Source organism: Daucus carota, chromosome 7 (assembly GCF_001625215.2).
Source record: "Daucus carota subsp. sativus chromosome 7, DH1 v3.0, whole genome shotgun sequence".
NCBI classification, from domain to species: Eukaryota; Viridiplantae; Streptophyta; class Magnoliopsida; order Apiales; family Apiaceae; genus Daucus; species Daucus carota.
The window spans coordinates 30382882-30501714 of record NC_030387.2 but is presented as its reverse complement, the minus strand read 5'-3'; the positions used below and the strand labels follow the sequence as shown (position 1 = coordinate 30501714).

The 118833-nt window shown below is 34.5% G+C and overlaps 12 protein-coding genes and 1 long non-coding RNA gene across 16 annotated transcripts; 9 read left to right on the top strand and 4 right to left on the bottom strand.

The window, feature by feature from the left end:
- Positions 1 to 6722: 6722 nt before the first annotated feature.
- Positions 6723 to 9472, top strand: LOC108196898 (cytochrome P450 72A15). Its single transcript, XM_017364380.2, has 5 exons — positions 6723 to 7041; positions 7117 to 7334; positions 7431 to 7678; positions 8108 to 8471; positions 8564 to 9472. Exons 1-5 carry the CDS (start codon positions 6765 to 6767, stop codon positions 8987 to 8989), a joined length of 1533 nt encoding a protein of 510 aa, XP_017219869.1. The 5' UTR covers positions 6723 to 6764; the 3' UTR covers positions 8990 to 9472.
- Positions 9473 to 14485: 5013 nt separating this feature from the next.
- Positions 14486 to 17141, top strand: LOC108195800 (cytochrome P450 72A15). Its single transcript, XM_017362756.2, has 5 exons — positions 14486 to 14798; positions 14874 to 15091; positions 15211 to 15458; positions 15780 to 16143; positions 16264 to 17141. Exons 1-5 carry the CDS (start codon positions 14522 to 14524, stop codon positions 16687 to 16689), a joined length of 1533 nt encoding a protein of 510 aa, XP_017218245.1. The 5' UTR covers positions 14486 to 14521; the 3' UTR covers positions 16690 to 17141.
- A 1778-nt stretch (positions 17142 to 18919) lies between these two features.
- LOC108194904 (protein FAR1-RELATED SEQUENCE 5-like) lies at positions 18920 to 21994 on the top strand. Its single transcript, XM_017361844.2, has 4 exons — positions 18920 to 19788; positions 19897 to 20173; positions 20267 to 20830; positions 21416 to 21994. Exons 1-4 carry the CDS (start codon positions 18920 to 18922, stop codon positions 21992 to 21994), a joined length of 2289 nt encoding a protein of 762 aa, XP_017217333.2.
- A 7006-nt stretch (positions 21995 to 29000) lies between these two features.
- On the top strand, positions 29001 to 31742 carry LOC135148071 (uncharacterized). Its single transcript, XR_010285942.1, has 4 exons — positions 29001 to 29285; positions 29630 to 29697; positions 30916 to 31001; positions 31265 to 31742. It is a non-coding gene; the product is annotated as an uncharacterized LOC135148071 (long non-coding RNA).
- Positions 31743 to 35151: 3409 nt separating this feature from the next.
- LOC108193761 (ribosomal RNA small subunit methyltransferase) lies at positions 35152 to 37341 on the top strand. The gene is made up of 2 exons (XM_017360576.2): positions 35152 to 35548; positions 36344 to 37341. The coding sequence occupies exons 1-2, from the start codon at positions 35234 to 35236 to the stop codon at positions 37088 to 37090; spliced, it is 1062 nt and encodes a 353-aa protein (XP_017216065.1). The 5' UTR covers positions 35152 to 35233; the 3' UTR covers positions 37091 to 37341.
- Positions 37342 to 38589: 1248 nt separating this feature from the next.
- On the bottom strand, positions 38590 to 50080 carry LOC108193307 (peptide chain release factor PrfB2, chloroplastic). Its single transcript, XM_017359909.2, has 7 exons — positions 49592 to 50080; positions 42862 to 43074; positions 40184 to 40285; positions 39836 to 39973; positions 39297 to 39604; positions 39061 to 39214; positions 38590 to 38876 (listed from the first exon to the last, which is right to left on the bottom strand). The coding sequence occupies exons 1-7, from the start codon at positions 49982 to 49984 to the stop codon at positions 38742 to 38744; spliced, it is 1443 nt and encodes a 480-aa protein (XP_017215398.1). The 5' UTR covers positions 49985 to 50080; the 3' UTR covers positions 38590 to 38741.
- Positions 50081 to 54515: 4435 nt separating this feature from the next.
- Positions 54516 to 58267, top strand: LOC108196701 (calreticulin). Its single transcript, XM_017364104.2, has 14 exons — positions 54516 to 54676; positions 55600 to 55707; positions 55831 to 56023; positions 56128 to 56386; positions 56485 to 56541; positions 56658 to 56705; positions 56795 to 56881; positions 56963 to 57020; positions 57110 to 57177; positions 57269 to 57364; positions 57449 to 57496; positions 57686 to 57715; positions 57790 to 57888; positions 58014 to 58267. Exons 1-14 carry the CDS (start codon positions 54580 to 54582, stop codon positions 58023 to 58025), a joined length of 1260 nt encoding a protein of 419 aa, XP_017219593.1. The 5' UTR covers positions 54516 to 54579; the 3' UTR covers positions 58026 to 58267.
- A 2117-nt stretch (positions 58268 to 60384) lies between these two features.
- On the bottom strand, positions 60385 to 66162 carry LOC108193914 (anaphase-promoting complex subunit 13). 2 transcript variants are annotated; one of them, XM_017360766.2, is made up of 4 exons: positions 66028 to 66162; positions 65258 to 65371; positions 65117 to 65170; positions 60385 to 60620 (listed from the first exon to the last, which is right to left on the bottom strand). In XM_017360766.2, exons 2-4 carry the CDS (start codon positions 65331 to 65333, stop codon positions 60559 to 60561), a joined length of 192 nt encoding a protein of 63 aa, XP_017216255.1. In that variant the 5' UTR covers positions 65334 to 65371; positions 66028 to 66162; the 3' UTR covers positions 60385 to 60558. The 2 variants fall into 2 exon arrangements, with proteins under 2 accessions (XP_017216255.1, XP_017216254.1); XM_017360765.2 differs by having other exon boundaries at positions 65978 to 66071.
- A 723-nt stretch (positions 66163 to 66885) lies between these two features.
- LOC108193913 (protein disulfide-isomerase like 2-1) lies at positions 66886 to 71860 on the top strand. 2 transcript variants are annotated; one of them, XM_017360764.2, is made up of 12 exons: positions 66886 to 67077; positions 67773 to 67857; positions 67978 to 68075; positions 68172 to 68227; positions 68591 to 68708; positions 68889 to 68916; positions 69008 to 69099; positions 69237 to 69393; positions 69470 to 69594; positions 69931 to 70030; positions 70518 to 70624; positions 71746 to 71860. In XM_017360764.2, exons 1-11 carry the CDS (start codon positions 66902 to 66904, stop codon positions 70581 to 70583), a joined length of 1101 nt encoding a protein of 366 aa, XP_017216253.2. In that variant the 5' UTR covers positions 66886 to 66901; the 3' UTR covers positions 70584 to 70624; positions 71746 to 71860. The 2 variants fall into 2 exon arrangements, with proteins under 2 accessions (XP_017216253.2, XP_063936950.1); XM_064080880.1 differs by lacking the exon at positions 71746 to 71860 and having other exon boundaries at positions 70518 to 70846.
- On the bottom strand, positions 71488 to 73929 carry LOC108194903 (uncharacterized). Its single transcript, XM_064082053.1, has 8 exons — positions 73918 to 73929; positions 73655 to 73742; positions 73162 to 73343; positions 72783 to 72912; positions 72413 to 72546; positions 72228 to 72302; positions 71953 to 72051; positions 71488 to 71875 (listed from the first exon to the last, which is right to left on the bottom strand). The coding sequence occupies exons 1-8, from the start codon at positions 73927 to 73929 to the stop codon at positions 71786 to 71788; spliced, it is 810 nt and encodes a 269-aa protein (XP_063938123.1). The 3' UTR covers positions 71488 to 71785.
- Positions 73930 to 74073: 144 nt separating this feature from the next.
- On the bottom strand, positions 74074 to 80804 carry LOC135147968 (uncharacterized). Its single transcript, XM_064082052.1, has 4 exons — positions 80772 to 80804; positions 80063 to 80210; positions 74281 to 74941; positions 74074 to 74178 (listed from the first exon to the last, which is right to left on the bottom strand). Exons 1-4 carry the CDS (start codon positions 80802 to 80804, stop codon positions 74079 to 74081), a joined length of 942 nt encoding a protein of 313 aa, XP_063938122.1. The 3' UTR covers positions 74074 to 74078.
- A 3153-nt stretch (positions 80805 to 83957) lies between these two features.
- Positions 83958 to 105099, top strand: LOC108195486 (uncharacterized). 2 transcript variants are annotated; one of them, XM_064080865.1, is made up of 11 exons: positions 83958 to 84151; positions 99520 to 99615; positions 99704 to 100380; positions 101045 to 101124; positions 101212 to 101941; positions 102258 to 102373; positions 102982 to 103049; positions 103135 to 103324; positions 103479 to 104193; positions 104359 to 104703; positions 104790 to 105099. In XM_064080865.1, exons 5-8 carry the CDS (start codon positions 101808 to 101810, stop codon positions 103246 to 103248), a joined length of 432 nt encoding a protein of 143 aa, XP_063936935.1. In that variant the 5' UTR covers positions 83958 to 84151; positions 99520 to 99615; positions 99704 to 100380; positions 101045 to 101124; positions 101212 to 101807; the 3' UTR covers positions 103249 to 103324; positions 103479 to 104193; positions 104359 to 104703; positions 104790 to 105099. The 2 variants fall into 2 exon arrangements, with proteins under 2 accessions (XP_063936935.1, XP_063936936.1); XM_064080866.1 differs by lacking the exon at positions 102982 to 103049 and having other exon boundaries at positions 103479 to 104703.
- LOC135147967 (serine/threonine-protein phosphatase 7 long form homolog) lies at positions 92967 to 101311 on the top strand. The gene is made up of 6 exons (XM_064082051.1): positions 92967 to 93113; positions 99520 to 99615; positions 99704 to 99835; positions 99919 to 100380; positions 101045 to 101124; positions 101212 to 101311. Exons 1-6 carry the CDS (start codon positions 92967 to 92969, stop codon positions 101309 to 101311), a joined length of 1017 nt encoding a protein of 338 aa, XP_063938121.1.
- Positions 105100 to 118833: the final 13734 nt, after the last annotated feature.

Here is a 118833-nt window from a genome sequence, read left to right as displayed (position 1 = left end):
TATTGATTAATTAAAATTAGCATTCTCAGTTTCGTATTTATTAGATGAAAGTTCTAAATCATATGAAAATCAATATTAGAAAATTAAATTTATATTAAAAATTTTGAATTTTGCGGAATGGAGTTTCCAATCGGTATAATAGACAACATTGAGAAATCAAATTTCCTTTGTGGTTTCTGATAATTTTTTATGGAGATTTTAAAAATTTTGAATTTTAAATATGAAAATTAAAAATTACTTCTTAAGTTTCCAATATGTTAGAATAAAATTTATGATAAGTTGGAAAGATCGTATTGACAAATCTAAGATTTTTTTTTTGTGTGTGTGTGAATTTCGAATTGTTTGATATAGTGTACAAATAAAATCATGAGTATAAAGTTTTTGAAAGAAGATGAGGTGACGTAGTAGTAGGGTTGTAAATCGATACAGATAATTATATGTCTCGACTTATATGCGGCTCGAAAATATGATACATATCCTATATTTGTTTTGAAAATAATCTAAATTTGATGGAAAAGTTAAACTCGAATAATATATGATCCCGAATATGAGCACTACTATACCGGCTCAGATTAGGTGTTAAAAGCGCATTTTGAAGTAGGCCTCGCTTTTCAAAGCTGCTCCCAGCTCGTAAATCTATGCACGAGCCTATGCAAACACGGTTAAAAACGGTAGATAGCCATAGGCCGTGGTCAACGAGAACTTATAATTGAGGACCGACAAACTGAAAAAACATTGGAGGCAGATAAAAAGCGGTTGATTACTCATATTGGTTCTCGCGTCCCTGTGCCCAAAAGGATGGGCGAGTTCGGTTTGAGTGTCATCGATCGGGTGGATCTATATGCTCCGGGGTGGTGAGCGTGAGACGAGGTGCAGCGCAGTCTGATCAACACATCTATTTACTTTTTCATAATATGATACTATTCGAATATAATATGTGCCATATTTAAGGTTGTCCAGCTTCAATATTACTCATTTCACTGGATGAGGCTTCAATCTTCATCATCTTGGAGAATGATTTTTGTTTGTTTGTTATGCGGTTGCTTAGTTTAATTTATAAGTTCTTTCCCCTGTCCACCTCCCCGATCATATGATTTTTTCTATTTGTACATTTCTTCGCCATACCATTTAAGAAATGTTATTAAATTCTTTTTAAAACAGCACACAGATAAGTTACTGATTTTAATTTAATCAAATATTTATATATAAAGTCTTCTTATTATTATATGATGAGTGAAAATAATTAAATATTGTCAACTAAGATACTAAAAAACAATTTTTGAGATATCTAATAGTATTTATTTATTTATTATTTTTTTAATAGTTAGTATTGAACTTTGTTTTGTCCGGCTCTTCTAACAAATCATTGTCAGATAGTTTGAATTGGCCAACATAATGGGATCGTTTGGTCAGTAGTGGAGTAGAAGTGAAAACTGAATCAATAATTATACTCCCTCCGTCCCAATCAATTCTATACAGTTTCTTTTTTGGGTTGTCCCATCATTTCTATACATTCCCAAAATAGTAACTTTTTATAATATAAAACACTACTACACCCACTACATTCTCCCACTATCTCCATTCTATAATAATATAAACACTATTATACCCACTACTTTTCTCCACTATCTCAAATTTATTATTAAATATAAATGGGTCCCACCACTATACTCACTTTTCACCCACCTTTACTCATTTTTTACCCCTTTTCTTGATCTCTGTGTCCCAGCCATTTGTATACAAATGACTGGGACGGAGGGAGTAAGTTTTAAAGTGTTTGAAAAAAATTAAAAACTGTAAAGGGAAGTTAGCATTTTCTACTTTTTTCTTTCTCACAATTTCTTAAAAGTATTTCTTACGGACACAAGCTAGTCAAGAAAAGCCTCTTTAGAATCAGCTCATGCTTGGCTGCTTCTCACCCCGAAACAGGGCAATGTTCATATTGCTTTAAGTTTTATTTGTGTTTTCTTTTTCATTTTGTCACACGCACATTCATTTTATTTCTTAGTTATTTTACCCGGATAGCAGCATTATCTCCCGATAATTTAGTTGTTATTCTGGTAACAATAAATATTTTAAATATAAGATTCACTCTTTTCATTTTAGTTAAAGATTTAATCAATTACTCTCATAATTTTTTCTTCTTGATTATTAATCGATTATAAACAAAAAATAAATATGTTCAATACCAACCACCTATCTACCATTCATAACAATATTTTGTGTTAGATCTTAGAAGTCGGTGTAGTAGTTGTCTGCCTTTGCTTAGACCTTATAACAAACTTATGCTGACCCGTTGAAGGGTAGATAGCTGGGTAGTTCAGGTAGATTGGACTAACATTACTCCTATAGGCTATAGTCCTATATCATGGGAGGAGTTTTATTTGCCATTATCAAATCGGCTTTGCCATTACTACCAAGAATCGGCTACACGTACACATTGTTACTACTTGAAAAGATCTTGCGCCAAAATTACTACTCCTTTCCTATGTCATGTAGATATGGCCAAGAAAATATATTTTTAAAAAATGTCCACAAGATATATATTTAAAATTATACTTTTTTTTATTGGGCACATGTCAAATGCCCCGAAATTCATAAACAGATAATATTAATGTTAAAAATCGACAATATATAAATTAAGAATTTAAATCATTTATTTGGTAGTTATAGTAGTTGTACATTTATTATTTTCTTGTCAGATAGGAGTACATAGTCCATAAATTCTTTCCTTTCCTCAGTCCTAATTTGGACATTCTTTTATCTGGACTAATCAATTTAATCAGCACAATAAAATTAAACTATACTTCCTCCGTCCCTCTCATTTCTTTACACTTTTTTGTCTTGCTCGACACGCATTTTAGGACGCATAAAAAATATAATTCCATATTTTTTTTTCAAAATTTTCTTTGTTGTATAAAAATTTATATACATACTAAATTTTTATTCACAAAAAAAAATCAAAAATAATCTATCAAATTATATTTTATGGCCCCGTCTCCCGATGTAAATAATTGAGTGGAGGGAGGGAGTAAAATTTAGAATTTGAATCAAACGACTTTTCTGCCGTTGTAAAAAGGGGTGCATGAGTTGCAGTTGTAGGTCAGCTTTTAACTACACTAGCCTTTAACCCGTGCGAAGCACGGGCGCATATATAGTTCGTAATTAATTATTTATAAATTTAAATTTTAACATCATTTTATTAGTATTTTAGTATTAATAAATTGAATTTTAATTAAATTATATTAACCAACTAATTATATTTTCTCATAAAAATTTAACTTTTACAATTTATTATCTATTTATGAATATTTTTTTTCTTTTTTTTGAAAAAATATTTATATTTATGAATATTTATGAATTTTTATATTTATGAATATTTATGAATTTTTTTTCAAAAAATTTATGAATTTTTTTCTGTTATTAATATGTGTTAATATATTGTTCAATTAATTTTAAATCAGATTTTTCATATTTCGTACTCCCTCCGTCCCACCCAATTGTTTACATTGGGTTTGGGCACGGAGGTTAAGAAAATATGTATAAAGTAGTGAAAAAGAGGAAGAAAAGTGGGTGAAGTGGTGGGACCCATCGATTTTTAATATATAAAAGAGAGATAGTGGAGTAAAAGTAGTGTGAAAAGGAAGGAAAAGTGATAAAGTGGTGGGACCCATTAACTATTTTGGGAAAGTTTTGTAATGTAAAGAAATGGATGGGACGTCCAAAAGAGGTAACTGTAAAGAACCTGGTGGGACGGAGGGAGTATATATCTTCATACATATAAAAAAAGATATTTGTTGTATAATAAATTAGAGTTAAAAAGAATTATATTAAGGATAATGTATTAAAACTCAAAAATAACAATTAAAACTCAAAAAACTATTAAGTTTATCTCTTTGAGCTATTTCTTTGCCTCTTTGTACTGTATTTTATGTGAAGCTGCGAAATCTAATAAGAGATTGATTGTTAATTGTATTCTTTATATTTTTAGTAGGGGTAAAATGGGTAAGTCAATAAAATATGCCTAAACCAAAAAAATCTAACTAAAATTTTGTACGACTACAAATTAAACCTATGTTGACTTTTTATAGTATAGTATAGATTACTGCTCCTCACCCACCAGTTTTAAATGTAGGCCATGTCCAAGGAATCAGTTTTTGGCCTAAATTTTTGTCTAAATTTAGACCGAATCATCTCCTCATTCTAGTAGTTTGGTCTAAATTTTGGTCCAAATTCATATATCAATATTTTATTCTTCTAACATTTTTTATATTATTATTCAAATCTTTTAACAATAATATACGATTTCAATTTATATTAAACTCAATAAATTCATTAAATTAGAAAAATATTACATTTAAACAAAGAAAATAAAAGAAAATTTAACATTTTATTTAATTAACTAAAATAAAATTTACAAAGATTCAATACTACTCCGAATTAATATATTATTCCCCCAAATGCTCAATTAATACATCTCGAAGTGCAACATGAGCTTTTTTATTTTAATTTTTCGATGTCATCCAAGAAATTGTTGAAATCGAGCATTTTAATGTGTTGTTAATTTGAATTATTTTAAGAGTATTCAATTTTATTATATTATATAATTAATATATATAATTATTTAAGTAAAATATATTGAATATAATTTATAAATATTTAATAATTATATTAACATAAAATAATTTAATTAACTAAATATACAAAAGATAAAAAGTTATTATTATATTACTAAAAAGATTTAGACCGGTGAACAGTGCCGACCTAAATTTAGGCCGATAGTGTTCACCGGCCTAAATTTGGATCAGGATTTAGATCACTGCAGTAAATCCATATCAGCTCAGCTGCGCGTCATAATTAATTGATATTCCCCACAAGTGCTAAATATAGGTAGAGCTCATTTCCTTTCGTTGAACTCGTGTACATAAAACTAGTGGTTCTTAATATCGACGCCCTCACACATGCAGTGAAATAACTGCAACAATTGCTTCTATCTGTGGATGACAACGGGTTGGATCGGTTCAGATATATGAGATATCCAAATCTAAATCCAAACTATTTTTAAAATCCAAATCCAATCGGATTTCACATATCAAATTCAAATCCAAATTCACGGGTTTCGGATCGGGCTCGGGTTTATTCGGATTTATCCAAAATTCGTATCCCGAAATGTAAGTAGTATTGTAAAAATATTATTTCTGATTTTTTCGCCCTTGGATTTCATTATATTTAAAATTAAACAACACTAATAATAAAGTATTACACATTAATAAAATCTTGAACCGTATTTAATAATTTCTAAACACAAATCTTCACTATATGCTCGGTTAAACAAAAAAAGACACTATCACTCAAGAATATACACATTCACACTTTACTTATACATATTTTAAACAAAATTTAGTATATTTAAAGTTGAGAAAAAGTATATTAATATTACTCTATACATATGCATATACATATACATATACATATACATATACATATATATATATATATATATATATATATATATATATATATATATATATATATATATGTATTTGGATTTTTTTCCGGGTTTCGGGTTCGGATCGGATTTGGATTTCGGGTCGGATTTCGATACGGAATACCTAATATCCAAATCCAAACTCATTCGGGTCTAAAAATCAAATCCAAATCCAAATTCAAAATATCGGATTCGGTAAGATCCATTCGGATCGAAACGGTCGGGTATCCATTCGGATCGGATTTTTCTGCCATCCCTACTTCTATCTATGGTACATGGAGAAATAACTGCAACAATTTTCTCAATGTATATCAGAAATTATTATTTTATATATAATATTTTTTGACAAATATAAATATATAAATACATATATATATATATACAAAGTATATTATTATCTTCACTCATACTTAGATATGAAACTTCTAGTATGATTATCAACCTCTTCGATCACTGTGGCCCGTCACTTATAATCACAATTTCTCTATCACCGCTTATCATGGTAACTATCATAACTTGAATAATGGATTAAAATTGATCATTTTACGACAAAAAATAATAATTAACAACATATAAACTAGTGATTTCTGTAGTTATAAACAGTGATGGTAATTGAACAAGTGGTTTCTTTTTAGAATAAAATCAGTTTGTATTTGATCACTCTATATATATATGTGATATTATGATTATTTTAAATTGTCTTTCCCGCTTCATTATATTATTATATATAGTATATAATTTTTTATAATATTCAATTTTATTAAATTTATTCCACATATTCAAAATAACTGTAGTGAACACGTACACTATAATTAAGAATCTCAGCACAAAGAAAAATCAGTATTAAACTTTTTAGTGTCAACTATAATATCTGAGCAGAAAATTTTAATACAATATAATATTTTAATATAAACTTCTAGCAGAATGTATAATATATAAAAATATAGAGTACAATGTGCTAAGTATAATAAAAGAAATTTTTCAATAATATCTAAAAGTAAATCTGACCCATTAGTATTATTCGACCCCAAATATCATAAACATTCCAGCTACAAGTCTGATTCAACATTAATGTTTGTGTTTTCCTTGAAACAGTCACTTCAATCAAAATAATAAAATTTGAGAAAAATGAGATGAAAATAAATATTACAGAATCTCGGTCATATGAAAAATCCTCGTAATGACGTAAGCCAGCAGAAAAATAGTGCCTATAAAAACCAGTGGTGCTTAATTAGCTTCCATATAAGCCTTGACACAAGCCTAGATTGTGAGAAAAATGGATGCAGCAATTGCTTCTATTGTATTCTCAGTACTAGCCCTTGGCATTCTAAGTTACACAATCAAACTAGCCAACAAATATTGGTTTAGGCCAAAGCAAGTGGAGAAGCGGCTGAGAGATATAGGGTTCGGAGGAAACCCTTACAGGATCATCTTTGGAGACGCAAAAGATGTGGAGGGAATGAGAGCAGAGGTCACCTCCAAGCCTATGGAACTCTCCGACGACGTGGCATCTCGAATTCTACCGTATCACAACCATCTGGTCCAGAAGTATGGTATGTATGATTACACAAACCCAAAGTAGTATCTGCTCAACTGTTAATTAATTATTTGCATGCATGCATGTACAGGAAAAAAGTACTTCATGTGGTTTGGTCCAAAAGCAAGGATTGGCATAATGGATCCGGCGCTAGTGAAGGAGATTCTGTCCAGACCTAACGATTTCCGAAAGCCAAGCAAAGATCAAATGGCTGAGGTGCTTGTAGGTGGACTCTTTACTAGTGAGGGTAATGTATGGGCTAAACACAAGAAGGTTCTTAACCCTAGTTTTCACATTGAGAAGATTAAGGTATGTAGCTGCTTTTCGATACCTAATATATATATATATATAGATCACATGCATTCATGACAAATAGTATTCACGATTTTGTTATGTCTTGGAAAGAACATGGTACCATCAATTGTGGACAGCTGCACGGAAATGATGAACAAGTGGAACGTGTCACTAGACGCGAAGGAATCAGTTGAGGTTGATATGTGGCCAGAAGTAGAGGCTTTAACATTCAATATAATGTGCAATACACTTGTAGTTGGCCGGAGTATTGAAGAAACACAAAAGATATATAAACTCCGGGTTAAGGTGAACCAACAAGCAGCCAAACTAGCAAAGCTCATGATCTTTCCCGGATGGTGGTAAGTTACCATTACCAGTTCACCACACTAACCACTCATTAATGTTAATATATAGTTTTTGTAGAGAACCATTCCTTCTAAAACCTTAAGGTGTTAGAGGAGGCCCCTTTATGGATCTTATACTTGTATTTCAACACTCCCCCTCACTCGAAATCCCATTATTTGGGTTGAAGAGTGGATCACGGGCGCCCATCTTTGGGGCATAAATTGCCTTCGTGTCCATTTTAAATTGTGAGAATATTGGGGGTGGCAGGGGTTCGAACTCGAGACCTCCCGCCAAACCTCGCTCTGATACCATGTAGAGAACCATTCCCTCTAAAACCTTAAGGTGTTAGAGGAGGCCCCTTTATGGATCTTATACTTGTATTTCAACAGTTTTCACTTTCTACGTGTTTCCTGAGTCTAATTAGCATTTTGAAATGAATGCAGGAATCTACCAACTAAGGAGCTGAAGATTTTGAAAGAAGCTCATAGAGAAATTGGGATTCTAATAAAGCAAGGGGTGACTAAGAGACTGGAAGCAATGAAAAATGGAGCAAGTAATCCTGGTGATATGTTGGGCTTAATGTTGGAGGCTTATCAAGATGAAACAAGTGGATTTACTCTAGAGGATGTGATTGAAGAGTGTAGAAGTTTTCACTTCATTGGACCCGAGTCTACAGCACGGTCATTGGTATGGGTACTCTATGTTCTGAGCCACTATCCGGAATGGCAAGAAAAAGCAAGAGAAGAGATTTTGCAGGTTTTTGGAGATCAGAAGCCCAATGTTGAAGGACTGAGCCAACTCAAGATTGTAAGCCTTTCTTCTTAATCTAATGCATAATAAGCAAACATATATAAATGATACCAAAGATGACGACACTTACAAGATCTTAACAATTTCAGGTGACAATGATTGTGTACGAGGTACTAAGATTATATCCACCAACTAGTATGGTTCACCGATCTATCTCCAAAGATACAAAGTTAGGAGACATGGTTCTACCAGGCTGGGTCCAGATTACCATACCCATAACCTTAATGAATCACGACCCTGATATCTGGGGTGAGGATGTGAAACAGTTCAAGCCCGAAAGATTTGCAGAAGGCGTTTTCAACTCAAAGATGCAATCCATATTCTTAGCATTCGCAGGAGGTCCTCGAAAATGCATTGGACAAAGCATGGCAATGGTGACAGATAAATTTGTGATCGCAACTATTTTACAACGCTACATATTAGAGCTTTCTCCCTCGTATCTGCATGCTCCCAAACATTCCTTCCTCCTCATACCTCAGCATGGAATGAAACTTGTTGTGCGCAAACGTGTCTAGCCACTAAAACAGTCCATCAAGAATAAATTTCTTGTGCTTGTCTGGATATCTACTTGTTTTTATCATTTAAATATTCTCCGATTATGTTTGTTGTGATGTGTGTTAATAAATTATGAGAAGTATCTCATTGTTTCTTTACTATCTAAGAATGTAAGTGGAGTCATTGTTTGTAAGCAAATAAATTATGAAAGTGTGTGGCGGTGTCGCTATTGGTCTCCCAATTAGGCCGAGACATGGAAATTTCTTCAGCAAGCACAAGAAACAGGAACAAAGACAACGAAGTATAGCATTGCATTCAAGAGTGCAGTTTGAAAAAGAGGGTGATCATGGCATGAAGCACTCAGAGTGTATGTATTGATATAATGTGTATTGATATAATGTGCATCCACTGCACTCTATTTTTTTAATCTTATTGAACAAATTTTATTTGAACTATACATGTATGAATGGGTTGTTCACTTCAATATAAACCGTTTTTCAGAATGCCTTCCTAGAGCTTATGTCACTTGAGTATGGGGTATGTATATATGGTTTAAGATGAGCAAAAATCTAAGGTTGCTAGGGTGTGGATAATTTGGTTTTTGTTGTCTCACCGTTTGTGTGAGTTTTGTTATTTTCTCATCATTTTGTCTGAGTATGATGTTTTATTTAGTAATAAAAGTTGTTAGGGGATTGCATTCACAGTCGATAACTCAAACTGGTTATATCAAATATATAACTGGACTTCCATGTTAAGTTTATTGACAGTTCTGGTTAAATCACAAATTCTCGACATCATCACTGCTCCCAATTCCCCGAAGATATAGTTTTAAATAAAATAAAACGAGGCTAAAATATACTCATGGATCTAGAGGAAAAAGTTATCAACTAATTTAAATTTTATTACAAATTTTTCATGTCTGCCTGTCTTCTGATCAACTCATGCCCAGGAAACTAGGCTAAAAAATATGGAATAATTTCAGAAAATATTAATTAATCAAGAACACTTTATAATGACTCGATGCACCTCAAGTAGGAACAATTATCTCTCATTTTCATCAGAAGCTTAGTTGAAGCTGCAGGTTTTCATCACACACTGAATGAGCATCGAATCTGAGTAATGCTGTCTTACTCTACAATTTAATGCTTCGTCCAATTTATTTTACAAGGCATTTTCATCTGTCCATTGAAGCAGACAAAAAACTGAGGATAAAGGCATCTAGATCACCTTCAAGAACAGAGTCGGGTCCGAAACTTCACAGTTAGTACGCAGATCCTTGACCATGCAGTACACAAATTAGGAATTATTCTTACAAAAACAAACTCCTCCAAAACAAAACATTTTTATCATTGCTGCGTACAAAGAAACGTCTTAATTATAGTATGTAATATTGTACTAATAATATGCATGTGTGACCTTAAATAAAACTCCTCCCATGACGGGAGTAGTGATCTGTAGTTGTAAGTTGGAGCAAAGTACAATTTGCCTGAACTACCCAGCTATCTATCCTTCAATGTGGTCAGCATAAGCTTTTTACAGGGTCCAAGCAAAGGCAGACAAGACAACAAGTACTACTACACCGACTTCTCACACAAGATATTAATATGAATGGGAGATATAGGTGGTTACTATTCAACAGATTTATTTTGTGTTTATAATCGATCTATCATCAGTCAATATATTTATATGAAGAAATTTTCTAATTAATTACGTGGCACGGTAAAGTAATTTTATTCCATTTTTCTAATTTTTTTAAAATTTTGAAATATAAATTTCAGTATTAGAAGAAAATATCAAAATTAACTTTTCCACTTTCGAAAATGTTGGAAGCAGCAAGTTGCAAAATCTCATTTCATATTTATCCGTTCTCGTAACAGTATGTTAAGATTAAATAACAATTAAATTAGCTATTTTAAAAAAAAACAATTAAATAAGCAATTTAAGTCATTTATGCAGTAGTTACCATAGTTATTACATATTTACTGTTTTTTTTGTCAGATACGTATTACTATTTAACCTTTCTCTTGTTAAACATCATTTTCACTATCGTTGTTTTTAATATTGACTATAATAATTAATTCATGCATGTAATCTCATCTTTATCTTTAAAATTAATTAAAACAGTGTATAAATTCTCCTTTTCCTCAGTTCTGAGTCCAAAAATCTTTTATCTAGACTAATCAATTTAATTTAAAAAAGATAAAATAGAGTGAAATTTGAAATAACTTTGAATCAAATAACTCTTCTGCCATGGTAGGGCTGCATGAGTTGCAGACTTGCAGTTATAGGTCAGCTTCTACATTACTGCTCCTCACCCACCAGTTTTAAATGTATGCTCTCCCGTCTTTTTCATTTTATACAATTTTTACTTAACTTCAAACAGATTTTAATGATGTATTTGACGAATCAAATATCATGGTCTAATAATAAAGCAAATATATATAATATAAATTATAACAAATTATATAAATATTTAAATATTAAATTTATATTCAAAAATATAAATAATTATTATTTATAAAACTACATATTTAACATGTCAAGCAAGAACTTAGGGACAGGCAGAGGGAGTAATTACTAAGGCCATCTCCAGCAGTTGTGATCCAAAAATCCAAATTTGATTCTGATCTAAATATCTGATCAACTACAGCAGCGTGATCCAAATTCTGATCCAAATTACTTTTTGTATATTAAATTACATAAATTTTATATTAAAATTAAACTATATAATCTCAAATTTAATTTTTAATCATTATTAACTACTTATATTATACGTAATTAAATAATTTAATTATTATTTAACATCGATCAAAGTATATCAAAATTAAGAACATGAAGATGAAACTCAAGGATCTCAAAATGACATGATAGCTACGTATAATGTTTTTGATTATCTCGGAGGAAACGGAAATAATTAGTTCGACTAAATCGAAATTTATATTTATTGTACTGTTTTCTAGTCATTTCCCGGTATTGTAATTGTATTTTATGCATTGTATGTACCTTTTATTTTATGCATGTAATGTACTTTTTTTTAATTTCAAAGAAATTTATTTTCCTATTATTCTAAGTTTTACTAAAACATTAATTTTATTAATTATTAATTATAAATTATTATTAATTAAGTATTAATAATCACAAAATAATTTTAAATCCGATAAACAAAATAATAAAATCATTATTTTATAATAAAGTAGGTGGTGATCAAAATTTGGATCAGTATTATTCACTGATCCAAATTTGGATCACTGTTGGAGGAAAATTTGGAATAATTTGCCTTAAATTTGGATCTTTGGATCGGGTTTGCCCTAAGCTCATGGTAGAGCTCGACTAATCGATCTCAGCTCAGCTGCGCGTCATATTTAATTGATATTCCCCGCAAGTTCTAAATGTAGATACTATTAATATATCTTTAATCTTTGATAACCTTACAAACACGAGAGAGGCAAAGGAGTCACAGCCAGCTGGGTCTTAACCGTTTGAGTACCCATGTGCAAATTTAAAAAGCCATTCTGGCTAACCATCTATATAATATTCCAATTCACATCCGTCTCAAATTGGCGTTACGAGCGAATCTTTATTGAGGCCATCAACCGATTTTACTTGAATAAGCAGTCGATGAAAACTGAATGATGCAGTATGACTGATAATTTTGTGAAACAGCTTTTTTTTAATTCATATATATAATATTATACATAAGCTAGTAATCAAATATAAATCAAATCTTAAATACAAACTAAAAACATGTTTCAAAATCACAATTTACAACTACAAAAATCATTAGTTTATATTTCATTAATCATTGTTTTACAAGTGGCGATGACTATTAATGATGGTATATGGTGGTATCCAATTATAAAAAATGATGGTAATGATGTGAGGAGGTCCCTTATTGTAATAAGAGTAAAATTGATGATTATATACGTTGTAAATATGTGTGTATATGGTACCAGGTCCCTGGCATACATATGTAGGGTTGTAAATGAGTTGATACGCTCGATAGTCGCTTGGTGTTCGGTCCGAAAAAAGCTCGGTTCAATTCATAAACGAGTTAATTTTGAGCACAATTTTAAATTTCGTTTTATAGACGAGCTGAACTTGAGCACAGTAGAGTTCGACTCGATAGTTCGCGAACAAGTTCGAATTATGAGTTCGTGAACATGGTTCGTGAACCTGGCTCATGAGTGTAGTTCGTGAACTAGCTCGTGAACTCGATCTGTGGACTTGGCTTGTGAACTATTATTAATGGATGATTAATTTATTATGAATTTATGATTCCTTAGAGCATAAATTAAAATATTGTTAGAATTTTAATATATATATTTTTAATTAAATTAAATAACAAACAAGCTCGTAAATAAATTTATGAGCATAAGCTAGCTCGTTAGCAAAGTTTATTAAACAAGCTCGTGAACAAAATTAATGAGCGGTTGGTGAACAAAAATTCGTGAGACATGTTCGTGAGCGTAACTTAATGAGCGGTTCGTGAGAAAAAACTCGTGAGACATGTTCGTGAGTGGTTCGCGAGCAGTTCGTGAACATAGTTATTCCTTAATGAGTCGATTCTCAAACAATATTTTTGGCTCAATCCAAGCTCTCATATAATACACAGCCTTTGGCTGTTGGGTGCATATCCAGCGGCTAGGATTATAACCTACGTCTAGCGCTTTTTAAGCGTTGGACGAGACCTGTCCATCGCTTTTTAACCGCTGGACGGGATCATTTTTCCCGTCCAGCGATTATAAACACTGAATGTATTAAACGTAAGTTATAATCCTGGCCGCTGGATATTCATCCACCGCCCAGAAAATTGTATGTTGTTCAACTGGTCGCTGGCATACGTATGCCAGAGACCTGGACCCATGTATTTATATTCGCTAGATATGTTATATATAAATTAGTGATATGTTATGTACAAATTAGTGATTTCTGTAGTTCAAAATAGAGATAAAAAACTGACCAAAAACTGGAATTTTTAGTTTTTAAACTAATTTGATTTGTATTGGAGTAGAATATATATGAATTTAATTATAATAACTTTTAAATTTGTATTGGATACGGAGACCAAGAAAAAATGTATGAAATGAGTAAAGTTAGATGAAAAGTGGTTAAAGTAGTGGGATCCATTTATTTTTAATAATAGATTTGAGATACTGGAGTAAAGTAATGGGTGTAATAGTGTTTTTATTATTATACAATGGAGATAGTGGAAGAAAGTATGGGGTGTAATAGTGTTTTATATTGTAAAAAAATTTTATTTTAGAAATGTTTAGAAATAATGAGACATCCGGGAAACCGTAAAGAAAATGGTATAAAAATGAGGACACAGCAAGTAGTTACATATAAAAGGATTCTCACATGATGGCCCCCAAATCATAAACAATGTAGCTGCAAGCCAGATTTTTCATTAATATTGAAATAAATAAAGCTTGATTTTCCTCGTACAGCACATCCACATCAGCCATAATTCAGTTGAAACACTGTCTATAAAAGCCAGTGGTGCTTATTTAGTTTCCATATAAGCCTCGACACAAGCTGAAGTTGAGTGAAAAATGGATGCAGCACTTGCTTCTATCGTATTCTCGGTAATAGCCCTTGGCATTCTACGCTACACAATCATCCTAGCAAACAAATATTGGTTTAGGCCAAAGCAACTCGAGAAGCGGCTGAGGGATCTAGGGTTCCGGGGAAATCCTTACAGGATCATCTTTGGAGACATAAAAGATGTGGAGGGAATGAGAGCACAAGTCACATCCGAGCCTATGGAACTCTCCGACGACGTGGCGTCTCGAATTCTACCGTATCACAACCATCTGGTCCAGACGTATGGTATGTATGATTACACAAACCCAACCTATCTATCTGCTCAAGTGTTATAAATTATATACATGCATGCATGTACAGGAAAAAAGTATATCTTGTGGTTTGGCGTGAAACCAAGGCTGGGCATAATGGATCCGGCGCTAGTGAAGGAGATCCTATCCAGACCAAGCGATTTCCAAAAGCCAAGAAAAGATCAAATGGCTGAGGTGCTTGGAGGTGGACTCTTCACTACTGAGGGTAGTGTATGGACTAAACACAAGAAGATTCTTAACCCTAGTTTTCACATTGAGAAGATTAAGGTATATTGTAGCTGCTTTTCTATACTTAATTTATATATAGATCACATGCATTCATGGCAATTAGTATTCATGATCTTCTTCTTAATTGTTTCCAATTAAATTTCTTATGTCTTGGAAAGAACATGGTACCATCAATTGTGGACAGCTGCACGGAAATGATGAACAAGTGGAACGTGTCATTAGACGCGAAGGAATCCGTTGAGGTTGATATGTTGCCAGAAGTAGAGGCTTTAACATTCAATATAATGTGCAATGCACTTGTAGTAGGCCGGAGTATCGAAGAAACAGAAAAGATACATAAACTCCGGCTTAAGGTGAACCAACAAGCAGAAAAACTAGCAAAGCTCATGATCTTTCCGGGATGGTGGTAAGTTACCATAATTACCTGCAGTTTACCACTAACCACTCATTATTAATATTTCCTCTGTCCCACCCAATTATATTCATCAGGTGTGGATACGCAGACCAAGAAAAAGTATAAAAAAAGAGTAAATTTAGATTAAAAGTACTGGTTAAAGTGATGGTACCTGTTTATATTTAATAATAGATTTGCGATAGAGAAGGAAACTAGTTGGTGTAACGGTGTTTATATTATTATCGATAGGAGATAGTGGAAGAAAGTAGTGCGTAAAAGTATTTTCACTTTCTACGTGTCTTCCTGAATCTAAGCATTTTGAAATGAGTGCAGGAATCTACCAACTAAGGATGTGAAGATTTTGAAGGACGCTCATAGAGAAATTGGAATTCTAACAAAGCAAGTGGTGACTAAGAGGCTGGAAGCAATGAAGAAAGGAGCAAGTAATCCTGGTGATATGTTGGGTTCAATGTTGGACGCTTATCAAGATGAAACAAGTGGATTTACTCTAGAGGATGTGATTGAAGAGTGTAGAAGTTTTCACTTCGTAGGACCCGAAACTACATCACGGTCATTAGTATGGGTACTCTATGTGCTGAGCCACTATCCGGAATGGCAAGAAAAAGCAAGAGAAGAGATTTTGCAGGTTTTTGGAGATCAAAAGCCCAATGTCCAAGGACTAAGCCAACTCAAGATTGTAAGCCTTTCCTCGTAATCTAATGCATAATAAGCAAACATATACAAAAAAAGAACTAATAGTTTTGATGATAAATGATTTTCAAAGATGCCGACACTTACAAAATTCCAACGATCTCAGGTGACAATGATTGTGTACGAAGTATTGAGATTATATCCACCAACTGGTGTGATTCACCGATCTATCTCCAAAGATACCAAGTTAGGAGATATGGTTATACCAGGCTGGGTCCAGCTCACCATACCCATAACCTTAATAAATCACGACCCTGATATCTGGGGAGAGGATGTGAAACAGTTCAAACCCGAAAGATTTGCAGAAGGCGTTTTCAACTCAAAGATGCAATCCATATTCTTAGCATTCGCAGGAGGTCCTCGAAAATGTATTGGACAAAGTATGGCAATGGTGACAGCCAAATTTGTGATCGCAACTATCTTGCAACGCTACCGCTTAGAGCTTTCTCCCTCGTATTTGCATGCTCCCAAACATTCCTTCCTCCTCATACCTCAGCATGGAATGAAACTTGTTGTGAGCAAACGTGTCTAGCCACTACTCAAACAGTCCGTCAAGAATAAATCATGTTCGGTGTGATATATATATATATGTGTGTGTTAATAAATTATGAGAAGTATCTCATTGTATTTTTACTACCGAAGAATGTAAGTCCAGTTATTGATTGTAAGCAAAGAAATTATGAAAAGTGTGTGGCAGTACTGTTCCATATTGGCCTGCCAATTGTGTGGAGACATCGAAATTTCTGGAACAAAGACAACGAAGATTATTGCATCCAAGATTCTGGAACAAAGACAACGAAGATTATTGCATCGAAGAGTGCGGTTCGAAAAAGAGAATGATCATGGCACCAAGCACTCATAGTGATTATATTGATATAATGTGCATCCACTGCACTCTACCTCTTTTATCTTATTTGAACAATTTTATTTGAATTATATATGCAGGAATGAGTTATTAACTTGAATAAAAACCGTTCTTCTGAATGCCTTGCTAGAGTTTGACCTTGATGGGTTATACACTTTTCGATTGGTTGTACACGTACCATAACACACAAATATCACGCTGTTGTGCTCAAAGACTTTAACCTAAGAGGAGTGCTAAATGCACTTAATTGTATACATAAAATTTATAGGTGACAATTGATGTGGAGTGTATTAATTAGGGGTGTGCATGGTGCCGGTTCTGGACATTAACCGTTACCAAACCGATGAATGCGGTTCGGTTCGGTTAATCATCATTAACCGTAACCGCACCAATTAAAACAGTTTTTCGGTTGCGGTTAACCATTAGTCGGTTGCGGTTTTTTTTCGGTTTTTCCACTATTATTTGCTACTCTTGTGCATAATGAATTTTTTAAAAAAATATAAAATTTTCATGAACATGTACAATATGTTCGGTTACTATTTACTATTGTTTCTATATAAGGATATAGGAAACATTACATACTTTCATCTAAAAAAACCTTAATACACAATAAAAACTAAAACATACGTATTTTGACAAGAAATTAGATGATGTCAAGTCAATAAAATTACCCAAAATCAACTAATCATGAAATTCAAATAAAAAAATGTTCAAAAAGTACATAAATAAAAATAAGTAGAATAAGTTTCATAATAAAATTTGATCAGCAGATTAACAGCAAAAATATTTCTACTTTGTGGCAAATCACAATAGCCCTAGTTTTCGATCAAGCGCTCCTCCAAATATTTGGGTGCCCGGTTATTTAAGTGACTCAGCAAGTATGCAAGTACGAAGAAGAACCTCCATATAAAATTAGATGTGAAATTTTAAAATGACTAAAATGCTTTATTACTATTTATATATATATATATATATATAGGCTTTTGATCAAATACATTCTTTTTCTTAAATACAAACTGTGAACTAATCTCAGCCCTTGCTTATTTGAATTTATTTTACAATCTCAGCCGTTAGATCTAGAAAATAAAAAATAACAAAAAGTCAAAGATTTAGTCTAATTAATCTCATAATTGAATTCAGTTTCTCTCACTTCCATGCTTATTGTCTCTCTGCTCTTTCTCTCTCTACAATTTTCACTGCAGCGAGTGCGTTTACTGTGGCGAGTGTTTCTGTGCTATCTCTACAGCAACTTAGGTGATCAATTCGGTTCTGTGTTGTCGGTCTTAGTGTGTGAATTTGGATGTTGAAGATGATTATAACTGATTTGACTAAAATCGCTGATAATCAAGGTAATTTTTTTATTGATTTCAGCTTTGTATATGCTTGTAGGTGAATTTGTATGTAATTTGTAGTATTACTTGTGTATATGATTCTATTTTGATGAGGTTGAGTATGAATATTAAGCTGATTAGCAGTTTATGTCGTACGAGTTAGTTTTCTGAATATTTTTGCTGAAAATTGAGTAGTTGTAGTGATAGGTATAATGTTTGGGGAGATAGTAGAGTTATATAAACAATAAATCACAGTTTTGCTCAGGTATGATCACTGAAAACAGATCAGTTGCCTTCACGCATGTTGTTTGTAAGATAGTAGAGTTATCTAATAATAAATCACAGTTTTTTAAGTTGATGATCACCTAAACATACCAGTTGCAGTGATGAATATAATGTTTGAGAGGTATTATAGTCATAAAATGAATAAATCATAGTTTTTTAAAAGCTGATCATTGAAACAGAGAATGTCGAGTGATGAATTTGTGTTTTTGCAGCTATGTAATTTAGATTTTATAATAAACTGATTATATAAAGAGAAGAATTAATGTGTATTTTTTGTGAACATGTGTTTTACAGGATCTGTTTGTGGTGATTCGTCTCGGATCAGTAGCTCTGTTACAGATGATGTGAGCGTAGATAATAGCTCAAATGAGAGTGAAGGTGTTGCATGCTCTAGAATATCTCCTGGTGGTAATAGCTATTATGTACCTGTTGTTGATGCTGTTTTTATTCCTTATGCTGATCAGAGATTTGAAAGCCTAGATAAATGTTTTAAGTTTTATAAGGAGTATGGTAGATATAGTGGTTTTGATGTTCGAAAAGGATGTGATAAGAAGGATGAACATGGCACTACTATTTTGAAGCATTTTGTATGTAGTAGAGAAGGGTTTAATGAGTTGTTTCGGGGTAAAGTTGTGAAAGGGCGAAGGACTGTTTCTCGGAGGTGTGGGTGCAAAGCAAGAATAGTTGTGAAGTTAGTGCAGTTGAATAGTTATGCTGTGTTTAATTTTGTGGAGGAACATAATCATCCTTTAGTTGAAGAAAGTTGTAGGCAGTTTTTGAAAGTAAATAGGGAGATGACTATGGGTTTGAGAAGTATTGTTTTTGATGCGGCAAAAGTGAATATTGGTTGCAGCAAGAGTTTTAGCTTGGCAAAGGAAATGTACGGTGGTTATTCAAATGTAGGTGCTACCTTGCGTGACTTTAGAAATTTTAATCGAGATTTAAAAGAATATGTAGGGGAGAAAGATGGGCAGATGATCATAGACAAGTTTAAGGTGATGCAGGAGACTTCATCGTCGTTTTATTATGCTTATGATGTTGATTCTGCCGGCCATTTGACAAAGCTTTTTTGGGCTGATCCTGTTGGTCGTAAAAATTTTGAAATATTTGGTGATGCGGTATCATTTGATGCGACGTTTGATACTAATAAGTAAGGATATGTTTGTTTTTGTGTTTGTGTTTTTTGTATATGGTTGGTTCTTGGCTTTAACAGAAATCAGTGAATCACTAATTTTGAAAGTTGTTTTTTATGCTTCAGATATAATATGGTTTTCGCGCCATTCACTGGTGTGGACAAACACGACAGATGTGTTACATTTGCAGCGTGTCTTTTATCACATGAAAGTGTTAGTGATTATAGTTGGGCTTTTGAACAATTGGTGAAGGCGATGGGAAGAAATCCGGTGATTATTATTACTGACCAATGCCCTGCCATGAAGGTAGCAGTTCCTGCAGTGTTTTCTGACGCTAATGGTTTGGTGCCTACAAAGCATAGACTATGTATGTGGCACATTATGAACAAATTTCCGATAAAGGTGTAGTATTCAAAATTTATTTGTTTTTGTAGTTTATATGTAGATAATATTTAATAGTTGTAATGTTCAACTCTGTTTAATTGTGTTTTGCAGCTTGGTAATCGTTTGTGCAAGGAGACAGATTTTATGGAAAAAATGAAGAAGTTTATTTGGTCTTCGATTTTAGAGATTGATGAATTTGAGAAAGGTTGGGAGGAAGTTATAAAGGAGTTCAAATTAGAGGGGAACAAGTGGTTGCAGGATATGTACGAAATTAGGAGTTCCTGGATTCCAGCATACTTCAGGAATGATCCAATGTTTGGTTTGTTGAGAACCACGTCAAGGTCAGAGAGTGAGAATTTCTTTTTCTCACAGTTTCACAGGCAAGGCGACAGTTTATGTGAATTTTGGATTCGATATCAGAGTGCGATGGACAGGCAGAGGAATGAAAGAAAGAGGTTGGATAATGAATCAAATTCTAGCGTTCCTACATCAGTGTCTACATGGTTCATTGAAGATGATGCTGCAAAACTGTTCACACGCTCAATTTTCTATAAGGTTCAGGAGGAGATCATTGCGTCTTGTTTAGATATGCAGATCAAACGTATGAGTGATGAGGTTGATGGAGTTACTAATTTTGAGATTAGGGATGTTAAAGTGCAAGATAAACTGTTTAAGGTAATAATTTAAGTCTTTTCTTTAATGTTTTAGTGATCTTTTTTATATATGTTCTTGTTTATGTAGTAGAAAGTAGGTCTAAATGACATCCCCCCCTAGATGTCACCTCCCACCCCTTAGTTGTCATCACCCCCCAGATAATAGTTTAGTTAATTTTATTGATATGGTAAAAAACTATCTGTGATTTAGAGCTCCTGTAATAATGGATTTTTCTTTTAGGGATAGTGGTTTTTGATTAACTGACTTAATGATAGTAGGCCTAAATGACATCCCCCCCCCTAGATGTCACCACCCACCCCTTAGTTGTCATCCTCCCCCCCCCCCCCCAGATTATAGTTTGCTGAATTTTAGTGATATGGTAGAGCTATCAATGATTTAGAGTTCATGTAATATAATGGATTTTTCCTGTGAGGATAGTGTTTTTTGATTAATTGAATGAGGCCTAAATGACATCCCACCCCCCCTAGATGTCACCACCCACCCCTTAGTTGTCATCAGCCCACCCGTTGGTATTAGTTTGCTTAATTTTAGTAATTTTAGTCATTTTTGATTAAATGAATTAATGATATCTTCTGTTTTTTGCAGGTTTCCGTGAGTAGAAATCATGTAGTTTGCTCTTGCAAGAAATTTGTTATGTGTGGTATTGTGTGTAGGCACTCATTTTGTGGGTTGAAACACATCGGAGTTACTAAGTTTCCTAGGAGTCTTGTTTTGAATCGCTGGATGAAAATCGCTGAATCTGGGACTTCATTAAGTTCTGTTTCTAATGACTATTTCAAGATGGAGCATGTATCCATGAAGTTGACAGATATTTGGTATGATTTTCGCCAAGTGGTAGACAAAGCTGGTGTGCAAACAGATAGGCTTGATTATGTTCACAAGGTTATAAAACAGTTGAATACTGATCTTGACAGTCAAGGGGTGGATGTTGATTTTACAAAGAGGGATCACATGGCTGCTATGGTTGGGGAAGAGCCTGGAGGAGATTTGACCGTTCTTGCACCGAATGTTTGTAAGAACAAGGGGAATTTTTTTAAGAGACTGATTAGCGAAAGGGAGAAAGTTGTGATCAAATCAAAGAAAAGAATACGAAAATGCAAGGAATGTAGCGCAGTTACTCATGATTTGAGAACTTGTCCAAATAGGAAGAAAGGCGATTCATGATTAATTTTTTATATCTGTTTAGTTTGAAGAACAATGTAAATTGAAATACAATTTTAAATAGTTGATATGGAACTACAATTTTTTCATTAAACAGTTTTGTGATGAGTTTTTTTTTAGTTGGTAAATTTTTCTGCTATTTTTTTGTAATTCGATGAAAAATTTGAAAGTGATGATGCAAGTATATTAGTGATTTTTATCTTGCTATTTTAGTAATACATGAGTTATATAGTAGTGATTTTGTTGTATTATTTTAGTGATGCATACATGATATAATAGTGATTTAAGGGTTATTTTTTTGGCTTTTGTATAAAACAGTGCATCTCTAGTGATAACCTGGAAGTCCATTAAACTTTACAAATACTATCATTGTAAATGTGTTGATATAAGCAATATTTGAAATAGAGCACTGAAATAGTTGAATAACATCCAGAAAAAGATTCATTACTCATAAATTGATCCATTCACCAGAAATATTACATAATTGTCATAGTTATAAAGTCATTGATTCACCACAACCAACACATAATTGTCAAAATGATTTAGAAAGACAGATACTAAAAGATGATGACAAGAATAAGTTTCTTGCAAAAAACATAATCTTGCGATATAAGTTCTGAATTGATTTGAAGACTACTAATCAACTCTAGTTCTTTTTTGCTGCCTCTTCAAAAGTGGATGACAAATTCTTTGCAAATCTAACCATCTTCTTTTCTTTGGGACCTGTGTCAGTGCGCCTTGATGTTGGTGATGAGTTCAGTATATTCACGAGCTTTTTCTGTGCAACTTTGTTGAACAAATCAGTTGCTTCTTTGAGGATCGAAGTTCTTTTCTCATTGAGGGGGAAAGACAATATAGCACTGTTGTACTTGACCCTGAGCTTTGTGATCTGGCTTTCTTGGAGACTCTAAACAAAATAAATTTAGATGGTATTTAGTAGATGAATCAAGAGATTTAATATATCACTCAACAATTTGTAGTAAACCTGACTAAAAGGGTGAGTGTGCTTACTTCATTTTTAAATCCAGTTTCCCAGTTTTTTGGATCACCCTTATAGGTCTCCATGTGCCGCATCAAAAAAATTCCACAATCTCTATGATTCTCCTTTGTCTGCCAGGGCATCTTCATCAAGGTGGGTTTCATGTTATGCAGCTTCTTGGTCAAAGTTGACAACCCTTTTGCTTGCAAGTATTTTATGAAGTTGGTATGCTGTAAAATTTATAGGTTATACAGTATGAGAAGAATATGATTAATCTGTGATTAACAGGAGCCATCTTTAGTGATTTAAATTGAAGGTTTTAATAGTTCTTACCAACATATCTGGTACCTCTCCATAGAAAATCTCCTCATGCTCATCCCTCTTTATATTGTCGATGATTTCATATGTTGTTTTTTTCAGGTGATAAGTGATCAAGTAGAAATGATCATACTTATGAATTGGGAAGAAAACCTGGAAAGAGCATAAAATAAATACATTTAACATATTATTGTGGATGGTTATTTATGAAGGTACTGTATTTTTATACCATTTCCAAATCATCTATTTTGTTGCGTCCTGCTTTGGTGAGAATGTCATCCATGTTTTTTGAAAAAACTGAAGAACGTTGGTGAATAGTCTTCTTCTCATCCAAGCTAGGAAACTGCAGTGAAAACATGGTAAGTTAGAATACAGATTTTATCGTCTCCTTTTATGAAGAAGCAAAGACAGATATTTTAGAAATATTTAATTTATTTTTACCAAACTCCCAATAGTGCAGAAGAGGCGCAATGGTGATTCGTCTGCTTTGTAATTCTCCTTGTTGTTTAAAATGATGGCCCACATATCAATGACAGAGTAGGATACAGATTTTTTCAGTTTCAATGTCTGCATATACTCTCTTATGCACTCAAAACCATTATACAAGAATAATGGCTCCCTGTAAAAACCGTAAAATGATAAGAATTTATTTTTTCATAAACAAGTGTCATGGTAAAAGTAAATTTACTTACAGCGGGTCTTTGTTCTGAATCAAGAACCTCCACAGTCCTAAATCTTCATTTGTGCATTTGGCTGTGATATCGATTCCTCTTTGAATGTAGGGTGATTTTGCATATCGACCCATCTTGATGTTTCTGGTACTCTTCAATCTTTTTGGTAGTTCAGGAGTTTGGACTTGAGAATTTGGTGTCCCCTCGATTTCTTGTTGGTTGATATCTTCACAGACTTGTTGAATGATATCATTCTCTATCCCAAGTGAAAATGATGGAACATATGAATATTCCTTGTGAAGTTTCTGAGACAAATGATCATTGGTAAGTTGCATGGTCTGGACGTATTGTACAAGATCTATGTCAGCAGTGGCATGTATTGTGAGGTCAAAATCCTCATCAATGTCATGGGTTGGGGTATTTGGTGTAGATTGATATTCAGTCTCTCTTTGTGGAGATTGCAGACATGTTAGGAATCAATAATTTTTGATGATAACATAAACATTTTTGTAACATGTCTTACTTAGAATCTTTATCAAATTTCAGTTGTAATTGTTACATTTCTTGTCTTTGGGAATTATCAACGGATGGGTAGAATAGGATGGCTAATTGTAAATATCCAATGCCATGTAATTTTATCTAAGTGAAGGATATTCAACTGATGAGATGTAACTGTTCAACTGATAAAGACTGGATGATGTTTCAACTGATGAAAATCAAGCATTCAACTGAAGACAAAGTATTCAACGGATAATGCTGAGGAATTCAACTGCTGAGACTGGAACAGCATTCAACTGATGGAGTTTGTAATTCATTCAACTGATGAGCCAGGCATTCAACTGATAAAGTCAATAGCAGTTGAAAGCAACCAGAACCTTCAACTGATGAAGCAAAGAGCAGTTGAAAGTGACTAGAGCTTAAGTCTGACAAATCACATGGATCGAATTACACTAAAATAGACATGGAAGCCTAATTAGGAAAATAAAGAAGAAGCAGAAACATACTTATCTCATGCAGTGCAATCTGGATCAAATCAAGATGATGGTCAAAGATGAAGACATCTCAGAAAGCATGCATAAGACAAAGTTGTGCAGCATTGTTTTTAGATTAGAGTGCATTTTGTAATCTAGCTAAAAGCTTTGTAAAACTTGGAGTATATAACCAAGTTAGTAGCATCAGTTGAACTTGTTCAAATTACTTGAGAGAAAAATCTGAGAGTTAGAACTTGTTTGAGTGATGAACCAGCAGCTGTGCGAATTGTAAAACAATCCACAGATTCTTCTATATAAAATCTCACGGGTGGATCATTCAATCCACCCGTATTTTTAATACTTGGTGTTTTTCTGTGTATTGTGTTCTTAGTGTATTGTTCTTGAATCTTTTAAATTTGTAAAAGATTGTATTCAACCCCCCCCTTCTACAATCTTTCTCATAGTTGGTGTAAAATAACAATTGGTATCAGAGCGAGGTTCCCAACAAACAGGGAAAAAGATCAACACTGCTAGAGAAAGATGGGAAAGAAGGATGCTGGAGTGAAGATTCCTGTACTTGACAAAGACAACTATTTTCACTGGAAAGTGAGAATGCATCTGCATCTGTTGTCCATTGATGAAAGCTATGTGAATTGTATTGAAAAAGGACCTCATGTCCCCATGAAGGTCTGCACAAGTATTGGAGCTGATGGTGAAGACATGGTAGGTAAGATGATTCCAAAACCTATCCATGAATATTCTCAAGAAGATACTGAAGAAGTGCACAAGGACAAGAAAACCATGAATCTTCTGTTCAATGGTTTGGATCAAGAAATGATTGATAGTGTTATCAGCTGCACAAGTGCCAAAGAAGTTTGGGACACCATCAGGACCATCTGTGAAGGGAATGAGCAAGTGAGAGAGAACAAGATGCAGCTTCTGATTCAACAATATGAGTCATTCCATTTCAAGGCTGGTGAAAGTTTGAGTGATACATTTAACAGATTTCAAAAACTGTTAAATGGTCTAAAGCTCTTTGGAAGAGTATATCAAGTTAAAGATTCAAACTTGAAATTCTTAAGAGCTCTTCCTAAAGAATGGAAGCCCATGACAGTCTCTCTCAGAAATACACAAGAGTTTAAAGACTATACTCTAGAGAGACTGTATGGAACCTTAAAAACTTATGAGCTTGAAATGGAGCAAGATGAAGAAATTGAGAAAAGCCAAAAGAAAGGGCATTCATCTGTGGCTCTAGTTGCATCTCTGGAGGATACTGTCAAGGACAAGGGAAAGTCTCAAGTTGAAGAAACTGAGAAGTTGGTCAAAGAGGAGAGCTCAGAGTCAAGCAAAAGAAGAAGAAAGGAGAAAGAAGTAGCTGATTCTGGTGAAGAAAGTGATGGAATTGATGAACATCTAGCCTTCCTGTCAAGAAGATTCTCCAAACTAAAATTCAAGAAGAATTTTAATTCTGCAAAATCTTTTAAAGGCAATCCCAAGTCTGATAGAAGCATGGTAGACAGATCAAAATTCAAGTGCTTCAACTGTGGGAATGCAGGTCACTTTGCAAATGAGTGCAGAAAGCCTAAAGTTGAGAAAAAGTCAAGTGAAAACATTGACTACAAAAAGAAATATTATGAACTTCTCAAACAAAAGGAAAGAGCATTCATCACAAAGGATGATTGGGCAGCTGGAGATGATTCTGATGAAGAGGAGGAGTTTGTCAATCTAGCTCTAATGGCCAACTCCACAGATCAAGAAGAAAACACTGGAAGCAGTAGTCAGGTATTCACTACAAACTTAGTTGAGTTAACTAAAGATGAATGCAATGCTACTATTAATGAAATGTCTACAGAATTATATCATTTGCATGTTTCTTTAAAATCTCTTACTAAGGAAAATAGTAGAATTAAGGAAGCTAACACCTTTCTAAGTGATAGAAACAGGGATATTTTCTATGATTAATCTAAAGTGCACAAGTTGTTTAACAAAAACAATAAATCTTTAGTGATTTGTTACCTCAATCGGATACCCCTTCCTGATTTGGAATTTTAAAATTGGCTTCTTCTTGTTCAGTGGGTCATCTGCATCTTGATTATCCTCCTGTTTGATTAGAAAGAAAGAGATAAGCAAATCACTAATTTATTCAATATGCATCACTGAAAGCTAGGAAAAAGAATCACTAATATACTTCACTATTATTCTTACATTCTGGTTTGCCTTTCTCTTCCATTTTGTGAATTTTGGTTTAATTGGTTGGTCCTCTTCTTCTACAATCATGTCTTCTGCATTTTGAGAATCTGAGTTGGACTCATTGTCTTGTTGATATAGATCTTTCAAACAAAAATCTTCATCATCAAGTTCCTGTTAATTGTACCAAACAAAGTAAACATTAGTAATCATCTTTTAAAGATTTATGTAACTATAAAAATATATATCAATTTTACAACATCAGTAGTAGGATTTTCTGGAGGTCTTTTTGCAGATGTCTTGATTCTAGTTTTTGATTTCATAAAAATTGTAGGAGCACTTTGCTGAAAATCATCATCACTGTTTGCCATTATAGTGTCTTGATCAGGTGCTGGTTGGAGTCTTGGACTTCTCCGAGGTGTTGATGTGCAACCTGCAAAAAGAGAGTATGGTTTATAGAGGTACAGAGTGAGTTTAAGCAGGGGTATACAGAGAGGTATATACACAATGATGTCAAATGCAGTTGACAACCGTCTCAGTTTATCTATGGGCAATCACTAAGACAACCAACAGCTAAAAACTACAATCTGTTTGTAAATATCAATAAAATACCGTTCTCAAAATCATAATGTTACATCTATAACAACATTGTACAAACTACAGTCTCCAAATTACTTTTTGCAGTAAAACGACAACAACTACAGCCAATCACGAACACAGCAACAGAGCAATAACAAACAATACTCTCAGTTTGTCTGTTAAAACTACTTTTTGTAATACTGCAGCATCTATTTATAACTAAACTACTTCACAGTACTTTTTGCAATCACCAACACAGTAACAGAGCAAAACCCTAAGTAAAACAATGGAGTCAAATCACTAGTTTTCTAGGTTTATACACGCAACATAGTTCAAGTTCAAGAAAATCGGTATAAGAAAAATAGAAAAACAGTATAACACAATCCAGATAGTAACATTATTTTATGCAAAAATCAGTGTAAATCAGTATAACAAAATCAAATCAGTATAACACAATCCAGATAGTAACATTATTTTATGCAAAAATCAGTGTAAATCAGTATAACAAAATTAGTATACGAAAATCAGTCTAAACTAGTATAACACAATCACTAAATCATAATTTATGCAAAAATAGTAACATTATAAGAAAAATCCAGAAAAAAATCTAAAACCCTAAGTTTACATACCTTTTCCAGTTTTATCCATAATTTTTGCTTGAATAGTCAAAAACTCTGTAATTAGTGGATCCTTTGAGATGTGGAGCTGCAAATCACCAACAATAACAAAATATTATAAAAAAAACCCTAGAAATCACAAAATCAGTAACATGCAAAAGTTAATAGACATTTATTCTAAATATTATAGTTGATTTTAAGTAATAGCGAAGATTAACATACCTTTTTTCGAGTTCGAAGTGATTTTTTGCACTGTAGAAGATGAGCAGCTTCAGATCACCAGTTTCTTCACTTCGATTTCTTGTAATTACTTTAGTATCGACGTATTTGAAGCGTTTTTTAGCACTGTTACAAGCACAAATTATAGATTTGTGCTAGACTGAGTGTTGGTATCAGGTGATTTTAGTGGGAGAGAAGATGGTGGAATGCGTGTGTAATTAGTGCCGCTGAAACTGAATTGATTGTAACTGTATGTATTGTCGGTAAGAATTTAAATTTTTAGTGGATGGGCAGTTGATAATTTGTTTGGGCCGATCACAAAACTAGTGGATTTGGGCTTGTGGTTCGCAGTTTGTATTTAAGCAGGTATGTACTCGAGCACCACTATATATATATATATATATATATATATATATATATATATATATATATATATATATATATATAGAGTGGAGTTCTGTGGGACACTATAATTTTGGAAATATTGGAGTCCCTAAGATCCACCATTCATTTTTAAATAAATCCAAAGGCTGAGATTTAAGGACTAAAAAAAACGGCTGACAGTTACTACTCGTTTTTGAAAGCTTTTACGCGCACGACTCTGCAAGTTTCATCCCGCATCAACCGGTGAAGGACACAGCAACGCTATCATCAATCCCCCTCTTTCACGGTGTTTCTCGGTATTTGTAGAGCGATCTCAATAGCGGAGCTTATTGTGCAGAACAAGGCAAAGTTGGGCGAAAATGAGCTCTGGTATGTCATCGAACTCATCATTATGTCCTTCAATTGAGATGCATGTCGATTTTAGGGACACTTACAAGTCTGGGTTTATGAATTCCGGGGACTAATTGCTGTGGGTGTCCTGCATTCGCAATCGATTAGGGATTTGCTACTGGGGGAGTTTTTTGAGTAAGAGGGTTTTGTGAAGAAACTGATTTTGTGTGTGTTTCACTTGGGAAATTTGGGTCTTTTGTTGTCTATTAAATGTGGGTTTTTGTAAATGTAGTATGCTCTATAGTTCTGCACTGTTTTGTAAATGTAGTATGCTCTATACTTCAAGAATCCCTGATTTTCGCTGTGATCAACCCGATTTGCAGAACGGTAGAGACGTAACTCAACGACCGATGAGGGGTTTGCAGGACGCATCAATTTTGTTCGAAGTCTAGTATGCCCACTATCTTCTCATTATGTCATTCAATTGCTTTGCATGTCGTTTTCTGATCGCTGAATAGACTGATTTTATGAAATCCGGAAGTCCGATTGAATGGGTTGTCCTCCATTTTCGGGCAGCCCAATTGAACGGGTTGTCCTGCATTTGCTAGAAATCGTGGCTCCTCTCTTGTTTTTTTGGGCTTTGTTAGAAATAGAAGTTTGTGTGTTTTTACTCGACATATTGCTAATAAATGTCCTCTTTTTGGATAATGACCGTTTCGATGGAATTTGGGTCTTATGTTATGTAATACATTCTTTAAAATCTAAATGCATTTTGTGGTTTAGTTCCGCACTTTGTTATTATTTTGATCCTGAAGTTGTGTATTATGTGGTTCTGCATTTGGTATGTATATTCATGAACAAAAGATTGCGACTTGTAATGTGTCCTGCGACTTTGTAATATGCTAGTATCTTGATATTTTGTTGTTTAGTACTGCATTCGGTTACTATTTTGATCCTGAAGTTGCATACTATTTGATTCTGCATTTTGTATGTATTTTTGCAAACGAAGATTCCTATTTTTAATGTCTCCTGCAACTTTGTAAATGGAGGTTAGGGATGCAGGATGTTAGTGGCAGATTGTACTGCACATCTTTGATTTTAAACTTTTTTGAATTAATAACTGCAGGATTTGCAGTTGTAAAAACTAAACCACATTACAGGCATAGTATGCATAATGTATTGTGTAATGATTCCTTAATGCAGGACTTTTTTCCTTAAAAAGAGAGAGCATGCCAAGGAATTCGTTCATACGTTTAATTATTTTGTTGTGAAGAACATGAATTAGCACATTGAATATAATACGGCTATCATTCTTGCTCCTTTGGTTGTAATTATGGTTTTTAAAAATTTATGCAGCATGAAAATGAAGTAATCATCTTATTTGTTCCTCTTGTCTATACAAATGGACCAAAAAACCATCCAGTTACGTAGATCTTAAAAATGATGATAGTGATAATATTCAAGAAAAAGGGAAAACGTTAAGAACATTTACTAAGAATTTGGGATGTGGTTCTGCTTTAAGAGATAAAAGAAAGATAAGTAGGCGAATTGTGGATGAGATAGTACATTACAGAATAAGGACGGGTCGCATATAGATTATTTTTGAGCTATGTGTTTTAGTAATTTGTTAATTAGTTGTTTTAACCTGAATATAATGTTTGTATTGCAGGTTATGAGTCGATAATGCTTGTCCTTATGAAGTGCAAGAAAAACACCATGGACAGAAGGACTAGAGTAGACGCTTAGTATAGAAAGGTAATTTACAAGATATACAGAACTACATGAATTGTCTACAAGTGGGATTGTGCTAATTTGTATTCCTCTGCAACTAATTTCAGAAGAGCAAAATCTAACATTATTATTAGGCTACTATTTAACATTGAGTTTTAACTGCCATGAAATATGAAGGATAAGATTGTGAAAAAAAGTTATATAAAATATTATCTTATTAAAGTTGTTTTATGCTTTTACTATATTATTTTGCGGTTTTAAATTAACAAAAAAAATGAAAAATGCAGGATGATCGAAAATTCTTGTTAAACAAGCTGCAGATTTATAGTCATCGCTTAGTGACATGGCGCTACAATGAGAAGATGAAGCTAGTACTAGACGGTATCAACCACATTGCTAGAAATGAAGAAACAAATGGGGTAAAGGAATGATGACATCCCTACCGATTAAGTTAAAAAAAAAATACATAATCTGAAAGACTAAGTTCTATGTATTAGTTTGCTCGTTTTATGATACTGCAGTTTTAGGACTGTGTAAGACGGAATCTCTTGAATTTGTTAACTGTGATTTGGATTTGGAATGCTATGACATATAATGGACTTATTGTCATTGTTTGGCTGAATTAGTAGACTGATAATACATTACTTCTGGGTGCCTAAATTCGGAGATATTGCGGTGAACAACCTTCATGTTCTGCGATCTGGATGTTCTGCATTTGAATGACTACGTTCCTCCTTATCTTGACTTCCATGATATTTGAAAATATCCACTATTATTAGACATAAAAATTAATGTTGTTACAAAGAAAAAGACACGAGCATCACCAAGTAGATATCATATCTAGTACTGATGATCTATGGGAGGAATAAAAAAAAGATTAAAGTAATGAAACAAAACAGTGCATAACAAATTGAAAACTTACCTCCTGAAAACACTCAAATGATTATAACTGATGCAAGATTTGAGTAAGTCACGTACTGATAAGGTCAAACACCACGATAGCGCGCCTGTTTAGGGGAAAAAGAAAGGAAATTACATTTTTAATATTATTAATAATTTACAACAACAGCCGTTGGATCTAAATGTAATGGAAGGACCAGATTGAGACTCCAGGACTCCATCAAATTAAGGGACTCCATATAACTTTCTTCTATATATATATATATATATTTCGATTCGGTTAATTTCGGTGCGGTTTTAGTATAAAACCGAAAATAAAACCGCACCACTAATTTCGGTTTTTTATCTCGGTTATTTTCAGTTTTATTTGCGGTTTGGTTTTTTTCGGTGTGGTTTTTCGGTTTTTTTAGGTTTTTTTTGCGGTTTCGGTTTTTCCTGCTCACCCCTAGTATTAATTGAGATGGTTGATGTGAATACGGGGAGTCATTCTAATTAAAACTCATCACATGTCAGCAGCATGTACACGATTTTTTAAGCTATAGCAAGAAACAGGGACAAAGACAACAAAGTATATCATTGCATCCAAGAGTGCAATTCGAGAAAAAGGGTGTTAGAGCATCTCCAACAATGCTCTTGAATCATTCTTTAAAATATAATATAATATTTGGCTCCTAGTGACTTAAGACATTGAAAAACATTTCAACTCCAATGCTCTTCTTTACACTTGTTCCTTATTCATATTTTATTCATATAAATGAGATAGAAAAGTAAAAAGAGAGAATTGTTAGAGGTAAAGTTGGAGGGAAATCAATATTATTTTCATGAAAAAGAAGTTAAGAGCTCTTACATGCTTTTTAAAAGAGAGGAGAGATGATTAGCTCTTAAACTTTTAAAGAGCATTTAGGAGCCCGTTGGAGCTCTGATTTTATTTGCTGTTCAAATTTGAAGTTAAGAGCTTATTTAGAGTTAGAGAAAGGCCTTTAGAGATGCTCTTAATGGCCTAAAATGATTATATGAACATAAAGCGCATCCAGAGGGTGTTAATTTCTTTTATTACAACCCTTTGCTTTTATAAACTAATTTAAATAAATGATGTTATACCGGAATAAATTCTAGTGTATGTGTCCCTGTGCTTACTAAATCATCTATTCTTATATATAAAAGGAGAACCAAGGGCAAAATATGTCAAAAAATTGCCCGTGAAATCTCAATTGTACCCTTAGTTATAATGTAATTACAAAAATACCAATAATTAATGTAGTTATTATATTCTCACTCATTAATGAACTATGTACACAATAAATACTTATATTGATTGCTCTCATTAATAAAAGTATTATTATAATTTATTCATTTGCATAAATTTAATAAATTTTGTGCACATAATTTGATATCACTTATAACCAAAATAATTGGTTTTACTGAACTGAATTTAATATTTTAATCAAAACCGAATAACGAAACAAAAAATCAAATTTTTGTAGAGAATATTACTGGCAAATTAGGAAAAAAATTTAAATAAATACTTTATTTTATTAAAATTAGTAGTTTCGAACTAAATTACTAACAATAAGATTAATATACAATCCAAATTACTAATACTAATAATATTGAAATATACAAAAATCATAAATGAATAAAAATTAAATTTATTTGTTTGGTATTCGGTTAGCCAAAATAAATGCTCACTCGTATGTGTGTGACCTAGATGAGAAAAAAAAAAAAAGGAGAGTGAGGGACCTCATCTATATACCGTTAATCATTAAATAATTTAGTGAATTTGAATTGCACATTAAAATTATTTAGCTTAATAAGCCTGTCGAGAATAAGTACTTAGACTTGAAAAATACTAGAATCGGAATGAGATGTATCAAAAAGTTTATTTAAATTATTTTTGATAATTATATGTATATTTATATATTACATGTTTTTTTTTCTTCAAACTCTTTAAGTGTAAATTAATTTAGTTATGTTGATCTTTATTTTATTTTATCTAAAAAGATCATATTTATGTATACTTTTTAAGGTCAGATCCACGTCATCCAGAATATGGCCCAAGTTTTATTTAAGTGGCCGGAGTTAAACCAAAAATCAAGTTACATGTCATGCAAATAATGTAAAAATAGGAGAATAATTTCGAAACACCATATCTAATAGATAAATAATCATCGTAAAAATTTCTAAGAAGCATGTAATATTTTTTGCCAAGGCTCCACACAGACCCGGGACAGGCTTCAGACAGTCTTAGGAGCCAAAACTTGGCCCCACCATTGTCCCACCAGGTCCCGCCCCGACCCTACAAAGCCCCACTTAGACTCCGTCTAGCCCATCTCGGGGTCCATCCCGATCTCGAAACCCTTACCATTCTATTTAATCACATTAGTTTTTATTTTAGTAATTTAGAATGGGACCCTACACGCCCATACCCATGTTCCCTAACTAAAGTTCAATTAAAGATCATCTATCATATTGTGTCAAACAAAAAAGATCGTTTATCATGTGATTATATCAAATTAATTTGATCTAAAATTAATTTTAACTATCGAATTTTGATTGAACAATCGACTGAACAAATTAATATAAGTATAAACGTTTCATATATAAATTATGTTGTGTTAGTTCAAGTTGAATAATAATATGTCCATATAACAACTTGAATCATGTATTATTAACATTATTAGTTGATTTTTAAAATAAATTTATATTTATTAAATTATAAAATTAAATAAATTATGCAAAAATTAAATTAAAATTAAAATATATAATTTTAAAATAAATATTGTAAATTATGGGCCCGTGCCTAGCACGGGCTTTTATGCTAGTTTTTCATTAAAATGATAAAACATGTGGTATCAGGAAAAAATGGAGATCACATTGAAAGAAAATGAATATTATATTAATAAGTAATAAATTGAACTATAATAATCAAAAATGCGCTATCATATTTATATTATATAGATAATAATATTAAAATATTATTCATAATATCGAGTTATAATATAAAATATATTATAAAACCTAAATCATCAAGAAAATATATAATCAATCTATTGATATAATTTAATCAAAATTTATTTTATTAAAATTAAAATACTAATTATATAATATAAAATTTTAAATAATAAATTTTAAATTACATAATCAACATGCTTGAGACCGGTTTTGTATTTAAAAATTATATAAAATATCCGTTTAATAGACTTTTTTTGGGTCAGCCCTTGATACACGTCACACTTTTGAACTTAATTACCAACTCTGAGCGGTTCGACTAGGACTCGGCTCAAACCGAACTGGAATAAACGTATAAAAACCCCAACTGCAAACTGAAAACCCTAGCTTAGCTCTTCCTCTAAACAATGGCAGGCGGCAAATTCAAGAAAGAAAAGGGGTCGTCTTCATCATCCAGAGCTCAGCCATATCAAGGGGGCATTCAATTTCACAAGTCAAAGGGTCAGCATATATTAAAAAACCCGCTTTTAATAGACTCAATTGTTCAAAAATCAGGAATTAAGCCTACAGATATCATTCTTGAAATTGGTCCTGGGACTGGTAATCTCACCAAGAAGCTTCTTGAAGCTGGGAAATCTGTTATTGCTGTTGAGCTTGATTCTCGTATGGTTCTTGAGTTGCAGAGGAGGTTTCAGGGGACCCCTTTTTCTAATCGCCTAAAGGTACTCATTTTTATGATGTGTGTAGTTGTTGTCAGATTTATCGATTTTATGGGTTTTGTAACTTTTGTTGGTGGGTTTGGTTGAATGGTTTTTTGGGTACTGAAATCAGGATTTTTTTTGTTGGAAAGATTGTAGCTTTAGTTCTGATGCATATGATATTGTTTTTGTATATGTATGATTTTTGTGAATTTGTTTGTGAGCATTTAGCGCTGCTAGTTGTTAATTGAATTCCGCAGGGATGGGTTGGCGGGGGTCGATTTTCCTGGAGAAAGAAATATGGTTTTGGTTAATATAGGATGTTGTACAGGTATCTACTGGTTAACAGATAAAGATCAAGACGAGATGGCTCTTCGATGTGGTTTAAGTTGGGAACATCCTGTGATCCATGCTTGAATTCGATATGATAGTCTGTATTATGTATTGGATGCTGAGAGTTGTAGTTAGGGACTGTTAAAATAGAAGTTGAATGAAATTCTTACAATATTGGGTTCGGATGTGTATTAGTCTGGATCATGTGGTAGGAAGGACTGACTTTTTTCCCATGGTTACTGCCTTTCTGGCATTTAAGTTATTGTTTCCAGATTGTGTAAGCTGTTATGCTCAAGTGTGAATTCTAGTTTAGAACAGTCTAAAGCTTCTGTCTTTATCCGCATACTCTGTCTTTAGTCCCTTGTGTGTTTTTCTTAGTTATAGATGACATTACATTAATATTCTAGGGTGTACTTGGTAGTTTTTTTATGTTTTTTTGCTAGTGCCTATAGTATATCTAACTTCTAAAGATGCTAACATGTGCAGATTATTCAAGGTGATGTGCTTAAGGTTGAACTTCCGTACTTTGATATTTGTGTTGCAAACATTCCTTATCAGATCTCTGCTCCTCTGACTGATAAATTATTGAAGCACCGACCAGTTTTTCGATGTGCAGTCATAATGTTTCAGAGGGAGTTTGCCATGAGGTTAGTTGCTCAGCCAGGTGACGCACTCTATTGTCGTCTCTCTGTAAACACTCAGCTTTTTGCTCGTGTTTTTCATTTACTTAAGGTTGGGAAGAATAACTTTAGGCCCCCTCCTAAAGTGGAGTCATCGGTGGTTAGGATCGAACCAAGGAAACCACTTCCTCAAATGAATTTCAAGGAATGGGATGGATTGATCAGAATTTGTTTTAATAGAAAGAACAAGACTATTGGTTCTATATTTAAACAGAAAAGTGTGTTGTCCGTTCTAGAAAAGAACTACAAAACATTGCAGGCATTAAGATTATCAGAAAATGGATCATTAGAGGATACAGAAATGCCAGTAGATGTCCCAATTTTGGCAGAGGCTGGTGAAGACCTAAGTATGGAGGTTGATGACGGAGAGGATGAAGATGATGAGGAGATGGAGGTAGAAGATGTGGATCAAAAACGATCTGATTTTAAGGATAAAGTTATTAGCGTGCTGAAGCAAGGAGGGTATGAAGAGAAAAGATCTTCCAAGCTTGCACAAGCAGATTTCATGCATCTTCTTTCTTTGTTTAACAAGGCAGGAATTCACTTTTCATGATTTCAAACTGATGAGTCAATTTTGCTTTCCTGTCGCATCTTGTTTGGAACAACTTATATTCCATATTTACATGACATGGTTTTCTCAGTAATTCGGAGTAGTATATAATATAATTTCTATCACTAGGCATTGGTATATTATTGGGGGGAGCACCATTTGTTATATGTAATTCACTGTACTTGTGAAGCTAAAGTAGCAACTTAAGGCTATCTGTGACAATATTATTTTCAGTTCTCTGACTGTTAATTTTTTATCTGTCGTAAACCTGCCTACAATAAAGCATAACCTGAAATGGTTAAACTTATATCAGATGCAGTGTTTTCAATTTTCACAATCTAGATCAAGATATAAATACTTGTAGCTGGCTGTGTCCTGTTCAGGAATGCAAGCAATATTTCCAGTCTTTACCTGAAGACATCAGATCACGTACTATTTAGACTAATAACTTCATTCTATACAAAGATACTGGCTAGGATTATACAAATGTTGTTCTTAAATACCCACAAGAGGATTATATTGATAAGAATCACGAATTGCAGAGACATCACAACAGAAAAAATATCACAGCAATGTTGGCACTTGAAAGCCACAGAGATTAAATGTTAAATAAGCAAACATGCTTAGAATTACAATTCTATCCGGGTCCGAATCGAATAATTTAACTGAAAGCATTGACATCTAGAAATGCAAAAGTCATCACCTAACTCATTGGCAATTGCTTGGTATCGAGCACTTTGAAGCTGGATGACATCAGAATCCTCTCCTGGGGTGTTGATCCATGATTGTGTTGCTATAGCATCCTGTTATATTTGATGGTACTGTGGGAGGCGAATAATGTCCTTTGTGAGATTCTAGCGGCACAGACACTCCCAGAAAATGCAACAGCTGTTGGCTCTTTTGTCATTGGAACTAAAAATCAACCTTGTTATTCATTCAATGCCACAATACTAACCCGAGTAGACAATTTGTCAACTCTAACCACCATTTTCTGTTATGTATACATACCACTGATGGTAACTAGGAGGATTATAAGAGCTTACAAAAATTCTAGCTATGCAGTCACACAATTGTTTTGAGTGATTTAACAATTGGCATCAAAGCACAACTGGAAATAAAAAGTAAACTAAAGGTCAAATATATATTACTGGACCTCCATGTTAAATTAATTGACAGTTCTGGTTAGATCACAAATACTTGAAATTCAAGACTCATGCATCACTGCCCCCAATTCCCTGAAGATATAGTTTTATATAACATAAAAACGAGGATAAAAAATATTTGATCCAAAAGGAAAGGTTACCAACTAATATAAAAATTTTATTGGCTGCCTGCCTCGTCTTCTCAATACATGCTGCGGAAAGGCAATGAAGGTCTACTTGTAAAAGACCACAACTACAGGATCTGGTGATTATTCCATATTCAAACAATATTAAAAGAATTAATCAAGAACACTTTACGACTCGATGCACCTAAAGTGGGAACAATTATTCTGTTTTTCATCGTTTTTTGTGTAGAAGCTTAGTTGAAGCTGCAGGTTTTCATCACACAGTGATTGAGCATCGAATCTGAGTAATATTACTTGCATGGAGCAGATGCCTGACTTGCCTATTCAATTCCATGCTAGCTTACTCTACGCTTCGTCCAATTTATTTTACAAGTCATCTTCATCTTTATCCATTGAAGCAGACAAAAAACTGAAGATAAAGGCATCTAGATCACCTTCAAGAACAGAGTCAGGGTCCGAAACTTCATAGTTAGTGCGCAGATCCTTGACCATGCGGTATGGCTGGAAACAAATTAGGCAAAACAGAATTGAGAGTCAGGACAGCAGACAGCTCAATAACAATTATTCTCACAAAAACAAACTCCTCTAAACCATAACATGTTTATCATTGCTGCATACAGAGAAACTGTGACTATTATATCCAAAAAGAAAAGGTACAGTGGTAAATAAACAGAAGAATGCATACATGGAGAACATAAGAGCGGATCTGGTTGCCCCAACTAATGTCATTCAGAGATTGTGTGTGTTGTGCATTCGCTTGAGCATGACGAACTATCTCAAGCTGATCTAAGCGAGATTGAAGTACAGACATTGCAGAAGCTTTATTTTGATGCTGTGACCTGTTTTTTAAGATTCTTAAGAGTAAATACAAAATGAATAGAAAAGTGTATCATGGAGACTTTTGAGTATAAGGACGGCAACCTTTCATTTTGACAAGAGGCACTTATTCCAGTTGGAATGTGGGTTATCCTCACAGCACTCTCAGTTGTGTTGACGTGCTGACCACCAGCACCCCCAGCTCGCATTCTCTCTACACGGAGATCAGATTCATTAATTTGGAAGTGGGTAGTGGCTCCATCATCGAGGATAGGAATCACAGCAACAGCAGCAAATGAGGTATGCCTGCGCTTTCCACTATCAAATGGAGATATGCGAACCAACCGGTGCACTCCTACCTCTGCTTTTGCATATCCAAATGCATATTCACCATCCACTTTAATTGTTGCTCGCTACAAGAAAAGATCAATATATAAACTACTGAGCAAAAATAAAAAAAGCTGCCGAAAATCTCATACAACCAGGAAAAAGTGCAAACATTCAGCAGCCTCATACGACAGGTCATCCTTTATCACTAGGCAGACGTATGCAATCACTGATAAGCATATTGATATAAAATTCATGACAAAGAATAGTGAGACTGTAAATATATTACAATCGGATAAAGGATGGTGAAACTGAACCTTGATTCCTGCCATTTCACCAGGCATTACATCTACAACTGTAACTCTATATCCCCGATGTTGAGCCCACATTTTGTACATCTGCATGACCATTGATGCCCAGTCCATGCTCTCAGTACCACCAGCACCAGCCTGAACCTATAAACACCGGTACCAAAAGACTGCATGAATTATTGAGAAGAACACCCTTTTTTATTTATTCAGTCACATATATAGCAAACAACTATGAGAAACTTATTACAACAAAGTCCATCACATTTTAAATATAAAGTGGCTCTGTAACTTTTAATAATACGGAAATGTAGGCAGTATAGTTATTTAAGCTGCACATTTGTGGATGAAGTTTACCTCTATAAAGCAAGAACAAGAATCATGCTCCCCAGCTAACAATGCTTCCAACTCTTTCTCTTTTATACTTTTTCTCATACTCGCTAATGCCTTCATGGACTCCTGTCATTAAAAAAATGACACGTGACTTAAATTTATATAGCACTTCATCAGAAAAAATCTTTTAACACAAGATTATTTTCAGAAAACCTTGTATAGAGAATCTTTTTTGCAATAACAATTAAGCTTACAAATCGATTAGAATATGGACCTTCACAAATAAAGCAAGAGAGAACCAGATATAGAACATATAGACACACACACACACTCTGAATTGGGACTAACCCCTCATAAAGTCACATGCTTAAAAACTGCGCCAATCTGTGTGAATTGCGATAACAATTAAGCTTACAAATCGATTAGAATACAGACCTTCACTAATAAAGCAAGAAAGAACCAGATAGAGAACATATAGACACACACACTCTGAATTGGGACTAACCCCTCATAAAGTCACATGCTTAAAAACTGCACCAATCTGTGTGAATTGTGACTCACCCCTCATAAAGTTTCCTCTTTATCCAATGTTTCTTAATTATGTAAGCATACATGTGACGCAGTAAGCATACATGTGACAATTATTCTACATTCCTAGCCATTAAAGTTGTATCAACAGTGCTTCCCCTCTTACATTTACATGTGAAACTCAGTCATTTTACTTCAAAAGAACTCATTTTGTACTGGATTTAGACCAAACATATGTCCAGATGTCCACAAAGTGTCATGCATCGCTGTGTCGCGTGAAAAGTATAATTTGTAATTGTGGACATAAGAACTTGTCAACTGTCAAGTATAGTATACAACAAATATCAAATGTCCACTTCAACTCTCGATTACCAAGTGAAAAATTTCTATTGGTATAGTGATTACAAAAAATTGTGGATTTTGCAAGAGCTCCTATAGTTGAATTAAATAATAATTTGTCCATACGTTAACTGATTTACTGTCAACATACCACATGTAGATTCCACTTGAATGGTGTCATTCTTGATAGTGTTATAGCAGCAGCAATATGACATCATAAGCTGAAGCACACAAGTCTCTCAATGCATCTTAAATTTGGTGTTTTCATTAAAAATGTAACAAAGGCAGTGACTGATATCTGTGGTTAATAGGAGTTTAATCTCCAGATGAATTGATTAACAATGCTATTCTCTACTATCATGCTGATCCTTACAACTGCATGGACTGCAGTAAACTAGATTCTCTGAAATTTTGTCATACTTTATTTTATGTTGGACTTATATAACATTCAATGTGTAACCAATTGCTAGGTCTAAAATTTCTAGTTTTCAATTTTAAGTACAACTAGAAATCACTGTAGGAGCCAGGAGGGTTAAATTATGTTAAATGTGGGATTAGTCAAACTAAGAAAGCTTTTAAGTGGGCTGCAGGTATCATGAAAACAAGACAAATCCCAAGAACTAAACAAGTCCTCTCGACTTTTAGGCATAAGTTTTGTCATGTCCGCCCAGCAACAGCATAATGATGTCAGTACATAGTATCCAGCAGGACAACATGCTTTAGACTTCCAGATATTTAAATGATTTCTTAGTGTAATAGCCTGAGATAGAATTTTCCTCAACTTAATCACGGGGATGTAATTATACAACTTGCCACAGTTCCAAATTGGGATATTTAGATTTGCTTGCATGTTGCATATTAAGTTTATGTGGCTATATGGAACATATGTTCTCCACATATTCTATAATTCTCTAAATATTTGGACTAGGAAGAATATAGCAATTATCAGAAGGGACTTTTAATGTACGCCTTTCTTCTGCTGCTGCATGCCAGTATATGTTGAATCTGTCTAAAAACAATCCCTTGTAAATAATTAATGGCATTAGGGAGGAAGAAGCATCTAAGGCTTTCTCCGAGAAGTACCACTTCTGCTATTACATCAAGTATAGTTTTGATAGACATGGCCATTAGTAGATATTTATTTACTTGCAATAAGTTCTTTTTTATCTAAGTCTAAACTTTTCACATTATATGCACTAGGAACTTTACAAGGACTCCCACTGATTCAATTTCACTTCTTCTAACTTTTTCCGTTGGGAGGAGTGGAGGACAAAGTCCTACTTTGCCAACTACAACTTGTAACCATTCCCTCTCACCAATATGTCTTAGTTTCTGTTTAGTGTTGTCTTAAAATACTATTGTCTATTAATGTCGTATTGTTTTATTTTAAATTCGTCTTCTTTACTTGAGCCTGATAACAACTCTTTTTTAGAATCTTCCTATTACATAAATTTAAAGGTCTTACAAATGTATAGAGAACCTTGGTCCTGATAAATCCAAAATGACTTCAAGCACCCTGATTTTAGTAGACTAAACAGACTTAATGTCTTCGTTATACATATTATAGCTTAAAATCTTAGTAGATCAAATTAGAATAATATAATAAGAAGACAAACTATATTGACAGCCTGCATGAATGCATGTTATAAGATTAGGTTTCAATGAAAGTTCTTCCAAAAAAATATATATAAATAACTCCAACCAGGTGAGCGATTATAACTTTAACACGGAAAAAAACTGACCAATTATAGAACTAAAGATGCTGTGAGACTAATAAAATGGGAAAATCGAGCTAATTGAGAAACATGCCTAGAAAGGAATAATTGAGAGCCCACCGATTCCATGTTTGGATCATTCTCTTCACGAGCAAGCTTTATCATATCAATATGCTCAAACAGTTCCTGCTCATACACCTTTATTGCCTTTACTTTATTAACAAGTGAACCATGCTCACGGTTTATTTTCCCTGCATGTATAGGATCATCCCATAAGTCCGGCTTTTCTAGCTGTGAAGATAATATTGCCAGTCTAACTTCTAGCTTCTTCCACTGAAAACCAAGAAAAAGATAATTTCAAAGTTTATAAATATATAGCCTCGAAGAAATCATGTTATATCAACTCCAAGACTAGAAAAATGAAACTAGTTTTATCAAATAACAATCATGGTTGTTACGTCGGTAAGTCGAGTCGAGTCGACCGGAGTGTCCGGCAAGTCGAGTCGTGACTAGTCGTAGACTGGTCGACACTAGTCGACAAAGTATAAAATTAGTAATTTTATATATATCTACATATTCTACACTTCTACACACAATTGACTGCACAAATAGGATTATAGGAAGCAAAGTAAACTAAGACAGAGATGCAGAATACATACCTGGCCAGCAGAAAACAGTAGGCAGAGAAACAGAATACACATATATGACTGTGTGTATATGAACAAAAAACAAGTGTATTGATTCCATTATCTGTTCTATAAGTGTGTGTATAATTGTGTGTAATATATATTGTTTGACTGTGTGTATATATACATACAACTATTCTGTGTGTATATACATATATGACTCAGTGAGTCTGTGTATATATATGTGTTATGTATGTATATATTAGTGTGGGTACTCTGTTTTTACATATAATAGGGCTTGTAGATAAAAAGAAGGAACCAGTCGGGCTTTTTTTAATACCTTGGGCTGGTTTTTTTTTTGCAAATCTGGGCTTTTTTTTGCAAATCTGGAACCAGTCGGGCGACTGGGTCGACCAGTCGGGTCGACAAGTCGACCCAGTCGACCAGTCATGAACCAGTCGAGCGAAATACTTACAAACAACCAGTCGAGGAGGCCAGTCGACCGTCCTCCACCGACTGCTCGACTAGTCGTCGACTAGTCGAGCGACGTAACAACCATGATAACAATATTACGTAGGAAATGGAAAAACCATGTACATAGATGTAAACAAAATCCATAAAAGAGCATAAATCTCCCTTTACTGCCTATATGATCTGATCAACTGACATTCCTAGCTTGTGTAAGAATGAATTAGCTCTTGTTAATTAGCACATATCAAATGTAAAGCTAATGCATAATCAATGCTTGTATAGGGTTCAAGTGTTGTGCCAAAAAAACTTAACCAAGCGACACATCTGTAATGCATCAGGTTGGTTTTATAAATAATAGTAAGAGTTGGCACTACCTTGGTAAATAGAGTTATTAATTAAAATAGTGGTGTGAAAGTTTGTTAGATATTAAATTAGTTTAAAACTAGTTGAGAAGCCGCGCGTTGCGCCGGCCTATAAAAATTATATTAATGATTTAATATTAATATTTGTAGAATAAAATAATTTTGTGGCTGTCTATAAAAAGTATATTAATGTTTCAAAATTAATATTTGCAGGACAAAATAAATTTATATTATAAAAATCTTGATGTAATACCAATACTAATATATAAAATTGCGAAATTGGACTATAGTTCAAGGTGAAAAAATGGAAATAAATTATACACGTAATTAACAATTTAAAGTATGACGAATCTTAATTTTATTTGTTTTTTTTTTTTGAAAAGTAATCATGTTCTTACATTGTCACCTTCCCCCAATTTTTTTGGATTGATTGTTCACAAAAACATCTAACTTAAATCTGTGAGATAGCGGTCTATTACCAATACTAATATATAAAATTGCAAAATTGGACTATAATTCATGGTGAAAAAATGAAAATAAATTTATACACATAATTAACAATTTAAAGTATGACGAATCTTAATTTTATTTGTTTTTTTTTTGAAAAGTAATCATGTTCTTACATTGTCACCTTCCCCCAATTTTTTTGGATTGATTGTTCACAAAAACATCTAACTTAAATCTGTGAGATAGCGGTCTATAACAATCCTTGCTTGTGACAACCTTTATTTTTTAATACTGTATAAACAACCTTTACTGAAAAGTTGCTTGAACGGAACAAAAGTTGGTTAATCATATAAAAATTAACAACAACAAACATGTCTGATGAACAAAACAAATATTATAAAAGAATAACCAACAAACATACATCACTAATAGTTAACTTATTTATATCAACCATCAATATCATGTCAAGACTATATTCTTTTCCTGTATTTGGATTTGTTGACTCCAATATTGCGGTCTATAACCACATTTGCTTGCAACAACCTTTATTTTTTTAATATCGTATAATCAGATTCTGAAACTTGCTTCTAATATACCTGAAACTAAAAAAGGTAGTTCTAATTTTTGATATTTTTCATCCAAAAATTCCAGAAAATTAGAAAAATAGAACGGAGCGATGTGAGAGGCGCCACCTACACGCCCCTCGCTTCTCCTTCATATAAGTATCTACTATTTCCCATAATTAAATAATCTAAAACAAAATCAGATTAAAACTTTCACGCTACTATATTCCATAAATAATTTGTCTTCCCCATAATTAAATAATTTGAAACAAAATCAGATTAAAACTTTCAAGTTACTCTATTCCATAAAGAATTTGAAACAAAATCAGATTCTGAAACTTGCTTCTAATATACCTGAAACTAAAAAAGGTAGTTCTAATTTTTGATATTTTTCATCCAAAAATTCCAAAAAATTAGAAAAATAGAACGGAGCGATGTGAGAGGCGCCACCTACACGCCCCTCGCTTCTCCTTTATATAAGTATATTGATTTAGCTATAAAGTTGTCATATTAATAATAATACTAATAAATGGAATTTTTTGAATATCTTTATAATAGTTTTTATTAAGTGCTAAGAATTGATTTATTAAAAGGAAAATAGAAAGAAAGAAGAAAAAAAAAAGAGAAAAGAGAAACAAGCATCAGGTGCCGAGTGAGTGAGGACATAGAGAGGGGAGAGGAAAATTAGGGGTTTATTCCCAAAAACAGAGAGAAGGATAGATACAGAGGGAAAACAAAGAACAAGTAGTAATCAAGAATTAGAAAGAATTAAGCACAAAGAAGATAAGGCAGGCAAGTCCTTCCCTCTTTCTTTTAATGGTTTTTTTCGTAGTCTACTCTGTTCTCCCTTGTTTCTGTTGCTTTGATTGTTGGTTTCCAGTAGAGGTTTGTGAACTTCTTCTTATTTCTTTTTAATTTGGTAGCCTTATTGTGAATTATAGTGAGTAGAGCTGTAAACGAACCGAACTGTTCGGTAAGCTCGCTCGGTTCGGTTCGTGTTCGAGTTTGGTAAGCTCGTCCGATAAGCTTACCGAACACGAGTTCGAACAACATTTTCCGTCCGATAAGCTTAACGAACCGAACCGAACTTTTAGGGTGCTCGGTTCGTGTTCGGTTCGTTAAGCTCGTGTTCGTGTTCGGTTCATTATGCTCGTGTTCGTTCGACAATATATAAAAATATTTATAATATTATATGTAAATATAATATATAATATTCATAATTTAGGTAATAATATTATTTTATAATTGTACATTAATTTAAAATTGATATTGTATATGTTGTAAATATATAAATAAAATATTTGAGGTAATTTTTTTATTAAATTAATTTGAAAATAGCCTGAATATTATTTTAAAATATCTATTGTTCGCGAACTGTTCGTGTTTGGTTCGTGTTCGGTTCGGTTCGACATGTTCGTGAACAGTTCGTGTTCGGTTCGGTTCGGTTCGTTACCGAACTCGAGTTCGGACATAAAAATTTGTTCGATAAAATTATCGAACACTGTTCGGTTCGTTAAGATTTTGTTCGAGTTCGGTAAGAGTTCGTCCGAGTTCGGTTCGTTTACAGCTCTAATAGTGAGCTCTATTGAAAGTAAAAAGGGATTTTTGATGTGGTTGAGTAACAAGCATCACTTTGTCTCCACTTTCTTATCCTGATGAGTAAATTGCTAGCTATGTATTGGCTCTTGTGATAAACATAGAAGGTATATAATCTTTTCCACTTGATGGCTTGCGATTATATTTTATGTGGCTAAATGATGGTAATCAGCCACAAATGATGGATTTAGTACATGCATGTTACATAATTGATGGCCACTAGAGCTGATCACTCTAGTAAATGAAGGTTACATGATTGCAGGTATATTTTTGTCTTCATTCGTTGGTTTATTGGTGTGCTTGCCTACTCCTCCTTCCTACAAAATTGAAATATTTCTTGTGTTTATCTTATCGGAATTCGGACTTGCTGGGCATATCAATGCTCATTTTTGTGATGATTTATGATTTTCAAAAAAACACCAGAACTAGAGCAAAAGTACAAGCGGGCTGGGTAGTCTAATATCTTCCTACTTTTGATCATACAATCTGGATGTGTGAAGTGAGCAGATGACTTATGAATTTTGTACCAGGAGGTGTGATAGTTTGTACTAGTTTTAGGCTAGTATTGTATAAAGTTGGCTAGTTAAAATCTTGATTTTGGTAGTTGCTGCTATGTATAGGCTGCAGACCTGGGAACCTCCCCTGATTTGTAAAATCTTGTAATGATCTATCTTGAAGGGTTTTTTTTAGCTTTTATGTTTTTTGTGTTTGTTATGGTTGGAATCAGGCTGTTACAACATCCTTAGAGTAAGGTACAGAGGTTATAAAATGTGAAAGTTGCTCAGTCTTAGAGCATCTCCAATAGGCTTCTTAAAAAAGCTCTTAACTTCAAATTTAAAATATGTCTAGAACTAGCACTTCAATAGGATCCCGGAGGTTCTTTAAGATTTAAAAGCCTCTTCTCTCTCCTCTCTTTAAAAGAATATTTAGATGCTCTTAACTTATTACTTATGAATATAATATTCACTTCCCTCCAATTCCATCTCCAACTTTTCCTTCAAATAAGAATAAAATATAAAATAGGAAGCAAGTACAAAAAGCAGTGTTGGAGTTGTCCCTTTTTTTATGTATTAACTTACTAGGAGCCACATATTTTATTATTTTTTTAAAGAATGATTTATTAGCCTCTTGGAGATGCTCTTAATTCTACTCTTAAGAGTGGAGAGACTGTGTATAATCTTTGGAAAGTATCGAACATAGATTTTTTTATATGTTTTTCTTGCCATCCTAAAATATTATGGAGAGTAAATTTCAAAGTTGTGGCCAAACTTCACCCCGAGTTACCAGAAGTTGACCAAGTTTTGAAATTCTCACAAAGTTGGCCCAGATTTGTCTCTGCTTTTTAAAAGCGTGGCTCCCTTTAAGTCCTTTAAAATTGTGCCGTTAACTTCTATAATTGTGGAGTAAATTTCAGAGTTGTGGCCAAACTTTACACCGAGATACATGAGGCACTGCTAATCTCTTTAGTATTAATCTGCAGCTTCTCCCTTTCTTCTATCCGCTGTTCCATCAGATTTATTTCAGCGGGCAATAATTTGCAGCCGCTTAGCACGCACTCCTGCACTCTATCATTAATAATGTGCCCCACGGATTTTTTTTCTCCCCACCCACCTGAATCTCCATGTTCTGCTGATTCTGCCGTAATGTCTGTGACTCCGCAGAATTCATGTTCAAGCATTATCAAAATTAATAGTATCTTCCATATTCTCTTTCCAGCAGCACCTCAAACATGTTCTGCACCCCTACATTCAGGTTATCTGTAACTGCTGACCCTGTTTACCTCCAGAGCTCCCGAAGTTATCCAAGCTGCTATTACATTGCTTGTCTTTTATAATCACACCTTTCTTAACAGAATGAAACTGAAACTTTGCAGATTTACCATTTCTTTTCGCCTGCTGATCAGTCCCTCTAGGGTCCACCATTTTCTCCTTAACCTTCCATTGCACTACAGTAAAACCATCCTCCTGATCCTTATTATCTTGACCCCCTCTACTATTCTCCTTAAGCATGTATTGTTCTTGATATATCAGACCTGCCAGAATAGGACAAACATGAATCGAGTGTCCGAATTTCGAACATTTAGTGCACCAGATTGGACGCCACGGGTATTCCACCCTCAAACACACCTCAACAGGACTTTTACCTTCTTCATTAAGAATGAATACAAATAAATTATTCGGTAACTCACACTTTGCATCAACCTCAACAAGTGATTTAGTGGAGCGCCGTCCACTTGCATCTCTACACATTTTCTCAGCCGTTCACTGGAGTTGAGAAGCTTTTGGTGTGTGTAATATTCCGAATAAATAAGTATATGAGCTTGTACTGTAGTTTGCCAACTTCCTGTAACTCGGTGTAAAGTTTGGCCACGACTCTGAAATTTACTCCACAATTATAAAAGTTAACGGCACAATTTTAGCGGGACTTAACGGGAGCCACACGTTTAAAAAGCGGAGACAGATCTGGGCCAACTGTTTGAGAATTTCAAAACTTGGCCAACTTCCTGTAACTCGGTGTAAAGTTTGGCCACAACTCTGAAATTTACTCTATTACAAATTAACTAAACCGACATTGCTTTCTTAAACATTTTACACCCAAAAGGCACAGAATACTACATTGTTGAACTTTGGTCGCAAATTTTGTGTGCTTTTACTGTCAAACTAGCGATATCTACACAGAGGTACTATTATTCGATAAATATAAGTATGACACCGAAATTCTGGAACATATTGCATTCAAGGCACCAAAACAAATTCTACTGCAAACATAGAAAAGAGACTATTACCTTTAATCTTTTCTTGATAAGATGAATGGATTGAGCAATAGAAGAAGCATGGCTCTTCCAATCACTCACACTCTCTTCAACAATGGGCCATTGTTTAGCAATAATTCCTTCAACAGTAAGCCCATCAGAGCTTGATAGCTCAACAGCAGCCCCAGACCCAAAAAAACGCTCACTTGGACCAAAAGATGAAATCTTTAAATAATTAGCAGAAAATAAAACTGACCCCCTACATCTTTTCCAAAAAGAATGATACCCAGAAGCTTGAATTGTGTTTTTAAGATGTGAACTGCAGAAATGGTGACATTGGGATTTGAAACTAGGGTTTTGAAAATGAATTGATGAAGATGATGATATTAGTCTTCTGAATGATCTTTTTAGTATGAGATATGACATGATAATATTGCTAATTGATTGATTGTTTTCGTGGGTGAAAGAAAGAGCTTTGAACTCATGCTCTACAAAAGGGTTTAACAAAAAGTTTGGATTAGTCTGCTTAAACCCACGGCTTCAATTTGATGACAAACCGGAATTACCGGGATGCAACGCACCGGTTCGAGCGTAAATTAAAATACATAAATATTAAATACTAAGAATCATTTTTCTGAAAAAAGATAAATAATATCAATATATATACCTACTCAAAATGGTTAATATAAAATATCAAATAAAATAGTTTCAAAAAAATATCAAATAAAATAATTTCTACACAAACTTCAAGATTTAGAAATCAAAGTTTTTTTTTGCCAGAAGAGATTTTAATTTTAATAATCTGAATAATAAAATAAAACAAGTTAGAGCAATATTCAATGGATGATTACAATTGGTTATATGAACTTGTAACACATTCCATTAAATTTGTTAAAGATGTAAAACAGTTTGTTTAAATTGAATTACTGTATTTTGAAAATGATATTTTATTATTATTTTAATTTGTTATAAATAAAATAGTTTTAATATAATAATAAATGATGTGAAATATGACTTGAAAAATTTTGAGATTAGTTAAATATGTGTTGGTCTCGTTTATCACAATTCGAAGTAATAATACATCAAATATTACGTCACAGAATATAGTCTCTAATACCACTTTATGACATTAAGACTTTTAATGTTTATATTTAAAAAAAATATACTACATCACACGTTTCCCGTTTTCTAGCCCAAATTTATAAAAAAATGCCTCAAATTCTAAAAATCCTAACATGAGATTATATAACTTGCTTCCTAATGATACCTTATCTGATGTCTAAAACCCAATCCCATGTAATATCCTCACTTTTTATTACAACACATATGGTATTCTCTTCATCATAAACTTAAACGGCATGATGTAGTGTTTTATTATGATATTCGGGATTATATTTTTAAATTTTGATATTTAGTATATTTCAAATTCAGATTGTGAAGTTTGAGAATTTTTTTTATTAAATATAGTCAATATAAAATATGTTGGCAATATTTTTAGATAATGATGATATATGTTTAGAGTAAACAAAATTTTATATAATATGAATAATTTTGAATTATAATTACTTATTTTTCTTAATAATTTTTATCATTTAGTTAGTTTGATATAGGCAGTATCAACGATATTTTGTTTTTACACTTATTTTGATATTGTTCGAGATTCAAAAATCCCGGCCCCATTCCCCTTTCACATATATTTATTCATTTTTCTTTTATTAAAGATTTCAATTTGCACGTGAAGTTCTCACTTATCTATTTTTCAAAAATTTCAAGAGATAGTGTTTTCGGCTTAAACTATTTTTCCATTCATTGAATTTTATATCCTATTGTTTTTTCCCATAATATTTGAATAATTTATATTATTTTCTCAAACATCACTCATTTTATTTATTCACTGCACAGGTAACCTTGCTTCACACACTTCCGGTTGATGTTAGGCCTGTCAATGGAGCGAAAATCCGATCCGATCCGATCCGATCCGAGGTCATTTTAGCGGATATGGATTTAAGGAAAAAAAATCCGATCCGATTAAAAAAATCCGATAATAAATGGATTGGATATGGATTTAGTATGATCCGATCCGTTTATAACCCGATCCGGTTAATTCTATATGAGAGAGAGATATATATAATATAATCTAAATATATATTATATATTATGTAATAATATATTATATTCTTAATAAGTATTTACAACCTGAGACTAATATGTGTCAAGTTAATGTATTAGCTGAGTTTATGCTTCCCTCAAAAGTTCCCGTCAGTAGGAATTGTGTCTGGTGTACATAGAAATGTGACAGTGGTTCAGTAACATTTATGCTTGGTGCCTGGTGGTCTAATATTCTGAGACAAAACTTGAACTCCTTCTATATGTTTATGTTTTTCACCTTAAACAATCAGTCTCACTATTATGATAAACGAGTTACCAGACTACCAAAGCTTTTAAATCTTAGTCAAAAAAAAAATCATAAAAGTTAAATGGATCCGGATATCCGATCCGTGATCCGTGATCCTAACGAATATGGATATGGATCGACCTATAAAAAATCCAGTCCCGATCCGATCCGAATCCGAATCTGGTAAAATAAATGAATATGGATATGGATTTAGGCTGATCCGATCCGAACCCGATCCATTGACAGGCCTAGTTGATGTGATGCACTAAACATTTATATTTATAGCTAAGTAGTTGTCCTGGTCCTCGCTTAAGTTGGAGGAGCAAATCCGATAATGTCTTAGATCAAAATTTAAAATTAAAATTTGAAACTGTGTCTTAATTTTGAAATATCATTATGTGTGTTTTAAATCATTATTCATCAATAAAAAAAATTATAATAAATACTTATTTTAAAATATACCCGGGGGGAAAGAGGACAGATGAAATACAAGTTAAACAATTTTTACTTAATATCGTACATGTCCAATTTAACAAACAATTTTAATCTATTGTTGAATACGCTCTCTAGTTAGTCTACCTATCTCGTTGAACCATTTTAGTTAACGTCTTAAAAATGCTCTTACACTTTAATCGAAAAATAGACATTTTATAGAGAAAATGCCCTAAATAACTAAAATTTCAGTACCACGTGACCAAAATACTGAGACTCTGTAACACTGTCCTTTTTACCCACTGCCACACGCATTTTGTGAATGCGCATACTAGGTCTAGTGATTCATCTTTGACCTGGCATATCTGGCAAAACAAATGCACGATTGAACATCAAAAAAGATTGGGTTACAAAGAAAAAGGGGTTAGGCTATGTGTATTTATCACTATTTTGGCTTATGTCGTTGAACTGGTTTACGCGCGGCGAGGAAGTTGGCTTTGTCACAGTGATGTGCGGAAAGTTACAGGCGACAAATTGCAGATCAAGGGGATTGAGATAAGGACATGGTGTAGATGGGTTTGCTGGAAACGACTTGTGCAAACAGAAGTAAAGTAGTAATAGCATACGCATATGGTGTAGGCGTGTTTGAAGTATTTGCACATCCGGCCGATAGTTGGGAATATATATGTAAAAGAGTTCGGCAGGGAAATGTAAAACCATTTGTGGAGGAAGCTGTCTTGAAAGTTTCAAGTTGGGGTTTCCGCCTCTCAGAGCTCAAAGTACAGAAGAAGTGAAAGGGAAGAGGCATCATCTTTTGGATTACGTCGAAGTACAGTTGAGTTGTGTAGTTGCAGGTAAACTTCTGACACTCGCATGTCAGAGATGCGTAATTGACATATACACATGTTTAAAATGCGCGTTTAATTAGGTATTTAGGACACCAGTTCCATCGGTCGTTATTTTGGGCACCCTTTTTATAAATATAGTTAAATAGGGCCTTCACCCCATTTTATATCTCTAATTAATTATTTATTATATTTGAAACGAATAATGTTATGTACCCTAAAATTTGTTCCAAATCATTTTACCAAAAAATGTGGTACACGTATGATCATTTTAATTACATGTGCATACAAGGGATACCATTGCTACAAGTGTGAGAAAAACCAATCATACATCGTCACTTGAATTTGGGAAAAAATAATCTGAGAACACTTTTGAGATTTGTAGCATTTTTCATTTGAAATAGTCTGCTAAATTAAATAAATATTGTATATAAGCGTTCCCTTTTTAGAAAAAAATAAATTGCAATATGTTTCATGACTTGTTCTCGCATGCAGCATGTGCAATTTGTAATATTTTGTGAGATCGTTTATCCCAATCATTTTAACTTCGATGATAATCCACAACGGCCCTACAAATGATACAATTCTCCCATTGTTTATATCCCACCTAATGAACTCGTTTCTTCCCATTAACAAGTTGTGTTTTATAAATCAACGCATTTGTAAGTTGTTTTGAATTTTAGGAACTTGCTTATTGTCTACGTTAGTAATTGTCAAATTTGTGTATTACACACTTTCTACTAAATGATAAATTATTTGAAAAAAATCATATTTAATAATATTATATTGAACAAGAAAAACAGAAGAGCTAGAAAAATAATTTTTTTAAAAATATCCAAATTATATTTTTTTAATATAAAAAACGGCGCATCATCATATCTTGTTTCTACCAGGAAAAACAAGGACTTGCAATCTCATTCAATTTAATATTATTTATGTAAGTAATTTTGGACAAAAATATTTTTATAATTCTCTCAAAGATATTTACGGATATATATAAATCTTCTGGATTTAGACAAAGAAAACAATAAGAAATTCTTTTTAAGGAAAAGAGAAGAAAATAAAGGTTAAAGACGGAATATTCCATATATATCTCAACCCAAAGCTAAACCCAACAACCAATCCACGTAAACAGCGTGACACCAATGACAAAGAAATTGCACGTGTCAAACTTCCATTCGTCCACTTCATCGCCGGCTTCCACGTCAGACTTCAACCCTTGTGAAATTACCTAACCACCCCTAGCGTAAACCCCAATGAAACAGATCGGTGACACGATACACACACCACTATAAATATACTGCACACACACACTCACTCTCTCAGGTCACGATACTTATCATCTAGCTATGGCGACTCGATTAAACCCTAGCTTTCTCTCTCTAGCTTTTCTCTCTCTTCTCGCGATCGCCTCTGCCAAGGTCTTCTTCGAGGAACGCTTTGAAGGTATATACATAGAGACTGTTTGTATCTACTGTTTTGTGCTTTTTTGAATTATGAGGTTGATTTTAAGTTTTTTTGAAGGATCGGAGTCGAATGTGATTATATACGTGTTGAGATCTGTATGTTTATGTTGTTTTTCTTTGTTTTTGCGGTTAAATTGAGTGTGATTAGTGGTTTGGTGACCTAGATCTGTGAATTAGGTTGTGTTGAGTGATTTAATTAGCTGAAAAGTTGCGATTTAGCTGAATGTATGTGTGTTTGATTGTTTTTTATGCGATCGTTTTTTTCGTAACTTTAGTCTATTTAGAGGCTACATTTTAGTGTTAGAGACTGTTTTATTTGTGATGAGGATAATGATGGACGTGTTGGATGATCGTTTTAGAAATGTTACTAAAATAGTCAAAAAATGGTTTTGTATACATGATGTTTGGATAGGGACAGTTTGATCTGTCCTCGGAATGTTAAATGACATTGTGTATTTACTGTAGCTGACCTTATGTTGATTACCAGAAACATGTAATGCATTTCTGTTTAGTTTTCTGAGGTTTACTAACAGAAATGTAAAAGAGAAACTTGTGTTTTATTTTATCAATTAATGATGGAATCATATAGGAAACAAGGCAGTATTTGTCAGGCGTGAATTGTAGTTTTTATTAATTTATTACTATAGATTTGATGACATTGGCATGCTCACTGACTAAAACCTCGAGGCCTAGGTCTTATCATTGACAAATATGTTATTTCTTGTTTGCTGGTATAACAGTATTAGTTCACTAGTGATTAAATTTGTTGTTACACTTGAAGTCTTAAGAATGTGTTAGCTTGTTGTGTTTAATTTCCCATTGTAATTTTCGTTATGATCCTTATTTGTTTTAATTTTTTAATCTTAGTTTTCTAATTAAATATTTGGTCATGTGTTACTTCAGATGGATGGGAGGATAGGTGGGTTAAATCGGACTGGAAGAAAGATGATAACATGGCAGGGGAGTGGAATTACACTTCTGGTAAATGGAATGGGGACTCTAACGACAAAGGTAGCCAATTTATATCATTTGCATAGCCTGTATTAATTCTGATATCATTTAGAATAAGCTTAACTCGGATGTTATACAGTTTAGATTTGAGAAATTGATGGGAATATTCCATTGGGTTGTCAGGTATCCAAACTAGTGAAGACTACAGGTTTTATGCTATATCAGCTGAGTTTCCCGAATTCAGCAACAAAGACCAGACCTTAGTTTTTCAGTTTTTGGTCAAGCATGAACAAAAGCTTGACTGTGGTGGTGGCTACATGAAGTTGCTTAGTGGGGAAGTGGATCAAAAGAAATTTGGCGGTGATACCCCATACAGGTGATGCTTTACTTAATGTCATTTACGCCTATAATTGTACTTTTGTTATTCACTGTGGGTGAAGGCTGGGTTACTGATTGTATTTTATATGTTTCTTTATGCAGTATCATGTTTGGACCTGATATCTGTGGATATAGCACCAAGAAAGTACATGCCATCCTTACATACAATGACACAAATCACTTGATTAAGAAGGATGTTCCTTGTGAAACTGACCAGCTGTCTCATGTATATACCTTCATCCTTCGTCCTGATGCTACCTACAGCATTCTCATTGATAATGTGGAAAAGCAGACTGGAAGTTTGTACTCTGACTGGGATCTCCTTCCACCAAAGAAAATTAAGGATCCCGAGGCGAAAAAGGTAACTTCTTCTGTTTTACCCTGTATATGTTTTATTTTCAGTTGTAGTTTCGGCACTCTGCTGATAATATTGAACCTCCCGCCCCATTATTCTGACAGCCTGAAGACTGGGATGACAAAGAATTCATCCCTGATCCTGAAGATAAGAAACCAGAGGTACAGGCTTTCATTCTCTTTATGTAAATACATGTTGAAAGTTTCTGAACATATGATTTGATATGCTTATACCTCAGATATGATTCAGTAAAGTTAATGCATGTCTTATTATACAGGGTTATGATGACATTCCCAAGGAGATACAAGATGCTGATGCCAAGAAGGTAACATTTAATTTTCGCAGATTCTCTGTCAGCACAGTCTGAGAACTCCAGCAGATTCTAACTGGTTTAATATGTTTTTTTAACTTCAGCCAGAGGACTGGGATGATGAGGAAGATGGTGAGTGGACACCACCAACAGTCCCAAATCCCGAGTACAAGGGTCCATGGACACCCAAGGTCTGTCAGTTTTACATACGTTTGTCCAACTATATTTAAGAAGCATGAGCTCAATATTTATTAGACTATATTTATGTGCAGAAAATTAAGAATCCAGCCTACAAAGGAAAGTGGAAGGCACCTATGATTGACAACCCAGGTTCTTGTCATACAATTTGCTTTGATCACATAACCTTAAAAAATTCTATGTAGTAACAGACTAACACTGTATGTTCCTCTCATATGTAGACTTTAAGGATGACCCAGAGATCTATGTTTTCCCAAAGCTAAAGTATGTTGGCATTGAATTGTGGCAGGTAATTGTTTTTCTCCATGCTTGGTGCAAACAGTAAAATTTTCTCCATCGATAAAATCATGACTAATTGTATTTTTACTCATGTCTAACAGGTGAAATCTGGAACCCTCTTTGACAATGTCTTGATCTGTGACGATGCGGACTATGCTAAGAAGGTGGCTGAAGAAACATGGGGCAAGAACAAAGATGTATGATAGTTTTTCCTGTTAACGTTATGCTTAACCACTGTAATATGGTTGCTTAATAATTTGCTTTATTCACTGATTTTGCAGGCTGAGAAAGCAGCATTTGAGGAGGCAGAAAAGAAGAAAGAGGCTGAGGTACTACTATCTTCTTTCAATTTTAAAGGAAATAATACATTAATGTTTGTGAAAGTTAAAATCTCACACCCTTGGTTTCTTTTCCCATTGAATAATTGTTTATGTATTAAAATATTGTCTTTAGATAGATAACATGTTTTAGACATGGAAAACTTGAGAAAAACTAACTCTAATCGTTTTTGTATTCAGGAATCAAAGGACGATCCAATTGATTCTGATGTAAGCATTTGAAACTTTTCTCTATACAAGTCTCCTCTAAGCCGAGACTTAACTGCTTTGGATCCATTTTACAGGCTGAAGATGAAGGAGATGCTGAGGATTCTGATGATGGTGAAACAGACAAGGAAGATCATGAAGATGACAACGTTGCTGAAGCGGATTCTGAACCCAAGGTAAAAGTGGTCAAGTGCTGAATAATATAAAGCACATTGAATTAGCAATTGCAAAAAAATTAAATAGTTTCATATAAACCAGATTAACCTACACCATCTTATCAAATATCATCATATTTTTGCAGGATGAGCTATAGCTGTTCAACAGAGCCGTGCTCACTTGACTATTTGAGATAGGTGTTTGCTTCGGTGAAGGTGTTTTTAAATTTATTTTAGAAATCGGCCTAGCATAAGCTTTTCGTGTAGTAAATGAAACAATCTGAGGCAGAACTGAAAGACAAACTTATCTATTCATACTTGATAGACTTGCCCTTGTTCAACTTCTTATATTTAACAGTTTGTGATAGCTTAATGCTGATACACCGGATTTTGAACTTCATTTACTTTACGTTGGCTATTCGAAAATTTTAATACTCCCTCCGTGTTTCAAAATGTATGACTAGCTTTGACATTTTTCAACTAGTTTAAAATCCTTTGACTATGTACTTATATTTATTATTTTTAAAATTTTATTTTTTAAATAAAAGTATATAGCCAAAATTTTAAAGTATAATTTTTTTTAAAAGAAATGATGATTCTAAGTGCTTGGTCAAAATATTTTGAAATGTGTGTAAAAAGTCAAAGCGTTATACATTTTGAAACAGAGGGAGTAGTGTTTAAACTGTTTCAACTAAAGTTAGCCCATATATCTTGCCTGCCTTTTTATTACCTAAATAATTGGTTAACTGATTTTAACGGGTGTCGTGAACATAAATATGCAAACACTGCCAGCGTTGAAGTAAATTTGGTATAATAGTTTTTGTACTTTTATACTCAGTAATTTAGTAACGTGTACATTCCATCCAATTCTTTGTATCGGGAATAATGTGGCGGAGATCAGAAAAATGTGTAAAATAAATAAAATTAATATTTATTTAAGAGTTATATGCAATTGGCACCCCTTATGTTTGGATATAATGCACATTGCACCTAATAGTTTTGGAAAATACACTTTGCAGCCCCAGACTTTTAACCCGTAGACACTTTGCACCCTTTTCGTTAATTTCTGCCGTTACCGTTAACTTTTGCAGGGGCATTTTGGGAAATTTAATTATATTTAATTAAAATAAGACCTTTATTTAAATTTTCTGACCATCTAAACGATTTTTTTGGAAAAACTTAAAGAACGAAATTTGTAGAGAATAAAAAAATCTTCTTAAAACTATAAGGTTCAAAATTTTTGTAATTCTTTTTATAATTATTCTAAAAAAATTCAAAAATTGGAAATCTTGTAAAAATGAACAATCGTTTTTAAATAATTATTTAAATTTTGAACCTTATTGTTCTAAAAAGATCTTTTTATTCTCTACAACTTTCGTTCTTTAAATTTTTCCGAAAAATATCGTTTAGATGGTCAGAAAATTTAATTAAAGGTCTGATTTTAATTAAATATAATTAGATTTCCCAAAATGCCCCTGCAAAAGTTAACGAAAAGGGTGCAAAATGTCTACGGGTTAAAAGTCTGGGGCTGCAAAGTGTATTTTCCAAAACTATTAGGTGCAATATGCATTATGTCCAAACATAAGGGGTGCCAATTGCATATAACTCTTTATTTAATAAACTGTGATCAGTAGATGGAAGCAGTGGCTTTTTTCCCGAAGCAGTAGTGAATGCTTTTAATTTTTGTATTATGAAAATAGCGGGAAAACTAAAACCGGACAAAGTTAAAATCGAATACGGGAATAAAAAATCAAAATTACGAAATAGTGAATAAAACACGGCACAAACTGGAAAAAAATAGCAGTAAGAACTTCAAGAACTTCAAACTTCAAGTAGCCAGCATCATATTATGGTAGCTTGATTCCACATTACAGTCAACAAATTTAAAAAGTGGAGCATAGTGGTAAATAAAAGCCAAATTCAAAAAAGGTAGCATACTGGTAAACCTAAAAACCGAATAGCACGCTAAAATTATTTTGGTTCGATTTACCAAATCAAATAATTTCAGTTCAATATTTGATAAACCGAATCGAATGCTCAATTCTACATCCACGAAATGTCAGTTTCAGGTACAAAGGCCAGCTGTGATGAATGGTTTACCAAGTAGATTTGTAAAAAAAATAACTTGCAGAATATGACAGGCTAATGACAATTGTGTCTAAACGTGTTACTCAAACTTGAATACTTATAGACCGCTAGAAGTGAAAAACACAAATAATAAAGGGTTCGAGAAACTTTGTAACCCAGTTGATGTTGAATACTTTTAGATGACAAAAAACACAGTGATATTTATTTTTAACAGCGAATTGTATTATAAAACCAATATATCGATGATTCAAGAGAAACCATGAAACAATAACACTTACGCTTTGCTTCCGAGTTTTTAATGACAAATTAGCATCATGTTTGTGATCCTGAGTTTTTTTAGGAATAAAAGCAAGTTAAGATAAAAGTAAGTTTATCAAAATTTTATCCCAAAACTCACAACAAAAATGGGATGAAGAGGAAAGCAAGGCGTAAAGCAAGCAACACATGTTTCACCAGCAACAAAAGCCATGCAAACTTCACAGGGTAAAATGCATATAATTTACTCACAACAGCAAATGTAGAAAAATACTAATGGTTTACATAGATTCCAATGTTTCACGTTCCCATAAAAATTAAGCTGCAAAGCTCACTCGTAAAGGAACCTTATTGAGTTCCTAATGCGAGATCATGCCAAGCATCCCCGTCAGCTTGTGGAGTCTCCTGATCTGAATATCAGAACAAACAAACTTTTGCAATCAGAAAAGTGAAAACAACAAATGAAAATGGTAGCATTAGCTACATTAAGAAGTTGAATAACGGCATAAAAAAGTTTATGACAGACACATTTAAAAATATTTTGTGCATTTCCAAAATACAATTACAAATACCATTATAGCATAGCATTTTGCCCATTATTAGCATTAGTCTAAAGAAGACCCAAGTACAGTTAGAGCTGTTCACGAACCGAGCCGAACCGAGTTTTGACGTAAACGAGCCGAGTTTTTATTTTTTTTCTGACGAGCCGAGCCAAGCCGAGCTTTCTTACCGAACAAAAAAACGTGTTCGAGCTCGTTACCTCATGAGCCGAACACGAGCTTGTTCGCGAACATATCGAGCCGAGTCGAGTTTGTTGTTTACCGAACAGCTCGTTATGAGCTCGTTAAAATAAACTAAAATTCTTAGCCCAACCCAATAATTAAAAACCTAAAGCGTATACTATAGTCAGAGCCTCAGTCGTTCATTCTTAATCCCTAAATCTAACCGTGAACTAATCCACCAAGCCATCGAAGCTTTCGAAGAACACTTGAACAATGATGAACACTTCAAAAAAACCAACAGCAAGACGAAGAAGAAAGACAGGCTCTTTGCCGAAAAATCACCGGAGATCAGTCCGGAAATATCGGAAGATATAGAAGAGATTGAGAGGCAGTTTGTGAAAGTGGGCCAGGAGGATGCAGAAGGCATGATGCCGGAAATAGAGTCTCTGACGCCGGAGTTATTGCCGGAGCACAAGGGTTTGGCAAGAAAGGTGTTGCCGAAATAATGGGATTACTAAATTCTCGTATATGGAGTCTTTGGAGTCTTCGTATACCAAGTGATGTAAATTATGATTAGTAAGTTCTTATTATGTAATTTCTATCTTTAAACGTTAGAAAGCTATATACAAGTATTATAAAAATATTCTGGGCACAAAAAAATCATAATTTTCGAGCTTTTAACGAGCGAGCTCGAGCCGAACTCGAGCTGAACATACTGAAGCTTGGCTCGAGCTCGTTTTGCTTAACGAATAGATTTTCGAGTTCGAGCTCGATTTTATTAACGAACCGAGCCGAGCGAGTTCTTAATGAGCCGAACACGAGCTTGTTCGCGAACAGCTCTGTTCGTGAACAGGCCTAAGTACAGTAGTAGCTGCGAGTAGTATTGCATCAGGAAGGGTAACTGAGTCTTTCCTATTAAATATTACATAGTAGTGGAGGGAATTTAATTTTCTGGTATGTTGCATTTCCAAATTCCACCAATCTCTACTAACTTCCTTCCTCTCAGAAAATCTCATGAATTCTCTCAGTCTCTCTCTGTTCAATCCCTAATTTCTACTGTTCCTCGTAGAATCTTTGTTTACTGTATTTCTGTCAATTCAACACTTAAAAGGACAAGAACCTTCATAAACTGTATATAAAATTGCAAAACATCAGCTCCTCACAAATTGGTATCAGAGCTCTAAATTAAGATTACCTACTGTTTTAAACTTGCTGTGCTAGTTGAGACAAGTATTAAGTACCGAACTACAAGTGTGAAAATTGCAACCTAATCTCAGAGTTACAATGAATTTAAGGTGTAATTTCTTGTTTGCCAAGGAAATTATCGCTGTTTTACTTGTCTAGTGATGATCAGTAGTAGATACATGTTACATTCAGAATATTACAAAAATACTAGGTTAGGCTTTGTCACAGAAATTTGAGTTGCTAGTAGTGTACGGATCAATTCACAGTTGATCGTAGTAATGTGAAGTTGTTACCGGTGAAAACTGGTACTGTGCACACAAGCTGATTGATAAGTGAATTAGAAGATTACAGTGGTGAACTGAGACTAAAACTCTATGTGAACTATGATCGTAAGCACATGAAAGAGGAAGATAAGAAGACATGCTGCTACAGGTACAACAACAATTTTTGTTTATACATAGGGAGCATACTAGTACCAAAGTACTAATGATCGAAGAGATGATTGAACTGGCAGTACAAAAGATATGCTCAGTGGAGGTAAAAAGCCTGAACCTTTAGAACAAGATTGTGTGGCCTTTTGGATGGAAAGATCCTGGAAAGCAAGCGAGAGGTGTGCAGAGTACTGTCAGAATATAATCAAGATTGTGAGCAGTATTTTGATGTTTTTGGAGTAGGTGATTATAAGAAGCTTTTATTGCAGGGCTGCATCTAGGAGTAGCTAAGGGATGGGATCAGGTTTTCGCTGCAGGAAAAGCAGATATGTCTTGGAAGAATTTCACTACTCATTTCTAAGCAAAAGTTTAACAATTTCTTGCAGCAGAAGTGGATTAGCAAGTTGATGGGGGTACAACTATACCATACTCTAAAGGAAAGGGAAGAGAATACTGTTGTCTTGCAGGAGCTGCTGTCAATCTTGCAGGAGAATAATCCTGGGACGTGATGTACTAGAAGGACCATGATTGCAGTAGCATCCTTCCTATTATTAGCATTAGTCTAAAGAGTACCAAGTACTCCCTCCGTCCCCCTCAATTGTTTACATTAGAGGGGGACACGGAGACCAAGACAATGTATGAAAAATGAGTAAAGTTAGATGAAAAGTGGGTAAAGTGGTGGGACCTATCAATATTTAATAATAGATTTGAGATAGTGGAGGAAGGTAGTGGGTGTAATAGTAGTTTTTATTGTTAAATATGAGATAGTAAGGGAAGATAGTGGGGGTAATGATGGGAAAAACTTACTATTTATAGTAACGTAAAGAAATGAGAGGGACATCCCAAAATAGTAACTGTAAAGAAATGAGATGGACAGAGGGAGTAGTACTTAACAGTATTGCACTAGTATTTTGTTATAAGGGTAATTGAGTCTAGGCCTGTTCACGAACAGAGCTGTTCGCGAACAAGCTCGTGTTCGGCTCGTTAAGAACTCGCTCGGCTCGGTTCGTTAATAAAATCGAGCTCGAACTCGAAAATCTATACGTTAAGCAAAACGAGCTCGAGCCGAGCTTCAGTATGTTCGGCTCGAGCTCGGCTCGAGCTCGTTCGACTCGAGCTCGCTCGTTCGACTCGAGCTCGCTCGTTAAAAGCTCGAAAATTATGAATTTTTTGTGCCCAGAATATTTTTATAATACTTGTATATAGCTTTCTAACATTTAAAGATAGAAATTACATAATAAGAACTTACTAATCATAATTTACATCACTTGGTATACGAAGACTCCAAAGACTCCATATACGTGAATTTAGTAATCCCATTATGTTCGGCAACACCTTTCTTGCCAAACCCTTGTGCTCCGGCAATAACTCCGGCGTCAGAGACTCTATTTCCGGCATCATGCCTTCTGCATCCTCCTGGCCCACTTTCACAAACTGCCTCTCAATCTCTTCTATATCTTCCGATATTTCCGGACTGATCTTCGGCGATTTTTCGGCAAAGAGCCTGTCTTTCTTCTTCGTCTTGCTGTTGGTTTTTTTGAAGTGTTCATCATTGTTCAAGTGTTCTTCGAAAGCTTCGATGGCTTGGTGGATTAGTTCACGGTTAGATTTAGGGATTAAGAATGAACGACTGAGGCTCTGACTATAGTATACGCTTTAGGTTTTTAATTATTGGGCTGGGCTTTTTTTTGGGTTGGACTAAGAATTTTAGTTTATTTTAACGAGGTCATAACGAGTTGTTCGGTAAACAACAAACTCGACTCGGCTCGATATGTTCGCGAACAAGCTCGTGTTTGGCTCATGAGGTAACGAGCTCGAGCTCGAACACGTTTTTTTGTTCGGTAAGAAAGCTCGGCTCGGCTCGGTTCGTCAGAAAAAAAATAAAAACTCGGCTCGTTTACGTCAAAACTCGGTTCGGCTCGGTTCGTGAACAGCTCTAATTGAGTCTGTTCTTAAAAAAATGGAGTCTATAATATTAAGTAGCAGGAGGGAATATAATTTTTTGTAACGTTGCAACTTATGAATAGGAATTCATTCCCACTAATCTTTCTTTCTCTAGTAACCAACTTCCTCTCCGACATTCTTTTAATCAATCTCTGTCTATCCTAATTCCGATTATTTCTTTTGGATTTTCTGTTTCTTTACTGCATTTCTGTCGAATAAACACTCAAAAACACAAATATATTATTACAAAACCCCTTACAAACAGTAGTCACAAAAACAACATTAGAACCATGCAATCTACATCTATGCAAAGAAATATAGTAATCATCAACCATGGTTTACATATTCTTGAGTGCGCAAAATTGAGCATCCTTGATTTGGAGTAACAGTCTTAAATCATTTAAGTATATTATTGCTAACTACATTGATGATATAGACAAAGTAAACACAATGAAATATGCAAAGGTGAACAGCACTTGTTTAACTTTGTTACTTTAACTAGTAAATACAAATTTATTGCAACAAAAGAAAAGGACTAAAATTTGTTAAAACCAAACAATTGACAACATGTATAACTCAAAGGAAAGTAGGAAACAAGTCGATGCCGAGTGCTAGAAATCATACTTGAATCTTCAGCGTCCTCGGTTTTAGGAGCAAGTTCAGGCGGCAACTGGAGATCTTGAAGAAAGAAAAAGGAATATAAGAACTACAGACAAAAGTAATGCTGGTATGATGTAATTGTGAAAACTGGTTTGGAATCAGTACCATCATCAGGCAGAGTGTCCCTCATCCATTCCTCATCCACAATGTCTATAAGAACACCTAGGCTTACTTCTGCCATGCTTAATTTAAACACAACTTTATTAAATTTATAGACACCTACACACAAAGAGAGTCAAATCATAAAATTCGTTAGCTTTTCGCTCTCATTCAGATTCTACGATTCCATGTATCATCTATATATCTACTTATATCTCCTTCAACAAGAAAACTTTATAAAATAATCGAAACCACATCAGTCAATGAACTTCAGGAAGCTAATACGACATTGAAAAACGACAAAAGCTGTTCCTTTCTCTTAACATATCAACGCCTAAATCTAGTTCTTTTTTTAAAAAAAAATCTTAGTATGTGGTGCCGAGTATCAACCATAGAGTTAGTTTCTCTTCGAAATTACAAGAAACCAAGAATATGACAATACAATACAATAAAATCCACCACATTATCTACCCACAACCCTTATGAACTCAAACGAGTAAAGATTTTACTCAAAACATGTGAGATGATCAAAATCAAACAGCCAATCAGAATCTATCAAACACTATCATAAATCAAATTAGAGTGAAATAGCAGAAAAAAGGCAAATGTGCCATCCTAATAATCCTTAATAAAGAAACCCAATTGATATCATGACTACAAACGCAGTGAACTACACAAAATCAATCAGCACAGTGTAGAAATAGGGATGAAACAGCGTGTGAGTACCTAATTTGAAGAAAGGGGGACAGAATATAGAAGGATTGAAATAATTATACCTGAATAATGAAACAATTCAGGCGAGAGAAGATTAATTGACCCCGAGGAGAAACAAAATTGGAGCGCTCCAAATATCTGAAATATGAGAATTTTTTAATTCTTTCTTTTTTTGCTAAATTATGAGAATTTAAATTAGTCTAATTATCTCATCACATATCTTCCCTTTCCATTATTATTTGAATTTTTTTTATAGTGAAAGTCCAAAAATTAAGAATTAAGAATTCAGTTTAAACAGTTTATCTATACCATCTTTTTAGTTAAACAATAAATTAATATATTTTAACATCAAAATTAATTAATATTAGAGATACGTTTGGATATCATCATTAATTTATTAGAATCAGATATTTAAGAAATTTATTTCAAACATTCTAATTGTTCTTAAAAAAAATATAATTTTATTTTAAATAATTATTTAATAATAATAAAACAAAATATATTCTAATCATTTATTTATTTTAAATTTTGTTCTAGTAGATAAACGTATGTAAGTGCGTCAACCTTTACTCAAGAAAAAAGAAAAAGTGCGTCAACCTAATTAATATTTTGGACAACTTTAGCTCTTTATCCTCGAAAATCATGTTGAGCAGCAATCGTTTGTTCTTGTGGCCTGAACCTCAACTTAAATTCGCAAACATAGCCATCAACACACGAAAGTTGAAATTGATAAACTTCCCAAACTAGCTAAACATACCCTTTAAAAATAGTTTCCACTCTAGACAACAACTGAACAAAACTATTAATTGTCACAAATCAGTCTCCAATAATTTCTTGTCATAATCATTTTTTTTCCAACTAACACGATTACATACCAAACAATCAAAGAACAAAATGCTCAGTATATATGCAGGTGTTACCAAACTTGTGTTTCATATGCATGCAGAAAAAATGAGGTTTTTAAAGATATATTACATAGCTTTTGCAACACTGGCTTTGTTTACAATCTCATCAGCAGTAGCAGATGAGGTAGTTGTTGCATTTACTGATCAGAACTTTGACAAGGTGGTCGGTCAAGACCGCGATGCTCTCATTGAGTTCTATGCCCCTTGGTATATTGTATTTTGAATTATGTGGTTTGTTTTTGTATACTTTAGCTGTATTGAGTTGCTTATTTCAGCTGTTTGGACTAGTTTGATTTATAGTTTAATTTATACGGTCTTAGATTTGTGCTTTGGCTTGAATGTTAATTTGATTTGAAATGTTACTGTTAGTTTGTACGTCTGAGTTGGAATTATCAAGCAAGTTGCTCAATATCTGCAAGTATGACATTTGGAACGTGTTATCGGATTTCTTTTATATCCTGATTCTCTTGTCATTAGGTTTTTAGGAATTTGGAGAGGATATCATGTTTCTATATCTTGTCATTCGGTTGGTGTGATTATAAATGCTGCTTTTAGAAGCATTCTTGCGAATTTCATCCTGCCAAGCCAACTATAAGAATTTACATTTTAGTTGTAATTGCAAATTGAGAATATTGTCTGAAACTAAAAGCAATATAGGGATAAACAGATATCATCTGATGTACCTTGGTGTTCTTTACTTGTTTGCATCCTGGTGTTCTTTACTTGTTTGCATCCTGGTGTTTCATTTGAGTAAATATGGATGTGGATCAGTTTGTTATATACTGTCTGAGGCAGTTAATTTTCTCGGCCCTCCTCCCCGCCCAGGGGATGAACTGGTACTGCGGAATCCTCTCTTGGGAGAATTGTATAATGTTAAAGTTCTTATATGTGTATTGTTACAGGTGTGGGCACTGTAAAAAGCTTGCTCCTGAATTTGAAAAGCTTGGGTCAAGTTTTAAAAAATCAGAATCTGTTTTGATTGGAAAGGTCTGCTTCTGTGATCAGTGACATTTGCTTAATGTAAAATCTGTTTCCTATACTCTTTGCTAATTTTAATTATATATCTGAACTTAAACTAATTTTCCAGCTTGCTATTGGATTGAACAGGTAGACTGTGATGAACAAAAGGAAACTTGCAACAAATTTGGGGTATCTGGGTACCCCACCATTCAGTGGTTTCCTAAAGGGTCTCTGGAGCCTAAAACGTGAGATTTTGCCCAATCATATAAGATTTTCACAGTTGTTCTACTCATGCATGCTCTTCTAGTTATCTGTTTCTAATGTTCATCATTTTTGAAAAGGTATGAAGGCACACACACTGCAGAAGCTCTTGTCGACTTTGTGAATAGTGAAGGAGGTAGTTACTTTGTTGTAGCTTTGTCGATTTCTTTATGTTCAGGATAAGCTTTATATCTTCTTAGATATCTTTTGACCAGGCATTTTTCAGACAACTACCTACAGAGTGATATGATATACTCAAATAACTTTCATACTATATGCACGCCATTGCACAGAAGTGAAAACCTCTTTTTGCTTCTAGTGATATATATAGTGATTCTAGTGGCTAAAATGAGTCCCCTTGAAGATCGGGTAGTCACATGATAGTTTTTGGCAATAACAGTTGGCATTTTGATATAAAACCCCATTTTGCTTGCAGTCACTTTGACAACTTGAAGGTTATTAAAGGATACTGACGTGCATATGCTAATTTCTTATTCAGGTGCTAATGTTAAGATAGCTGCAGTGCCCTCGAGTGTTGTGGTACTTAATTCTGATAACTTTGATGGGATTGTTTTGGATAAGACTAAGGATGTCCTGGTTGAATTCTATGCATCCTGGTAAGAAAGAGTTTTCAATATAGTTTTCCTAGTTTTGACATGATTTGCTAAAAGATATATAGATCAGCTTAGGTGGTGTGAATGCATAATCCGTAGTAAATTTAGCATATGATTTTCTTCAAGAAGAAGGTTTCTTAATTAGATTAGAGCTGTCTTTCTGATGTTGTATACATTTCATAGGTGTGGTCACTGCAAAAGCCTTGCTCCTGTAAGCAATAACTTTCCTCCTGATTAAACTTATAGATAAACAGATTGCTGATTATTATTGAATCTTGAATTCACTTTCTGTCCACTTGTAGATTTATGAGAAGGTTGCATCGGCCTTCAACAAGGAAGAAGATGTAGTAATTGCCAATATTGATGCTGACATTCACAAGGATATTGGAGAAAAGTAAGTTCCAGTTACTTTGATAGTGAGAAGTATAAGAGCAATCTACAAATTTCAAAAATGCCTTTATACAAGATGCATCCTGTATCTATTTGAGAACTCAGTAAAATAATATCTTTGAAATTCCTGTATCTATGTAGGTACGGTGTTAGTGGCTTTCCAACTCTAAAATTCTTTCCCAAGGGTAAGAAAGCTGAAGAAGAATATTATGGTGGGAGAGACTTACATGAATTAATGACTTTTATCAATGAGAGGCGTGCTACTAGCCAGGATGGGAGAGGACAACTTACTTCTAAGGTAATGAATACTTTCACATATTAGCCAAGCATAGATTTTACTGATGTTATTGATATTTTTTCTTTATGGAATGTAGGCTGATGTCGTTGCGACCTTGGACAACTTGGTGAAGGAGTTTGCAAGTGCTGGTAATGATGAAAAGATAGCAGCTTTTGCTCATTTGCAGGAGGAAGTTATGAAGCTTGAAGGTCCCGATTCAAGGTAAAAGTTGGATTTAGGCTGCCACTTGTGGAACCTGAAAATTTACTCATAATCAGGGACTGAACCACAGTATAGAGCAATGGGAGTAATTGCCCCCACTGGCTTTCAGGATATGTTGTTATATTCAGTTCTCGCTGCATAGGTAAAAGTCTACCAATTGGTTGATTCGTTAGACGGATCAAATATTTTGATCTACAACCACTGCACAAAAGCAAAATAGTGAATTTGTTTTGCACAGTAATAAACTACATCAGATCGATCGATGAAAGTAAGGCCACTTATGAGTGGGATGCTCTTAGATCTGGCGTACAATATATAATTTCTTTGTGGTTATAGATATGGCAGGATCTATCTGAAGTCTGCCAAGAGCTTCATGGATAAAGGTGCTGATTACGCTAAAAATGAAATCCAGCAGTTAGATCGTGTCCTGGCAAAGGTAGTCCTCCGACCTCCATTATACATCTCATGTAATAAAATGTCATGAATTGTAAAATGGGTACTCTCTTTTCATTTTATCATTTTCCGAGTCTTTGCAGAACAATATTTTTAATTTACCAGTTGTGGAAATTTTTTATATATCTTTTCTGGTATCTCCTAGTTTCACCCCTGATTCAGTGAGTAATATAGTTGAAAAAAACTTGAAATTAAAATAAACACCTCCTGAGGCTGACCATCTGGTTGCAGTATTGTGTTACAAGTGTCATTGCTAGCCGTAGTACCTATTTTGTCGCGGGCACAATCAGATCTAGATGTTGCCTGTGTTAGATTTCAGTGCGTAAATCAAAAGTATTCCCTTTGAGGAATCACATAAATCAGAAAAGAATATTTCTGTTGTGCTTTATTGCCTCAAGAGTCAAGACCATTCAAATACCAAATCTGGAGGTGTGATTGTTTTTTTTTGTTTTTTTTTTTTGATTTTGTAGTCGACTGGTGCTGTGGAAGTTGATGAGTTCACTCTGAAGAAGAATATCCTGTCTGCCTTTGCTTGATCGGCCAAAGGAATCACATCACCGTCTAAGCTTCATCCCAGGTTTGGGGAACTGTAATATCAATAATTATTCATCATGTGCATGTTCTGCACCTGGATTGTTATCTTTAAACAAGGAAAGTTGTTGCATAACCGAAAATTTTATATATCTAATAGGGAGTATATAATTTATCCTTTAGCATAAGTACTATTCATTATCTGATGCCTTATCAATCAATTTATTTGTGTATCCGTCCTTATAAATAAGATTAGTTATTTGTTTAATCTTAATCATCTATAAAATCTCAGAGCCACATATTACATTCACAACCTACACTTGAAACCATAGCTATATAATCAAGTCCAATGTCATCAAAGCCAAAGTTTTCTCTCCCTCTCTCTCCTTCAGCCCTAGCACTTGATAGAGGAGGGGGAGGGAGAGGGTATGGAAAATTTCTCCAGACTTGAAACCACTTCACGAAAGAATGTTGCAAAAAATGACAACAAAGGAACGGATCATGTCAACTCAAACTATCTTCCTCTCCCTCTTCCTCCTCAAAGATTGTCTCTTCCAAGTGGCAACAAAATGATGGAGGTCAAACGGCCAGGGATGAGGCGTCGATCCAAGGCCTCCTCAAGGTCAACATCGTGGTTTGCATCTCGAGACATGGGTAGAAAAAAGAGGATTACCATGTATAAAGTGTATGATGCAGAAGGAAAAATGAAGAGATCTTTCAAGAAAGGGCTTCAATGGATTAAACATCAATGCAAAAAGATTGCGGATGAATTTTCATGAAGCCTGGACTTGTGCAAGTTCTTGAGAGAGACGACAGATTCCATTTTCATGAGAAATCTCTGACTTGAAAGATACTTTGTTCATGCATGCGAGTTGTTTCATAAATCCTTTTTGTATTATTCCATGAATATCAAATTTTTTCACACAATTTTTCTTAAATTTCTTATCTTCTCGATTCTATTTGTTCCTCCTGTTGATATAGAGGATTGGCTATTGATTTAATTTTCAATGTGCAATAATCTGTCCTAATACAAAAAAATGACGATGGGATAATCATAATCCAAAACTATCAGATACAACTAGAGAAATTTGTTATAGATCTGCTTGAACATATTTATCACAAGATTGCGGTTTATTTGTTCTTGTGAGCTAACTGAGTTTTGTACAGATAAAGAAAATGTAACCGCCAGCTTGAAGGATGAAGAATTCTATGACTCCCAACCTGAAGGCGCGATAATCCAACCTGAAGCTGATCCATTCATCGGCTCTGGTGGCTTGTCCAGGTGATGTCCCTTTTCCTGTCCGGTAATAAATAAATTATTTTAAATATGTTAACTACATGCTTGGATAATGTAGATAAAAACTTCAGACTTACAATGCCTGATGTCCAGTCCCGCACTTTGAACTCTGCTTGATCCGGAAGATGTGCATATATTTTCAAGAGTACAGCAGCATCAAGAGCAGCATATTCTAGCTGAAATTATTTAAACATAATCTATAACATTTATAATAGCTGACAGAAATCAGATAAACAATGCTGTGATCCAAAGATCAAATTTACTGAACTGAACTGCCACAGCTTGGACTACAAAACCTAATGTCATCCCCAAAGCAATATGAAATCCGCAATTTGCAATAACATGACAGTACCTGCTTCTGAGTTAAAGGTCGTTGCTCCCAGTTGCTTACTCGTCTTGTTTTGTCTATTTCTGCTCCCAAGATTTTCTGCTTCAGCCAGATACGTAAGAACAGTGAGAGAAGAAGCACATCATACTCAATACATATGACAACTACAATGATGACTAGCAGAAGTAGCTGCAACATTTCTAAGTTACCTTTGCCAGACCAGACAGACCACCGCGTTTATGGGATGAATTTCGAAAATCCAGTAGCCTCTCACAGTGCTGGAAACATTTCAAACCTTCATACGATATGGCAAGTTGCATCATATCATTCTCAAAGTCATAACCTGCAAATTTAAAAACAAAAGAAGAAATTGAGAATTCAGATACAAAATTGTAGCAACCATATGCTATGAAAGTCTTGTCTTCCCACCATTGGCACATTTACAAATACGTGGTATTGTTTTTCTACAAAACCTATTTATATTCTCAGATTTAAAATGAATTAAACGTCTCCAAAAAGTTAAACTGATACTTTATTGCGCGTGTGTCTGTGGGGTGCGAGGGAGGGAGAGCTATATACCAAGCTTCAGAATCCTGGAGTGAAATAGGCGAGACAAACAGTTGTCTAGAACATCTGGTACATCTTCAAACAACTTTATTAAGTCTAAGATATAGACCATTTTTTCTGCAGAAATTTGCAGAATACAAACCTGAAAAGTAAATCTTGTTAGATATAATGACCGTTTGGCTAATCTTATTTCTCAGAAATAAGGGCTTATCTCTGGAGAAAAGTACATAGAAGTATAGAACTCTACTTTTTTCTGAAATTATTGAAAAAAATACACTTATTTCAGATGAATAACATATGATTACAATCAACTGTCAGGAGGATGTCTGTGTTTTCAGAGAAGAGCGTCCACATCAACAATTAACTAACAAAGAAGAAGTATATAAACTACCTTCTGCTTCATTCCTTTTTTGTAAATAGGTTTGGACTCACTATCAAGCCCCACAACTTCACATCCCTCAATGTGTCCAATAGCATCATGCAAATCACGGGCATCATCAACCCACTTAATGCCTTCTAGTTCCTCCTCGTCAAGATACAGAAATCGTGCATCTCTGGGGCTTGCTTCAAGTTCTACACAACAGCAGAACATCTTGATCAGAAGTGTTCCAATTTTGGTGTCGAAAATAGTTCAATATTTATAAAGCATTGACCTTATATACAAATTGGGTGTTAGAATATAATGATCACGCCTTAATATCACCAAAGGCATTAGCTCTCACTACTATAATATATTCCAACACAACCATGCTCTTCCTCAGAATTATATGTAATGATTTGGATAAAGTAATAGAATAATTTGCAGCTTCTTTTGATGATCAATGCAATACAAGTGTTCCGTTATGCAGCTATACAAGGGAAAAAAAAAATGCATTCCAACATACCTTCTACATTGTCAAAACCTTCAAGGGAGTAGCGGTCACGCAGCTCTTCAACTTTCTCAAAGTAACGGGCATCCACCGCTAAATTAGCCTTTGATTGAAGTTTTCAGTAGAAAAAGTAGGAGTTAATTGTCTACATATAAGCACAATATAGTCAAAGTAGAACTAAATACTTGTACACTTGATCAGGTTTTGCAGATTTCGGGTTCAAGTAGTTCAGCTAAAGGTATACATTAAATTCCTTAACACTGAAATGATATATTGACAGTAAAATACATTGAACCTAGGTTCTGAAATTCTGAAGACCTTATTTTTTTTAAAATCTTTGAAGTTGTCCGAAACACTTTTTGAACTTAAAAACATAATTGCTGAAGTAAATGCAACACTTAAACATTAAAATAGAAGAGAAATTTGTAGGTTGCTCTAGCTAATAGATAAATACCAGATACTCAAGAAGTTGCTTATCGTTTTTAATTCTCTCCTCTGCAAGATCCCACAATCCCTTTTCTGCGAAACACTTCAAGGATCTGCAATGACAATCAAAACTTAATAAAACCAACAAGAACCTAGCAGGTGATGAAACATGGAACAGTTTATAACATATAGTGCAATGCAAGAAATCAAATCACCTTTTCTTGCCCTCTTCATAGACTTCTGGAAATCTACCTTTTAGATGGTAACTTTTTATAATTTCGTATGCCTCTTTTGACATTTGATGATCAATGTAATGTTGCGCGAGGACACTCAAAGTTGGATTTCCCATAGAAACTGCCAACTTTTCTGCGGCTTTATGTCTCTGCCCTTCCAGCAATTTAGACATATACCACTCTCCAAAGTCGCGTAAAGAGAAATGTTTCAGCAGTTTTCCGGCAGTCTTGTATGACTCAGATTCTACCAAATTACAAATATATTGCTTAACAAGTGCTTCTGCTGCATCCAAATCATCTACATGTTTCGCGGTTTTAAGATCTTCTAACTTTACATCGAACACTTCAACTATTTTTGCTAGAACGTTCTCAACATGGCCCTGTCCCTCAGCACTGCAGAGAAATATTTGTGCAGCAAGGGACTTTGCTTTAAGTAAATCTTCGGTGCTGGTTTTAATTTCTAGAACACGGCGAAGGGAACATATAATCAAGTGACTGAATTCATAACACAGAATATCAAATACAGGCAGCAAGAAAAGGCAGCGAGCGACAAATGTGGCTGGGCCAGGTCTGGGAGCATTATGCAGAGCCTGGCGAAGAACTTGCTGAAGATATCGAAATTTCGCTGTAGGGTTGACTCTGCCTGTCAAAAAAAATTTGAAACCGAAACCGAATCAAATACTATCGGCAATGTTTGGTTTAATACCTGTGGTTTGGTTTCGATTTCAAAACTAATCATGCATAACCCAGTGATAAGTATAAACCGATTTTTTAATACAAACTAGAAATCATGTTCATAATCATTGTATGAAACTATAGAATCACTTGTTTATAATTAATTAGTCCCTATTTTAAACAATTAAATTATCAAATTTTTTCCGTTGATGAGAAAAAAGGGTGTTAAAAATATTACAATATGATGCAAAACATTGAATGTTTATGTAACTAAAAGATGAGAAAGGTACATTTTGTACCTTCATTTTAAAGGTACGTGCACCTACAATCAGGGATGACAATCAGTCATAATGATTTGATTTTGATAAAAATTAAATTCGAATAGAATATTTTCTTTCAAAATCAAACCCGAACTGAATCAATCAGAAATCCAAGTTTCGAAAACCAAACACAAACCCCCGATTTTCGGTTCGCTTCGGATTTGAATCGGAATCTAAAAGTTATATATACAAAACACTAAAAAGATAGTCCCTCCATCCATTTAATTATATACGTTTCTTTTCATCTGCTCAACACGCATTTCAACGCTCTTACAAATATAGTTCCGTAACTTATTTTTTGAGATTTGTTTTCTGAATAAAAATTTAACATTCAAAATTTATTTCAGAAAAAGAAAATTTAAAAAAAAAATTGCACAACTACACTTTACAGGAGCATTAAAGTCCGTGTCGTATCCCCGTCCTTATAAGGGGGCGGAGAGTATATCCTAAATATAAGTTTACGAACAAGTCTTTTGTCAAAAAAGTAACATATCCTTGTATTATTACAAGCATATTATAATATGCAAGACTAAATTAGCAATTACAATAATTTATGAATAAAAAGAAAGTGATATTAAGTTTTTTAATAATCACATAAGAGTTCAAATCACTGCTTGTCCATCAAAACCAAACCATAATTAAAAAAGTAATAGTTTTTGATTTGATAAAATAAAAGGAAAATAGATCTTTTTGCCACCCAACTTATTATTTATTTAGAAACCTACCATTGAGCTATAATTTTTTCTTTTTTTGTCACTAATGTTAGGTTCAGATTTTTTTTATCACTAACGTTAGGTTCAGATTTGATTATTAACACTATATTATTCTTTTTAGCATTATCAAAATATAGTGTTAGTCTGCAATATTATGGTGAACTGATATGTGTTTATATCTGTACTCCCTCTGTCCCCCTCATTTCTTTACGTTACTTTTTGACACATTTTTCCATGCTCATTTAAAGTATAGTTCCATAATATATTTTTTTAATTTTTTTTCTGAATAAAAGTTTGATGTTTAAAAAAACGTTACGAAACTATACTTTATAAAAGCCTCAAAATGCGTGCAAATAGTGTACGTAAAGTATTGAGAGGGACGAAGGAAGTATGTATTACTACATATGTGTCCCAGGTAGTTTACTATGGAGGACGAGAGTTAGACATGCATTTTGAGACTCCTAAAAAATTTGGTTTCAAAAATTATTTTATTTTATTTTATTTATTCTGAACAAAATTTAACGTCTGAATTCAAACTCTCGTCCTCCCAGATAAACTACCTAGGACACAAATGGAGTACTACATATAAAGATATCGATACATATCAGATCACCATTATATTGCAGACTACAATTATATTTTAATAATGCTAAAATGAATAATATAGTGTTAATAATCAAATCCAAACCTAATGATAGTGACAAAAAAAAATTTGAACCTAACATTAGTGACGAAAAAGAAAAAGATTATAGTTCAGTGGTAGGTTTCTAAATAAATAATAAGTTGGATGATAAAAAAATCTATTTTGCCTAAAATAAATAATGAAAAACTAACAATACTAACTAAAACTACATGCATCCATCAATTTGGAAAATGTAGTTGTTGATTTGTTATATAGCGATTGAGTAACTACTAACTAATAATACTGTATATGATGAAAAATGTGGGAATATAATCATTTTATTATTGTACATATCTTGACATCTCTAGATAATGACCACTTTGTATAAATATATAACTAGTTGAGAAGCCGCGCGTCGCGGCGGCTTATAAAAAATATATTAATGATTTAATATTAATATTTGTAAAATAAAATAAATTTGTGGCTATCTATAAAAAGTACATTAATGTTTCAAAATTAATTTTTGTAAGATAAATAAATTTTTTATTATAAAAATCTTGATGTAATACCAATACTAATATATAAAATTGCAAAATTGGACTATAATTCATGGTGAAAAAATGAAAATAAATTTATACACGTAATTAACAATTTAAAGCACGACAAATCTTAATTTTATTTGTGTTTTTTTTAAAAGTAATCATATCCTTACATTGTCACCTTACTCTAATTTTTTTGGATTGATTGAGCACAAAAACATCAAACTTAAATCTGTGAGACAGCGGTCTATAACTACCCTTATTTGTAAGGACCTTTATATTTTAATATTGAATAAACAACCTTCACTTAAAAATTGCCTGAACAGAGTAAACTGATAATGCGTGAATAATTTTTTTTCCTATATACAAAGTAAATCATATAAAAATTAACAACAACAAACATGTCCGAAGAACAAAACAAATATTATAAAAATAATAAACAACAAACATATATCACAGTTAGTTTATTGATATCATCCATCAATATCATGTCAAGACTATATTTTTTTCCCGTGTTTGGACATGTCGACTCCAACATAGCGGTCTATAACTACTTTTACTTGCAACAACCTTTATTTTTTTTAATACTGTATAAACAGCCTTCACTTATCATTGTAGAAGAAAAGCACCACCGAATTAGAAATCGATCAAGAGAACTATCACCAAAGAGAGGTAGGGTTTTGGTATTGAGAGATAAGAGATTGTGTTCAGATGATCCAAAACCTACAATTTACAGGGGTATTTATAGGTGCAGAGAGACTTGTGTGCTACTCTTTCCCATAATTAAATAATACGAAACAAAATCAGATTAAAACTTTCAAGCTACTATATTCCATAAATAATCTGAAACAAAATTAGATTCTGAAACTTGTTTCTAATATACCCGAAACTAAAAAAAGTAGTTCTAATTTTTGATATTTTTCATCCAAAAATTCCAGAAAATTAGAAAAGTAGAACGTAGCGATGTGAGAGGCGCTACCTACACGCCTCACGCTTCTCCTTTGTACAAGTATATTGATTGATTTATATGGTACAATGACATGATAAATTTAAATATCAAGTTCGTTCATGTTTCGATTTGATTCGGATTTGAATTGGGTTTCGAATATTCGGATCGAGTTTAGTTCGGTTGGCATAAAAAACAAATTCAATCAATTTTTAAAAATAAAAACCAAACCCATTATCAAATCATAGAAATTTGATTCGGTAAAATTCATTCGGATATGTTAGTCAGATATATGTCGATTCGGAAACTTTTGTCACCCCTACCTATAATACCATGATTTAAAGACCTACACTTGCAATACTATAATATTTATATTTATCAAATTTATATACTTATGTCAAATCTAATTAATAATATGGATTAATGATACAAATTAAGAGGGGCACTTTTATCCAAGCACTATTTTCACAACCATAATACTTTAATACATGTAAGTGATGATACTCAACCCGTTAAAACTTAAATTCTCAAATTCAATCCCATAAGATCTAATATTTATCTCATTAAAACTTTAGCTAGAATAACCTATATTTAAATACATATATGCATATAATTGCAGTATTATAATATATTATATCTAGGCCCGGCAAATTGACACGTAACACGCTAACACGAAACGAAACGACATGAAAAAAATGGATATGGGTTTTGATTTTTGATACACAAAACACGAAAGTACACGATCATGAAATTACACGATAGGTTTCGTGTCGGATATGTGTTTTCATTTTGGGTACACGAAATACACGAAAATACACGAAATATTTGTACATAATTTTTATTATATATATGTTATAACATATTATATAAATAATTGTGGAAAAAATATATATATTTATATGTATATGTAAATATATATATATTTATATGTATATGTAAATATATATTAGAGATACGTTAACAAATTTGTAGAGAATTGTATGCAAGCATAAATATGTCATGCATATTTAGTAAAATTATATAGGAAAATATATATTAAAACTATATTTTGATTAAAATTATATTAATATTTTTATATATACTATACACGAAAAATACACGAAACGTTTCGGATCGGATACGAGTTTCAGATTAGGTACACGAAATCAATAACGGGCGGATACGGGTTTCACTTTCGAGTACACGAAACGAAAGTATACGAAACGAAACGATTGCCACCTCTAATTATATCTATGTCATCATTTTCTTAACCTTTCATATGTAGAGGATGTAACATGTGATAATTTGAGTCATCATATTATATACCAACTCCTATAATTAATAAAAATAAGTGAATAAGAATTTCACACACAAAGAAAATATGAATACAATAAATGGAAATGATGTCTTTTTCTCCCCCACCCTCTCCATCTCCCTCCCTCCATCCATTTATTAGATGTATGGGTTCAAATCTTGTTAAAGACAAGACGAATGTTTGAGTGCATTAAGTAATATTAATTTCGAGATTTTACTTGTATGAGAGGCATTTTTTAATTTATGAGTATTTAGTAAGAAGGAAAATTGATCAAGTTTGTCTTTAATTTTTAATTTCGATAGACAAGGATCTTGTAAATCAATAAATCTATATACACAACTGTGTATCTAAGTATTACACAAAGAAGAAAAATAAAATAATAAATAAAATATTAGTCATCATAATATTTTAAATTATATAGCATATACATAATTAAATATATTTTAACTAGCGGCCAAGGATACAAAGACAAATTTATCTATTACATAATCATGTCTTTGACGGTAACACATAGATTAAAACTTAATATATAGAGTACAATTGCAACTGCAGGTTTTCAAAATATAGTATTACATTTGCATTATTTCAACATATAGTAAAAATCAATAATATTATAATAATTCTTCATCCAAATATGACGTAATGAGTGTCGTACCTCGAACATAAAATTCTTTTAGGAGGAACAAGAAAATGATTGGAGATACATGAGCAAGATCAGCATACGAATGCATACACACACTGTGTAATCGGTAACTTGTTTCACTTCCATGCTCTTCATTACTTCCATTTATAATTATTGTCCCCTAAACAAACAAATTAGAAAAAAAAAAGAGACATATAAATAACAAATCAAGATCATAAAAATGAAGAAAGAATGTGAAAAAACATGACACACACGCGTGCACACACACGCACACACATATACATATATATATATATATAATGAAATAATTGACCTCATTGCATAATATAATTTATCATGCCAAATTAGCCGGTAAAAACACGAATATCACTTGAAATGTAAGGACCATTCTTATAATTCATTATGGTATATGGTCCAATTATCACTAAATTTCTCGATTGGAAAGCATTGTTTAAGATATCATCTAAAAACGTGACATACTATAATCAATTATAATTGTTTAAGATGATTGATGATATAATTAAGATCCCCCTCTTAACAGTTTAGAATTTAGGCGGAACTAGTTGCTTATTTGAAGAGATATTAAGAATTCAAGCCATCTCGATCCCACAATACATGAACTAGTTACTTAATATTATATTTTAAAAGACACACACACACACACACACACACACACACACACACACACAAAAGACAAAGCAGATCAATTAAAATTTCTAACCTGATTAATGTTGCGTCTACGAACTCTTCCCATATGTAACTGTGAGATTTGGTCTTTTGAACTATAAGAACATTATTCAAATAAATAAACGTATCATACTCAAAATCCTAAAATTCAAACAGATTGGATCAAAATAAACTTCTAATCAAACAATTATAAAATTGTCCAATGTTCAAGTCTGACATTTCACATACTAATGTAATCTAATAGCATAAACTTGATTAAAACAACAAGCTATTAACACTAATGAATGATCTTGTATGCTTAGTGTGATCACATAATAGTCATATATTTTTAAGAGCATGATATCAAATACATTATGATTAATTAAATTGAAACAGTATTCAAAATAATTGTTAATCTATAGTTTAAACACAATCAGTTAAACTAAAAATCAGACAAGAAGATGAATATACTTTTGACCATTACTGAAACAAACATATATTATTTGCTAGATTTTGTTTCCTTTTTCTTAGAAATTTCTATATTCTTTTCTTCAATATTTATATGATTGTATAATTAATTAGTATTAGTAAAATCATCATTCAAACAAACATACATGTTCAAGAATAGTGAAAGAATACCACTGAACAATATTTTTTTTTAGATTTTTAAAAATTTGTAGCTTATAATCAATTAAAGGGATTCGTATAACAGACACAATTTTGATATATCATCATAAAGATATACATGGACTACAAATTAGTATATGTGTTCATTTTGGGTAATAAATTTTAGACACGTACTCGCTAAAATAATCTTTGAGAATATAAATAAAGTTTGACATTGCACTATTACTTAATTACATTTATCGAGGGATTCTCTGGTACTCACCGTAATCAACTAATTTCTTCTAATAATTTTAAATTATCAAGCCTGTATCAATTTATTACTTACTCTAATTAAATTGACTATGAATATGAAGTTTTTTATCAATAAAGACTTCAAAATTTAGGGGTTTCTCTTCAACTAGATTTGAGAACTAGGGATGGACATGCTAATTGTGTAATGTGTGTGTGTGTAAAATGGTTTTATAGCATACATGGAAGCATGATTATATATGGTTTATTTACATAAAGCTTGCATATAAATCATAAAAAAAAAAGTAAAGAAAAAATTATGACCTTTAACAACGATCTTGGATGATGATGATAATGATATAACGAAGGCGACCTTCTTACAACTTAACACAACCTGCGAGTCACCGTGATGGTAATTACCAAGAGTCTGAATTGACGGAACAATGTGAATATTTTTAAAATGAACTACAATGTTTCCTTCTTGTAACGTCCGCACAAATGTCCCCACAAAGAATAGTTGATGCGATTAGTGTATAAAACGTATACTTATTTGTCAATTTTTTATTTACTTTTCAGCAAAATTCAATCTATTTAATAACCGTTAAATATCGATCGTATTAATTATTCAATTGATTAATAATTTGAATACATGTATTTATTAGTTTCATTTCAAATTTTCTTCAAAATAATTCTCTTACATAATTAAATTATTAAACTAAGTTATAAAAATTTTACATGAAGGATACTAGTTTAATAGATACATTAGAGATGAGGTTAAATGACATACATATCTATAAATATGAGATATTAACAAGTAATAAACAAAACAGGGGGAAGTGATTATTTTACAAGAATAAACTAACTTATAAACCGCGCTTCGCACTTGAAGATATCATAATATTTTTTTAAAATAAATTCACAAATATATGAATATCATATCATACCATACCATACTATGTATATTACATGTAGATTAGTCGGAATAATATATTATAAAATATTACTATATGAATAAATCTTATAAATTAATAGTGTATTTATAGTTTTTTAATATATAATTTTATATTTATGTAATCGAATTTGAATAAACTAGACTTGTACAAAATATTTTACAACTGAAATTAAAGCTAAAATAGTAAATATTATTTATATCTTAACTTAAATATTTTTTAATTTGTTATTAATGAATTATCTAGACTTGATAATCAATTAAAAAGTTTCTTCTAATAAAATCGAAGCTAAAAGTAGTTGTGATTTTTCTATACAGTGATTTATATCATTTAAAAACTTTATTTTAATAAATATATTTAAAGATTCCTACTATTTACAATTTCGTCTTATATTTTGTCATTAAATAACTTGTTAAACAAATAGCTGATTTTAATTGAATGATTTATTTACATAGGTACCTAAACTACTAACAAACAAACAAAATATAAATCAATGAGATTAAGTATAATGGTATGAGTTTTGGGACCGTGAATAGATCCAGAAATGGGCCTAGACAGGATTTAAGTAGAGCCTAGTAGGGTCGGGGTGGAGTTTGGTGAGACCATGACGGGCCAAGTTTTGGCTCTTAAGGCTGTCTGGAGCCTGTCGAGGGCATGTGCGGAGCTTAGACGAGGCTCTACCGAACTCGGGATGAATTGAGTGGGTTCGGGATGAATTAAGTGGGTGGACCATAGGTGGGTGATGACATATAGAGGGTGAGTGACGTTGTTCAGGGACAGTTTGTCATGGTTTGTATTTTAGTTTTTATTTCAGTGAGTTGTATTTATACAATAACCTATGTACATATTATTATTATTATTAATATAAATATAACCAAAAAGGATATTCTTGATTTTTCAATACAAAGTTTCCACCTCATAACAAACTTCATCCTAACATATCCGAAACTAAAAAAGATAATTCTAATTTTTCACATTTGAAATTCAAAAATTAAACAAAATTAGAAAAGTAAATCGGAACCATACGAGAAGAACATAGAGAAATAGATTTGTAAACATAATTTTCTATCCATCAGTAATTTTTTTTAAAAACCCTCCGGCATCAATCCGACATTTGTAAGTGTAGGAGAGACAATTCACCCGAATCTAGAATTCATGGCTCCATCTCATTTCTAACCAGTTTGTTCAACCACTTTTCAAAACTAACCAGTTTTTTTTCGAGCTTTCAAAACTAACCAGTCTAAATCAATTGAGAAACAGCGACCCGAACGAAAAAACTTTTTACAGCAGGGGTCGCGCTTTGAAACAGCGACCCAAACAAAAAAATACCCCATTGGGGTCTCGTTTTCAAAAAGCGACCCAAACACCAAATCTACCCCATTGGGAACGCGACCTTTGCTTTAAAAACCCAAACCCTACCTCCTCACACAGAAACACAGGCAGCCTCACACAGAAACGAAAAAACGAGTTAAGAGTGAAGGAAGAGGCGGCTGGCCGGAAGAAAAGAGAGTGGGTGGCTGCAACGCAAATTAGGGAGGAGAGGGTGGTCAAGATCGGAAACATAAGGAGAGGGTCGCCAGAAATCTGATTTCAAGCTTCAAAATTAACCTCGATTAGCACTAATTTGAAGGTATTAACCCAATCTTCTCTCAAAAATAGTGTATGTATATATATATATTGAAAGGCATATGTTCAGCCTATTTGTATTTAAAGAGGTACAACTCAACTCAGATAAGAAAGCTCAGTAAATAGCAAGTCATCGGAATCAGTACGAAGAACGTCAAATGATTTATGGAAATCATATGTCAGATAAGTTCCAGGATGCTGCTGCACGCCACTGAAAGAAGTTCATTAATATGTTCAAGCCTCAGTGCACAAATAATCTTTTGTGGCACGTCCAGGAATTCAGAAGACATAAAGTTTCTATACTTTATTTCATCAGAAGATTCCATTTAATGAAGATGTACGTACAAGACGAAGACTCGACGAACTAACCAAATTCTTATTGTTTATTTGACGAAGAATATTTGATTTAACTAGATACAGATGAACCAGACAGTACATCTATGTATCAGTTATCCAAATTAAATATTTGAAGTCAAGCAGAAGTGGTAGTTCGCTCGTTCGACAAATCAAGAAGAAATTATTCAAGTTTAAAGAAGACCGGAAGTTGTTCTACTGAAGATTGTGTGATTAAATATTTTAATAGACTATTATTTCACTTCTCAAATAATTATATTAATTATGTAATTTATTTATTAAATTAATTCACTCTCGAATTAATTTAATTTATGAATTTATATGATTAAATTAATTAAGTGAATAATTTTCTATTTTAATATACCATTTTATTTCTTTATTTAATCACAAAAATCACCTCAGCAAGACAATTCTGGATTGTCTTGCCGAGTGGATTCATCATGCTTCCAAGACAATTCTTCATTGTCTGCATTAGCCTTGATTGAATCAGCAAGACAATCTCTAATTGTCTTGCCGATTCATTTCAATGGTGTGCAAGACAATCCTTGAAGATTGTCTTGCCGAAGGCATGTGTAAGTCTGCAAGACAATCTGTTTGTCTTGTCTTGCCGAGAGACACACTTCCAGCAAGACAATCTGTTTGTCTTGTCTTGCCGAATGCTTAAGGTGTGCAAGACAATCCTCCATTGTCTTGCCGTTTGTAGTGTTTGTCTTTCTGACAAAGGAATTGTCTTCCCTTCCCTTTTGATTGTCTTACTGACTTGGTTGAAGCTTGGTAGACAATCTGAGATTGTCTTCCCTTGCCCCTTATTGTCTTGCCCAAGCCTAGATTGTCTTACCCTTCTTGTAATTGTCTTTGCTAGCTTGTAATTGTCTTGTCTAGTGATTGTCTTGCATGTACAAAGCCTTGCCTATAAATATGGCTTGGTTTCTTCATTTGAAAGTGTTCATTCACTTTGTATTCAAAGCATTTGTAAAGCTTTCAAGTTGTTAGTAACTTGCTTGTTCGTTATATCCACAGTTTTCTGTGCTTTGATAACCCGGTTGTTTTAATCACTAAATCTAGAATATACCCTGTCGAATTTATTCTACGAACTTTAGTGGACATTAAAACTGAACCATATTAATTATATAACGACTTCAAACATTGTTATATTAATTAATTATAATCTGATTAACAAATCATATTCAATCAGATTCACTTCCGCGACGATTTGGTACTGATTGTATTCAACCCCCCCCCTTCTACAATCATATCTGGACCTAACAATTGGCATCAGAGCGGTTGATACCATTTTTCCGTATCAGATCCTATACACACTCTGTAACGTCCAAATATTTTTTATTCGAATTAATTTTATTCCAAAAATTAATTTTGATTAAAAATATTTTTCTTTCAAAAATCTAAATCTCTCCAAACACTATTCACTTTAAATTCCTAAAAAATGAGTACGCAAAAGATCAGTAGCATTAAAATCCCACCGTTCAGCCAGGAACACTTTGGCCTATGGAAAAGGCATATGTTCTTATTCCTCCGAACTGCGAACAGAAAATACATCGGGATTTTAGACAAAGGTGTTACTACTCCGATGAAGGTCATATTAGCACACGAAGAGGATGGTGTGTTGATACCTCATCAGGTCATTCCGAAAGAACTTTCTGAGTACACAGACGAAGAGAGTGATCAGATGAACTTAGATGATGCTCTTCAACTAATCTTGGTTGAATCTCTAAACCCAGTAATGTACAATGCTGTTGTAAATTGTACGAACGCCAAGCAAATCTGGGATACATTAGAGATTATCAATGAAGGCTCAGAGGAAGTTAGGGAAAACAAGAAAGAGATACTGATGGCCCAGTATGAACAGTTTGGTTCTCATCCCGGTGAAGGGATTTCAGAAGTATTTATCAGACTTAATAATTTGATAAATAATTTAAATCTGAATGGGAAATTCTACGACAAGAAAGAGGTCAACATGAAGTTTCTCTTAACCCTTCCTGAACATCTGGAACACAGAATCACTGCCATCAGGGAAAGCAGAGACCTGAATGAGATTTCTCTGGAAAGACTCTACGGAGTTTTGAAAACTTATGAACTGGAGCAAGTTCAGAGTAAACAGAGATATGGCTGGGGTAAAACACAGAACCATTCGAGAGCTCTAGTTGTTGAGTCACCTGTACTGGAAGAAAAGAAGAAGGATGTTGTTGTTCCTTCTGAGACTACTCAGGAATTTGTTGTACCTGAGATGGGTCAGACTGCTTCTACCAGTGGTGATGAAGAGTTCTATACAATGGAAGAGCTGGAACAGTTAGAAGATCAATCTCTATCACTGTTTGCCAAGAAGTTTGGAAACATGAGATTCCGGAAGAACCCTTCCTATAAATACAAACCTACTGTTAGTAAGTTTCAGAAGGGAGGCTATTCATCTTCTACAAGTAAAGGAGGATATAAAACTGGGATGGTGGACAGAAGCAAGTTCAAATGCTTCAATTGTGGTGAACCTGGACACTTTGCAACTGAATGCAAACAGCCCAAGGTTCAAGGAAAAAGAAAAGATTCGTATGATGAGCTGAAGCAGAAGTATGATGCACTGGTTAGAAAGCATCATGGTACTTCTGGAAGTCAAGGTTTCAAAAGCAAGTCTTATCTGGCAGAAGGCAAAAGCTGGGATGATACAGATAGTGATGAAGAGGAGCAGCTAGGGAATGTTGCTTTCATGGCTACTACTGGATCATCTTCACCTCCTCCTGCTGGAAGCTTTCAGGTAGATCCTACATGCCCTAAACTGTTTATGCAATTAGGACTTGAAAGAGATGATGCTATTAAAAGGATGAAAGCTGCTAATCTTAAAATTGATACTTTAGTCTTAGAAATTCATGCTTATAAAATGAATGAGATGAAAGTATTAAAACCTAAAATAGAACAATTGACTATGGACTTAGGATTACAATGTGCTAAAGTCAAAGTTCTAGAGAAAGGTGAGATTGCTTTAAGACTTCAGCTAGACGAAGAGAAAGTGAAATGTAAAGCCTTTAAGGATGCCTCCTTGATAGTCAAAGAACTCAATGATAAACAAGAGATCAAGAGAACTGTTGGAATAGGCTTTGACTATAACAAATCTGTAGGTAAGGCTAGTAACATTACTCCTTTTAAGAAGAGTGCTGAAGAGAGAGGGATTCCTTTTGTTTTGAAAGATTCCCTTAAACCTTTGTTTAAAACCTCAGAAGCTGAACCTCTTTTAGAGACTCCTGTTGTCATTAGATATGAACTAAAACAGGAAGACCTTAAAATGAAAGAGAGTAATGAGATGAGAGATGAGATTCTGACAAACCTGAAACCAATTAAAGTGAAAGGCAATGTTAGGTTGCCTAAAGCTGGTTTAGGTGTCAACTCTGAGAGAACTAAATTCAACAAGCCCAATAATTTTGTTAATAGTAAGAACAAGAACAATAGATGTCATTCTACTGAGAACTTTAAATCTGATAATAAGGTTAGAGTAGAATCTATTGATGTTCCTACTACTGTGACTGATACTTCTGTTGCTCCTGCTTTTGATGCATGTCATAAATCTTGTAGTGTTGATAATTGTATGACTTGTGCTTTCAATTTGATGTCTGCTTATTTTAAAAATTTGCATGCTAAAAATGAAAACACATCACCTAGACAACACACAAACAACAAGCATGCTAGATCAAAGACTGCTAGTCCTTCTCACAAGAGAAAGGAGACTTATGTTCCAAAGCCTAAAACCAAGGTTTATAAGGCTGTTGTTAAGGAAGTAAGTTCAGTCAAATCTGAACCAAGTATCAGTCCAAGAGGCTCTGTTGTATTACCTGATAGAAATCAGTTCTTTAAGACTGCCGGACCCAATCAAGTGTGGGTCCCAAAGACTGTCTAATCAAGTTGTCTTTTGCAGGGTGCCAGTGGAGTTGTTCGTGTTACCTGGGTGCTTGACAGTGGAGCGTCAATGCACATGACTGGCAACAAATCCCTGCTGGAGGACATAAGAGAAGGAGCTGGCCCTACAGTCAGTTTTGCTGATAATAGCAAAGGTCGTACTGTGGGATATGGCAAGTACAAAATTGGGAGGATCATCATAGAAGATATTGCAATAGTTGAAGGACTTCGACATAATCTCCTGAGTGTCAGTCAATTCTGTGACAAAGGTTATTATGTTCATTTTGAAAAGGAGATATGTATCATCAAACATATCAAGGATAAGCGTCCTTCACTATGTGGCATAAGGAAAGGCAATATATTCGTAGCTGATTTGTCTTCAGGACCAGGAAACGAAGTTCACTGTTTCTACGCCAAAGCGTCTGCTGAAGATAGTTGGTTATGGCATAAGAAGCTCTCACACCTCAACTTCAAAACCATGAACTCTCTAGTCAAGAGAGATCTAGTGAGAGGGTTGCCTTCCCTGGAATTCTCAACTGATGATCTTTGTGAAGCTTGTCAGAAAGGAAAAGCGAAGAGAGCATCTCACAAAGGCAAAACCATCAATACCATTACAGATCCACTTCATTTGTTGCATATGGATTTGTTTGGCCCCGTGAATGTTGCATCTATTGATGGAGGAAGATATGCCTTAGTCATTGTGGATGACTTCTCGAAATTTACTTGGGTTTACTTCCTCTCTTCCAAGGATGAAACTCCCCTGACAGTAATTGATCATATCAAGTTGGTTGAGTTGGAAAAAGGTGTTCCTGTAAAAGCTGTAAGATCAGACAATGGAACTGAGTTTAAGAATCAAACTCTAATCAACTTTTACTCTGAAAAGGGAATTAGAAGGCAGTATTCAGCACCAAGGACTCCTCAGCAGAATGGAGTCGTCGAAAGAAAGAATCGTACACTGATTGAAGCTGCAAGGACTATGATTGCTGAATCAAAGCTTCCACTGTACTTTTGGGCTGAAGCTGTGGCCACTGCTTGTTATACCCAGAATAGGACTTTGATCAACAAGGATCATATGAAAACTCCATTTCATTTGTATAAAGACAAGAAACCATATGTTAAACATCTTCATGTCTTTGGAGCCAAGTGTTTTGTTCTCAAGGATGGTGAAGAGAACTTGAACAAGTTTGAACCAAAGGCTTCTGAAGCAATTTTTGTTGGTTATACAAATAATGCTTATAGAGTTTTTATAATTGATACTCTGTCAGTGAAAGTTAGTGTCAATGTTACATTTGATGACACTAAACTTCCAAGTATACAATCTGCTGATTCATCTGAATCTCTGAAGTTTGACAACTATCCAGATTCTGATTCAGATGATGATGTTCCACCTGAGGTTGCAACAGGAGATGACAACAATGATGATGATCCAGGCAATGGTGGAGGAAATAGCAATAATGCTGGAGATTCCACTGATGCCAGTGGTGGATCATCAAGTCAACCTGGCAACAACTCAGGGGGAGCTGATGGATCAACTAGTCACACATTTCAGCTTAATGATAATACTGCTGAATCATCAAGGACACAACTTCCAAGGGAAAGGATTTGGAGCAGAGATCATCCCTTTGATTTGATTATTGGTGATCCTGATGTTGGTGTAAGGACTAGAAGTGCTACGACAAATGAATGTCTATTCTCTGGGTTTCTATCTCAACTAGAACCAAAGAAAATAGAAGAAGCACTTGCTGATCCTGATTGGGTTCTTGCCATGCAAGAAGAACTCAATCAATTTGAGAGACAAGAAGTCTGGGCCCTGGTTCCAAGACCAAAAGGAAAATCTACCATTGGAGCTAGATGGGTCTTCCGTAACAAGTTAGATGGTGATGGCATTGTTGTAAGAAACAAAGCCAGACTGGTTGCAAAAGGTTATTCTCAGGAAGAAGGAATTGATTACGATGAAACCTATGCTCCAGTTGCTCGTCTTGAAGCCATCAGAATATTTCTTGCATTTGCTGCACACTCCAACTTCAAGGTATATCAAATGGATGTGAAAAGTGCATTTCTGAATGGAAAGCTAGAAGAAGAAGTATATCTGGAACAGCCCCCTGGCTTTGAAAATCCAGAGTTTGCTGATTTTGTATACTTCCTATTCAAAGCTGTCTATGGACTCAAGCAGTCACCAAGGACATGGTATGACACTCTCTCTGAGTTTTTAATAGAAAACAACTTTACTAGAGGTGTCATAGACAAAACTCTCTTTTACAAATTGCATGATAAAGATATGATATTTGTACAAATATATGTTGATGATATTATATTTGGTTCTACTAACGATAACTTGTGCAAGAGATTTGCTAAGTTGATGCAGAGTAACTATGAGATGAGTATGATGGGTGAGCTGTCCTACTTTCTTGGTCTTCAAGTAAGCCAAAAGGAAGATGGAATATTCATTTGCCAATCCAAGTATGTCAGAGATCTTCTTCGGAAGTTCAATCTAGAAGACTCTTCACCGGCAAAGACACCCATGGCCACTGCCACAAAGCTTGACCAGGATAAATCTGGTAAGAAAGTTGATATCACAAGCTATCGTGGTATGATTGGCTCTCTACTTTATCTTACTGCAAGTAGACCAGATATCATGTTTGCAACATGTTTGTGTGCTAGGTTCCAAGCTGATCCTAAAGAATCACATCTTATAGCCGTCAAAAGAATCTTTAGATATCTTAAGGGTACACCTGGTTTAGGTATTTGGTACCCTAAGAATACTGGTTTTGACTTAACCGGCTATACAGATTCTGATTATGCAGGATGCAGGATTGATAGGAAGAGTACGTCTGGAAGCTGTCAATTTCTAGGACGTCGGTTGGTTTCCTGGTATAGCAAGAAGCAGCACTCTGTGTCTACCTCTACTGCTGAAGCTGAGTATATAGCTGCTGGTAGCTGCTGTGCTCAGATCTTGTGGATCAAGAACCAACTGAATGATTATGGTGTTGTAGTAAACAAAATTCCTATATTTTGTGATAATACAAGTGCCATAGCCATTTCCAACAATCCGGTTCAACATTCAAGAACCAAGCACATTGATATCAGGTATCATTTCATTCGAGAACATGTCATAAATGGTACAGTGGTGTTACATTTTGTACCCACGACTGAGCAAATTGCTGACATCTTCACGAAACCACTGGATGAATCCACTTTCTCTAAGCTGGTTTGTGAGTTAGGGATGTTAAATATGACATAGTTCTCTTGTATATATTTTTCATATGCATTATATGTTTTTGTATATTTTTGTGAATTTTCTGTATAATTATATCTATTTTATTAGATTTTATATGATTTTCTGTATATTATCTGATATTATTCTAATTAATTATGCATGCCTGTAAATTAGTAAATGATTTTCTAAATGCTCATACACTCCCCTGTAATATTCTCTAGGCATTTAGATAATTATTTGTAATTATTTTGTATTTTTCAAAATTAATTAAGTATAAATATTTGATTTTAAGTTAATTCATTTTATTGAATTAAAGTTAAAGTCGTAAATAGTTATATTTAACTAAAGTTGAAATTTACAAAATATTCGTGTATTATATACTATTGTTTTTATTATAGTTTTTTTAGTTTAATTGCAAAATGTTTTATCTTTTAATATAATCAAAAATCCTATTATTTTTATTTGATTTTCGGCAAGACAATGGTTTTGTCTACAATTAGGCTCGGCAAGACAATTAGATTGTCTTGCTGAACCGGTTTTTCACCGATTTTCAAACAACTCGGCAAGACAATCCCATTGTCTTACCGAGTCTGTCTTAAGTCAGTTGTCGTATCAGTAAGACAATCAGATTGTCTTACTGACACAGCCTTTTGTCTGTTATACTTGGTCTCGGCAAGACAATTTTGAATTGTCTTATCGAGACTACTCTCCCGTTGTCTTACTGCGTACGTGTATATATATATCTACAAGACAATCGTGCAAGACAATTCGATTGTCTTGCTGATCCTACTTCATCTTCTCCATCTGCCCTCTCCTATACACGATTTCCGTTCATTGTTTTTCAAGTTTTATCATCAAAAACTTGCTGGGTTTGGTTTTTACAAGCTTTCACGCTTGCTGGTTACTCGATTTCGTCCTTGTTTAAACGAAACTCTGCCGGATTTTAGTCAGATTTTCGCCGAAGTTTAGTCGATTTTTAAAGCTCTTCGACTGAGTTTGTACTGTGGATTGACTAGAGTTCGATTAATCTGTGTTATTCGTGTGACCTTCGAACTGATTTGAAAGGATTTGGAGTTAGGGTTCTTGGTTAATTTGGGGATTTTCTCAATTAGGGACTGTTTGGCTGATTTTGTGAGTTTGTGGTGTTTGAACTTAAGGGAGTGTTTGGCTGAGTTGGATTATTTGACTAAGCTCCATTTTAATTAATTAACTTTTAATTCGAGATTATTCTAATATTTCGAATTAATAATTAATTAATCAAGTTTAATTATTAATTGAACTTTGCGAGATAATTGAAAATTAATCTTTTATTTGAAAATTTCTCGCTTAATTCAATTTTTAATTACTAAAAATGGCCGGAGAATTTGAGATTGCTGAGACCAATTATTGTGCTAACCTAAACTACGAGGATTGTTCTGATCGTTTCAAGAAATGGATTCGCTTTCTGACTCAACAAAGTCTTGTCAGTACTGCACTAACCGCTGATGTTCCTATTCAAGTGCAACCACTCTTCGACTTCTACTCTAATGCCGTCAACTCTACAACTCTCGAGAATTATAAGTTGATTGGTGATCTACCAAATAGACGAAGGATTGTTATAACTGTTGATGATGTGAACAGAATTCTAGGGTTTCCAAGGAATAACTTTCAAGTGGAACCAACCAGTGCTGAGTTAACTCAATTCTTCCAAGACATCCACTACCAGGGACAGATTTTTCTCCCTAGAATGTCTAAAAGCAAATTGAAGGCTGAATGGGATGTCTTCTTCGATACTTTGGCAAAGGTATTTGCTCCAACTACGAGGCAGAATTTTCACAATATATCTTCCATGCTACAAATCTTTGGATTCTCCGTGGCTTACAATCGTCGAATTAACTTCGGGAAGATATTACTAAAGGAGATTATCAGAAAAATGGGTTCTGTCTCTCAGAGATCCATTCATGAAAATGACAAAGTGGAGTGTCACTTTCCAAGGTTCTTAATGCTATTCTTAAGTGACAAGATGAATGATGCTGATAGAGCAATGTACGTTGATTCTGCAGTGGTGCCCATTCTAAGAACTTGCACCAAGATTCAATCAAGACTTGCTAATCAAAAGAAGCATGAGAATGTGCCTCTTGTTGTGACTCCTTACATGTTGGAACAGTTTAATGTTCCCCTTCAACCTGTCCAAGTTCCTCAGCCACTACAACAACAACAATATCAACCGGATCAACCTGAACTTCAAGATAACCAACCTCAGGAACAATCTCCTCCTCACAACTTCCAACCACTTCAACTTCTACAAGATTATCAATCATCCAGCCAATCCTCACATTACTCTCCCTACAACCCTCCTTATAATTCTCCACAACAATCACCTCACCAATCATCATACAATTCTCAACACCAATCTCCTCCACAATACAACTTCTTCCCAGACCAACAAGCCTCCATTCTTCCCTCTCAATCTGAACCAATACCTTCACCTACACATCCACATACCATTCCTCCACCACAATCCACCTCTCAGCCTCTGCCTGCTGATTCTGCTATCAATCCAGAGCTACAGGACTTCAGGACAGATTTACAGGTAGCTCAGGTACTTTCTAATCTCACTGATACCTTTAATATTGATATTGCAGATTTTGATTGTGATATTGGATTTGATTTCCAGACTCCCAGCATTGAACCTGTCAACACCCAGGTTCATAACCAAGCTGACGTTTTCGTTTCAACAACTGATTCTTCGTCAAACACATCAACCGACACTACTCAAACACCAGTTGTTCGAAAGGTAGCCCGGAAACGGAGTGGTAGTGCAATTCTGAGAGAACCCGCAGCTCTGTCTCATAAGAAGCAAAGGGTGGCAGAACCGGAGACAACTGCAGCCGCATCCATTTCCTCCCAAAAGGATTTGGACACTGACATGGTAAATATACAGTCTCTAGATTCATTCTCTCCACAGAATGCATTTATTGAAATTGGCCGTCCGACCGCGGTATCCTGTAAAGAGTCAAGCACGCAACTAGCACTCACGCTAGTTGAACCTTTGTCTTTTGATTCTTCACTTAGAGAGAGCACAGATATTCAAAAAATGTCATATGAAAAACTTTCTGATCAATCTTTCTTTTTGGATCAGGCTATACTTGGCAACCTGCAAGTACATCCGCCTTCACAGGCATCTGAAGGACAATTTGTTCCTTCACAACCTACAGTTCCATCTTATGGTACTATGGTTGTCTATACAGGTACTGGTGACGGTGTGACAAACACGAGTGAAATCAGGCAAACACCGAGCGAAACACATGCACGAGAGGATAGTGATAAATCTTTGAGTGTTCGTGAGGTGAGTGCACACACCAACACTGATCTGTTACAGGAACAATTGGCTGCTATGAAAGCTGAGATTTCAAGGTTGAATGCTGAGAATGCCAGATTCAGAAGTGAAGAGTTGGTGACTCTACAGGAAAAAGTTGTTGATCCTTCATATTCTTCTCTCAAACAGGAATTAGATGCTCATGTCAAGGGTATTCATTCTAGGATGGACAAGTTTGATCAATCTCAGGAGCTCTGTCTGACAAAGCTTGGAAACTTGGAGCAAACTCTGGCTCAAGTTATTCATCACTTAAAGCTTAATCCGTCAACAGCTCAGTCCACTCCAGAGGATCCCTCAACTAAGGGGGAGAAGGATAAGGAAGATAAGGACAAAGATGATCACAGCAATGCTGGTGATAGGAGTAATAAGGATGATGCTGACAGGAGTGATAAGGGTGGAGAAAGAGCAAGTGGCAAAGAAACTTCTGAAGCTGATAAAAGCTATAAAAGGTCTAAAGGCAAAGAACCACTACATCAATCTGAAAATGTCTTCAACACTGACAATTATGATGATTATCCCAAAGACATGGATGATGATGACGTATTCGATGCTACCTATCGTCAGGCTGAAGAAGAAGGTAAATTTGATGAAAGCTATTTGTTTCAGGAAGAACCTGTTGATCCTGAACACGAGGAGAATGTCAGGAAGTTCAAAGCAGAAAATGAAGCCAGGAAGCGTAAGCTTCGTGATTATCAGAAACTTCTGGAAGACAAGTTGATCACAGAGGAACAAATCAAGATTGAAAAGCAAAAAAATCTATGATGCTGCGATCAAGCAGAAGAATCTTGAAATTAAAAGAAAAGAAGGAAAAGGCTGGGACATTGCTAGGAGAATATTCAATGGACCTCAAAGGGAAACTTTCGATGATAAGAAGTTCTTATCTCTGATATATGACCTTCGAGAGGTGAACCCTGATGAGGATGTGTTTATGCATGCCTTTGCCTTAGAACTGGAATATGTAACTACTGCTGTTAGGGGACTGCTAGAAGAATGGGAGCTGATTGTCTACACACGGAGAAATGGTTCATTCAGACTATCTGTCGAATTTCTCAAATCATTCTCCGTATCTGAGCTCTGGGTACTTCGCAACAAAGTCAAGCGTTGCTCAAACTTGAATGAACTTCTTCGTGACAAACTGTTGGATTGTGCTGTTTTCAACAGTCCTCAGGTTGTTAAGAACCCTTACTGTGTCAAGTTTGTTCACTTGGAAATCCTCTGCACTGTCTATTTAAATGAAGAGGCTTTGCCAAAGTACCCTGCCAAACGTCTGGCTCTAGCATCCACCTTACTAAGGACCAAGGGCTTCGCATCTAAAGCCAAGTCTGATGCTGATGATGTAATCTCATCCTACTGCACTCGAAGAAACATTTCTCAATACTTTCGGAGGATGAAGGGTGTAACAAAATCTCAGCCATCTGACTTCCGTGAAGACCCTGTGGATCTGGAAGTTCTTCACCAGCTAGCTCTGGCTCGTGAAAGAAAGAAGCGTGGAGAATCCACTGCAGCTGAAGAGCCTACTCAGAATGAGCCTTCTACTCCAATTATTCACTATTCTGATGCTGAAGAAGGAGAAGTCACTCATTCTGAGTGAATAGATTGATTAGGATATTTGTTAGATATGTTCAAGGAACATCCTTTTGTAATCTATTTGTGATCATGGTTTAATGTTTAATGCAAGCCATAAACTTTTGCTATTTACATTCTATTGTTTAAATCTTTGTCTTATCTGTTAGTTGAGTTATCCTCTAGGAAATTTGCATGTTATGTTAACAAACAAATAGGGGGAGATTGAAAGGCATATGTTCAGCCTATTTGTATTTAAAGAGGTACAACTCAACTCAGATAAGAAAGCTCAGTAAATAGCAAGTCATCGGAATCAGTACGAAGAACGTCAAATGATTTATGGAAATCATATGTCAGATAAGTTCCAGGATGCTGCTGCACGCCACTGAAAGAAGTTCATTAATATGTTCAAGCCTCAGTGCACAAATAATCTTTTGTGGCACGTCCAGGAATTCAGAAGACATAAAGTTTCTATACTTTATTTCATCAGAAGATTCCATTTAATGAAGATGTACGTACAAGACGAAGACTCGACGAACTAACCAAATTCTTATTGTTTATTTGACGAAGAATATTTGATTTAACTAGATACAGATGAACCAGACAGTACATCTATGTATCAGTTATCCAAATTAAATATTTGAAGTCAAGCAGAAGTGGTAGTTCGCTCGTTCGACAAATCAAGAAGAAATTATTCAAGTTTAAAGAAGACCGGAAGTTGTTCTACTGAAGATTGTGTGATTAAATATTTTAATAGACTATTATTTCACTTCTCAAATAATTATATTAATTATGTAATTTATTTATTAAATTAATTCACTCTCGAATTAATTTAATTTATGAATTTATATGATTAAATTAATTAAGTGAATAATTTTCTATTTTAATATACCATTTTATTTCTTTATTTAATCACAAAAATCACCTCAGCAAGACAATTCTGGATTGTCTTGCCGAGTGGATTCATCATGCTTCCAAGACAATTCTTCATTGTCTGCATTAGCCTTGATTGAATCAGCAAGACAATCTCTAATTGTCTTGCCGATTCATTTCAATGGTGTGCAAGACAATCCTTGAAGATTGTCTTGCCGAAGGCATGTGTAAGTCTGCAAGACAATCTGTTTGTCTTGTCTTGCCGAGAGACACACTTCCAGCAAGACAATCTGTTTGTCTTGTCTTGCCGAATGCTTAAGGTGTGCAAGACAATCCTCCATTGTCTTGCCGTTTGTAGTGTTTGTCTTTCTGACAAAGGAATTGTCTTCCCTTCCCTTTTGATTGTCTTACTGACTTGGTTGAAGCTTGGTAGACAATCTGAGATTGTCTTCCCTTGCCCCTTATTGTCTTGCCCAAGCCTAGATTGTCTTACCCTTCTTGTAATTGTCTTTGCTAGCTTGTAATTGTCTTGTCTAGTGATTGTCTTGCATGTACAAAGCCTTGCCTATAAATATGGCTTGGTTTCTTCATTTGAAAGTGTTCATTCACTTTGTATTCAAAGCATTTGTAAAGCTTTCAAGTTGTTAGTAACTTGCTTGTTCGTTATATCCACAGTTTTCTGTGCTTTGATAACCCGGTTGTTTTAATCACTAAATCTAGAATATACCCTGTCGAATTTATTCTACGAACTTTAGTGGACATTAAAACTGAACCATATTAATTATATAACGACTTCAAACATTGTTATATTAATTAATTATAATCTGATTAACAAATCATATTCAATCAGATTCACTTCCGCGACGATTTGGTACTGATTGTATTCAACCCCCCCCCTTCTACAATCATATCTGGACCTAACATATATAATGCTCTCATTTTAATTAATTTGTTGTATGATATGGTAGATTTTGCATGATTGAGATGTGATATGAATTTGATATGAGATGTGATATGAATTTTTGAAATTTGAAATAGCTTAATAATTATGAGATTTTAAGGAATTTTTAGGGTAATTTTTATGGTAATTTTTAGGCATTTTTTGGAATTTTTAGGGTAATTTTGAGATTTTAACTAATTTTTAGGGTAATTTAACATAATTCGAATTAATATTAAAATTCAAATTAAAATATTAATATTATAATATTCGAAAACATAATATTCATATTTTAATTCGGAAAACATAAAATTCGAAAAACATAATATTAAAATATTAATATTATAATATTAAAATATTAATATTATAATATTCGAAAAACATAATATTCAAATTAAAATATTAATATTAAAATATTAAAATTCGAAATTAAAATATCAAATGAAAAACATAATATTCGAAATATTAATATTGTAACTAAAATATTCATATTTTAATTCGAAAAACATAAAATTCGAAAAACATAATATTAAAATATTAATATTATAATATTAAAATATTAATATTATAATATTCAAAAAACATAATATTCAAATTAAAATATTAATATTAAAATATTAAAATTCGAAATTAAAATATCAAATGAAAAACATAATATTCGAAATATTAATATTGTAACTAAAATATTAATATATGAATTTAGATTTTAAATTAAAATATTAATATCTGAATTAAAATATAAATATTAATATGCTATAATATACGAATATAATATATTCGGAATTAAAATATTAATATAATATTCATAAGAAAGTATTAACATATATAAATATACTATTTGAATTAAAATTTCAAAAAATAAAAATATATCGAACTAATTCAGTTTTAACATATTAGAATATGTATTTTAATATTTTAATAATTTGAAATTTGAGATTTATAAAATCTCAAATTACCCTTAATTTCCGATTTGAAATACTTTAATAATTTGAAATTTGAGAAATTTGAAATACTTTAATAATTAGTTCCGATTTTGATATGAAATTTAGAAATTTGAAATACTTTAATAATTTGAAATTTGAGATTTATGTTTGAAATTAAGGGTACTTGTTAGGAATTTTTAAATTGAATTTTTAAATTCGAATTAAAATTGAAATTTATTTGTTGGCGCAGATGGATCCCGTAGTTTACCATCCCGGCCCAATCGATGGCAGCTTGTTGACATTGCAGAAGGATCACAGGTCTGAGGCGGTGTGGAACAGGAGAGAGGTAATGACATGACTTATTGCTATTTATTAGAATAAAACGTCTGCTTTATGATAAACTACTGACACATTTTGCATTTTAATTGTGCCAGCCACCGGAGGATTTGATAGTGACGGGCAACTTCGGTGATTATTGGAACACAGTTAAAAATCACCGGCCGCATGTCTCGATAGTGACTGCCATCACGGCCGCGGGTTTTGGATGGATTTTCAGGCCGGGGAAGGTCAGGCATGACAGGGGGTGATCACAGCCTTCATTGAGAGGTGGCGTCCAGAGACGCACACTTTCCACTTTTCATTTGGCGAGGCCACCATCACACTGGAGGATGTTCATCACATTCTCGGCTTACGGACCACTGGCCGACCACTTATCCTGCACGGGTACACCTCCACTCCAGCTCAGAGGGTGGCTTTGGTACGGGATTTACTTGGACTGGCTCCTGACACCGATGATTTGAGGAAGGACAATTTGAAGATCCGGTGGTTGATTACACACTTTGGCAGATGTCACCGGTTGGACGAGTTGGCTGGTGATTTTGGTGCGCAGTCTATCTTTCACATTAGGGCACACCTACTTTGTGTGATCGGATCGTTGTTTCCACATGCCAGCGGGAACTCTGTGCCGCTAAGCCTTCTTCGGTTACTAGATGACCTGGAGAGCCTGGGTGGTTATAGTTGGGGTAGTGCTGTTCTTTCCTACACATATAGGAAGATGTGTGATGCGAGCAGAGGAGTCAAAGACTTCACTGGGTATGCCACATTACTTCAGGTACGCATTACTTCCACTAAATCCCATTACTGTCATTTAGTTTTAACAAAGGGTTGAATATCAAAGTGGTCACTGAAGTGGAGGTCATATATCACTTTGCTCACTAATCTTATCGGGGTCTCATTTCAATCATTAAAGTCACAATAAATATCAATCAAGTACCTCCAAATTTCAGTTCAAGAAGTAAAAGTATTATTTAGAGAGTTTGACACATTATTTTTGAATACTACCACAACCAATTAAAAGGTTATGACTTCTAGCATTTATGACAATATATTCAAATTTTATTAATTTTATTTAGTATTTATTTTTAATTAAAACAAAAAAATTTATTAATATAATAAAAAATAAATAGTAAATGAAATTTAAAAAATCTAAATATATTATTATAAATTGTAAAAGTCATACCCTTTTACTTAGTTGTGATAGTATTCAAAAATAATGTGTCAGACTCTATAAATAATATTTTTACTCCTTAAACTGAAATTTGGAGGTAATTAATTGATATTTATTGTGACTTTAATGATTGAAATGAGACCCCGATAAGATTAGTGAGCAAAGTGATATATGACCTTCACTTCAGTAACCACTTTGATATTTAACCCTTTTAACAAATTGTCTTCCCGTACAACTTGATGTGCAAATATATGTACTTTGATACCAGGTGTGGATATACGAGCGGTTCCCTACGATAGCTCCACATCTCAGGTCTCAACCCCAGTTCACTTACCCACTTGCGCTTAGGTATGTAATATGCTACTCTTCTCATAAACGCATTCAATTATTGCACATGCACTACTTCTCGTCCTTAATCTAAACATTTTGTTGTAGGTGGGTGGCTTCAGTGACCCGTACTCAGGTGCCGGACTCTCAGAGTCGTATGACCCGGTACGAGTTGGATAACATGGGCGTGGAACAGTTTTTGTGGTAGCCGTATGCATATTTAGATGATGAGTTTCAGCCCGAGCAGACATTGTACTTGCAGTGGACAGCTCCCACCCCTTTGATGTACATGACATATGTGGAGTGGTGTTATCACTACACCATAAAAGGGCTATAGCAACGCCAAGTCTGAATTTTGCTCATAAATCGTTGCTATTTCTTGACAAATTTTGACAAACCTATAGCTGTTGCAATATTTTTAAAATATGTTACAAATGAGTGTAGTTATTTTAAAAATCTATAACACTTGCAACGAGTTTTAATAATTGTTGCAGCAGAGTTCAAAATTTTGGGCCCAAGAGACAAGAGTTTCCCGGGTTCTAAAAATAAGCAGGCTTTATAATTTTATTTCCCCCTGCTTTCCAAATTACGCACAGACCAGGTAGAATATACCCAAAACATTTTATTACACGCAGACTAAGTAAAAAATAAAAATACAGAAGCGACGAAGAGCGAAAGAGGAGATTTAGGGAAACAGCGGAGTCATGCTCGAATATTCAAGCTCAAGCAATACTCAAGATCGAAGATTCAAGCTTGAAGATTTGAGGTCGGAAAACACTCAAGGTCAAAGATTCAAGCTCGAGGAACACTCAAACTCGGACAACTTTCAAGAACGAATGTAAAAAACTGAACTTAATATAGATTTTCTCTCCCCTATCGATTTTATTTGTTATTAAATCAAAGTGTTTGTTTCAATTAGGTTTTGTTGTTGATTAGGAATTTCAATTGAGATTTTGTTCGAGTCGCATTTTGAAATTAGGGCTTCAATTTGTGATGTTGTCGAAGCTTTTAAATTGGGCATTTTAAATATGTGATTTCAATTTGGATTCTTTATTTTTTGTTATTGTTTATTGTTTGTGGATCGTTTGTTTACGCTATGAGTATTGCTTATTATTCGTTAATGTTGCTTATTGTTTGTGTGTTTTGTTTGTTAGGTATCATGGTAATTGGAAGAGTGAGACACAAGCAGTTGTCTCGTTGCTTGCGTTTCTGCATTGGCTAGAAACCGGGACTCTTCCTGGGCATGCTGAAGCTGAGCAGAAACTAGGATGTATGTTCTCTTTTGCATTATCCTCACGTTTCTCACTAATAGATCCATGTAATGGATTCATGTGTTCTCAATTCTATGTGCTTTTGAAAGAATTACGACTTCAGTAATTTGGGCATTTGAATCAGTGAACTGAGCTTCTTTCTCTTGATTTTCTCTTTATACTTAAGGTTTATAAGAGTTAAATCATTCTTATATAGTTTATTTGTGTGTTCTTTTTAGTATTCTTATTAACATAATATCTATGAGATTACCTTATATTTAAACTTCACTGCATTCGTGTCATCCTTTGGCAGATTTGTAACTGCATACCTGCTATATCTTTTTCTTGTTCAAACTTATATGAGCTTCTCTTTTGTAAATCAACTTGTAAATTGTTTAACTAGTTTTGTGCAGTGCTGAACGATGAATAAACTGAAGGAGCCTAAACTATGTCATTCTTGATGTGTTTGTGTGTCTCGAGGGGGGGGGGGGTGATTGATAATGCTCAACTTGTAAATTGTTTAATTAACTAGTTTAATTATCCGCTGTTAAGTTTTAGGCTGCAATAATGAGAATCAGATTAAGAGAAATGAAGGCATTTTCTAAGCTGCTATTTTCCTCTGTTAAAGATAGCACCTTCTTCGAGAGCTGTGGTGTAGCCGATCTTATAACAACTTGCCGTAAGGAGGCCATATATGTGTAGTCCTGCATGCACTATTTAAGTTCATTCAAATTTAGCAATACTTGCAACACAATGATCAAAATTTGATTAATTGTTACAGTGGGGGGCAGAAACAGGAAATGTGCAAATGCTTTTGCTAGGAATGGCGGCAAAAAGTTCCTCAGATTTACATTTGTTAGAAACCTCTAGAAATTTAAGCAATAGCAATTTTTGATCAAGTTTGCCTCCAAATTATCTGCAAGTCTTTTGATGAGCTTGAAGCTGAGATGTTGTAAGGCCAGAAGCTCCAGGTAGATACCAAAATTTTAGTTACAAAAGCAAGAATAAGTTCACAAATTTCACATGTATCACTTCGAGTATTGTATGCTTTTGAAATTCACCAAAAGATAGATTGCTATCTGGATGTCTGATGTTGCTAATCATTGTTCCTTTTAACTTTTGAAGGGTGTTTCCACGATAAAAGAGGTTTATGAGGTTTTAAGCCACAGGGGATGGTTAAAGTTGTTTCCTCTCTTCACGACGGTCCATGATAAAAGAGGTTTATGAGGTTTTAAGCCACACCTTGATGTGTGTGTGTGTTTCGGGGGGTGATCGATGAATATTGATATCATTGATTTAATTTCAATGACACTGAATTAGTTACAAGCAAGTTACTATACCAATTTCCCCCTTAATTGATTACTGGCACTAGTCAATTTATAGTTCTTGTATCTCTTCAGGTTTGTGCTTCACATTTCAGCTGTTTGTGGGGATGCCATTAAAGGGAAAAAGTTACTAAGGTTGTGTGCTTCACATTTCATTATGTATATTGTCTATATCTGCTACAGGAGCAAGTCAATATCTTAGTTTCTAGATGTAATGCAACATCAGTTTGCTTGCTCATAGGGGGAAAGTATCTGAGAAAGAAAGAATCATGAAATCAGTGAAAGGGTAACTTCGTCCCTTGCAGTTGCATGAATGTGTAGGATCTGCTCTGATTGCAATGGGTCCTGAAACATTTTTAAGCCTTCTGCCCCATAAGTTGGAGGTCCAGCTGGTGTCTCGGGTCATTGCCTGGGGTTTTCCAATTTTGAAGCGATATATTGTTGGTTTAAGTTTAAACTTCTTTACAGAGTCAATCTTCGATATGATTGGCCTGGTGAAGAAAAACTCTATTGTGGTATGCACCTGTGCACTTTTGTTTTAATTATTATTTTTGATTAAAAGCATTAGCCTTTTCATGCTATTTGCAATTAGTCTAGGGAGAAGTAATAATACTAATTGATATACTAGTATTGAACAGAGGGGTGGACATGATTCTAATGACTGAACTTTTTCCTTACAGAAACTTATGATCAATGAGACACTGAAAATAGCTCTTAGACTTCAAGTAGCCCTGTCTTTGCTAACTAGAGAAACACCATGTACAAGCTTTGAGAACAGGCGACCTCTTGCTTTTCTTTCAATTGTATTCGGAGAATAAAGATGAGAACGGTGATAACACATCACCACAGGTTTAAAGAATGGGGTTTTGAAAAATGACGGTGAAGCCGCCTTTTTTTCTTATAACTCAAATTTATATTTGTTCACTCAATAGGTGGTTTATGTTCTGGATCAAGTGCTCGCTTTGGAAGAGGATTGCCGCTCAAAATTAAGCAACAAGGTCTTAATGTTAAGTCTTTTTCTTGTGGTAAGATAACTTATATATGTGTGTGTCAAAAAGAAAGATAATTTAGCTTGAAGTTTCATGCAACTCATATTTTTTCATTGATATAGGTGACTCGATCGACTTATCCCTGATGTAAAGAGGAATACATGCAGTCAAGAACTAGAACCTTTGCTAAAATCAAAGCATTCCCACATTCTCCGAGTTCCATTTAGGACAGAAAGTGGGATTGTTCCACTTAGTTTTAATCATTTCAGTCTAGACTACATATTTTTATTTGAATTATGTCTGGACTTCAATGACTAATTTATGTATGCAATTTAGATTTGAAATGGTTTGTAAGACTATATTGTAACGGTCATGATACCGCTTTTGGATTGTTGGATACTTGATACTTGGATTGTAAATAGACAATTGAAATTTGTGGCTATATAATGTTAGGTCCTATAAATTCACTATATAATCTGATATAGTGATCACAATCTGTAACACAGTAAGACAATATAAGAGATTGAAAGTAATAAACTCTTATATTCACAAAGCTTTAATGGTTACAAAAACTCTCTCAGTGATTTATAATGTATCACTAAGAGCTGCTAGGGTTCTTAACAATGTACTCGATAACTCAACTCGTCTAGAGTAACCCTAATCTGTGTTTATATAGACACAGTTACAAAATCAATCTCTGATTTGATATCCTATAAATCTGCTATAAATTCTATCAATCAAAGATTGCTCCAGTTTTCTGTTTAGTTTCCATAGTCAGCAAATCACTCCTCCGCTTCTATCCTTCCTTGAAGTATATCCGCTTCTGAGCTCTTTCCACGTGTAAACTCTGATGAATCTTGACTATGTAAACTCTGGTCAGACTTTATCAAACTCTGTCAGACTTTACTAAACTCTGATCAGCTTTCAGATTAAACTCTGATGATTCCTGTTCTAAAACAAACTTTAAGAACATTAGTAATCATCAATTATATCTAACAATCTCCCCCAACTTGTGCATAAATACATTATGTGCAAGTTAACAGATAATTGATGATGTCAAAACATTTAAGTCAAATGCAACAGAGTTTAACTATATAACAGAAAACTTTTAAAAACTTACAGATACTTTACTCCTTAGCTGCATAGACACCATTTGCTGTCTGTAGATACCCTCTGAGGAGTTCTCTTTCAGCTTCTTCAAGCACTGTAATCATTTGTCTCTTGATCTCTCTCAGCTCTGGATCTGAAACTCCAGTTTGATAAATTGCAGCTCTGAGATCATAGATCTTGTTCTTCTTCAAGTCCCTATCCAGCCTGATATTGTAAGCTTTATCAGACTCTTCATTAAATGCAAGAGTTCTGATTCCACCTATTGTTTCAATTTTTGCTGAATTTTTCTTCATCTCCACCAGCTGTCCTTTATGATTGAGGTATTTAGGAATGAAAGGTCCAGCATTTTTATTTCCTGTAATCCCCATCTTTCTTCTGATTTGATCCTTAAGCAGGTTGGAGATGTGTTGGCATGACTTGTTCTTTACTTGAAATATGTGTGATACATATCTCAATTCCTCCCAGTGTTTAGCATAGAGATCTGCTTCAAGTACTCTAAACACTGTTCCATCAGACATGAAGTAGATAAGAATATTATCTCCTCTGTCATTCTTCACCAACTGGACTGAATCAAGTTTGTCCATTTTGTCTTGCAATACTCCAGTCTTGGGAGCACAGAGAGATGAGGGGTCATCTGGTCTTGATCCTATACTCTGATCAAATTTTTCATATTTGGATCCCAGCCCTCCTTTATCTCTTCCTGCCTTACGATGAGAGATTGGTTGAATTGAGCCCTTTTCAAAGCTTATCTCAGTCATCAGAGTAGGCTTTGCAAATCCAGCCAGTGGAGTAGTTGTTGGTTTAAACACAGCTTGAGCCTTGTCAGAGGTTTTGTCCTTCTTTGCATCCTTATTAACATGAGCTATGTCAGAGGTTAATCTTTCTTTTTGAGGTTCTGCAACATGAGCTTTGTCAGAGATTGCAGCTTCTAATTTCTTTTCCTTTACAACTTGATCCTTGTCAGAGGTTGTAGACTTCTTCTTTTCCCAGCCTTTTTCCAGACGTTCATCTACTTTGCTTTTGCCCTTGGAAGTATATTCATCTTCAGAGTATACCTTTTTGACTGGTAAACTCTGATCAGCAACAGTAGGTTCCTTGATCAATATCCCTTTCTCTTTTGGCTTGGTAGTTGACTTTGCAGGTTTCTAGATTTTTCCTGACTTTATTGCTTCAGCATGTTCTTTCTTTAGATCTTCTTCTTCTGCAGCAATCAACTCCAAATCCAAATTGGCTTCTGGATTTTCTTGTTCAAAAATCAATCTAGCAAGCTCTTCATCAGTCATGGGTTTGTCTGATCCAGTCACTGGTCTTTGCTTAGATCCAGATGTGAAGTTATGTGTTGGACCAGACTTTGTACTTTGCTTAGATTGTTTCTGACTGTCAGAGTTTGAAACTCTTCCACCAGTCCCTGCTTGAAATCTCTTGTGCTTGGTGAAATCATCAGCATCATCATCATCATCATCCTTCTTCTTCCTCTTCAGAGTTTGAGTAGTAGACTTGCATTTGACTTGAGCTACTCTCTCCCCCTTTTTGACATCATCCTCATCAGGAATCAGTATGGATGTGATCAGAGAAAGTGAAGATTGGATGGCTTCAAGCTGTTTGGACATCTTCTCCTGAGTTGATTCAATGATAGTCATCCTCTTGTCCAGAGATTCATTTGCAGTCACCAGCTTCTGTACATTCTCTTTCAGAGGAAGCATGGTCCTTTTCTTTTCCAACTCATTTGTCTCCTTGACTTTTGCCACCTCTGTTCTTAGACCATCTATTGATTTAGATGTCTGGGCATGAGCAGGATGAAATGTCTTCAGATAAAGAATTGTGCCTTTGAGGCTTGACATAACATCAGAGTTTGTGATTTTATTCTCTGCCATAGATAAAAATTCTTCAGCTTTAGTTGGATCCAGAGAATGCTGATGGCTAAGCCAGAGTTTATCCCATACTTCATTTGGAGGATCAACTTGAAGATCCCTGGGAAGTGGCTCAGAGTCTGTGGTCAGAGTTTGTAGCCTGGCATTATACTGGCTAGTAGACTCCCACTTTTGTTGTGTCAGAGGAACTCCATCATTTTCATCCTTGTCAGTATCTGAACTGTCATCATCCTCAGTATCAACATCAGAGTTTGCTTTGTCAGCATCAGGAACAGTATCAGCAACTTTCTCCACATTATCTTGAGCAGATTTTTCTTGAGCTTCAGACTGTGATTTGATAGACTCTTCACCAGTCTGAGCAAGAGACTGTAGAGCTTCCATAGCTACCCTGTCAGATTCATCAACTACATCAGACCTGTAGTTGTCTGGAGCTGTATCATGAACTATGGCACCCTCTGGAATTTTCATTGGAGAAGTAGGAATTGGATTGGAGGGTCCATGATCAGATACTGGAGTATGAAGATCAGACATATCTGCTCCAGCTTCAGCTGTGGTTGGCTCCTTGCAAATAATTTCTTCATCTACTTCAGATGAAGTTGAAGATGCTGTAGGAGATGTCAGAGGAACAGCTTTGATAGGAAGCACCATCAGAGCTTGAGAATTTTCAGCTACTGGAGTTGATGGTGTTTGTTCTTCCTCAACTGTGAAATCTGTGATTTCAGTAACTGGGACTTTTGCTCTTGCAGGCTTTTGAGCCCTCTTCTTGAATCTGGCTGGTTTCTGAGGACTGGCTTGAACAGGTACAGAGGCTGTTGTAGGAGTAGGTTCAGAGTTTACGGCATGTGCAGGTTCAAGATCATCATATTCATATGCTGCAACAAGTCTTCTTCTTTTCTTCTGCTTTTGAGGAGTAGCAGCTTCAGTGTTTTCTGGGATCTCAGAGTTTGGAGCATCAGAGTTTAAGTGAGCCTCAGAGTTTACTGGCTCATCAGTGTTTGTCGGCACTTCAGAGTTTGATTTCAGAACATGTGTAGCAACAGAGGTTCTTGTCCTTTTGGCAGTAGAGGGGGCTGCATCAGACTTTGCAGCCCTTTTGGACTTAGATGCAGAAGTTCTGGGTTGTTTGGGGATTGTAGGAGAGACTGGAGGTTGAGATTGTTGTGGTTGTGGTTGTGGGTGTACTGGGGGCATATCCATCCTAGCTCTAACTTGAGCTGGAATTAAAAGAGGTCTTTGCACTGGATACTTCTCATCCTTGGAGATGAGGTCCTTAAACACTCTTTTATGAAGCCTGAATGGCTTGATCTCATCATCAACATCAAAATCTACCTCACCAACAGTAGCATTAAACAATAATTGACAGAATCTTGAGAAATATATGACGTTTATATTCTCATGCATTCTTTCACCAATATTTCTAAGAACTAATCTACCAAAATCAAAATTAGTAGAGTAGATCAGAGAATACCCAATCTGCAGCATGTCCATTGGAATGGCATCCCAGTTTGTAGACTTCTTTTGAAATGCCCTGGTGATGCAGTCGAAAAAGAAACTCCATTCTCTTCTGAGCCCTGGGCGCTTTAGTTGTCCCAATTTGTCAAGCGATTCACTGTAGCCCAAATCAGTCATCATTGTTCTCAGATTTGCATCCCCATTTGTGATATAAGCAGTGTCGAGCTCTGGCAGATTGAAAGCAGTTCTGACTGTGGCTGGAGTAACAAAATACTCCTCCCCTTCATATGAAAACACAATCGATGGTGATCCATCTTCACCACCATTGTCATACTTACCCGTCCTCCAGAAGTTTATGATCTGGCTTCCTGAGAGTCTGGCAGGAGCTGTGAGAGCGGTAGTAATGGCACTTTGTGCCAGAAATTGCTGCATAGGATGATAATCCCTTGGAGCGTCAGCAGTGTTTAGGATAGCAGCATGGTTATTGGTGACAAATTCCACACCTGCAAAGATGAATGCTGTAGTGGCCATTATAACAGAGTTTGTGAGTAGAGAAAAGTGTTTGAGAAAATGTGTGTGAGAAGATTTGAATTTCAGAGAGAAGAGAGTAAGAGTTTGTTTTAGAGAGTGTGTGTGGAGATTAGGTGTAAAAGTGAAGAAAAGAGAAACAATAAAATCTGATGATAAACTCTTCAGATTTTGTGTAGCTGTACACGCTTGGACTCTTTGTTCACTTGGACACCTGTCAGATTTTAACTGGTAGTTGAATGTTAGTGGGATAGAGAAACGAGAGTAATAATCATGAGCGCAGTAAAACATGTGCAGTAATAAATGCTGATTACACGTTCTCCTATTAAAATGTTTTTCATGTAAGCCCACTAACAATACATCCGTTTGAAATACTCCCTTCATATTCTCTGAATATTTTGTACTCCTGAAATGTACAAGATTTAAAAATCAAGATTAAATCTCTCGAATTTTAAACTCTGAGATTTACATCAAAGAAAATAAATTTCTAAGTACCTCAAAATAAAGACATGATTTTTAGAAAATTCATCAGAAAATCAGAGTTTGTCACAAAATCCATAGCTCAATAATGTGCTTGTAACAGTATGGGTGTGATTTAACATATTAAATCAGAGACTAGAGAATTTCACAATTTCGTAATTATAAGGTAGACAAGAATAATTTATTTAAACTCTCAAGACATAGACAAAAGATATACTCTGATGGAGAAATATATAAAATAACCCAACCCCCTTTTTTTTTTTTTTTTTTTTCAAGGACGCTTTTCAGTGTAAATGAATCACGACCTTTAAATATTATTTTTGCAACAGTATTTCTCCAGTAATCAGAGATTGTGACTGGTCACCATAGATTACAAAATCTTGGCAATTACTTAATACCAGTAAGTGTTTGGGTCTTCCCAGTCACTGTCATATAGACATCTAAGATCTCAAAGGAGTACCATGCTTATTTGCAGGGGTGTATATCATCAGAGTTTATAATCACTGTCTAATTTACTGAGAGAAAATGCAAATTAGTCAGTCTCACTTATAATTAAGATATGTGAAGTAATAGAGTCTCAATGATATCAATATGCATATAGTGTTAAGTAGTAGCACAAAATTGAGATCAAGATTAAAGAACTGAACTGAGATTCATGATTACTAATTCATATCATGCTTCATAGTATCTTCACAGGTTTGTTTTCTCAGAGAAATAAAAATGAAATCGTTAATCAAGATTCAGAGTTTACAAACATCAGAGAATATCGTCAGAGAATGACGATCAGAGAATATCATCAGAGTATAGCACACAGAGTATATCATCAGAGAATGTCATCAGATTTTAACAATCAGAGTATAGCATGGCAAATTTGTGAGCAATACATATGGTAATTTGAAAGATCTGACCAGTATGTTTACTCAGTTCCTGATATCATTCCTAGCTCATTCACCAGTCTAGTGAAGGTTGCTTCACTTAGTGGTTTGGTGAATATGTCTGCTAGCTGCTGTTCTGTGGGAACAAAGTGAAGTTCAATGGTTCCTTCCTCCACATGCTCCCTTATAAAATGATATCTTATACTGATGTGCTTTGTCAGAGAATGTTGAACTGGATTTCCTGTCATAGCAATAGCACTTTGGTTATCACAATAAATAGGAATTTTAGAAAAGGATAACCCATAGTCCAACAGTTGATTCTTCATCCAAAGAATCTGAGCACAGCAGCTGCCTGCAGCTATATACTCTGACTCTGCTGTTGATGTTGAAATAGACTTCTGCTTCTTGCTGTACCAAGAAACTAGTCTTCCACCTAGAAATTGACAACTCCCACTTGTGCTTTTTCTGTCAATTTTGCAACCTGCAAAATCTGCATCAGAGTATCCAATTAGACTAAAATCTGATTCTCTAGGATACCATAATCCCAATGATGTGGTTCCCTTGAGATATCTGAATATCCTCTTTACTGCAATCAGATGAGGCTCTCTTGGATCTGCCTGAAATCTTGCACATAGACATGTGGCATACATGATGTCTGGTCTACTTGCAGTTAGATAAAGCAAAGATCCAATCATTCCTCTATAGTTTGTGATATCCACTGATGCACCTGTGTCTTTGTCTAGTTTGGTTGCTGTTGCCATATGAGTAGTTGCAGCTGAACTGTCTTGCATACCAAATTTCTTCAAAAGATTTCTGGTATACTTGGCTTGATTTATAAAAATCCCATCTTCAGTCTGTTTAACTTGTAAACCCAGAAAATAACTGAGTTCCCCCATCATGCTCATTTGGTACCTAGACTGCATGAGCTTGGCAAATCTTTGACAGAGTTTAGCATTAGTGGAGCCAAAAATAATGTCATCAACATAGATTTGAACTAAAAGCAGATCATTACCATGATTCAAATAAAACAAGGTTTTATCTATGGTACCTCTAGTAAATCCATTCTCAAGAAGAAATTGAGCCAGAGTTTCATACCATGCCCTTGGAGCCTGCTTTAGTCCATAAAGTGCCTTGTCCAATCTATAGACATAGTCTGGATGCTTTGGATCCACAAAGCCTGGAGGTTGTTCAACATATACCTCTTCATCCAGTTTCCCATTTAGAAAAGCACTTTTGACATCCATCTGAAATACCTTGAATTTCTTGTGAGCAGCATAGGCCAGAAAGATTCTGATTGCCTCCAATCTTGCAACTGGAGCAAATGTCTCATCATAATCAATACCTTCCTGTTGTGAATACCCTTTTGCCACAAGCCTTGCTTTATTTCTTGTAATGACACCCTCACTGTCAGTTTTGTTTCTGAATACCCATTTTGTACCAACTATAGATCTGTCTTTAGGTCTTGGTACTAGGGTCCATACTTTGTTTCTCTCAAACTCATTCAGCTCTTCTTGCATTGCTTGTATCCAGTCAGCATCTTGAAGAGCTTCCTCCACCTTTTTAGGTTCTGTTTGTGACAGAAAGCAATGATGTAAACACTCATTTGCTGTAGCTGTCCTTGTCTGCACACCTGCTTCTGGATTGCCAATTATTAAGTCAGGTGTGTGAGATTTTGTCCACTTCCTAGCATGTGGAAGTTGACCATTTTCATCATTGGATCCTCCCCCTTGATCCATGCTCTCATGATTCTGTTGATTATTCTCTGTAGCTCCCCCTAAGTTTGTGCTATCAGAGTTTGAATCAGTATTCTCTGATGAGTTTGAGTCAGCATTCTCTGATAAGTCTTGGGTAGAGTCTGAAACATTCTGATGCTCCCCCTCAGCAAGTGCTTCATCATCATGAACTTGTAAATTTTCATCAGAGTTTGCTGTATCTTGTTCACAGTCAGAGTTTGACTGTTCATCAGAGTTTATCGAATCAGAGAATATTTCTTCATTTTCAAAATGCAGTTTTTCATGATCATCCATATCTGTTAAGCCCATGATTTTCTTGTCATCAAATGACACATGTATGGATTCCATGATCACCTTGGTTCTTAGATTGTAGACTCTGAAGGCCTTTGTTATCAGAGGATAACCTACAAAGATGCCTTCATCAGCTTTTAAATCAAACTTGGTAAGCTGTTCTGGATGAGTCTTCAAGACAAAGCATTTGCACCCAAATATATGAAAATACTTCAGATTTGGCTTCTTTTTCTTCACCATCTCATATGGGGTCTTGCCATGCTTATTAATCAAGGTTGCATTTTGAGTGAAACAAGCTGTTTGAACAGCTTCTGCCCAGAAATAAGTAGGCAATTTAGCCTCATCAAGCATAGTTCTGGCAGCTTCTATAAGGGTCCTGTTTTTCCTTTCAACTACACCATTTTGCTGTGGTGTACCAGGTGCAGAGAATTGTTGCACTACACCTCTTTCTTTGCAGAACTCTTCCATTGTTGAATTTCTGAACTCAGTTCCATTATCACTTCTAATGATCTTCACTTTGTCTTCAGATCCATGGTCCAGTTGTGTCACGTGATCCATCAGATGCAAGGCTGTTTCATCTTTAGAGTGAAGAAAATATACCCAAGTGTATCTGGTATACTCATCAACAATAACAAGAGCATATTTCTTCCTTGCAATGGATGGTACATTAACTGGTCCAAATAGATCAACATGTAGAAGATGATATGGTTTGTTTATTGAGAATTCAGTCTTACTCTTGAAAGATGTCTTTCTCTGCTTGGCTTTTTGACATGAATCACATAATCCATCAGATGTAAGTAGTGATTCAGGGAGTCCTCTCACAAGCTTTTTCTTTATAAGCTCATTTATGGAGTTGAAATTTAGGTGTGAGAGCTTCTTGTGCCACTTCCAACTTTCTTCTGCAGAGATCCTTGTAGACAAGCAAATTGCTTTTCCTTCAGAGTTTGTAGGCAAGTGGATTTCATAAATATTCCCATGTCTGTGAGCAGTCACTGCCACTTTGCCTGTTGACTTGCTTACTATCTCACTGTGTTCTTCATAGAAATCAACATGATATCCTCTGTCACAGATCTGACTGACAGAGAGTAAATTGTGTTTCAGCCCTTGAACAAGAGCTACATTTGATATGATGACATTTCCAAGATTGATGTTGCCATATCCCAGAGTCCTTCCTATGTTGCCATCTCCATAAGAAACACTTGGGCCAGCCTTCTCCACAAACTCTGACAGCAGGGCCTTATTTCCAGTCATGTGTCCTGAACATCCACTGTCCAAGACTAGAATATTCTTCCTGTTGCCCTGCAATCACAAAGACCACTAATTGTTAGTTTTAAGGACCCAGACTTGCTTGGATCCCTTGGCCTTATTAAGTTTGTTAGCTTTTGCAGCGGTATTATTATCAGAGTTTGAGCTAACAGACTTTGCAACAGAGTTTGTACTAGAAACAGATTTTGTACTTGCAGAGCTTTTATTAAACTTCTTCAAAGAAGGTTTCAATTGATAATAATCATAATACAAACTATGATATTCTTTGCAAGTATAAATAGAATGCCATAAACTACCACAATGAAAACATGGATCTTGTGGTTTATATCTAAAACTACTTTTTCTAACTCCAGACTTTGTAGGTAAAGAGTTAATGTCCTTGTTCTTCCTGCAAAAATTAGCAAGATGATTAGTATTACCACAGTTATGGCATGTCTTCCTAGGTGCATTTGGAACAGGCATGTAGTTATTACTCTTGTCTATTCCAATCTTGCCATTTCTGTTTTTCCTAGGCTCCTTGTTTTTGTCATCAGACTTTACTTCTTTAAGCTTGTGTTTAAGCTGTTTCTGGGTCATCAGTCCTATGTTAACCTGTTTGGGCTTATCAGATTTTAAATTTTTGTTAATCTCTGATTTTGGTCTACTCTGTTTAGACTTAGAGGATTCAACAACAAATTTGACAGGTTTAACCTTAGGTTTTTGAGTTTTAACAAACTCTGTTTTTGATGACTCAGCTTCAGAGTTATCAGTGTAACCTAGTCCTTTCTTCCAGTTTCCACTACCTAAGATATCTTGAGTAGTTTTGCCTGAATTAGTCCATGTCTTTATGATCTCCCTTTCCTTAGCAAGTTCTGATTGAAGAGATGCATACCTCTTTAATAATTCATCTTTGACAATGACAGCATCATCTCTTTCTTTCTGAACTTCCAACATCTGAACTAATTCTTTTTCTAGAAAATCATTCCTCTTCTTTACACTCAGAGTTTCAGATTTTAATCTTTCATTTTCTAAAGTCTGATCTCTAAAGCTGATATGCAAAGTTTTAAGAAACAATCTTAACTCAGTTATATCTTCAGTATCAAAGGCAAGAGTAGAGTGAGGTACCTTAGCAGGAGATTCAGAGTTGTTGTCAGTGTTTGCCATCAGAGCATAATTGACTTCTTCTTCTGAATCAGATGTATCTGTCCAGTTTCCTTTCTTGGTGATAAAGGCTTTTTCTTTTTCCTTCTTGGCTTTCTTGCATTCAGATGCAAAGTGTCCCTTTTCACCACAGTTGAAACAGGTATACTTGTCAGCTTTTCCAGCTTTTCCTTCTTTGCCCTCATTCTTCTTAAAGTTCTTCTTGTCATAGACTCTGTCAGAGTTTCTGTCTTTCCTTGAAAAACTTTTGCCTTTGTTGAACTTTTTGTAGGCCAACTTCTTGAAGCTTTTCACCATCAATGCTGCTAACTGCATCATCTCATCATCACTTTCTTCAGAGTCTGAGGGAACATCAGAGTTTGAGTCATCAGAGTTTGATGACTCAATGTCAGACTTTGTGACATGAGCTTTTCCTTTGCTCTTAGCAGCTTCCTCTTGAACTATCAGAGCAACAGACTTTGATTTTCCTCCATGACGTTTGCTCCTTTGCTCCATTTCAAGTTCATGAGTTTTCAGTCTTCCATAAACATCATCAAGAGACATTTCTCCAAGATCAAGATTGTCTCTTATTGTGGTGACTTTCAAATCCCATTTTTCAGGAAGAGCCAGAAGGAATTTGAGATTTGAGTCTTCAAGATCATATTCCTTGTTTACCAGAGATAAGTCATTCAACAGTTTGACAAATCTGTCATACAGATCTGTCAAGGACTCACCAGATTTTGAGTCAAAGTGCTCATACTCCTGTGTAAGGATTGTTTTTCTGTTTTTCTTAATGGCCTGAGTTCCTTGACATCTGGTTTCCAGAGCATCCCAGATTTGTTTAGCAGTTTTGCACCCAATTACCCTATTAGACATTGCATTATCAAGAGCACTGTGCAAAAGGTGTTTCACCTTTGAGTCTTTACTAATTGACAGGATGTCCTCAGGGGTATAATCTTTCTTTTCTTTTGGAACCATCTTCTGAGGTTCATCAGCAAGCCCAACAGAGAGCTTGGTGGGCATATGTGGTCCATCAAAGATCCTGTCAAGGTATTCTGGATCAACAGAGTCTAAGAATATTATCATTCTTTCTTTCCAGACTGGATATTCAGATGCCTTAAGGATTGGAACTCTAAAGGATGAAGCTTGTGATTTTTCAGACATGATTGTGTTTAAGATCTCACTGTAGTAATCTTAACAGAGCTGGCTCTGATACCACTTGTTAGGTCCTATAAATTCACTATATAATCTGATATAGTGATCACAATCTGTAACACAGTAAGACAATATAAGAGATTGAAAGTAATAAACTCTTATATTCACAAAGCTTTAATGGTTACAAAAACTCTCTCAGTGATTTATAATGTATCACTAAGAGCTGCTAGGGTTCTTAACAATGTACTCGATAACTCAACTCGTCTAGAGTAACCCTAATCTGTGTTTATATAGACACAGTTACAAAATCAATCTCTGATTTGATATCCTATAAATCTGCTATAAATTCTATCAATCAAAGATTGCTCCAGTTTTCTGTTTAGTTTCCATAGTCAGCAAATCACTCCTCCGCTTCTATCCTTCCTTGAAGTATATCCGCTTCTGAGCTCTTTCCACGTGTAAACTCTGATGAATCTTGACTATGTAAACTCTGGTCAGACTTTATCAAACTCTGTCAGACTTTACTAAACTCTGATCAGCTTCCAGATTAAACTCTGATGATTCCTGTTCTAAAACAAACGTTAAGAACATTAGTAATCATCAATTATATCTAACATATAATGTCTGGCTATAATTGTATTTGTAGCAATGATCTTTTCGAATTTTTTTATTAAATTTGTTGCTATTGCATCGAAATCTGTTGCAAAAAAAATGTATAAAAATATTGCAATATGGGCGAAATCATTGCTATATCTTGGTTAAAATTCATTGCAATTGATCTAATATTTGTTGCCTTAAAGTTATACAAATGAAACAAAATTAAGCTAATGCAATACAAGGAATGCGTTGCTGTAGACAAATATTTGTTGCTATATCGATTTATTGCAATAAAATAATTTCATTGCTGTATGGGGATATATTTGTTGCTAAATCCACCAATTGCAACGCGGTCAGATGCAACGCCAAAATTTGGCACTTTTGTTGCTATAGAACCTATTGCAACATATATAGCACTTTGAGCAATGGTTTTTTCGCGTTGCTATAAGCCTTTTATGGTGTAGTGTATACTGACAGGGTCACGAGGCAGTTTGGGTTCGTTCAGGACATACCTACATCCTCCCCACGTAGGAATCATCATGAGTTGCACGATGTCGTCAACGAGTCTATTGACTGGCAGGGCGCCAGGGAGACATACATTCATTACTAGGATACGTCTCTTGCCCGAGCTATGACATCTCCGCCATTCATTTTGGGCAATGGTTGCTCTCCCGCATACATGCCTTGGTACCTCCAGGTTACATGTAAATACATGGTTAACCCATTGTTCTGGCGTAGAGCGGATGCTTTTCAGGGGACACACGGCGCCACACAGTCATTGGTAAACAACTACTTTTACTGTCTTCCACAATTACTTTTGTTCTACTGCATATGTTATGTCATCTAGAATGTATTCTCGGCATGACTTCTCTTTGCATGTTTATGTTTGGTAACAGGAGGAGCAGCTTCTAGAGGTGGACTCTGCCATTGACCCTGCTGCTCCCGATCTCAATCGGGCACAGAGTCTGCTACAGGGGTGATTGCTCGTGTCAGGGGTTACGGAGGCCCTCCGACACGCAGAGGTCGGCGTCCTGTCACACCAGTTGAGCCGGAGCCTGGCACTTACTACACTCATGTGGGCAGTAGTAGCTGGTCGCACCATGTTGGCACCTCTACTGCGCCAGATAGGGATGCACGGGCTCCTTCAGGGGCGGGGGATTGGCCCCGTTGGCCCAAGGTGGCAACTGAGACTGCAGGGGATGACTACGTAGGTGGTGAAGGTGGTTTTGCGGTGAATTTAGGGGATGACGAGGACACCTCTCCTAGTGGTGGGCACACACATGTTTCTCCTCCACTTCAGGAGTCATACCAGTTTGCTGATCGAGATGTTTATCGTCCTGACATGTCATTCCTGACCGATCAGTACACCACACCTCCGCTACAGGCCCCGGTCCCGTCATTTGGTAGCCCATCCTACGTGTTCGGGGCACCTGCGTTTCCAGTTACACCGGCAGGGGTGAGGTCCACTCCTACTCCTGTACATATGCATAGTTTTGGTGCGTACGTTGCTGAGAGTAGCCCGTGGGCAGTACGAGATCAGTCGGAACCCGAGGAGCCGTCCCAGCCTGAGCAGAGACAGCAGCCACCCAGAGATGCAAAGGGGAAGGGCAGGAAATGTCACACGGGCAGCCATATCTTCGGGCATAAGAAGAAGTAGTTTATGTCTTTTGAGTTTATGTATTTTCAGTT

What these genes read in the sequence shown, in the direction of transcription:
- LOC108196898 (XM_017364380.2), top strand. Translation starts at nt 6,765, where the DNA reads ATGGATGCAGCAATTGCTTCTATTGTATTCTCAGTACTAGCCCTTGGC. An exon ending in CCATCTGGTCCAGAAGTATG is followed by an intron (nt 7,042 to 7,116) that starts GTATGTATGATT and finishes ATGCATGTACAG; the next exon opens with GAAAAAAGTACTTCATGTGG. An exon ending in GACTGAGCCAACTCAAGATT is followed by an intron (nt 8,472 to 8,563) that starts GTAAGCCTTTCT and finishes TAACAATTTCAG; the next exon opens with GTGACAATGATTGTGTACGA.
- LOC108195800 (XM_017362756.2), top strand. Translation starts at nt 14,522, where the DNA reads ATGGATGCAGCACTTGCTTCTATCGTATTCTCGGTAATAGCCCTTGGC. An exon ending in ATGATCTTTCCGGGATGGTG is followed by an intron (nt 15,459 to 15,779) that starts GTAAGTTACCAT and finishes AAATGAGTGCAG; the next exon opens with GAATCTACCAACTAAGGATG. An exon ending in GACTAAGCCAACTCAAGATT is followed by an intron (nt 16,144 to 16,263) that starts GTAAGCCTTTCC and finishes CAACGATCTCAG; the next exon opens with GTGACAATGATTGTGTACGA.
- LOC108194904 (XM_017361844.2), top strand. Translation starts at nt 18,920, where the DNA reads ATGTGTTTTACAGGATCTGTTTGTGGTGATTCGTCTCGGATCAGTAGC. An exon ending in GCGACGTTTGATACTAATAA is followed by an intron (nt 19,789 to 19,896) that starts GTAAGGATATGT and finishes TTTATGCTTCAG; the next exon opens with ATATAATATGGTTTTCGCGC. An exon ending in TGAACAAATTTCCGATAAAG is followed by an intron (nt 20,174 to 20,266) that starts GTGTAGTATTCA and finishes TGTGTTTTGCAG; the next exon opens with CTTGGTAATCGTTTGTGCAA.
- LOC108193761 (XM_017360576.2), top strand. Translation starts at nt 35,234, where the DNA reads ATGGCAGGCGGCAAATTCAAGAAAGAAAAGGGGTCGTCTTCATCATCC. An exon ending in CTTTTTCTAATCGCCTAAAG is followed by an intron (nt 35,549 to 36,343) that starts GTACTCATTTTT and finishes TAACATGTGCAG; the next exon opens with ATTATTCAAGGTGATGTGCT.
- LOC108193307 (XM_017359909.2), bottom strand. Translation starts at nt 49,984, where the DNA reads ATGTCATATCTCATACTAAAAAGATCATTCAGAAGACTAATATCATCA. An exon ending in TTATCAAGAAAAGATTAAAG is followed by an intron (nt 43,075 to 49,591) that starts GTAATAGTCTCT and finishes CTTGGTTTTCAG; the next exon opens with TGGAAGAAGCTAGAAGTTAG. An exon ending in CTTGTTCTTGCTTTATAGAG is followed by an intron (nt 39,974 to 40,183) that starts GTAAACTTCATC and finishes CGGTGTTTATAG; the next exon opens with GTTCAGGCTGGTGCTGGTGG.
- LOC108196701 (XM_017364104.2), top strand. Translation starts at nt 54,580, where the DNA reads ATGGCGACTCGATTAAACCCTAGCTTTCTCTCTCTAGCTTTTCTCTCT. An exon ending in TGGGGACTCTAACGACAAAG is followed by an intron (nt 55,708 to 55,830) that starts GTAGCCAATTTA and finishes TTGGGTTGTCAG; the next exon opens with GTATCCAAACTAGTGAAGAC. An exon ending in CTGAAGATAAGAAACCAGAG is followed by an intron (nt 56,542 to 56,657) that starts GTACAGGCTTTC and finishes CTTATTATACAG; the next exon opens with GGTTATGATGACATTCCCAA.
- LOC108193914 (XM_017360766.2), bottom strand. Translation starts at nt 65,333, where the DNA reads ATGGCAGAAGTAAGCCTAGGTGTTCTTATAGACATTGTGGATGAGGAA. An exon ending in GGACACTCTGCCTGATGATG is followed by an intron (nt 65,171 to 65,257) that starts GTACTGATTCCA and finishes TCTTTCTTCAAG; the next exon opens with ATCTCCAGTTGCCGCCTGAA. An exon ending in CGAGGACGCTGAAGATTCAA is followed by an intron (nt 60,621 to 65,116) that starts GTATGATTTCTA and finishes TCTGATATTCAG; the next exon opens with ATCAGGAGACTCCACAAGCT.
- LOC108193913 (XM_017360764.2), top strand. Translation starts at nt 66,902, where the DNA reads ATGCATGCAGAAAAAATGAGGTTTTTAAAGATATATTACATAGCTTTT. An exon ending in CTTTGTGAATAGTGAAGGAG is followed by an intron (nt 68,228 to 68,590) that starts GTAGTTACTTTG and finishes TTTCTTATTCAG; the next exon opens with GTGCTAATGTTAAGATAGCT. An exon ending in CTTGAAGGTCCCGATTCAAG is followed by an intron (nt 69,595 to 69,930) that starts GTAAAAGTTGGA and finishes TTGTGGTTATAG; the next exon opens with ATATGGCAGGATCTATCTGA.
- LOC108194903 (XM_064082053.1), bottom strand. An exon ending in AGGTTTTGACAATGTAGAAG is followed by an intron (nt 73,344 to 73,654) that starts GTATGTTGGAAT and finishes GCTGTTGTGTAG; the next exon opens with AACTTGAAGCAAGCCCCAGA. An exon ending in GTCTGTCTGGTCTGGCAAAG is followed by an intron (nt 72,303 to 72,412) that starts GTAACTTAGAAA and finishes TGGCTGAAGCAG; the next exon opens with AAAATCTTGGGAGCAGAAAT.
- LOC135147968 (XM_064082052.1), bottom strand. Translation starts at nt 80,804, where the DNA reads ATGGGAAGAGTTCGTAGACGCAACATTAATCAG. An exon ending in GTAGACGCAACATTAATCAG is followed by an intron (nt 80,211 to 80,771) that starts GTTAGAAATTTT and finishes TTGTTTGTTTAG; the next exon opens with GGGACAATAATTATAAATGG. An exon ending in AAAAGAATTTTATGTTCGAG is followed by an intron (nt 74,942 to 80,062) that starts GTACGACACTCA and finishes TTTTTTTGACAG; the next exon opens with GCAGAGTCAACCCTACAGCG.
- LOC135147967 (XM_064082051.1), top strand. Translation starts at nt 92,967, where the DNA reads ATGGCCGGAGAATTTGAGATTGCTGAGACCAATTATTGTGCTAACCTA. An exon ending in CCGCTGATGTTCCTATTCAA is followed by an intron (nt 93,114 to 99,519) that starts GTGCAACCACTC and finishes TTGTTGGCGCAG; the next exon opens with ATGGATCCCGTAGTTTACCA. An exon ending in GGATTTTCAGGCCGGGGAAG is followed by an intron (nt 99,836 to 99,918) that starts GTCAGGCATGAC and finishes TCATTTGGCGAG; the next exon opens with GCCACCATCACACTGGAGGA.
- LOC108195486 (XM_064080865.1), top strand. Translation starts at nt 101,808, where the DNA reads ATGCTCGAATATTCAAGCTCAAGCAATACTCAAGATCGAAGATTCAAG. An exon ending in GACAACTTTCAAGAACGAAT is followed by an intron (nt 101,942 to 102,257) that starts GTAAAAAACTGA and finishes TTTGTTTGTTAG; the next exon opens with GTATCATGGTAATTGGAAGA. An exon ending in AGCTGAGCAGAAACTAGGAT is followed by an intron (nt 102,374 to 102,981) that starts GTATGTTCTCTT and finishes CCTCTGTTAAAG; the next exon opens with ATAGCACCTTCTTCGAGAGC.